This window comes from Podarcis tiliguerta (genome assembly GCF_965153285.1).
Source record: "Podarcis tiliguerta genome assembly, chromosome: 3".
In the NCBI taxonomy this organism is placed as follows: Eukaryota; Metazoa; Chordata; class Lepidosauria; order Squamata; family Lacertidae; genus Podarcis; species Podarcis tiliguerta.
In genome coordinates this window covers 81,322,761-81,466,939 of record NC_139536.1, presented here as the reverse complement: position 1 = coordinate 81,466,939, position 144,179 = coordinate 81,322,761, and the positions used below count along the sequence as shown (strand labels likewise).

At 42.1% G+C, this 144,179-nt stretch overlaps 1 protein-coding gene across 22 annotated transcripts; it reads right to left on the bottom strand.

The window, feature by feature from the left end:
- Positions 1-32,725: 32,725 nt before the first annotated feature.
- COL12A1 (collagen type XII alpha 1 chain) lies at positions 32,726-143,600 on the bottom strand. Of its 22 annotated transcripts, none has more exons than XM_083431105.1 (66): positions 143,355-143,600; positions 133,750-133,854; positions 125,465-125,581; positions 124,260-124,403; positions 123,583-123,639; positions 122,153-122,416; positions 120,963-121,127; positions 120,459-120,632; positions 120,057-120,347; positions 118,402-119,004; positions 117,357-117,632; positions 116,046-116,318; positions 115,022-115,294; positions 101,221-101,490; positions 99,460-99,726; positions 97,272-97,464; positions 95,864-95,985; positions 92,643-92,792; positions 92,441-92,560; positions 91,511-91,675; positions 91,222-91,368; positions 90,190-90,332; positions 89,640-89,769; positions 88,526-88,671; positions 88,128-88,257; positions 86,598-86,737; positions 85,431-85,560; positions 83,627-83,763; positions 81,576-81,708; positions 81,433-81,459; positions 80,402-80,544; positions 79,191-79,320; positions 76,748-76,887; positions 75,817-75,946; positions 74,177-74,319; positions 72,320-72,449; positions 71,948-72,090; positions 68,409-68,538; positions 67,881-68,000; positions 67,560-67,706; positions 66,930-67,046; positions 65,876-66,022; positions 65,075-65,149; positions 64,515-64,654; positions 63,430-63,553; positions 62,486-62,629; positions 61,724-61,888; positions 61,233-61,271; positions 60,970-61,108; positions 59,446-59,588; positions 58,168-58,277; positions 54,968-55,117; positions 53,958-54,035; positions 52,363-52,449; positions 50,929-50,982; positions 49,934-50,029; positions 49,313-49,366; positions 48,637-48,690; positions 47,404-47,457; positions 44,689-44,760; positions 40,062-40,097; positions 39,899-39,965; positions 38,189-38,377; positions 37,820-37,888; positions 36,767-36,937; positions 32,726-36,395 (listed from the first exon to the last, which is right to left on the bottom strand). In XM_083431105.1, the coding sequence occupies exons 2-66, from the start codon at positions 133,817-133,819 to the stop codon at positions 36,391-36,393; spliced, it is 9,192 nt and encodes a 3,063-aa protein (XP_083287231.1). In that variant the 5' UTR covers positions 133,820-133,854; positions 143,355-143,600; the 3' UTR covers positions 32,726-36,390. The 22 variants fall into 22 exon arrangements, with proteins under 22 accessions (XP_083287231.1, XP_083287221.1, XP_083287229.1 ...); XM_083431095.1 differs by having other exon boundaries at positions 32,726-33,791; XM_083431103.1 differs by lacking the exon at positions 143,355-143,600 and adding an exon at positions 139,620-139,876 and having other exon boundaries at positions 32,726-35,525.
- Positions 143,601-144,179: the final 579 nt, after the last annotated feature.

Here is a 144,179-nt window from a genome sequence, read left to right as displayed (position 1 = left end):
ATCCCAACCCTTGGAACGTTGCGCAGATACTCTGCTTCATCAGCAACTTTCAAGTTTCTACAGTCTTCCAAATGAACACTTTTCACCACAATCCCTCATTCCTCCAAGAAAACATTCAACACTGTTTCTTCCAGTGCACTAGTATCTACAAAACATGCCTAGTTTGGAGGAGGAAAATTTATGGGGAATTACTTGGGAGACTCTAATGGCAATGCATACATTGGACTTTTTTGTTTTAAAATTAATACAGTTTTTATTATGCTTGTGTAAGCATTAAAAGAAAAAATAGATAAAAAACAAATGAGAGTTGATATACTCTCTCCCCCCCCCCCCAAAAAAGCAGAAGCTTCCATTCTGCCCGTTGTGAAACATGATATCTCTTTGGATAAGGCTGGTAACATTTGCTCTTGTGTTCTTAAGAATAATAGAATTGTAGAGTTGGAAGTGACCATGAGGCTCATCTAGTCCAATCCCCTGCAATTCAGAATCTCAGCTAAAGCATGCAGGACAGATGGCAATCCAACCTCTGCTTAAAAACCTACAATGAAGGTGAGTCCACCACCTTCTAAGGGACTCTATCCCACTGTCAAACAGCTCTTCCATCAGAAAGTTCTCCCTGACTTACAAACTAAACTAAACCGTGTGTATGCACAGGGACATGAATAGCCGTGTGTATGCCAAGAATGGAAATACGTAGTGGAGGCCGAGGAGGAGTGACGAGAGGGGAGAGAAAACACAGCCCCCGGAGATGTTCCCTCAAGCTCCACCTACTAGTGTGGATTCCTGGCAGTGGAATAGCATTGTGTATTATGTTTGAAAATGGGGGGGGGGGGGAATATGTGAAAGCTAACTTGCCAAACACAAACACAGAAAATTCAGGTCTGGATTATGCATTTGCAGTATAAAGACTCGCATCTGGAAGTACTCCATATCTCGGTGAAATGACCTTGCAGATGGCAGCATACACCCAGTCTCGTACTAGTTGCTCATCATGCATAGTGCATATCAGAGAATAAAAGGTTTTGGAGTTCTATGAGACAACTCTCAAACTCCCCCCTGCCCTGCAGATCTTATATATGTTTGCTCATGGTGTGTGGGTATGTATGCGAGAGAGAGTTTGATTTAAAAAAAGCGGGGGGGAGAAGCACCAGAAAAATCAAGAGGCCTTTAAGGAAAATAATTTACAGCTGCTGACAACTCTGTGAGATTAGCTTATCCTCAACAAGTGAGAAATTTTCCAAACATTATCAGAATGAAAGAAGCTGTGAAATAGCAGCCTTGTGTTTTCTGTAACATTAGCTAAACAGAGGCCGGCATGTTCACATTCTGTTGGGTGCTCCTTCTTTCCTAATTAATCAATCATGTTTCAACAGTTTGGACAGAAATTCTGGTTTTGCTTCTCTACTATAGGAAGCATGAGCTTGTGGCAGACACTAGAAGGCAGGGAGCCCCTAAGAAAGGCTGCTCCTCCCAAGGTGTGCTTTCTTCTTGGCAATGTTAAAGCTTTAACAGCCAGTCCAGCTGGATTCTATATATAGCAGGGATGGGGAACTTGCGGGCCTTCAGATGTTGTTGGGCTGCAACTCCCATCAGCCCCAGCCAGCATAGCCAACGGTCAGAAATGATGGAGGCTCATAGCAGCACCATCTGGAGGGTACCACACTGACTACCCCTGATTTATCTGAACGTAAATGCAAATATGTTTATTGCTTTATTGCTTTGAAACTCAGCACCTGACTCTTTCCAGTAGTGATGTATGGAAGTGAAAGCTGGACCATAAAGAAGGCTGATTGCCAAAGAATTGATGCTTTTGAATTATGGTGCTGGAGGAGACTCTTGAGAGTCCCATGGACTGCAAGAAGATCAAACCTCTCCATTCTTAAGGAAATCATTCCTGAGTGCTCACTGGAAGGACAGATCGTGAAGCTGAGGCTCCAGTACTTTGGCTACCTCATGAGAAGAGAAAACTCCCTGGAAAAGACCCTGATGTTGGGAAAGATGGCAGGCACAAGGAGAAGGGGATGGCAGAGGACGAGATGGTTGGATAGTGTTCTCGAAGCTACCAGCATGAGTTTGACCAAACTGCGGGAGGCAGTGGAAGACAGAAGTGCCTGGTGTGCTCTGATCCATGAGGTCATGAAGAGTCGGACACGACTAAACAACAACAACAACAACAACAACCTGACTCTTTCTTCAGCAGGCAAAGATATAGGCATTGATACAGATGCATGCACACACTTTAGTTATACTCATCAGCATGTGGCTACGCGTTGAGAATATACATGTCTGCTCACTAGAACAGAGAGTTAATTTGAATACTTCGTCATACTATTTAAGTTTGCTCTGAAACTGTTTATCTGCTTCATTGCAGTAGCAACAGAACATCTTGATCCACGGTAATTAATTGCTGCAATGAATATTTGGGGTGGGTTTTTTTGGCTTCAGAAACTCTCTTCTTCAACTAAAACCATGGTTCCTTGTCAGTGAATAATTGCTCTCATCTGTTATTATGGAAACAAGGCCCTTCTTCAAAGACTGCATGAGTGTTCCACAGAAGCATGAAAGATCACCAGAGTTGAGCATTACCTTGTGCTCTGTTGATGACATACCAACATTTCAGCGAACAGTTTATTCTTTCTCTCTTTTTCTTCTTCTTTAATGTCATCTCTTTGGCCCTGCCTTCCCTAAGCCTCTCCTGCTTGGCCTTCACATATCTATGTACCGGAGAACATTTTGGGGAAAGAATGCAGGAGATGTGCAGTGTGCTCGGAACAAATCCAGAGAAACTGGAAATGGGAAAGGTTCAGTCAAGTCATCTGTCTATAAGAGGCAGGTTGTTCTGGATGATGCAGAAAGGAACATCATTGAGAACACATGTCTTGTCAAAATACATGTGATGGGGTGGGAAGGACTGAGTGCAGGCACTCCACGAAAGGGCAAGTCCTAGCAGGCAAACTCCAGGGATCATCTAAGGAACAAAGGATCCCGGGGAAGAGAAAACATGAGGTGTGCACATGTATTAGGGTGGGATATTCCGCTAGTGCCGTTGTGTTTGAGGAGCTTCCAAATGAATTACAGGTGGGAGGGTTGAGCCAGTAGTACATCTGAAGAGAGGAATCTGATGCAAGCAAACTGGTATCTGACTGTTTAATCTTTCCATTAACCTGGACTGCCTGTTTTGTCACTTTGGACATAAATAAGATAATGATATTTGAAAGTTAAGGCTGTCTTCACAAGTGAGGTTTAAATATTCAGCAACTTGATTTCTGCTGCTTCAGAGGGTGCCACTCAAGCCAGTGGAATGAAATTAGAAGAGAAAGGATTTAGCCCAGCTATTGCTAACCTGGTGCCTTCCAGATGTTTTGGACTACAGCTCCCATAAGCCCCCACCAGCACAGCATCTGGAGGCTGCCAGGTTCTAGTTGATTTGGATTAAACATTAGGAGGTACTTCCTGATAGTACAAGCTGTTTAATGGTTGAACATTCTGCCTTAGAAAGTGGTGGGTTGTCCTTCATTAGAGCAATAGGTGGATAGATACTGTTCTAGTGGATTTCCCACATCAGAAGGGAGTTCAATGGAGAGAAAGTCCAGTAGCATTCACTGGTCGATCTCTGGCTGATTTGCAGTAGATTGCTAAGGGTTTCCGATAACAAAGAGTAAGGGGGGAAAGTATCCCATCTAATTTAGGCTGCTGAAATGACATCCCCACCCTATTTTTAAAGCACACGATGTCCCTCAAAGAATCCTGGGAACTGTAGCTTACCCCTCAGAGAGCTACAATTCCCAGCACTCTTAACAAACTACAGTTCCCAGGATTTCTTTGTGCTTTAAATGCCTAGTGTGGATGTGATGGACATTTGATTGCAAGGACTCTGGACTCTGTTCAGCTACAATACTGAAAACAAGTTCTGAGGCTCAGAATGTGAAGAAGAGAAGGGTTTGGATTTGATATCCCGCCTTTCACTCCCTTTAAGGAGTCTCAAAGCGGCTAACATTCTCCTTTCCCTTCCTCCCCCACAACAAACACTCTGTGAGGTGAGTGGGGCTGAGAGACTGTGACTGGCCCAATGTGCTCGGATACACACTGTTCTATAATGCTAACTGTAAGTTAGGATTTCACTTACAGCTAAGTTTGGTAGGCTCTGGGGTTCTAGATCTGATGAGCCTAAAGTTTGTGCACTCCTGAACCACATGACCTTTGAAGTGCTGTGCTGTGGATTTATAATCTGTGAGCTCTTATGTTGATGCATAATTGTTGCACAGGCAGGAGAATGCCTATACGCCTCTTTGGGAGTCAAAACAAACAAGATGGACACTATTTTTGCTGAATACAAAGAAACTAGAGGAAGCACAGGGTGGTTTTTGTTTATTAGCACATGGAAACGAAATGTAGCATTTTTAACTGAGTCAGTGTTGCCACCGTAATCTTTTTCTTCTTTTTCTAAAACCATATAAGTCAGCACATTTCATGAGCACGAGCAGGGAGGCCATAGAATATAATTATTTGTTATATTATTTTATGTAAATATTTGCAGAGTGTAACGTTGCATGAAATTTGACTGAGACAGAGTAACCTAATAACTGTTCGCCTGCATTTCTTGGTTAAAAAGTAGACGTATGCCAACACTCAAAATGTAATATGCAAACTGGGTCAACCATATTTGGAGGATGGTGGCATACTGTGAAGTCCTGATTTCAACCTGCCGCTGCCTTTTGGTTACAGTGGTACCTTGGGTTACAGGCACTTCAGGTTACAGATGCTTCAGGTTACAGACTCCGCTAACCCAGAAATAGTACCTCGGGTTAAGAACCTTGCTTCAGGAAGAGAACAGAAATCTCATGACGGCAGCAGCGGGAGGCCCCATTAGCTAAAGTGGTACCTCAGGTTAAGAACAGTTTCAGGTTAAGAACGGACCTCCAGAACGAATTAAGTACTTAACCCGAGGTACCACTGTGCAGTGAATATGGTAGGAGTGCCTTTCAGTTCAAACCAAGTTTTTTGAGTGTGAATAGACTGCTTCTCATTTGTTGGGTATGGTATTAGTTTTAACTTGCTTATATGAATATGTCTGTTTGTGGCCAAACCCACAAATATATTAACCAACAGAAACTGGGCTTTTGGAATATCAGAAAACAGAAAACATCCTGTTAGCCACTCAAATTGGGCATTTAAACTGTCCAAGGAAGAGAACAAATGCCCATTTTGCTCCTGACTTGTATTCATGGACTTTGCTCAGCATCCCCTGACTTCCTGCTAACTGTTTCTCTTTATCAGTAGCAAACCCATTGAACAGCAGTGATAATAGACACATGGGATTCATTAAATGAGTAATACACTTTGCTTATGTGCCATTTCAGCCCTTTGGGAGGTCTATTTTTCATTCCTGAGAAGGATTTCCTTTCTTGGATAGGATTTCTCCATATCTGAAGAACACCACAACATTACTTGAATTTATCGGAACACACAAGTATTGCCACTAGAACAATTTCCATTTTCAAGTTCCTTCAACTCAAGAGCTGGCTGAAATGCATTAAAATGAACAAACATGACCGCCCAGCAAGACAGTGACAGTCTGCATCCAGTAACTTTTAGGTAAAGTATACGGTACAGTCATGGTTAAGGACAATGACCCTCTAGATATAGATAAGGGCAAACTTATTGGCTGCATGATGGAAGCCCATCTCTTTAATCAGTAAAGGTAAAGGTAAAGGTACGCCTGCCCGTAGGGACCAGTCGTGTCCGACTCTGGGGTTGTGCGCCCATCTCGCTTAAGAGGCCGGGGGCCAGCGCTGTCCGAAGACACTTCCAGGTCACGTGGCCAGCATGACAAGCTGCATCTGGTGAGCCAGCGCAGCACACGGAAACTCCGTTTACCTTCCCGCTGGTAAGCGGTCCCTATTTATCTACTTGCACCCGGGAGCGCTTTCGAACTGCTAGGTTGGCAGGCGCTGGGACCGAGCAACGGGAGCGCACCCCGCCGCGGGGATTCGAACTGCCGACCTGACGATCGGCAAGTCCTAGGCGCTGAGGTTTTACCCACAGCGCCACCCGCGTCTTTAATCAGTACACGACAGCAAATGATTTGTTGTTTGCAACTATGTCACAGCTCAGGGCCGCAATAACTCAATGGCTACCACTCCCCATATAAACCAGCCCAGACCCTGCACTCATCTGAGGCCTTCTTCATGTGTCCCCTCCATGAGAGGTCCAGAAGGTGGCAACATGAGAGCAGGCCTTTTCTGTGGAGGCTTCGTGTTTGTGGAATGCTCTCCCCAGGGAGACTCGCCGGGCACCATCATTGTTCATCTTTAGGCCCCAGGCAGAAACTTTCCTCTATAACAAGCTTTTAACTATCTGTGGCCTTTTAGAAGTGGGTGGGATGTTTTTAATGTATTTCTCTTTCCTCTTTCTCTTTTAAGGTATCTGTATGGGGTTTATTGTCTGTTTGTTTGGTTGTAAGTTGCTTTGAGTTGTCCTGGGCAAGATAAAGTGATTGACAAATTTAATAAATAAACAATATCAATTAAAAGAGAAAAGCACCTGGATAATTTGAAACAATTGAGATAATAAAGAAACAGCTTAGGTTGTCCCATAATTTAATAGTAAGGAGCAGTGGCATAGTGTGGGTTGCCAGGGCATGGGGCCACACAGAGCAGGGAAGGAGGGAGGGAGGGAAACAGAGGGAATATATATGCATATTCAACTGCCCAACAGCATCCACATCACCCAGGATATCACAGCCACATAGATAAGAAAAGACCTTGTTCCATTGTCTGGGGAAGTCACTTCCTGGTTCACATGGAGAAGCTGTTTTCAACGGATCCTAACAACAGAAGTACGCAGCTGTATTGAGGCAGCACCGGGTGTTGAAATTTTTCCCTCCTAACAACTTTGCGCCCAGAGCAATTGCCCCTATTCTCCACACACACACCACACCACACTATTGGTAAGGAGAAGTCAACCAGATATAGCTTCCTATGGGCATCTGGTTGAGCACTGACCAGATGACTCATCTGGCTCTTCTTAGTTCTTTTGCTAGAATGTCAGATAAGGCACTGCATAATATACAGTTGATGGATGTTCCTCTGTTTTCTCAAATTGCAGCACTTCAGTATGAAATGCAACTTACAGCTGTCCTATTGGGGGGGGGGAATGAACATGGAAACACACTCTTCCAATGGCAAGAGGAAGCATAGTTCCTCTGAAGTGAACTGCATTGATTTCAGTGAGGCCTATTTTCACATAAATTTGTTTAGGATTAGGCCTACTAAAAGACTGCAAATAGTTAAAAACCATGTAGTTATGTCACATGCTAATTTCTGCTGTTCCCAAGAAACCTGTAGCAAAATAACTGTACAAAGCCAAAGCAGAAGGCATGGTTTTTCCAACGTACCAGGTCCCTGAAAGTGAGACGTTGGCTCTTATTCTGCTATAGAAACTGCTGACCCTCTTGTCAGCAACTCATAGGTTCATTGGCAGACAATTTTGAGAAGGCTGTGAAGTCCAAGTGCACAAAGCTTCTTGCCAGTTGGCTATTTTTCCAGCATCACCCTTCCCTATATCTCTCTTTTGCTTTTCTCTTCCTGCTGTTTCTTGCAATATGAAGGTGTGTTGAAGAACTATAGAATGTGAGGACATGATTTACCAGCAAGTTGTTGGCAACAGCCATGTATCCCCTGTTTCACACAGGCTTTGCATGAAATCTTTGGAGTAACTTGAGGAAGAATCTTGTATCTGGAGTTCGAGAAAGAGTTGTATAATGTCTGGACCTCAGTGTCTCTCGGTTGTTGATTCATACTGAAGGCATGACAGTTGGAGAAAAGGTTGCTCCATTTGCATTTTAGATGTCAGAACAGATCGGTTTGAGCTTGTGGGTAGATTTATTCCCACTAGCTGTAGTTACGTCTAGCAATAATGCACAAATTATCGATAGCATTGTTTGTTTCTATCCTGCTTTTTCTCCCAAACAAACCCAGGGTATTACATGAATAAAATTAAAACAAAATAAAATAATCATTTAAAAATGTTAAGAACATCTAAAAATATGTAGTGCTTGTATGTTCTGCAGAACATTATTGCCCCAAGCAATCTTAACTATATCCAAGACATGTAATACATTGACTACAGTCTCCTCTCAGGGAGCTTGCATGCTCACACATTCATGCTAAGCCATGATTTGGCTTCATGTGACCTCTGAACCAGGTCACAGCCAAAGAATCTTCCTCTAGATGAAGAATTTCTCCTCACAGTTGAAAGAAACTGGTGCCATGGGCATCACTTTAGATGCTTAAAGCCTTTCTATTTTTGCAGGTTTTCTCAGAAGGAGGAGTTACCCAAAGGCAGTATTTGTGTTGGCAGTTTTTGAGCACTGCATTTTATCTATTTTATTTTCTTCTACGTTTATGATGTTCAAAGCTTAGTGGTTAAAAAATATTTCTAATAAATAATATTCTGGGGTGTAGGGAATAAGCTCTGGAGATGCATGCCTGTATTTCTTTTGCTTCTTTTCTTTAAGCCCCAGGCTGAAAAAAAAATGTTGATTGTTATCTATTTTATAATTTTATGATATCCACTTGCTTTTAATGCCAATTTTACTGGTACCTTCTTACAAATATTTTATACTGTTTTATGTAAACTGCTTAGAGGCTGCTTTTTTATTTATTAAGCGGTGTATCGGTCATGCTAAATGAAAGAAGTAAATGGCCAGTGTTTTCAAATGCACTCTTCATGGGGAATATATACACTTATACAGGGTGAATCTTTTAAAAGAGGCCCCGTGGAACATGTGTACTCTGTATCCACGGGCCTCGTTTAAAGTACTCTCCCTGTACATACATTGTGTGCCCACTCACACACATTACATAGGTAGCCCAACTAGTGGGAAAGTGAATTCTCATAGTTTGGTTCTTTCTTCTTTCCACTGTAATACATAAGTATACTAGAGTAATAGGGAGTAACCAGGAGCAGAATACCACAGGTGATATAATTCAGTGTTGCTGGTCAATGACTGGCTTTCTGTGAATGCTGTTTTCCATCCCACTGGTTACAGTTGACATGTAAATGATTGTGGAAGGAGTGACCACACTGCTTCGTTCCACCACTAATAGCTGTTGTACCATTTGAACCTACTACTCACATCTTCAATGGTAGTTATTAGCTAATAACTACACTGCTGGAATTCCTGCAGTGCTGTAATTACCTCAAAACCAGCAGATGCGGCTGACATTACTTTCTATTTTTCTTAACGCTCATATGTTCCTAAGAGACTCAGCAATGACTTTCTCCTTTAGAAGGTGTTCAGTACTTAAAAATATTGATGAGCTTCAGAAGATCAGATTTTCTTTCTCCGTAAAAGGCCATTGTAGCCTGTGGACAAGGCTGGATGGAGAAATAGGCCCTGATGAAGTCAGGAACAGGGATGTAGTGGAGGGAAGACAGAGACAGGGGAGCACAGCTCTAGGGCTTTTATCAGAGCAGAAACAAAGACATCATCTGCTGGAGCGCTAGAGGAACTGACTGACCCTCCTTGCTCTGGAAGTAATAATGAGGATTTTAGGTTTGTTTGTGTCAGATTGGCATAAAAAGGTGATACAAGGCTGGACTTAACATTAGGTAGAAGGTGGCAGCCACTTTTGGCAGCAGACACTGGCAGGTACAGAGCAATGATGAGGTGCTGGAGCCCTGCTCTGGAGCCCTGAGCAAGTCTGCTGTTCTCAAATAATCATAGATAGTGGATAATCATAGAATCATAGAATTGTAGAGTTGGAAGGGACCACAAGGGTAATCTAGTCCAACCCCCTGCAAAGCAGGAATCTTTTGTCCTATGTGGGGCTCAAACCCACGACTCTGAGATTAAGAGTCTCGTGCTCTGCAGACGTCACCGGCAATCAAGTAAGAAGATTCTGTTCCCATCTGACCAACCTATGTTTGTGGAATATGGAGAGACATCCAGTCCTTTGCGTCAGTCTCCAAAATGATCAATTAAACAATTTGAAAACATACCATAAAAACATTTTAAAATAGTTATAAAGACAGGAAAAGAAAAGAGCTGAAGAATAGAGTACAAAACCAATACAAAATAAACATCAAAGGTTGAGTCTTGCAGATTCTTTGTTAAAATGTATTTCACAAGTTGAATCTGTGGAGCCATAAGCAAGCAGCACTGTTAGTGAATCTCCCTCACAAGAAACTATGCATAAGACTGAAACCATGCTGATTGTAATAACCTGGGTATTATGCCATATACGGCTGTTCTTCGGTGTGCATGTGTATAATAATGGATCAGCATGGATGCATGCAACATTTACTCCTTGGAAGCATGGCTTTCATGGTGCACTTATTGGGAAGACCTAGTTCTCCAAATGCACCCAAATGCAGTACTGTGTCCAGTGGCGTAGCGTGGGGGGTGCAGGGGGGGCCGCCCGCACCGGGCGCAACATCTGGGGGTTAGGATTAGGGGGCGCAAATCCACGGGTTAGGGGGCTCAAATCCATGGGTTAGGGGGCGCAAATTACTTGCCTTGCCCCGGGTGCTGACAACCCACGCTACGCCACTGGCTGTGTCATCATGGCTCGTTGTTCATCCAGCCATCTCCAGTGGTAATTTCTTAAGACCATAGATTGCACGTTCTGGAGATTAATCTTCATGTCACAAAAGGGCCATGCAACTACCCACCCATGTACAAAGCCATTCGAATACTACAGGCTTTTCCTTTCATGTCCATGACAGGAAAAGGGATGTGTTACCAGCCCCCAAGTCAGAATAAAAGCACTGAATACATGAGACCAGCTGCCAACAATATCAACTTGTACTTTTATTTGTGGTGGAAAAAGACATGGGACACAGAACTCTTTATTCCTGGGTTGTAAAAATACAGGCTCTGATCCAGCTACAGTTCACTGGAACAAAGTCTTGCTGAACACTATAGAATTTAAGTTAGCTATAACTAATGTTTTCCATTGGTTTCAATGGAGTTTAGTAAAGACTAGCTTTAGGTGGCTCATGGAAACATTCACATCCTTGACACAATTAGAATTTCTAGGATCAAAACAAGGTCTAACTCCGATTCATGATTTTGAAATCAATCATTACCTGTGTGGTGTAGTGGTTAAGAGTAGTAGACTCATAATCTAGTGAAGCAGGTTCATGTCTCTGCTCCTCCACATGCAGCTCCTGGGTGACCTTGGGCTAGTCACACTTCTTTGAAGTCTCTCAGCCCCACACACCTCACAGAGTGTTTGTTGTGGGGGAGGAAGGGAAAGGAGATTGTTAGCCGCTTTGAGACTCCTTCAGGTAGTGATAAAGCGGGATATCAAATCCAAACTCCTCCTCTTCTTCTAATAACTCTAGTTATTGTGCGTCCAACACGTGGAGGATGTTATTGTCAAATCAACACTGAAAGTTGGCAGTGGGGCTAGCACTCATGAGTTCCCATCACATATTGATCATCCCTGGATGCCCTGCTATCCACACAGGGATATATGGTTGAGTCTTACAATATGGTCTAAAAATCAGAGGTAGGTAACTTTTTCTTTCTGAAGAAAAAAAAAATTAAAATTTTTAAAAAATTAAAAAATTCAAACAAGTTCACTTAACCAGGTATATATATACGCACAAAATGTCATCTGAACAGAAAGGAGTACAGTGGTACCTCGGGTTACATACACTTCAGGTTACAGACGCTTCAGGTTACAGACTCCGCTAATCCAGAAATAGTGCTTCAGGTTAAGAACTTTGCTTCAGGATGAGAACAGAAATCGTGCTCTGGCAGCACGGCGGCAGTGGGAGGCCCCATTAGCTAAAGTGGTGCTTCAGCTTAAGAACAGTTTCAGGTTAAGAATGGACCTCTGGAACGAATTAAGTACTTAACCCGAGGTACCACTGTATAGCAAGTGAGCAAAGGAAGCTTGCAAATTAGGACAGTTCCAGCCTGTCCTGCTTATTTGTGGCAAACATTTGCTGCAAGAATTGTGTTGCAATATAGCCCCCCCACCTTTGTTTTGCAAAGTGAATGTATCATCTTTAGATTTAGATCTCTGTGAGACTCCTTCTGCTGAAGCAAAACTATATAGCCCAAACACATATCCATCTTTTCTGGATGATACATTTTCTGCACTCCTCTTATACCCTTTTTTTACCTTCCACCTAATTCCAAGTATGTGTCTATCAATGTTTATCAAGATGTATGGCAAAATTGTCCGTGAAATAACTTCTGCAATGCAGCATTTGGAGTTGGTTAGAGGCTCATTAGACTTTTGAATATCAAGTATATCTAGGTTCCAACTCTTAGATGACTTGTTTTCACTTAGTCAGATTCTTGTTTGCCTCTGCACTTCTAGTAACTAGCCATAACCAAAAGATAAGACGCCAGACAACAAACATTATTCTTACATCTTCCCAAACAAGAAGGAAACAGCATCAAATCATGGAAGTTTGTTGTCATGAACTGGCAGGACAATGGGGACGAGGAAGAGGATACTGGTGAGGGGTGTAGTTGGGACTGGGACACACTAAGGCAAGCTGGGGTTGGGGAAGCAGAGGTTGGTGTATGAAGTTCTCATGGGGTCATGAAGGATGGTAAGGGGGTGGGGGTCAGTGTACAGGAACCAGAGCCAGAGGGACCCATAACTTCATGAGGCAATCAAGGGCCCAAAGCCCAACTCCCTAGCTGGCCAGGTGGGGCTCGCTAGCTCTGGGAGGAGGTCTATGAGTCCTCAGCTAGAGTAGGTTCAGAACAGGTGAGGGCCTAATGCCTCGTCAAGCCCAGCTGCTGCAATCAGCATGCAAAGTACAAAAGGGAAGCAGAACTGTGGTGCTTTGTCTGCTCAACTGCTCCAGAATATCTTTGGGACTATGCTTTGGTTTGAACATGTGGGTTGACTCTGGACTGAGGACTTGACATACTGACTTGCTGCCAGGTAGGCCAGGGTACATTTGTCCTAATTAGCCTCCTATTCCCTTGGTATTTCTATGCTAATTTTTATGCTATTTTTTCAGACTGCAAAGATTCCCAGTGACATAGAACTTTTGACAAACACTTCACTCAATGAGATTTGTCAGTGTTTAAACAATACTTACAACCTACAAGATTAATGAAAAGTTAAGGGAGAGAAACTTTCAAAGTTGATAAATATCATTAGTGGACCCTCCCCCACCCCAACACTTTGAACTGTGCTGGGAAACGTACTGGGAGCCAATGTAGGTCTTTCAAGACCAGTATTATTTGAACAACAGAGCAGCTACTCAGCATAGCAGCTAAGACTTGCTACATATGTAAAACTAAGGTCCCAACTACTTCCTACTGTGCTGTGGAGGGAACCACACTCAGGCTGGGCTGTGGAGTTTCTATTATAGACCTGACATGCTTCTTAAAGAGACAGACCACGCCCACGACACAGCACTGCTAAACACCTCGGAATTTTGTGCTCCTTGCTTCTTTTAGGAACACCAACTGCACTCATTTTTAAGTAATTTCCTTGCCTTTTTTCATTTATAATCTCTTACCCTTTCTGGAAAACAGCATGCTGGCTTCTAAAAATAACCATTGCAATTGCAATTCTCTATAAACACAATGGTCTACCCACAGCTGTATTCATGGTTGACGACAAGTTCACTCCTCAAATACGTCATTACTTTTTGTTTAGCTTCTTGGTGGGCTGGACTTCAGCCCACTAATATGCAGGAGATTTTCCAGTTGTGATTGCATCCAGTCTGCAATCAAGTAGACTGGTGAACAGTAAATTAAATGGGAACCAAAACAATTTGATTTAAAAAAAAAAAATCAAGTCCAGGCTCTCTCCATTTTTTCAAAAGGAAATGTTCCAGATGGTCATTGATGTATGGGGTTAGTTGCTGAGTTTGTTAACTCCAGTTTGAGAATTACTGCTAATGTTATCATATGGCAAAAGCAGTGGTGTGTAATTTCCTGATTGTTGCAGTACGTCCCAGTACGTTTCTGAGCACAATTCAAAGTGTTGGTGTTAACCTTTAAAGCCCTAAACAGCCTCGGCCCAGTATACCTGAAGGAGCGTCTCCACCCCCATCATTCTACCCGGACACTGAGGTCCATCACCGAGGTCCTTCTGACAGTTCCCTCACTGCATGAAGCAAAACTACAGGGAACCAGGCAGAGGGCCTTCTTGGTGGTGGCGCCCTCCCTGTGGAATGCCCTCCCATCAGATGGCAAAGAAATAAACTATATGACATTTAGAAGACATCTGAAGGCAGCCCTGTTCAGGGAAGTTTTTAATGTCTTACATTTTAATGTATTTTTAATCTTTGTTGGAAGCTGCCCAGAGTGGCTGGGGAAACCCAGCCAGATGCGTGGGGTACAAATAATAAATTATTATTATTTATTGCAGATTTACACATACTAACTTGGGTCACATCCACATCCATACATTTAAAGCACAAGGCTTCCCTTCTGGGAAGGGAAGGGTGATGAGTATTTTAGGGGATTTAAAAGGGAGTAAATTGTAGTTCCCTGGATTTAAAGCCAAGTTTTTCGTTTAACTGTGCGTTAAAGGTATGGTGTGGATGTGACTGTAGTTCTGCAGAGTGCCAAGGGGATGTGCATTCCATTTCTCCTACATGGACTCAGCCAGGGCCTCAATGATCTCTGTTCAGCTTCAAGAAGGCTGATTGGGCATCACTGTAATTGAGATAACTAAAGCACAAATCTGAGTAGCACTGGCACCTACAATAAATTGTGCAGGGGGGGAAGTAATAAAGGTGTATGAGCAGCCATTACTTTCCTTGTAAGATATAAAGTTATATATTTGTAGTGCAAATTATTTTGAAGGACCAAAGAGTCAGTCCCTTACAGAAGGAATAAGTGGTACTGCTTATTAGTTCAGAATCTAAAATATCTGTTTGAAAGGAAACAATGACATTGTTTTTTTGCCAGTGTCTGTTTCAGATGAGTACAAGATCTAATTCTAGAAGCCAAAGTGTCAAATATCCAGTCAAGTGAACGGAGGTCCATAGCCACTCCAACTTTCTAGTGCATTTGTTCATAAAGCTGTATTCTATAAATGCACACACACATATATATCCCATACCCTATACAGTGGTTTGTTGTTTAGTCGTGTCCGACTCTTCGTGACCCCATGGACCAGAGCACACCAGACACTCCTGTCTTCCACTTCCTTTCTGCAGTTTGGTCAAACTCATGCTGGTAGCTTCGAGAACACTGTCCAACCATCTCGTCCTCTGTCGTCCCCTTCTCCTTGTGCCCTCCATCTTTCCCAACATCAGGGTCTTTTCCAGGGAGTCTTTCCTTCAGAATGGATAGGTTTGATCTTCTTGCAGTCCATGAAGATCAAACCTATCCATTCTTAAGGAAATCAGCCCTGAGTGTTCACTGGAAGGACAGATCATGAAGCTGAGGCTCCAATACTTTGGCCACCTCATGAGAAGAGAAGACTCCCTGGAAAAGACCCTGATGTTGGGAAAGATGGAAGGCACAAGGAGAAGGGGACGACAGAGGACAAGATGGTTGGACAGTGTACAACTGTCCACAGTGGTACCTTGGGTTAAGTGGTACCTCGGGTTAAGTACTTAATTCGTTCTGGAGGTCCATTCTTAACCTGAAACTGTTCTTAACCTGAAGCACCACTTTAGCTAATGGGGCCTCCCGCTGCCACCACACCGCTGGAGAACAATTTCTGTTCTCATGCTGAAGCAAAGTTCTTAACCTGAGGTACTATTTCTGGGTTAGCGGAGTCTGTAACCTGAAGCGTATGTAACCTGAAGCGTATGTAACCCAAGGTACCACTGTACTAAGGGCATGGGAATGTGTCAGGGATTGTGCTTTGGGCCCTGAGAGTGTCTGAATAAAAGAGACCACACAAAACAAGAGTTCCATAACACTAAAAAAAAATAATGTTGTAGCTTTGGTTTGGTTTGCTCACCAGTGGCTCAAACATGTGTCAGAAAGGACCGTTTGGTACAGCGTAGGGTATAATTTTGCCTCTGGCATTTTCACTACACCGCAAAAACGTGTTGTTGTTTTTTATGCTGAGCCAGGCCAAGGCAAACCAAACAAAAGGAATACCATGTAGCTGAAGATGTATTTTCCTGTCTATATAAGGATTGCATGGTAATTGAGGAATCAAGACAATCTCTGGAAATGAACCTTTAGGAGCATGGCTTATCAATTTACCTTTGTTGTTGTTGTTGTTGTTTAGTCGTTCAGTCGTGTCCTACTCTTCGTGACCCCATGGACCAGAGCACGCCAGGCACTTCTGTCTTCCACTGCCACCCGCAGTTTGGTCAGATTCATGTTTGTAGCTTCGAGAACACTGTCTAACCATCTCGTCCTCTGTCGTCCCCTTCTCCTTGTGCCCTCCATCTTTCCCAACATCAAGGTCTTTTCCAGTGAGTCTTCTCTTCTCATGAGGTGGCCAAAGTATTGGAGCCTCAGCTTCACGATCTGTCCTTCCAGTGAGCACTCAGGGCTGATTTCCTTAAGAATGGATGTGTTTGATCTTCTTGCAGTCCATGGGACTCTCAAGAGTCTCCTCCAGCACCATAATTCAAAAGCGTCAATTCTTCGGCGATCAGCCTTCTTTATGGTCCAGCTCTCACTTCCATACATCACTACTGGGAAAACCATAGCTTTTACTATACGGACCTTTGTTGGCAAGGTGATGTCTCTACTTTTTAGAATGCTATCTAGGTTTGCCATTGCTTTCCTCCCTAGAAGCAGGCGTCTCTTAATTTCATGGCTGCTGTCACCATCTGCAGTGATCATGGAACCCAAGAAAGTAAAATCTCTCACTGCCTCCGTTTCCTCCCCTTCTATTTGCCAGGAGGTGATGGGACCAGTGGCCATGATCTTCGTTTTTTTGATGTTGAGCTTCAGACCATATTTTGTGCTCTCCTCTTTCACCCTCAATAAAAGGTTTTTTAATTCCTCCTCACTTTCTGCCATCAAGGTTGTGTCATCTGCATATCTGAGGTTGTTGATATTTCTTCCAGCAATCTTAATTCCGGCTAGGGATTCATCCAGCCCAGCCTTTCGCATGATGAATTCTGCATATAAGTTAAATAAGCAGGGAGACAAAATACAGCCTTGTCGTACTCCTTTTCCAATTTTGAACCAATCAGTTGTTCCATATCCAGTTCTAACTGTAGCTTCTTGTCCCACATAGAGATTTCTCAGGAGACAGATGAGGTGATCAGGCACTCCCATTTCTTTAAGAACTTGCCATAGTTTGCTGTGATCGACACAGTCAAAGGCTTTTGCATAGTCAATGAAGCAGAAGTAGATGTCTTTCTGGAACTCTCTAGCTTTCTCCATAATCCAGCGCATGTTTGCAATTTGGTCTCTGGTTCCCCTGCCTCTTCTAAATCCAGCTTGCACTTCTGGGAGTTCTCGGTCCACATACTGCTTGAGCCTTCCTTGAAGAATTTTAAGCATAACCTTGCTAGCGTGTGAAATGAGTGCAATTGTGCGGTAGTTGGAGCATTCTTTAGCACTGCCCTTCTTTGGGATTGGGATGTAGACTGACCTTCTCCAATCTTCTGGCCACTGCTGAGTTTTCCAAACTTGCTGGCATATTGAGTGTAGCACCTTAACAGCATCATCTTTTAAAATTTTAAATAGTTCAGCTGGAATACCATCACTTCCACTGGCCTTGTTATTTGCAATGCTTTCTAAGGCCCATTTGACTTCACTCTCCAGGATGTCTGGCTCAAGGTCAGCAACCACACTACCTGGGGTGTACGAGACATCCATATCTTTCTGGTATAATTCCTCTGTGTATTCTTGCCACCTCTTCTTGATGTCTTCTGCTTCTGTTAGGTCCTTACCACTTTTGTCCTTTATTATGGTAATCTTTGAACGAAATGTTCCTTTCATATCTCCAATTTTCTTGAACAGATCTCTGGTTCTTCCCATTCTGTTGTTTTCCTCTATTTCTTTGCATTGCTCATTTAAGAAGGCCTTCTTGTCTCTCCTTGCTATTTTTTGGAATTCTGCATTCAATTTCCTGTATCTTTCTCTATCTCCCTCGCATTTTGCTTGCCTTCTCTCCTCCGCTATTTGTAAGGCCTCATTGGACAGCCACTTTGCTTTCTTGCATTTCCTTTTCATTGGGATTTAATTTACCTTACAATCCAATTATCATAGAATATAAATGGCAAAGCAATGTTAGGTGCTGTGATGACGCTTAGCATCAAAGAAAATGTTAGTCAGTTAGCAAAAGGTTGATGCTCAGTGGACTTATATACACATGACATTAGTGTGCCAATGTAATTTTTATGTAGCCTCTGCAAAAAAGAATGAAAATGTGTTGCAAACTGATCAGCAGTTGTCTAAAGACTTAATCAAGACTTTCTGAGCCCAGTTAGTCAAAACCCTTTAATACAAAGGTTGGAAACCTGTGGCCCATCTGATGGTATGCTGTACTGCAACACCCATTATCCTTGATCATTGGCCATGCTGGCTGGAGCTGATGAGAACTATAACCAAACCACATCTTGAGGGTCACAGCACAGGTTCTCTACCTCTGCTTTAACAGGAGATGCAGAAGAACAGGTTGCAAATAAAAACATCCACTGCAGTTTAGAAGCAAAGGTATTTTTTTTTGAAGAAGTAATACAGCTCCTTTACATTTGCCAAGGCAAAGTGTCCGTCCTCTTCTCCCCTAAAATGACTTTCCCAACATTTAGTTACTACATGGCTATTTATAGCCCTTTCCATCTCAGAACTGCTGATTTCATCAGTGACAAATACACCACAAAGTTTTCCCGGCATTGATTTCTTTGCTTTCTACTTTCTCCAATAATAAAAGCTGTCTGTTATTCTGAGTCTGTATGCGTAGAGATGCCCTGCTTTTTTCTGGGGAAGGAAATGCTTCCTAAGAAAATGAGGGTTATCAGCTCTGGATGTATTCATTTCATTCTATTTAGAAGGGTTCTATCCCACCCTCTGGTCAAATGATTCTCAGGGAAGCTTGCAGCAGACAGCAGTTAAGACAGGTATAACATGTGCTTAATAATAATAATAATTTTATTATTTATACCCAACTCATCTAGCCCAGCCCCAGCCACTCTGAGCGACTTGTTCAAGTGTTTCGCAGAACACAGGTACAAGTTGTCTCTACACATGTACAAGTGTTTGTGTGCAAGAGTGTGCACAGGTTGATGTGAGCAGCTCAGCTATTGCATACGCAGCTGCACATTTCTTGAACAGAATGCGCAAACACCCCTTGTTGGATCATAGAGGCCATTTTTTCTTCCATTCTTCAGTCTTGGAGCAACTGCAAGATGAGAGTGGAGTATTTGTTATCGTAGAGGAACAAGCTCCTTGCAGCTGCTCCTTCTCAGATTGATGGATGAAGCTAGACTGCTCTTCCTTTTGCCATGGCCTGGCAAGCAGATTGCACAGCTGCCCGGTAGCTTTTGTTCCCTTGACCAATGGTAGCGGCCAGAGTGTGCTTCCCTCCAGCTCTGCAGTCCCAGGTCAACATAGCAAACCTGCATGTGCCAAACTCCAGGCACGCGGTGAGCCATGGGATCTTTGCCCATTGTCTGCAAAACTGATTCCGATTTGATGGGGTCACATCTGAGCCAAGGAAGACCTGGCACAATGCCAACAAAACAGCATCACGGCCTTAAGTACATATAATTAGGAGGTCAAAAGGAAAATTCCTATTGATAAACCCTTCCTGGCGGGAATATGACTTGGGCACCCAAGAATATAGAAAGCAACCTAATAAAGGCATGTGTAGGTTGCAGTACTTGGGAATGCAAAGAGCATTCAACCTAGGGACTCAGCTATACAGCTGCAAACAAAATGTTTTAAGTGCAATATACAATGTGACACTAGATGGCGATGGTGAGCCTTATGGAAAATTCAGTGTATTTCTTAAAACACTTTTTAAAAAAAGCATTTTCAGAACGGTTTTTATATGTGTGTTGATTCCACCCAAGTCATCCATACCACAAACTCCCTAGAACAACCTTGAGGAATGTTCCCTGAGCAGAAATCCAACTTACTTTAGGAGCCGAGTTTCATGATACCCAGAACAAATTTGGAGTAACCCAGAATGTGTGTGATATTTTAAGATGGACTGTTTTCATTATTCACCAGGTTTGTTGCTACAATATGGCCGCACTTCAGAATGGGGTGATGCTGCAGGTAGTGCGTGGCAGTTCCCAATCGCCACTACTAAGCAGAAACAAAGCAGGAGGGACCTGCCCACACCATGGAATGGTTGCCATGCTGGGCCTGAATAGAGGCTCTAGCAGCGCTTTCTTATCATGCCATTACATACATAATAAGTACAGTGGAACCTTGGTTTAAGAACAGCTTAGTTTATGAACAACTTGGATTAAGAACGCTGCAAACCTGGAAGTAGGTGTTTTGGTTTGTGAACTTTGCCTTGGAAGCAGAACATGTTCCGCTTCCAGTTGAATGTGTACCATTTGTAAATTGAGTCCCCCGCTGCTATGGGAAAGCACGACTTGGTTTAAGAACACTTTGGTTTAAGAACAGACTTCTGGAACGGATTAAGTTCGTAACCCAAGGTATTGGATAAGGGCGTAATCTCTCTTGGGAGATGTTTTAAAATGATTGATCTAAGAGAGTAGCTAGGAAACATGCAAATCACATTAGTACAGCAATGAAAAATAGTGAAAGAGGACAGATGCATACCTCCAACATTCCTCTGATGAAAATAGGGACAGTTCTTACTCCCACAAGTGTGCGCATGCCAGGCGCCTGCCAAAGTTGGGCTGAACTCGGTGCATGTGTAGCAAACTACAGTTCCCAGGATTCTTTGAACCGAAGCCATGACTGTTAAAGTTGTATAATAGGGCTTTAAATGTGTGGTGGGGACGCGGGTGGCGCTGTGGGTAAAAGCCTCAGTGCCTAGGGCTTGCCGATCGAAAGGTCGGCGGTTCGAATCCCCGCGGCGGGGTGCGCTCCTGTTGTTCGGTCCCAGCACCTGCCAACCTAGCAGTTCGAAAGCACCCCCGGGTGCAAGTAGATAAATAGGGACCGCTTACTAGCGGGAAGGTAAACGGCGTTCCGTGTGCGGCTCTGGCTCTCCAGAGCAGCGATGTCACGCTGGCCACATGACCCGGAAGTGTCTCCGGACAGCACTGGCCCCCGGCCTCTTGAGTGAGATGGGCGCACAACCCTAGAGTCTGTCAAGACTGGCCCGTACGGGCAGGGGTACCTTTACCTTTACCTTTAAATGTGTGGTGTGAATGTGGCCTAAGATTCAGTTGCTATTATGACAGGGAGGGGAGGCTCCAGCTTCTCCTTTGCCTCAAGCAGCCAAATGTCTGGAGCCAGCCCTACTCTTACAGCAATGCTGTGCTGTGGCAGAGGCCAGGAGGCAGTGATTTGTCCAAGGTCATACAATAAGCTTTCTGGCTGAAGTATTATTCAATCTTTGGAAGCTCATGAAGAGCTATTTATGTCTAGGTATCTCACAACTGTATGTTCTTACCCAAAGAATCCAACAGCAACTCATTTGTGTGTGTGTTTCACTTTAAAAAAAGCATTTTCTGTGGATTACTTTTTGAGCCCTCACATGTCTTCTGACTGATTTGATGGGAGCCTAAGAAAGCTGTATGACTCATGTCAGAACTTTTGAAAACCTAGGAGAATATTCATGCAATTTCTTTCTCTCCTTTTTTACGAGTTTACTATAAAAGGTGTGAGAACTCACTTGACTGGCAAGGTGTCAGATGTTGAAGGAGCCCATCTATTTTTATTTTTTTTAATAAAACTTCCATGCACTTGAAAGGGCTTGAAAGCCTGACAAACTGTAGTATGGGCTAGTGCAGTTCTGCAGAAAAGACGTTGTGTAAGATTATAGGAGTCAATTTTGTGTTTCCTGAAGGGACTGCCAATGCAAAAGGGAGAAATGGTGTAGGCTCGTGTTTTAAGAGATATGCTTACAATGTTTTTCTGCGCCAATAAACCAAGAGAGTGATGAGTGAATGAAAAATTAATCACTTTGTGTGTAATAAACTGGGTGACACTTCCACTAAAACTTGGCCACCTTCTCCTTTTCCATTGAGTCATCACTGGCTAGAAAACTCTACTGAAACTCAAGAATTATACAGCACACCAGGAAACTAGAAGAAGATCAGCGGTTTTAGGGACCCTTGTTCTGCTAAATGCATTCCATGAGAGAACCACATGACCACCTGTGCCATTTTCTTGCATTTCTAGTCTTTAATTAAGTCTTTAATTAAGATCTCTATCTTTCACACAAAGTGTGCAGGGTTGAGATATTCCACTACGTGTTGGAGTATGCCAGCTTCACTACAACAAACTCTGCCACCACACCTCAGTATGTACAAAAGAAACCATCTAAGGTGCTTTGTTTATTCACATATGACATAATAGCATGCCTCCATAGGAATCTTCAGAGACCAGTGTAAAACAAAGATGTGATCCATTCGTGTTCGCATTAGCGTCTTAAGATTGCTTCTCAGGACCACCTAACCTTATCTGAATTATTATTCATACAGTGGTACCTCGGGTTAAGTACTTAATTCGTTCTGGAGGTCTGTTCTTAACCTGAAACTGTTCTTAACCTGAAGCACCACTTTAGCTAATGGGGCTTCCTGCTGCCGCCGAGCCGCCAGAGCACAATTTCTGTTCTCATCCTGAAGCAAAGTTCATTACCCGAGGTACTATTTCTGGGTTAGCGGAGTCTGTAACCTGAAGCGTCTGTAATCCAAGGTACCACTGTACTATGACAACTACTATTACATTTATATGCTCCTTAATGCCAAAATAGGCTTCTAATTGGTTCACAAGTGCACAAGCATTGAAGTATAAACATCCATAAATAAAATATGCAATGAAACAATCCCATTAAAACAATACGAGAGATCAGCTAACACAATACACTTCCAGTGAGTACACTGGCTTCTGGGGGCTGAGGCACTGGGGGGGGGGGGCTGAACTTTTTTGAGGGGGCCAGGATTCCTCAGTGTTCAAAGCCCCCTCCCCCCACGATGTCAGGATGTTGCGAGATGTCACTAGTGTAATAGCAGGACATTGTGTCCAGCCCCTCTGACTCCAAGAGTATCTTTTTACCAGGGACAGTCAATGTTCCCTGATGCATCCCTGGTCCAATTTCTCTCTCTCTCTCTCTCTCTCTCTCTCTCTCTCTGTGTGTGTGTGTGTGTGAGAGAGAGAGAGAGAGAGAGAGAGAGAGAGAGAGAGAGAGAGAAATTGGACCAGTGATGCACCAGGGAACATTGAGAGAGAGACACCTTTTTCCTGCTTTGTTTGGGGAGATAGATGGCTTGTTACATTTTTTGTTAATCTGGGTTTCCAGCATTTTCATTCTTCAGTGTTTACCTGCTTTCCAGGGTCTCTAGAAATTAAACTAGGGATGGAGGATAGATTTGGTTCAGTTTGCATTTCAAGATGAATCTAATTTTCACTTTCCAAAACAATAAATGAACCAAGACACAGTTTTGAAATTTGTATGTATCCAAATTTTGCAGTGCAGTTCACCAGCCAAGCAATCTGCACAAAAAAAATCATAATGTGCATATAAATGCACATGTTAGTAAAAATAACATAAAAATGCATTATGTTAGAGGAACCAGTTTTGCAAAAATGAATGTATGGGGGGGGGGGGAAGTGCATACAAAAAGGTGTCTTACTAGGATAAATTCACACTAAAATGCTGGTGAATTTTTATAAGGACTTTTAAAATAGTTGAAGATTGATGGGGAACTGAAATTGAGGTTGGCAAAATGAGAAACAAAAACTGACATGTGCACCCATCCCTGTCTAGCACAAATGTAGGCAAAATGCATGTCCAAGAACTCTAAGATGTTATGTAGTGTTCAGCCTGCCATTTCACATACAATGTCTGCTTACTAAGATAAAAATGGCCACTTATAGCTTTCCTGGGTGAGCAGTAGTTGCATCCCCTGGTGTTTGGTCAGCAGCCTGTGCACCTGAGTTTAGCCAGCACTTGGGAATTTTCCTGGCTGGTCCACAGGGCAGGACTGCCCACCAAAGTTAAATGAGCCAATTGAAAACATGCAGCCAAATCTGGATTATAACAAAGATCCATCTAGTGCTGTCTTGTGTTTCCACAGTGGTCACCAAGGTCAGGGAGGTGACTTGTAAGCATTTAAATAAGCCAACAGTGTGTACTAATGAAGTGTACTAATTGACAAAATTAATTTGTTCCGCGAGTCTCTTTGTCTAGCGGTTTTTTCGTCTTGCGAAGCAACCCTATTAGCGGTTTAGCAGCTATTAGCGGCTATTAAAGGTTTAAGGGATTAGCGGATTAGCTGCTAAAAGGCTATTAGCGGTTTAGCGGCTTAGAAAAAGGGGGTGGGGAGCGAAAAAAAATCTCAAGATTCGCAAGACATTTTCGTCTTGCGAAGCAAGCCCATAGGGAAATTCGTCCTGCAAAGCGCATCGAAAAACGGAAAACCCTTTCGTCTAGCGGGTTTTCCGTCTTGCGAGGCATTCGTCTTGCGGGGTACCACTGTATTGTGTGTTTCAAGCATTTGTTTTATTTATTTAATAATTTATTATTTATACCCCGCCCATCTGGCTGGGCTTCCCCAGCCACTCTGGGTGGCTTCCAACAAAATATTAAAATACAGTAATGCATCAAACATTAAAAGCTTCCCTAAACAGGGCTGCCTTCAGATGTCTTCTGAAGGTTTATATATAAATAAGGTTTATATATAAATAAGGTTTATATATCCCTTAATTTTTAAAGCAACCCTTAAGCAGTTTCCATAAAGCATAAAATATTCATTTGAAAATGATAAAATCAACTGACTTTAAAAAGTAGGTAATAAAATATTTCTAATTCCATCTGTGAGATGCTGGAAGATACCCGTCTATATGAGCCCAGGACCCCTTCCCTGCACAGACATTAATGTGCAAACATATACAGTATCAAGTTTGCAGCCAAAACCCTTTCCTCTCAAACAGGAGTGAAATCTTAGGTCTGGTGATAAGTGTAGAGCAGTTTCAGGGTGTGGGGAGGTAGGCTTGTTGGCAGTATATAAAGCCAAATATAGCTCAAGTTTTGAAAAGTGTTCAGTGAGTAAAAGAATAAAGGCAACTGATCTTTTTTTTAATGTGGTCATGGTAGGAATTACCTCATGAGTGAGTTTCTTTAACTCTGGGGACTGTCTCTTTTGTATAATTGCTCTAAAAGCTGGGTTTGTCTGTGCTGCAAGTGAAATCAAAGTGCAGATGAGTCTATCACATCCCAAAGTACCATGGATAAGATTAGGCACAGTGACACTCCAGTGTATACAAATGAGAAGAGAAATTAGGGGTATGGGTTCAGTTTGCCAAAGATGAATTGATTCAAGCTGTTTGAGATATCCATATCATTTGGAACTCTCTTACGTAGACTGTGCTCCTGAAAAACAAATATGTAAAACTGACTCACTGGAGAGCTTCAAATTGGCACTTCAGGCGGAAGTCCCATACAAAATAAAAATAAAACTCATCTCATGAAAGGAAATACTGCCCTTTGAGTAAGGGTGTAATATATTCATCATGTAATAAATAAGGAATAAACACATGAATTTATGACTGAAAGGGAAAGGGGTTCAGTCTTCTATTTTTTATTTTTTAAAAATCATCTCAGTGACGTTGAGCAAAATCTTCTTCCATTGCAAATGGTGTAGAAATAGGATGCCTCTTGCTGGCAAGGAAAGGTTGGCCATTCCTAGGCAATCCTCTTTTGAAAATCACATAAATCATTTTAGGCCCATAAAAAGCTGTCTTCCATGCCCAAAAGACATTCCTGTGGAAAGAATCACAGCATTTTATGCCATCAGGAAGGAGGATGACTCTGTTATTGTCCTGACTACATGGATTCTTTTGGATTAAGGGAATTTTCCTGGTGCAGACCTTTCAGTTGAATATATGGAGGAATAAGTCAGGCTTCAGAGGTGGGAATGGAAGAACACAATGGTTTGGAGTGAGATGATCAAAATATGAGTAATATAATCATATTAGATTAAAGAAGAGACACCACATCATATACCCAGTGAGTCACCATTTCAGAAAAGAAGGCTCTCTGTATAAATCATTATATTTATGGAAGGAACTTTGTAGTAGCACCACAAGCACATCTGGGATTACCATTTTCACTGGGTGATCCTTTTGTGACAGGGTGAGCCACTTCAAAGAATTCAGTGTTTAAGAACACCCCTAGTTTAAGCCTCAATTCCAAACAAAGTTGCAGGAAGTAATTGTGTTACCAACAGTTATCTGCACCTCAGATTTATTACCTATTCATGATTACTCATTCTTGGTGATTTAGACAAAAGTACCGCACTGAATTAATGAATTCTGAGTCAAATGCAACCGCCAGACCAAGATACAGCATCTATGTGCGTGCAATTACCTGTCTGAAACAGGATCTGTTTTGATTTCATGTAATGTTTGGCTTGCTATTTAAATAGGCTGCCCTGTTTTATGTTATCTAAGATGATAATTTAAATTCCGTGCAGTTCAGTTCTGTCCTGATGGGAACACTTATTGTATCCTTGGAAGTTGCAATTATTTTCAGAACTAAATTGGAAACTTGAATGCATATCCCCATCCCCACCCCCCATATATCAGTCCCGGGTTCCATGACTCTCCAGTAATCACACCAACAACAAAATCAGCTGGTAAAACGTTGTCTGGATGGTTCCACTTCTGTCTGCAGAATGATGTGTTGTCTGAATGCCCCCACTGAGGATGCAATCAAGTGCATTTACCCGAAAAGAAGCCCCTTTGAATATAATAGAGATTGATGCTGAGCATTTTATTTATTTCAAAGTTAAAATTCTGCCCTGCACTTCCAGTGTTCCTGTACCACTCAGAGCAGCTAAACTGGTTAGGACCGCACTGTTACAAATGCTTAACTTTTCCTGGATCAAGCTGCATTGAGGGTAAAAGTGTGCCAACAGTGGTTCATAAACAACAGTAAGCCTCCTTATGCCCATTGCTAGGAATCGGAAGTGGTGAGTGTGTCATTGAATTCATGTCCTGCTTGCAGGCTTCCTATGGGCATCTGGCTGGCACTTTGGGATAACAGGATTGCTGGACTAAGGGCCTTTAGTCGGATCCTGCAGGGCTTTTCTTAAACTTAATGAAAAGCTGAGGAGCAACTCCCTCTCATCCATCCCATGCCTTTGTTTTGCAGAATCCCATCTTCTCCTATTTCAGCAACAGAGAAGTACAGGAGCGAACAAACATAAGTTCAGCATAGTTACCACACCTGCAAATCTGATGAAGCTCCCAGCATTTCCAACTATTATTTGGAGAAAAATTGATGTAGACAAATCCTTCTCCCCTCCTGCAAATCATCCTTTGGGTAAGATCTGCAAGCTCTTACTAGTACCTGCATTGGGGCAATTATATCTGGCAAGAAACACAGTAGATAATCCTCTTGTTTAGATGTGACAAAACTTGACAGTGTTCGCACCCACTGCATTTCCATTGTTGGGTTTTTAATGTTTGCTTACAGGACCAAAATGTATACGTAGCCTCTACTTTGATGCATTGTTTCTCAAACCAGTTTCACACCAATTGGAGTCCTAAAGCCGTTGGGATAAAGACATTCCCATCAACCCCCAAGCCACCCCGTTGTGTACACATGTTGATATGAACCAGGGGGGCCGCAGCAAAAAGGAAGAGCTATGAAAGAGAAAGAATTTTTACTATGCTTAAAACCAATAATATGAACACGCCCTCTGTCTTGAGCCGATCGTGCTGCATTTGGCAAAGGTTAGATAGGGTGAGCAACTGACAGCTTAATACCACCTTCCATAAATAAGCAGTCAGGAATTGGGGTGGAGCTTTGCTCCTCCTCTTAATGCACTGGGAAAAGGAGTGATTACTTAACGTGCTCATATTGACCAAAGGGATGGGAAGGGAATGTTCTGCACCTGGAAAAAAGACTGCAGCCTGCAGCCCGGAAGCAAGCTGAAGCAACCTTGGACTTCTTTTTTGTAGATAGGCACCACCCTTCTCATCAAAGTGCCGAAGTGCCCTGGGCACTTGACTGCTCTATATCTCTTTCTCTCTGACAGGAAAGAGCCCTAGAGCCCTAGGGAAGAATTGTCAAATCACACTTGAATCAAATTGCTGCATCCTATGGCTGATGGAGCTGTTTATAGTTTAATCATAGTTTATTTTATGGAAGTGAAGCTCTCTTTAAGAAATATAGCCGGTGGGTACTTCTGTTCCTGCAGCTGAGCTGTCTGGCAACGGGAGAAGAGAGAACATTTAAAAAGGTAAAGGTAAAGGGACCCCTGACCATTAGGTCCAGTCCTGACCGACTCTGGGGTTGCAGTGCTTATCTCACTTTATTGGCCGAGGGAGCCGGCGTACAGCTTCCAGGTCATGTGGCCAGCATGACTAAGCCCCTTCTGGCAAACCAGAGCAGTGCACGGAAACGCCGTTTACCTTCCCGCTGGAGCGGTACCTATTTATCTGCTTGCACTTTGACGTGCTTTCGAACTGCTAGGTTGGCAGTAGCAGGAAACGAGCAACGGGAGCTCACCCCGTCGCGGGGATTCGAACCGTTGACCTTCTGATCATCAAGTCCTAGGCTCTATGGTTTAACCCACAGCGCCACCCGCGTCCCTAGAGAACATTTAGTCTGGTATGAAAGAGCACTGAGCAGTGCTCTCTATTCTTATAGTGCATGGAGGCAGGGGGATGAGCTGGAGATCCAGCTGCCCGTCAGGTTATTTTCTCATGTAGCCCTGAGCTGCCATCCTCAACAGGGATAACATGCTGCTTCTTTGCTGTTGTTGCATCTGCTGTAGCCACCCAACAGATCTAAATGCAACAGGCAGAGCTTTTGATGGAAGACACTGCTAGATTTCTGTGTGCACAGCTGCACACAGAATGCAGGAGCAGTTTGGTTTTCTGAAGTGACAACCATAAATAGAATGGATTCCTCATGCACCGGTCTGTGTGGCGTCAGGAGCAGCAGCAGAGCTAGTTGCTTGGTCATCTTGTCACATGCCGGGCACTCGGGGGGCAGGGCGAGCCACCCAGGGGGATTTTGTAACCCCCGTCAGGGATGACACCCGGGTCGCCCCCCCACTGCCCCCCTTCCTAGGCCCCTGGTCAGGAGACACAGCAGGGACTGGCGTGAGGTCACACCAGCCTGCACAGCACTGGCAGGTGTTGTGGGGATTAGGGCGGCCAAGCACTAACATTCTTCTGCAGACATTCTTCTGGAAGTGCTGTGACAGAAGTAGGAAGAAGAGTGGTGACACGTGGAGTTTTCCTTCTGTTTTTTGGTCCTGCGTATGAGCACCTGACTCATGCTACAGCGCGGAACCAGAAAACACCCGTCTTTTGGTCCTGTGCTCTGGCACGGCCAGAGCACAGGAGTCAAAACGGAACATCCGGCATTGGAATCAGACTCTGATTCTGTCAATCTGTGGTGTCATGCTTAAAACGGGACACTTGGAGGCTATGAGTTCACCCGGTGAGATTTCCCCATGCATGCAAGGAGATAAGGGACTGTGACTGTATACAGAAAGTTTCATATGAACTTTTCTGTATACAGAGGCAGCTGCCAGCACTATGCTCATGCATCATTTCATGCTGCCATGATCATGGGAATAATTCCATCTATATCTGCATGTACAGAGCTTGGCTTAGATTCAAGCCAATGTTTCCCTGTGCAATTGTGTGGCTGAGAAGGCCAAGGAAGGACTGTAGCCCAGTGGAAGAACATCTGCTTTGCAAACAGAAGGTGACATGTTCAGTCTCCAACATTTCCAGGTAGGGTTGGAAAATACTCCTGCCTGACACTATGGGGAGCTGCTGCCAGTGTAGACAATACCAAGCCAGTTGATCATTGGCCTGACTGGGGTCTTGTTACTGCTTTTATGTGTGTGGAAAATGGACAGGGTTGAACGGGCCCTTAGTACCTAGAATAGCATTGCAGTACCATGAGAAGAGTGATGGATACTCTAAAGGCAACATGATGAGTAGGGAGGAAAATCTGCAAAGCTAGGAATTTAAGTGTAACATGACTCTACATGCCAAGATGAATCTAAAGAAATAGGTTAAATATTTCTTATGATGAGAAGAATTTGGAATGGGTGGGGCATATCAGAAACTATTAACTTTACGCCCAAAAGTAATTTCACTGTTACAATTTAGTTTCAAGAATATTTGGGAGTTCAGCACTTGCTATGTTGGTGAGCATTTGGTGTGAGACGGAGTGGAAGATCTTGGCCCCAATCCAGAGATGTTCATAGGTTGCTTGCACATAAGGGTCTCTTTCCTAATATTTGGAAGAGAACCAGTTTCGTGGCCTACAGCTAAGGTGTAATTTGGCATGAAGCTCTCAGGTGTAGCTGTGGGCTTTGATCACTACAAGATGAAACAAGAGTAGCAATCATATTGGAGGAAACTGAGCAACAAGCCTTTCATAATTATGATTCAGACAAGTGCATAATCTAGTGACTCTGGCTAAAACTAAAGGCTACTAATCTCAGCCCGGATAGCTCAGTTGGTTAGAGCATGGTGCTGATAACAGCAAGGTAGCTGGTTCGATCCCTGTATGGGACAGCTGCATATTCCTGCATTGCAGAGGGTTAGACTAGATGATCCTTGGGATCGCTTGCAACTCTGATTCTATGAGGGTTACTTCTGCTTCACCATTCAAAGGCAGTATGCTGCTGAATACCCATTGCTAAAAACCACAGGAGGGGAGAATGCTCTTGTGCTTCAGTCCTGCTTGAGGGTTTCTCATAGACATCTTGGTTGGCCATTGTGAGAACAGAATTAGTCTGATTCAGAAACATCTTCTTATATTCTTATGTACCCAATCCAGCAGGAGCCACAAGTGCATAATAAGGAATGAATTGGAAAGTGTGTGCATGGAAAATGGCACTCCATGCATTTGATACAGGTGGATCTTCAGAAGGAAAGGGGGTCACGGCCAGCTCATCTTTCCAGTCGGTTGACCAGCACTCTCACATCTGACAGCTTCAACCATCAGTTGCAGGGCTAGGAATGATCAAGGAAACCTGCATGTCTCTGGAACAGTGCCCTGCTCAGATTCATGGCTGCAGTAATAGGCATGCTAGGCTTCAATATGACACTTTGTCTTCATGCCCTTCTTCCTTTGGATAGGTGAAGTGTGGGCTGGGAAAATGGCACATGTAAGATGCAGTCAGTTAGATCAGGTGTGTTGTTGATAGCGAGTGTTGCTTGATATTATTTTCCTGATATTATTGATAGAAGTCATTTGTACTCAGTCTTCCCAAACCCCAGCCCTGCATAGCATCCAAAGCAATTCCATGATAGCTGGGCAACCTCTCTCAGATAAGTTTTCCTTTATGTTAGTTATCACCCACAGTTCTTTCATATTCAACATATGCCCATGTATGTCAATTGATTGCAATGCCTGTACTCCAAGTAAAATGAACTCTGGATATCACTACATAATTGGAAAAAGCAGAGGTTGTGTTCCATATGCCTACTGTACATATGTATCCGCTCTGCAGATACACACAATTTCATTTATAACCCACCTTTCCTCTAATAAGCTCCCCTCTCTCAATTTCACCCATCAAAGGATAGCTGCATTTTGGGTTGTATATTTGTTCAGGAACCAGGGACACGGGTGGTGCTGTGGTCTAAACCACTGAGTCTCTTGGGCTTGCCGATCGGAAGGTCGTGGTTGGAATCCCTGCGATGGAGTGAGCTCCTGTTGCTCGGTCCCTGCTCCTGCCAGCCTAGCAGTTCAAAAGCACGTCAAAGTGCAAGTAGATAAATAGGTACCGCTCCGGTGGGAAGGTAAACAGCGTTTCCGTGCGCTGCTCTGGTTCACCAGAAGCGGCTTAGCCATGCTGGCCACATGACCCGGAAAAACTGTCTGCGGACAAACATCGGCTCCCTCCGTCAGTAAAGCAAGATGAGTGCCACAACCCCAGAGTCATTCGCAACTGGACTTAACTGTCAGGGGTCTTTTACGTTTTGTTTTGTTTTATGGTTCAGGAAGTGTAACTTAGGTGGGTTTGCATGAAAATGAAAAGTGAAACAAATTTGCCCTCCACACCTATCAGAGACACAATTTTTTTACTTGGAGATTCCATTTATCTGTTGTCGCTAATAGCCAATGGTAGATCTATTCTCTGTTTAATATTTGTCTAATCCCTTTTAAAACTAGTCTCGGAGTGTAACAGAAAAGTGTAACCATTAAGGAAAAGCAGCTTCAAAGGGGGTAATTTTCAATGGCGATACAATCAAAAAAGGGGGAAAAGTTCAATCATTTACATGCTTGCCAGTTTTGTTTTTCACCTGCATGGGATTCTTTTCCAAAGACTAATGTCTTGGAAATCCTGGCTGCAGAAGTGGCAATGTGAGAGCTATTATTCTTGTACAGCGGCGATGGGTTCATAGATTATGTGAAAAATGTACAGGGCCTGAGTTTGGAACCACTATCTTAATTCTATCATGGTTGGGGCCTCCATGAGCAGGGAAATGAAGTATTATACCATCAGAGTATGGAAACTACTGCTTGATATATAATGCTGACCTCAGCCTGTAACACAATCTAGTATTCATTGTTCAACATTCTAAACTGCAATGTGCTGCAAGTTTTATATGTGAAAAGGTTATTCTGAAAGTAGTTTAATGTTTCTGTTGATTTATTTCCCATGACAATAAAACCTCTGAAGGTTGGAAGCCTCCCAGCAATAATACTCACAGCCTATATAATTTTTCAGTAGTTTTATTGAAAAATGCCTCTTTTGTTTCAGAAATAAATAATATAAGGCAGTGAAATTCACAATTTGCAGTTAAAATATAAAAGCAGCAATTCTATATCCATAGTCTTGCAAACAATTTCCAACTGCTTTTTTTTTTGATAACTACGAAACATTATATTCTGGGGGGGAGGGGAATCATACTAAATATACAACACAAACATGCAATTCCATCTCTGCAGGATTGACTGCAATTTGGCATAAATGTTAATGTCTCTAAAAGGAGATTTAAGCCATTATTTCTTTTTTAAAAAAAAACCTGTATCCAGTTGATACAATGATGTCAGCTACATTATTTAAGATTTGTGGTTGTTAAAGAGATGTATTAGAGCAGTATATGCCCTGCAAGATAGGAGCAAGGATAAGAGAAACTGAACACATCAAAAGCAGAGTTTTTTTGTTTCACTAGACTGCAGATTTGTCATGTGACTGAACTGTGTGAGTTAAGTAATGGATGAGGTGAAAAAGCATAAAGCAAGCTCCATTGCTGAAGCATCCAGCCTTCAGATCGCTGGCAGCAACTGTGTAGGGTTTCCTTTCTTTTAATTTACTTAAAGATAACGCAGCCCTGTGGTAATTTTAATGCACTTGTTAAAGTTCTATGAAGCTGCTGCAAGCTCAGGTATTTTACAAGCATTGTAAGAGCAAGAATGAAATCTATGGTAACGTTTTATTGCTATTCCCACATAAGCATGATACCCTCAGAAGAAGCAATGGAAACGGTGGTGGAGAAATAGGCACACCCAACCAATTCCCGACGAATCTACATATGTAAGAATAGCAACAACAAAAACCACCAGCCAAAAAGAGGGGAAAGGTAAGGAAGTCAATCATTTATGGTTTTGTTTTTGCTTTTCTTGATAACGATCTTTTCCAGCGCATATGCTCGGGGTATCCAGGTGAATGCATATCAGCTCCATAGTCCTCATATTCATCATCTCTTCTTTCTGATTCCACTGGTACTATGTAGGGGTCACTTTCAGGCGGATAAGGTCCACTTTCAGGTGCATATGGCTCTGGTTGAAAATAGTCGTCCGATTGAACAGTATAGTTATCAAATGCCTTTGAATCCACAGATTATTTTTTTAAAAAAATTAAATATTTTCATTTTAGTGATTCTGGGGTGTAAATCTATATGACCCTAAGTACATTTACTTGCAAACTGAGTTTTCATAAAAAAGCAACTTATTTCCAAGTAAATGATACTAAGCCAGTGATTACTGCGGGAATTCTAATACACATAAAGATTTTCCCTTCAGAAAAAGGGAGCTGTTTCTGCAACTGCTCCTTGCCCTTGAAGTGAATGAGGAGGGCTCCTTGTGCAAGATCACTCTAACTGTACACCAGAGCTCAGATACAGCCTAACCCAATCGTATTTACTCAAAAGTAAGTCTCCCTGAGTTCAAAGGAACTTCAATCCCAAGCAAGCAAGCACAAGACTGTGTACAATTAATGTTAGAGACTAATTGGCAGAGTACATACAACCATTATTTTTAGTTTCTGTGGGGGCAAGGAGATAAAGTATAAAAGAAACTTGGTCTAAAATGTGAGTTTCAAAACTAATAGTGGGTCATATTCAACTAACTTTTGTTCAGATTGGACCCATTGCAATTATTTAGTCAATGCCATTAATTTCAGTGGGTCTGCTTTGGATAAAAATTAGTTAATATGATGCCTTGAGATTTGGGGAACTTTCTAAAGAAGCATTTAGGCTTCATTACAGCTTAAGTCTTAACTAAGTTACATTAAAGCAATGGGAAAGTTAATCACAACCAACTTCTTGTTGCAATGAAATCTCAACACTGTTAACATCAGATGAATCAGACCTTGGTGCACAATTTATTAATCCTTTACATTAGCACTTAACCTGCCAACTTCTTTAATTAGCTTTCAGTTGAGTCAAGAAGGGAAAACTCACATGTATCATTGTTTTTGTTTCTTAAAAATAGTTTTCTACTATGGCAGGCATCTACAAAAAGTATGAGTAGTGGTGATCATATTCAGTAAATATTATTTCATGACAGTGTTCCTTATATTGGACTGAGTAATAGCTGTGCTGGAGAAATACCTAACCCTGCAGGAGGACCAGAAGCAAAAGTAATTGTGCTTTTGAGTGCTTTAAAGAAGATTACATATACAAAAAAACCCATGCCCTGAATCAGATAAGAAGATGATGATGAGAATGATGAAGACAAGCACCAGAGAGAGAGAGGTTTCAACAAGTTTCAGAGTGGTTATGGCAGCACACAGTAAACAGCAGCAGCAGCAGGCTTAAATGCGAAAGCATGATGGTAATGTTAACTAATTTTAGCAGACATGATCCCATACAAATCATTTACAAGCCACAATTAGTTTACTATTTACATTAAGTCATTTCTCTTTCATGAAGTTAAATGTATCCTGGTCTTAAATTCACTAGTTAGTAATTTTATAAGTCTCCAATGCAACTGAGTCTTTTAGGGACTTTTTAGGTATGGGGTTGGAGAGAAAAGTAAGGATAGGAAGATGGACTTTCCCCCTCTGGCATTACCAACATCTTTGTCCTTTATCGTGTTCAAGAAGACTTGTTAGTAAGTGTATAAAAAAAGAATCTCCCCATCTTATGGTGTTCAGTTAGCCATTATCTATGTGAAATATCCATACAGATTCACTTCCTAATAAGCACGTGCGCAAACATCTCAGAAACAGGATTTTCATTGTTTTCAAACTGTAAGCAGCACTGGCGACTTAGAAAATGTGTTAGCCGGAACCTGAAACAGGTCAAAGAGGATGTTAGTTTTCCAAGGTCAAACAGCTGTGCAATATATATATATTCATTCAGCTAAATCCATCTATGGAGGGTTAAATTATATGCATATATCTATATATGTATACAAGGCTTCTGTTGGGAAGGAGAGCACTGCAATATTGTTTTCCATTTATTTTTAATTCATGTAAATTGTTGATCTTGTGCAAGTTCTGCGTGATTACTCTATAAAATTTGTTTCATTCATTAGCTCAAAGTCCATGAATTTGTGTGTACATATATATATATATATTCATTCATGTATACATGCACATTATGATAGTGGCAAACAACATATCAAGTTTATGAATTATAAGGTGCTACAGTGCACACAACTATTGATACTGTGAGCCTGAACTCCCTTCTTCAGAGATGCCCTAGATTTATATGGCACACACAATTTTGGGACTCATCCCCTTCCCAGTTTACAGTGACTTTGGCTGCAATCCAATACAGTTATCTGGGAGTAAGCACCAATGAGCTCAGTGGGGCTTACTTCAGAGTAGACACGTATAGGATTGCTTCATTGGTGCCCCAGTGGCCACAGCTATCCAGCATTTTTGTTCCTTTGGCAGTTCACTGTCTGAAACTGCTTCTTCTCAGAAGAAATGTGTGCCATTGAGTAATATAATCATAGATGCCATGGAATTTAACCCAACACAAAATTGTGCTATGGTGACTTTTTTCAGTTGTCTGCACTGTACCAAAGAATAGCATTTGTTCTCGGGATATTAGATTTCAGGTACTAATTTTGTATAGATAATCCCAACATTAATCAGAAAGACACAAAATGGCAAACAACTGTGTTCTTTTTACTTTAGATGGAGAGGTCAACCTTGTTCAGAAGAAGTAGTTTGATGGGAGGAGGAGCACAAGGAGAAGAAGAAGAAGAAAATTGTCATTTAAATCCTTAAGCAAAGATAATACTTTTCTAACACTATATTTATCAGAAATGAACTGCTTCTGAAAGGTAATATTTTCCCCTTAACACAAAACACATATCAAACTGGGGTAGTTCAGTAAATACCAAAAAAGTACTTTTAGTAGCACCTGAATTATTAGTTCTAGGCTGGCTCAGTTACAAGTACTGAACAGCTGAGCTGGATTCAGTTCATTATACTAGAAGGTCTCCTTCCACAAAGCAATTCAGACGGAACTGACCTATCAGTGAGGTACAAAATTAAGTTTAAGTACTCAGTAACCTACCTGGATATCCTTGCCCATTGTAAGCAATGCTAGCACACTGGGATGAATCACAGTATCCAGGAGGCCCGGGGGGACCTCTGATACCTGAGTTACCAGGACGGCCAGGTGGCCCAGGTGGTCCCCGTGAGCCTGTAGCACCTGGAGGACCAACTCTGGATTCTCCTTGTGGACCTAATTATAGAAGAAAAAGGAAGATAATATATCTATATAATTCAACATGCAGCAGTCCGATAAAGTGACTGTCAAAACTGAAGTCTAGACGCAGACATATGGTTAAGAAATGTTTCCATTTGGGTTCTACATATGGTGTCAATGAAGCGACCGCAGGGAACCCAAGATGTAACTCATCATTAGTTGGTTCCCTAATTTTAAGGTCTTTATGCACAGAAAACTGCTGTGGCAAGATTTGAGCTTAGTGGTTTATATCCATCCTGTGTACGATACAGGGATCTCATGGGGCACTTCTGTATTAGACAAGCACACTAAATTTCAATTAAAGTGTAGGGCTGCTTCAGTTCTGCTACCCTGCAGCTTTAGAATGGATGAGATCATGGGGTGTTTTTTTTGGAACAAGTTATATTCATGGTTAACAGAAATGTTGAGAGCTTTAACAAAGTGGAGCTAAAATTTGTTGCAAAATTCTTATGGATCTTGTAATGAAGAAAGGTATGTTTCAACTAGTAAATTAAAAACAGAAGCGCCAAGACAGTCTGCCTACTCTTGCCAGGACATCGGTAAATGATCAAAATTGTACTGATAGAAAAAGTAACTGTGAAGGCCCTGCATTCTATCCTAAATTGTAACTATACTATAGAGTAATTTACAACTGAAAGAGAGCACAACAATTGCAACTAAAACCTAATTCTCAGTCAAAAGGCTAAAATAACATTTTGTTTCCCCTGAAATAGGAGGGGGGAAATGTAAAATGCCTGGCTAGATACAAGCTAAAAAGACTTGATGCTCATTTTGATCAAATTTTACTTGCGTACCTTATAAAGCCTGTCAATATTATCTTTTACGGTTTTTTGCTGCCATGTGATGCAGAAAACTCACCTGGTGACCCAGGCAAACCTCGTGGCCCTTGTGATCCAATCCCTCTTTCACCTTTCTCTCCAGGTAGCCCTAAAGCACACATAAAAAGAAAAGGGAAACACCCCATGTAATTGTGAAAGTGATGCTGAAGAAATAATTGTCTGTGCTTGTGAAGCATACAATTAACAGCACATTTTAAAATATTGCTCTTATTCATCCAATGAACCACTTAGCATATGCAGGCCATTTTTATACTAAAACATTCTGTTTGGTTTAAAGGCTGTCCTGTGGATGTTATTAGACTGAAGGATTAGCAAAGGATTGACAGCAGCTGACCTAGGATGATGAAACACACACACACACATTTTATACATATATAGTACAACTCACCTCTTTCTCCAGCTGGCCCTTGCATGCCAGGTGTGCCTGGGAAGCCTGGCCTGCCCCCAGTCCCAGGTTCTCCTGGTGGCCCAGCAGGTCCAGGGGGCCCTGGTGGTCCTGATGGTCCTGGCTGGTTACGGTTTGAATAGTAATCATTTGGTATTTGATTCAGCCTCTGGTTAAACTGGGCCATATTGGCTTTGGAGAAATAAAACAGGATAATATAAGAATGCACAATACCATGTTTTTGTGAAAAACAAAACAGAATACTGCTCCCTGGTGCCACAAAGCACCTTCCTGACTACTACTGGTTAATTTGGTACACGACTTTAGGCTAAGATTAACAAATAGTATAAACTCGTAAATAAATAAATTCAACTAAATTCCACTCTTAGTAGACTGAAATTAATGAGCCTGAGTAAATCATGCCATTAACCTCAGTGGGTCTACTCTGAGTAGAATTAGCATTTAATACCCATAGGGTTAGATTCATTTGCAGAAGTGAGTCAGAGCCAATGTAGGCACCTGCTCTGCAAACTGGGTGCTTCCATGGACAGAACATGATTTTCTCCCATACCAACTCTGGCCTGCAGCCTCAACACACTCAGCCCCTCACGCTGTTCTGGAGGATCCCAAAGCTTCCAGAACAGTTTGGGTTTATTTTAGGAGAGACACGGATGGGTGGAGGTGGGGGTGGGGAGGCCCAATCAGCCAAAATCTCTTCCACTCTCTTCTACCCATGGAGGCATAGAGCTTGTGAGGTTCCACTCTATGTAACTGTAGATCCAATAAATACAATAAAAGGAGAAATGTTGGCAGCAAGATGATATTATAAAAAAGCTGAATCCAGTACAACTTAGCTCCCCAGAAGAACACATATTTGATCAACAAGGTCTTGCCTAAGAATGTAAGGCACAGAATGTAAGGCAGAGTTCTGGGTGTCATGTACCTGCCTCCCAGCCCCCATAATGGTCTGATGTACTGAGTGTGCACAACAGAAGGCAAGTTTGAAGACAAGCTCTAATGCCTATAAATGATACCTCTATGTATGGGCAGTATGCCTGTAGTGGACTTGACCATGCCCCTACTTTTAAGCATAACCATTTATTTTCATTTCTGTATGCTCTAGAAGACCATGTATGACAAACACCAGAAGGAGCAGCAAAACATATTCAGTATTTGCCAGCATTTGGAGAATGGGACCTCAACTTGTCATCACTGCTACTGCCACTGAAGAGCACAAAGTGGCAACAGCACAAGGTGGGATCAGACCTAGCCTTCATTAAGCATTATCAGTACTGCTACAGAAAGGCAGCAGCTGACAGCAAAGCAAGGAATCAAACTCAAACCCATATTTCAATCCAGAATATCAACCACTGACTAATTTTGTGTTGATTTAGTACAATGAAGTTCTTGTTTGCCACATTGAATATGCCAAAGGGACAAGTGGCAAATAAACCTAGGCTTGTTGTGACAGCCATTGGTTTGTACCCACCTGTGGTAACTCAGAGTTGCTTTCAGCTGATCAGACTCTGCTGGATTTGGTGATCGAGCTAGCAAGAGGTCAAACATTTGCAATTTCACCCACCAGCCTAGGCTCTGCCTAATTTGAGAAACACTTAACCCATGTGACTTTAAGCTTTAAGTTCACAACAGAGTCTGACAATATGGTACACGGAAACATGTGTTTTGTTGCACATATTTCAAAGCATTGTTTACCATTCATCATTTGTTCACAGACTTGTCTTGCAACAGCTCGCATCATATTCTGGGAAGCAATGTCTCCCTTAATAAAAGAAACAGAACATGTATTAGACATGATGTGCTCTTTTGTAGGGAGCATTAGAAAATGCAAACAAATTCATTTTAAGGGTGCACTTACTCTGTCACCTTTCTCGCCTTTTATTCCAGCTGGCCCCTGTAACAAATTAAACTCCATCAGAGTGCATCACAGAAAGAGGGAGTATTAACAGGAGTGACTGCAAAAGTGTGTGCCAGGCACTCCAAGGCCTGAACATGGAAGGTCAGCCCATGAAAGTCAAGTGTCTGCCTTATACTGAATCAGACCACTGGTCCATCTAGCTCAGCGTCATCTAAGCAGACTGGCAGTAAATCTACAGGGTTTCAGGCAAGAGTCTTTCTTAGTCTTTCCCGGAAATGCCAGAACCTGGGCACTTCTACATGTACCAATAAGCTACAACTGCCTACCTCTAAGTTGCTATGGTGATTATTTTCATTTACTAGAATACATGTACACTAGAATACATGTACTAAGCTGATTTGATGACGAAGGTGGATTGGCATCAGTAATACCAGAACCTCAACTGCTGAATTTCCTTTAAATTCCCTCCCTTCTCCTTTCTGTGGGGACTCCAATTTTTGAAATAAATGATCAGAAATGTGTGGAAATTCTGGGCATTCAAATGAACAAACAAAAGAGAAATTGCTATTAAACCAAACAGATTTTCACTGGTAAGCTCCCAGAGGTGAATCGTTAGTTATTATTTAATCATGCTTAATATTCTGTTGTCAGCAAAAGTAATCACCAAATCTGGCCACAAGTGGTTTCTTTAAAAAGCTCCTTCAGTGACACACCAATAAATTACTCTGCAGGACTAGAGCATAACTGAATATGGCAACATTTCAACAATCTTGCACTGAGATCATGAACATTTAATTTGTGAAAGTGAGAAGTTTACACCAGGGATGATTTCAGATGTGCAGAATTTAGGGTCATGGTGACCCTGGGTGCTGCTGCCAAACATTCAAAAGTCTGTTTGTTTACATATGGCTCTGATTATTTGTTATCCCCCAGGCTGCTTTCAGTGCAGCAACATCAACCACTCTTCTTGCAAATAAAGGGACCCTTAAACTCTTTACCTGAGTTGTCAAAGCAAGTGTGTGAAAGAAAAGGACTCTTCTAATTCACTAAACATCTCTTTGGGAGAGCAACATTGCTAGCAGCTGTACAGAGCTGCCACATGCCTGGATCAGGCAAGTAATTTATGTCTTCTCTCATCATTTTGACCAGCCTTACACAGAATATGATGTGTCGATTGTCTTAGCCTGAGGCAGCATTTACTTTCCAGAAGTAATGTCAACCACATGTGAGAAATGGATACAATGGGAGACCCTGGGAAGGCTGTTTGTTTGTGTCTATGAAGTATAGTTACATTATTTGTTCTTGTTCATTCTAAATACTTAAGAGGCACCATTGTTTGCTTAGATACTTCCTCCTTATTGAATTAATTAGTCTATTGTGTTATAGCTATCTTTGTCTAAAGAATAGGCTTTTCTTTTTGTACGGTAATTAATTAGCAAATTATCAAGTTTGTCCCCATGGAAAGCAAAAGCTCAAAGCAAGTAGGATATTGCTGCTGCTTCCTGTATGGCCTGTCTTCTAAACATGCATACAAATCATTTTTCTCTTATCACCCACTTAGAACTTTTTCTTCTCACCAACTTAGAATTCTCAAGAGATACTTAAAAATGCACTGATAGGCCAATGAACTCAGGAAAGCTCTCTGTTCACTATGGCCCAGAATTATCTAAACTTTTTTGGCGACATACTCATGTTGAAATGATTTCATAGTACCTGTGGCCATGATATTATTCTCCCATGCTTGGCTTAAAAGTGTGTGATTTGGATCTTTGTGTTACCAGTGCTAACAAAGATTCTTAGATGGTTACATTATCACAAGAAATATGTAAAGCTGTGTGAGGAAATGCTGCTTTGGAACACAGCCATGTAGCTACAGGAAAAGTCTGGATGACCTTTAAAACTCTGCAGGCTACATTTGGCCCACCGCTTGCACACATGGGCTTAGGTTGCCACTTTGGCATTTCTTAATAGCATACATATAGGTGCTGAAAGCCCATCTACCACATGAGTCTGACAAAACATCTGCACAGACTGTATGCCAGATTCCTGCTGGGATTTGATCTGAAAAGCTGAGAAACAGTATGCGAGAGAGTGGGACAACCAAAGCAAAACACTGCACTCTGAAATTATTATATTTGGATAAAGGGAAGCATATATATATATATATATATATATATATATATATATATTAATTAGAAGTTACAGGGAACCAGGCAGAGGGCCTTCTCGGGAGTGGCACCCTCTCTGTGGAATGCCCTCCCATCAGATGTCAAGGAGATAAAGAACTATACAACTTTCAGAAGACACCTGGATGCAGCCCCGTATCAGGAAATTTTGAATGTTTGATGTTTTATTATGTTTTCATATTTTGCTGGAAGCCGCCCAGAGTGACTGGGGAAACCTAGCCAGATGGGCAGGGTATGTATGTATGTATGTATGTATTTATTTATTTATTTATTTTCCATTATTATGAAGAAGCCTTGAAGTTATCATTACATACAGAGCTCCTAAGCTGAATGGAGCCAACTTTTTACTGGTCACTGCTTTTCTGCCTCTTAACATCAGCTTGATGTGCAGCAGTAGCAGATGGTGTAGTAGGGCTGTGCCACTTGGTCAACCTCTTTCTAGCTGAGTCACTGCTGCATGTTGGTGGCAAGGTTGGGGTGGTGCAAAGTGCTGGTGCAGCCAGTGCAGCACTCCTGCTGACTCAATTGCACTGCACGGACCTTGTTGCCACCTCAGTGACTTAGCTGGAGGCAGCACAGCTCCAACGTACCATCCATTACTGATACACAGAAATTTGAAGCAATGATGCCTCTCAAGGTGTGCAGAGGTTTACCTGTTTATGACTTTGGATATAACTACTATTAGACAATTAAGCAGGCCAAGCCCTGTTGTTGTTGGTGGTGGTGGTGGCCAGTTGGTAACCCAACCTGTTCCCTTACTAAGACAGCATTTATAATCAGTGCTAATGTGAGACATTAAGAACAGAAAATTAGTCACAATTAAGATCTAAGGAAATCAGTGTGACAAGGTAATGTGACCGATTGACTCCAAATATGAGACTGCGTAATCTCATAGAAACTAGATGCAAACATTTGCATGGCATTCTAAAAAGCGGGGGGTGGGGCAGAAAAACCTTGATGTGACTTATCTGGTGCCATATAGAAAATTCCTCTTTCTCCTTTTCAAGACTATTTTATAATTACTATTATTATTTAAAAATTTACCACCCTTTGGCCAAAGATCACAGGGTGGTAGACAATATAAAAACATAAAAATACACAACAAAGTAACAAACATAAATAATACCCCTCCCCCACTTTAAAAGGCCTTAGATTGTGTAATTGGCCAAAGGCTTGGGAGAATAGGACTGTTTTTGCCTGGTGCCTAAAGCTGTGTGGCAAAGGCAGCATGCGAGCCACCCTGGGGAGAGCATTCCACAAATGGGAAGCCACTGCAGAAAAGGTCCGTTCTCATGTTGCCACCCTCTTGACCTCAGGAGGCACACAAAGAAGGGCTTAAGATGATGAACACAGGGTCTGAGTTGGTTCATATGGAGTGAGACAGTCATTGGGGTATGGTGATTCTGAGCTATTTACGGCTTTATAGGTCAAAACCAGCACTTTGCATTAGGCCCAGAAGCTAACTGGCAGCCACTGCTGTCAGGTTAGGATTGGCATTATATGCTCAAACTGTCTTGCCCTGGAGAGAAACCTAACCGCTGGCTGAAGTTCCAAACTGTCTTCAGAGGTAGCCCCATGTATGACAGATTGCAGTAATCTAACCTAGAAGTTACCAGAGCACAGACAATAGTAGTTAGGCTATCCCTGTCCAGATAGAGGTGCAGTTGGGCCATGTATCTGACGGAAAGCACTCTGCACCACCAAGGCCACTTGAGCTTCAAGCGACAGCAATCGATCCAGAAGTACTTCTAAACTATGTACCCACTCGTTCAGAGGAAATACAACCCTTCATTGCCTCAAAGGTACTGACACAAGCTAAGATAATGAGAGAGAGCCTTCCCATGCTGACCAGTGTAGTAGATGCACACGTTGCAACCTTTGGTACCAAATGCATAATTTTCTAATAGCAGCCTTGACAAAATCAGACAGATTGACTCTGGCAATGCTGCTGGGACAATCTCTTGATCCCTCATCTGGTATAAGATTCTAGACAGAACCCACAACACAACACCGAGGCTCCACTGTAAACATTCAAACTTTTTCAAACCAACAAGCTCCCAGAATGCTACATATAAAAATTTCCACCTTAGGGAAGCACATCATACTTGACTGTGCTTAAAAAAGAATAATTCCAGTAATTCTGCTGATTTTGCTCTGAGATGTTTACATAGTGCAGAAATATAAGCCTTGGCATGTGCAGCTTCTGCTCTCTTTTTAGTGGAAAGCCCTGACCACAATTTCCAGACCTGACTTAAATTGCAAAAAAAGATGTGCTGTAAAGAGCGAAGTTGCTGAAAATTAGACTTAACATATTAACTTTCAGATATTAGCTAGTTGTACTGATAGACTTTTCTCAGACTCACATCACACAATGGCTCTCTCAACGTTTGATGGTATCTTTAATAACAGATGCACTAAATGCCAATCATTGGTTATCTTACCGGAGAGCCACGATCTCCTGGTTTTCCTGGTTTTCCAGTTGGGCCAGCAACTCCAGGAACTCCTGGGGCACCCTGCAAAAATGTACATTGAAAAGGTATACTAAGGAGGACATAATAATAGTCTGTTAAATCCAACAAACATGATACTTACCAAATGCAGGGAATGCATGTGAAAACTTTTCCTACTACTATTTGTTTTCATTTCCTCACAATCTGACACACCTTGTAACATAAACAGTGAGTCTCTGTTTTATTTCTTTAATGCTCTATGAACCAGTTAAGCTTGCATCTGGCAATAAAATTCTATTTTTCTGGTCATCTCAACCCCCGTCCCACCACCACCATCTGCCCAATCTGTACCGGTGAGGAACTGCTGAACTGGCTCTAGGTCCCAACAGATGTGGAAAGGTGAGACCGGGCTTCCTCAACCTCAGCCCTCCTTTTGTTTTTGGCCTTCAACTCCCATGACCCCTAGCTAGCAGGACCAGTGGTCAGGGATGATGGGAACTGTAGTCTCAAAACATCTGGAGGGCTGAGGTTGATGAAGCTTGGGTGAGACACTCAGTTGCTATAAAAAAGGAAGGAAATATCCAGGTTAATTAAAAAAGGTTTTAAAAAAAGGTTAAAAAAAAGTTAATTAAGCCCAGTGTGTTTTGAACTAAGTTCAAAACCAATTTCAGTCTTGCTCTCTGAAATGTTTTGCAACAGTGTGAATTGTTTGATTCAAGGTTCATCTGAGGAGTCTTAAATGCTTTGAGCTCAATATATGATGTATATGTATATGTATGGTTTTTTTCCAGGCAGAACTCACTGGAACTCAGTTTCAGCACCTCTCCGGTAGACACCATTGCTATTATAAGAGAACAAAGGGAGGCATTCCTTGTGAGTTCCAGCACCTCTTTTTCTAGAAAAATAGCACTGGATATGTCCTATGTCTATATTTTGCACCTGGAAGTTGGCATCCTTGGCCATCTCTCTCTGCCCACTACCATCTTCTCTGTCAGTGCAGAGGGAGTCTCATGAGTTACCTTCCTTGGGAGCAAAGGATTGGTCTTTCACTTACTTATTTAACAATTAGTATGGAAGTAATTAAATAGCATCTTAAAAGAAAATAATTTTTAATGCTTAGCCTATTGATTTTTCATGAAAAAGCATTGTCCTAGCAACTAGCAGGCTTTCTTTTAACAGATTTTCCAAGCAGCAGCAAAACACTCACATCTTTCTAATCACATCAAAGGAACAAATTCCATAAGAGAAATTTTCAAGCCTCATAAAACATTATGAAGCTTCTAGTATTCCCAAAGCTTAACTGTACTCGAAATGATTTCCTTTTGACTATTTTCCAGCATAATGAACATGTGCAGACCACATTAGACACAGCCAGATCTTTTTCTTAATAAAACCTCCTGCATAACTATCTGTAGTCATCAAATCTTCTAACTGGATAACAAACAATACAGGGTTGATAGGAATAGGACTTAGAATGCAAGAGGGGAGTCAAAAGGGTGCACATTTTGCCAGAGTGATATTACAGCAAAATTTGGCACTGAATAATATGCATAATTATATCAAGCCAATTAGGCCTGCAACAAAATGAAGTGTGCCAGCCAGCCAGCCATGACCTTTTCCAGGATACTCCTTTATATTACCCCTCCCCTGTTTTTTTCTGTCCTCCCTCCCCTTCAAGAATCAGTTGGCATTCCATAGCCACTGAGCATGCTTGGTCATCATTGAGCTAGGGGGCAGAGTTTCCCCTAACTAAGTTGTTTCCTGAGGTCTTTTGTATATGTACAAGCCCTACAGTTCATCCAAGCCTATTGATGCCACACACACACACACACACACACACACCCCTTGTGTGTGTGTATGTATGTATGTATGTGCATGCATGGTTGGTACTTCTTTTGGCTACATAAGAGTCTACATTTAGATGATGCCTATATAATAGTATGTTGTGAATGCTGTGAGCAGTGATTCCTCTGTTGCTCCATCTGCTTGATGATCTCCCCAGAAGGGTAAGGCAGGCAGAGTGGAAGGGTTGGGTCAAGGCAATGTCATGGGAAAGACAGAAATGCCCAACCAGCTGCATGATAAAAGTTGTGGCGGGGGGGAGGAGGAGATGGTGTCAGAGGAGTATAATTGGAGCAGACCAGGGTGAAAAGGAGATGGGGGTCAAGACAAGGACATGAGGGATATTGGATATAGAGACAAGGAAGGGGAAAAGTAAAGGTAGCAAGGAAACAGAGAAACAACAAGGAAGGAAAAGGCAGCACAGAAGTAAGTAGCTGAGAAGCATTGCCTCAAATGAGCATCACCCAACAGGGAAGAAAGACATGGTGGAGAGTTCTGGGCAAGCTAAAAAGTGGTGGGTGGGTGGGTGGGTGGGTGGGTGTAAGGGTCCTTATATTACAGATCCATAAGCATTACTGTCCAGGTAAACTACCAAACCCACAGAGAGGCATGTTGACGAGAGCCCTGAACTTAGAATGAGTACCAGGCTCACCAAATGGTTTGAAGATCCTTGGAACCTTTAGGGTTTGGGGCAAAAGAGGTTACATAGTTGTATGATTTAACCTGCTCAGGTAGTTATTTGCTAACACAAACAATGAGGAGGTAGAGGGAGAACCATAATAGCAAACTGACTTTTACAAAGCTGATCGCTCCCCAATGTCAAAGCCCCCCAGTTAGTCCACAAACAGTCAAGCTAACACTTACTAATGGTCCAGGGGGTCCTCTTGGTCCAGTTGGGCCATCTTTTCCAGTGAAACCCTAGTTGAAAAGTGAAAGTTTATGTATTATTGTTTTGTTTCTTTAAAAAGATAAGTTAATTCCATGATGACTTGTTTAGGCTAATGTCCATTAACTATTAATATATATGTTTAGTTCTGTGCTTCAGTTACGCTAACATCAACTAGTTATCACATGAATATATCTGATTAAGAATTCATGCTGAATGCTAAAGCTCAATTACTCGTGAGGAAGTTCCAACATCATCATCTTCTCATGTGTTACACCTAAGACTCTGTTGTCCCTCTTTCTCCTGTTGTTTGCTTTCTCACATCCAGCCTTTTTTGTTAGTTGGCAGGATTCACCTAACCAGCCTTTTCAATGGAAGCTTTCTGCAAGGACGTCTGCTTGCACAATGGAGCTTCCCCCACTCTTCACATCATGCGCCCCTTCACCCCACCCCCCAAAATGGCTGAGAATAATGAGCACTCATCCAAAAAGTCACACAAGAAGGAGAAATATTAACTAATCAAGAGTAGTGGTCATAGCTGTCATATTAATATCAAAGAGAAAACACTATGCGATTTAGATAATCAGACAATATCAGGAGAGTAGTTTATTTCTAATACTAAAACTTTACTGTTCCTCTCTCAATCTAAACTTAGCCATAGTCTTTACTCTGATGGTCTGCACAGTTTAACTTTTCACATACAACCAAACCAACCTTAAGCATTTGGGTGATGGTGACTGCCATTTTTAACTGTACCCATCCATTAGGAATTATTTTTGTAGGTTTGGCAGGCTCTCTTCATTCATTCACCCCGACCCTGTGAAGTCCTGCTGAGGAAGTTCTACCCTGTGCTATTCCTAAAGTCAAGCCAGGTGGCTTCTCCTTACACAATGTTCTATGATGAAAATAATTACCAAGTAGGAAAAATATGTGTCTATTGCTTATACACCGTCAAAGGGAGCAGTGTCATCCATATATTTATTTTGCCATGAGTACATAAAGAAGAAACACAATGTAAGTTAAAACACAGTTCATGTACAAGCATTGAAATGGAGCTCCTCACCAGCTCACCTACTTTTGGTACTCAAAAAGGATGTCCTACTCAAAACTAGTAGACTTCCATGTAGGAAGTAACTAGGAATCCTTGTCCACCAATGGCACAGCCCTAGACCTACTGTGATCATCAACAAATATAAAACAAAAATGCTTACCCTATCACCTGGAGGTCCCATTGGGCCAGGGGGGCCAGGTAAGCCTGGAGATCCCTACAGAAGAAGAAAAGTATTAATCAGAGAGAATTATTGAGTTATGCAATACAAGAAACACATTTGAGAGTACCAACAAGCATAGAGACAGAGGTGATCTGGTTGACACAGTTGACTTGGACTTTCAAAAATCTTTTGACAAGGTACATCACCAAAGACTCCTGAGTAAGCCTAGCAGCCACAGAGTAAAAGGAGAGGTCCTATTCTGGAGCAGGAATAGGTTAAGTAGAAAGAAGCAGAGAGTAGGAATTAAGGAACAGTTCTCCAAATGAAGGGATGTAAAAAAGGGATAGTGAGGCCTCTGAGCTTGAGAGTCTTTTTTCTTGTGTTGTTGCCCAGTTTTTCCTAGAACTTTGATGCCTTATTTGTTTCCTTAAAACCTAGTCCCATTTCTCAGTACCAATTCACAGCTGATACATGATGTGGTTTTGTACCTGTGTGGTCTTGTTTTATTATTTTGAACTTCAATAGCATTTTGTCTCATCTGTTGAAGAGCAAGTGAAACTAAACAGAAACTTATGCATACCAGGCTACAAGTGAGAACTTAATATATGTTAGCACTTATGGGACGTGTGCAGCATAAGTAGCGTGACCATCTTATTGTTTTAAAAAGCAAACTTACTGAGCGACCAGGTAGTCCTGGCTCTCCAGCATCACCTTTCATCCCTTGACGACCCTAGGAGGAAGAAATACTGCAAGTTTTAGAAGGTGCCATTCATCATGCACGTTGGGCTGGGAAGACTTGGAGTGATTCCCTCTTGAATCCCAGCCCCACAGTGTACAACCCATCCCATTCACCAGACTGGGGGGCTCCTGGGGAAGGCTGGACTGTTTCTTCCAGCCCCTTTGTCATTCTTTCCTCTGATTTACCTACACAGCCTGCAACACATGATTTAGTTTCTCAGAATAGTGACATGGTTAACTATCAGAAAATAGTTCAGAGAATGCCAGATAATTGCCTAACCTTTTGAAAGCTTAAGAATTTATCTGGAAATGCAGAAAGGCATAGCAATGTTCCTTCTAAATCACCACAACAATAGTATGGCTATTATTTTTTTGTGTAATCTGCCAGTATTGCAATGCTTGTAAATATGATGTCGAGTGTTAAAGCACTTATTCCCAGTATTTTCTACTATGTGACGAACAATGTCAAAGCGCAATAGTTAAAGAGTATCCGAGAGCACTAAATATGCTATGCAGGCTATCTTGCTCTCTCCAAAAACTAGAATGCCTGTTTACTTACTGGTTCTCCTGTAATGGAAAGTCCATTTGGCCCCTGTGGTCCTGGTGGTCCTTGAGGGCCTCTAGGTCCTATATCTCCGTGAGCACCAGGTGGCCCCTTAAAGTAGAAAAAGAGAGAAACCCATTTGCTAGCTAGCCTTTTATTCTTCCAAAGTGATTATCTTAAAGAACATGCGTAAAAGATGGATTCACATAATATGTTTTCACAAGGTGACAGCATTTATAAAAGGCCTGTGGAGTGTTTCGGCTTTTTGCCGAAACTCTTTTTTTAGTACATTTAGAAACACTGGTAGCCATCAGCTGAGGTAAAACTTTGCCTTGCTGGTGAGCTTGTCACATTGTAGCAGCTTTATCAAAATATTGTGTAGTTTAAAGGTGTGAAAGATGATAAGCCAAGAGTGTCGGCATTATTGCTTGGTGGCACTATTTGATACAAATATTGATGCCTCCATTGTGATGTTGACAAAGATTGCCTCAGGTTCCTCCACAAAATATAGATGATGAACCAACCCCACATAACTTCCTGGGACAGGGAAGAACAATGCAGCAGAACTGACATCCTTTCTCTTATATCTTCCTCACATGTGTACTAATGATAGAAACTGAAGGCAATTGAAGGGAAGCAAAGTGAGATACAGATATTATAATTTCACATGAATGAGGTTGATTTCAGAGGGAAAACTGTCACAGAGTGAATTTTCAGTAAGATTACTTCTCCCTGGTGTGTGGGATGGTACAGATATTTACAAACATATTTCTTGCATTCACAGTATACTAAAAATGCAGCATACAATGTGGTCCTAATATATAGAACTAAATACAGATACTTTAACTTTAAATAATTACTTGGTTAAAAGTCTTTTTTTTAAAAAAAAACCCAAGGGAGGAGACAAAACAGTTACAAAACAATCCAGTGTACGTCTGCTCAGGAGTAAGCCCCACCGAGTTCAATAGGACTTACATCCACGTAAGTGTGTATTTTAGGCAGATACTCACAGAGGGCCCAGTTAAGCCTCTTTCGCCTCTTGGTCCCTTGGCACCTGGGCCTCCCTAAAAAAAAAATGCAAATAATGAGTATAGATAGATGGATAGATAGACATGGAAGTCCAAAATCATATATGAATGCAAATTTCTTCTTGCAAGTAGCTATATTACTTCTCACAAGTAGCTGAATGGTGAAGCAGAAGGTTCATTATGGGCTCATTCAATGCACAAATAGAGACTAACAAACTTTAGATCAACGTATTGTGGGGCTGCACGCTTCAAACTGCACACTACAAGTCTATGATAAAAATACTAAAAACAACAAAGAAAGCTATGAAGTCTAGCTGTGCATAGATGTGGTTTTTTCACCAGACTTTGCAGTGATATTGTTGCCCAATGTGCACACAGTGATTATTGCCAGTGCATCAATACTGCTATAAAGGTTTCAGTATTGAAAGCGGTACCTAGAATGGCCAATTTTAGCTCCCAATAGTACAACAAGCATTGCTGCCATAGTCATGTGTACAGTTATTATTGTAGGAATGTGTTGGGTAGTAACATCATCATGGTGACAAGAAGCACACCCCCATTGCACAAAAACAAAAGAAAACCCACATGCACGCCTGGGGTGTTTTTAAACATTTGCTAATAATTTTTAACACAGTAAAGAAATTGTAAATATATACCTCCTCATGCTGCATGTCTATTATCGTATAACTCTCTACAAATATAGAGTGGAAGGGTATCTGCTCCCACAGAGTAATGTCTCACTATTTCAAGAGAAAGATCTCACTTTTAAAAATACACTTTTACTTTGAATGGTGTGCACTTCCCCTTCTGCAGCACATTCAACAACAAATTTCTCTTTGTCCTTCCTTAAATTACCTTTTAGGAGTGAAATTAATCTGATCAGAAGTGTGACGATACAATCTCATCAGTTTCACCTCTTCATTGACTGGCATGATAGTAGTAGAAGTAACTGTGGTTAGGAAATAGAGGGAAATGGCTCTCCCCCCCCCCCCGCAACACTTCTTCTACCCACCTCCCCCAATACTTTTGTATAATTATCAACCACCAGGCCTCCTCAGTTGGCTCACCAGCCCATTTTGATCATATGCACTGCTTCAGACTTGCCACCAATCCAAATGCTGGGCTTCTGAAGTGCCAATGGTCAGGAGGACTTCAAAGTGCCATACAGGGCTGTTTGCAAGGGATCCATTTCCTTACACCTGTGCTAGAGCATCAACAGACAAAAGCTGTTGCTATACTAATTCTGGTGCTGCAGCTAATTTGGCTCCCTGTGCTAGTGTGAACAGAGAGGTTGTTGCCATCATCATTGACCTCTGCTTCCTGAAGTCATTGGAGTTCTATGGATTCCAGTTTGTTAATCTGAGGTACTCTACAGAGTCACACGTCTGGTAATCACAATGCAATAATTTTGCTTACAGCAGGTCCTGGAGGTCCTGGAGGTCCCACGCTGTCTTGTGTGCATGTGCAAGCATTTGGTAACGATGGGCATTTTGCTTCATCCCTCTGAAAATTAAAGGACAGACATCTGTCATTTCCCTTGAATATTTTTTAAAGGGTGATCACCAAGAGAATGGTTTCAAATATGTTTTTTATAAGTCTTGCTGCTTAGTCCCAAATGCACATTGCTCATGGATGGAGCAAAATACTCAGCAGATGTTTTGCTACACTTTTTATGACTTCCTATATTGTAGGACTTATCCTTAGGACTAAAAACAGATTTAGATAAATCGATTTACCCATACACATAGTAATCTACACATATGAATTGAAGAAATTCAGGTTGCTTATGTGTGCCATAGGGGGTTTCTCTAAAGGTGCATCCAGAGTTATAGCTTCCATATAATCTGTGACCGATATGAGGGAAAATTCAATGCTGTCATCCTGCTTCTGAAACAGTTAATAATCCAACAGAAGTGTCTGGTAGCAGAAGAGGGGGGAAAACAATATTCTCCAATCATTCTTTCCCCTAGAAGTCCCCTGTGCCACTTTCTGGAGTGTTCCCAACCTCTGTAACAGATTTTCAGGGCTGCTTGGGTTTCAGAAGGAAGGTGTATCAGAAAACCATTCTGAAGAACAAAAAAAAAAGAGGACACTTTTGCCAACTTTTACTTTTAACTATGGATTGCTATGATGACTCTACCAATGAAAAAGAGGGTGTGTCCTGGAAAAAGAGAGCATGTGTCTACTCAGAGTAGACACTGTTTGCACTCATTTGGGAAGATGGATATTGAGTTTTCTTAAACACAAACTTTGGGGCAGAAGTCGATAAGAAGTTGCAAGTCTCAAAATGGTACTGAAACAAAAAACATGGAGAACTTTAATAAGATAGTAAATTGCCCAGCATATTTTAGTAGAAACATTTTTTCAGGGCACAAGGTTTCAATTTGTTATTCTTGTAAGACTACATCTCTTTTTCATCTTTTCTCCTCTCTCTGGGCAGAAGCCACACAGTGTCCTCCACTTGACCATCGCTCAACCATTCTGCCTTCCTTATTTGAACTTTTCTTCCACCTTTAGCCCATTACAGATTAGTGCAAATTCACCCTTTTGAGTTTTGCCTGCTAATTTACACTAGCAGTAACTAAAATATGACTATTTCACCATCCTATATCCCAACTACCTCATTATTCCATCTCTAATTCGACTCAAACATACACTCACTTAAAAAACCCCAACAGCATTTATGAGGATATGTATGAGTAGAATAGGGCAAATTTATTGCTTATTTTAAAAATAAACCCTCAAATCTTGTCATACGTATGGGAAATATATCTGTAAGGGATAAAATTGGACTGAAATGTGGCCTGACTGTACCTAAGTTCAAAATAGCAGCATTTATAATATGGCTCTGGTAAAGTATCTGCATTCTTGCCCTCTGAGTCTCAGGATGATTCAGAGTCACATAAGCAATTTGTCATTCCCAACAGGGACCTTTCAAACATTATTCCGCATTGTCCTCTGTGTAGGACTGGCTCAGATTGTTGACATGAGGCTTTAAATATTATATTTACCCTAGAAGGAATGTCACAGCACCTATCTCTGCTAGTCCAAACGGCATTACATACAATGTCAAAGCTCTGGATCTCTAACTGTAAGACAAAAACACAAATGTCTTCAATGTTACATCAGTAGGAAATTTCAAAAAAATAGTTATGCAGGGTGATATTATGCAAGAATCATTTTTGCCATTCAGCCAAGGCAGTAAAATGCTATTCAGCAATACAGCATAGGACAACATTGAATAAATGGTCACTTAATTGCTTACTTTGGATCAAAGACATTTTTAACAAAGCACACATAAGATTTGTTTAATGCAATAAATGTCTTGCAGCTTTATATATTAGTACATAAAAATAGCAGTGGGAGAAAGTTGTTCAGATAATAGAAATATTTTCCCAGCCAAAGATTATGTGACTCAAGCCCTTTCATGACTGAGCCATGCTACTGTTGACTCATATGTCGAGGCTACTAGATCAGAAGGCCAACTTCTATTCTACAACAAATGCCATGGGAATTTCTTTATTAAGCACACAGATGCATTGTGGGGTTTTTTGATGGAGGTCAGAAAACGCTAACTTGTTTATTTACATTTATATTTTGGTCTGAGAATACTCCAGTCAACTTCTCAGAGCTACAGCTTTTGGTTCATATGGTAATTTTGACTAAAACTTACCATTTACATTGCAACAAGGAGCAACCAAGTTCATCCATCTTGGACTGAACATTTATCCTAAGTCAATATAAAAGGAACTGACTTCATGGCATAAAATTGGTCCAGAGCTGGGCAGATGAGTAGTTTTTGTGATTTGTGATAGTGTCTTGTGTGTAATCCAAAGAGCATTATTTGAAGTAGGGCATCACTATGAAAACTCCTGCCACAATATATTTGTTTTTAAGATGCCACTTGAGTCTTGATGGTTATTAAGTAGATCCTAAATGCTGTAAGTAGACTCTTAATAAGGATATCAAAATACATTTTGCATGTGCTTGGAACTGATATAAAGTAAAGCTTGTTACTTACTGTTGCTGTTTTCCTGTCACCTTTCTGTAGTTTACCCAGTATTTCATAGCCATCAGTTGTGATATTTCCACCCTCTTTAATTGGTTTTTCCATTATTTCAACGCAGTCAATGTAAATTTTAGCATTTGTGGGAGTTACAACAATATGAACCTGTAGAAAATTTATTAGAAACATAACTAAATGCATGTATGTTTTTTATACACCTTATATTTGCTGTTTAAAGTTGTTAACTGTTCTGAAGGAATAGGGGCACTGATCTATGCATGGGTCCTCCACATGCAAGGGCTTCTTTACTAAGAAATGCAACAGCTCCATATACAAAGTTGTTCTTGGGACTTAAAAGTGGGTGCCCAAGTAAGTTGGTGAGCATTTGTTCAGGCACTAAGGTCTGGATCAAGGTATGTAATTATTTATACAAATGGTTGAGGTGGCTAAGACCAACTATGACCATATGAGTAAAACATTCTCGCAAGATATACTGTAGATAGAAGAATTTAAGTGAGGGTGGGTTTGTTTTGTTCTTTCTTATCCCAGAACTTTATTTTTCCATTTTTCCTTTCCACACAACAGTGGTTGCATTTGAACAAAATGGGCTCACACGCTCCCCCCCACCCCCTCTCCTCCTCTGGCATGACCACAAGGAGATCAAAAGCTTCCACTTCTGTTCTGAGATTAACCACAGTTTAGTGTGTTATCCAAACCCCAGGCTGTAGTTAAATTTAACTATGGCTAATAAAAATAAGACTAGCTTATCAACTCCTTCACCATGGTTTGAAGTCAGCATGTTTCCCTAACTATAGTTAATAATCAGTTGTCTAGATTTGGGCAACATGACAAAACTACAGTTAATCAAAAGTGGATGGGAAGGCTTCCAGATTCCTTCTCACAGCAAAGGTGCAGAAGCTGGGAGAGCACACAGGCCTGGACAAAAGCTAAGCTCATTCTTGTAATGTTAAATGTTTTTGTGGTCCCTAAAATATGGTTTAGCATTATTTCTGCAGCTGTCCAATGTCTTGGATTTAGCCACAGCCAGTAGAAGTTCCAGTGCACAAGAGTTCCAAACATCTCTCCCATTCATAGAAACTGGGTGGAATAGATGGGATGGGGTGGAGAGGATAATGTTCCTCATTTTTACAAGACTAGACTAAGAACTTGAAACATTAGATTTACTTATTCATATTTGGGGGGGGGGGAACTGTGCTACCATCACGTACTAGCATTTCACAAAAGGTATACTAAGAGTTCCATTTTGCATCTCTCTTATCCAATGTAAATAAATTTTTTTTAAAAAAAAAAAATACTATACTTCTGCTAGCTTTGTAACATTTACATTTTCCATACTGTTTGTTTTGTACACTTTGGAATGAAAGAGTATCTAGCAGAGGCCTTGCTTGGATAAAAGGGATATGCTTCTGTTGGAATACATATATAACAAAATATCACAGGACAGCGCCAAGAGCTGAGTAATACATTTGGACCACAAATCCTTGAGAAATGGAAATACATTCCAGCACTGTTCAGCTTTCAAACAGAAGTTTATTAAAGTTCCCTCCTCAATTGCTTGAAACCTCATCAAGGGTTTCCTGCCATTTTACCACTTCAAGATCTGGATCTGTATTTCGGTGCAATTTCTGATAGTTTATTTGTAATTATAATGTCATTTCTATAGCTGCATTATTTCATGTTTAGCAGGAAAGGAAACTGTATATCATAGATGTTTATATTTATGATTTCTTAAACATTCTTGACAATTACAAATAAAAAGTGAAACATCTGTTTATCCAGAATTAAATCCCATAAATATCTGTTATTATATTATGTGGCACTAAATTGCTGCAAAAATGTGTGTAGATGCATCTAAATAGCTCTCCATGGTGTTATAGCTATATAGATCTGTCCATGTTTGTAGTCGGTTTATATAAAATATCTATAGCCTGCCCTTTATCAATGAAAGTGAGTATATGTTTCTTCTGCTGGAAAGCTAAGGCAAAGGCTGAGGGCCAACCTACAGATTAGAGGCTAATTTCTTTTTACATATTTTTAAAGCAGCTGTGAGAAACTGAGGACTGGCTGAAGGGAGAGGCTACATGACCATTCCTGCTTCTGCTGTTCTGTGCAAAGTAACCCCATCCTAATACTTTTCTCCCGGGAAGGGAATAGATATGAGGACCTTATATCTCTTCCCCTGGTGATGAGACAGTAGCTGCAGGGGGCAATTTTCAGCATGTAAAGAGCAGAAAGCAAAAGCATTTCGTAGCTCTTCCCTTCTGTCAGCCATCTGCCCCCAGTTCCAGCTTCCTGTGTCAGCTAATTTTAATTTTTTTTTAAGTGCTGCAAGGGAGAGTAATGGAACTTCTATCACATGTAGTTTGGTTCATAATGGCGAGACACAGAATAAAAACCATATGGTTCTATAAGAGTTCTTTGATACTGCTTAATTACTGTATTACTAAGCCAACACTTTCCCAAAGAGTCTTGCTGGATTCATCCACTATCGCTACAGCAATGCTACTCAACATCCAAAGAACTGTGCCAAAGCAAATTTTCCACAAGTAGCCAATATTAAGTTAGCTATTTTTCATTGAGTGAACGTATAACTCGTTGAATGAACACCACAAAAATGTTTCATATTTTGGAAGGGTTCAATCCAATTTTTAAAAGTTTGGCATATTCTTAATATTGGATATTTTTAACATCAAAATTACCATACAAAATCTGCAGATGACAGAAAATATGGGGTGCTGGATGTTGTGAAGCACCCTAAGATCTATGGTTATAAACTTTGTTATACAAATTTCAATCATCATCATTATCTATGCAGGAAGTGCAATTGCAGACCAGCTCTGAAGGTTCCTTCTCTTTAGCTTTGAAACATTCTTTCTAATGAATTACCCAATCTCCTACTGATGACAAACAATACAATGGCATTCAGAAATCATAGGAGGCCCATATTATAGTATTTACCACCTTTTAGCTGCGATTCTGAACTCAATTACTTGCGATCAAACCCCATTGAACTGGACATATTCAATATGTTAACCTATCATAAATATTCATTCTACATTAACAGTATAAGCTCAAGAATATTTGCTTGAATTGACTTATAAATTATTTATATCTACTAACTAGAAAATATGGGTTTTGTTCTCAAGAAAAATGCTTTTGTTCATAACAATTTGCACACAATTGTCAGCATTTACCTTGTGGAAACTTCCATAAAAGAGTTTCTTGACTTCATCACCTTCAAATGTTACTGTCTGAACCTCTCCTCTTGTGTCCTTGTTAAAGAATGATAATACTTTGCTGGATGCTGGTTGAGGGAAAAAAAATTATTGACTATATGCATGGTTAATTAGTTACAGTTTTATAACACTCCATGCCCCCAGTAACATATGCAGTCTAATTTGATTAAACTTGTCACAAGCAGCAAAGAATGTATTACTAGGGCCAAATCATGAATGTTTATTATCCACTTGTCTCAGGTTTACTAATAAAAAATAAACAGAAATAATACCAGATTCATGGTCATTACACATTGTAAAGTACGTTATTTGATGTCTCGGGGCCCAAATAAATATCAACCTATCATAAAACTTTAAATGGATAGGACACAACAAAGCTCACTGGCATAGAATGCAAGCCAATTACTGGAGCACTTTGGGTAAGTACGCTTTGAGATAAGCCAAACACTGTGTTAAAACACCTGGTGCCAATGCTTGCTGCAGGTGGCTGAGAGATGAATGGCTTCTTGCAGTTCCCAACTTGCCAGTTTCCCTCCCTCAAAACTCAGACACTACATAGAAGTAGCATGATTTATGGCAGTTTAACTCTGAAGGAAGATTATTTCAGTATAAGGATGAAAGCAAAACTTCCTGGTATTTACTTATTCTTTTAACATGCCACCAGAATATGATGAACTAGAGAAACATCTGGCTTAGTTGACTGCTCACAAATGCTGACCAACAAACAATATATCTACTGCTGGAACTCTGCCTGGCCTTTGATTATGCCGATATAGGAGCATTGAATTAACATCCTTCTAGTTGGTGTACTTTGGTGAGCAGTATGTTCATTTCTAGAGTTTGCAAAGTTTAATTTCAGATAATAAAAATGGCAAGATCTTTCTCAAAGTTAGTGGCTGATCCATTCCTAATAACCTCTATTTTTAAACCTCAGATTAAAGTATTTCCTGGATGATTTCATCCAAATAGAAGATTTCACAATCAGCTGCGGTTTTGCAAACACAGGGTCCAGGCAAATATTAAGCAAATTGCACATAACTGTGCAAATTAGTTTCAGTCTACCTCAGAATTTTCTTCCCTGTTGATCTCTGGTACTGAACAAAGATTGGATTGCAACAATAAATATTTCAATAATGTTCTGAGCTTGACAGATTGGGGAAGAAAGGATGGAAATTTAGCCCTAAAGTTCCATTTAGAGATTCTATTCATACTATAAGCAGGTGAAATCATTCTTACAATCAAGAACAACTCCAACTTGTGGCTTGTAATCTCTGTCTGTTATCTGCCAAATTGCGAATGGTTCAGTGGGGGTGTCCGGGAGAAGGCGGAATAACAATATGATAGTGTAAGCCTTTGGTAATCCATCTGGATGAATCTCCCTATTAAAGAAAGCATAGATTATTGCTCATTGAAAATGCCTGAAAAAGGCTAAAGAACTTCATAATGTTTCATCTGAAACACAGAAAAGACTGTAGGAAAATGTCAACACAGTGACATTTGCATTACAAATTTCACAACGAAGTTGTGGTTCGCTCAAGTTCCAGAACACACAGACCTTTGCTCAGCAGTTGATCACTCGCTCCACTCAAACCTCACAAAGACTGTTGTACTGAAGAAGATTCAAAAAGAAATTCTGAGAGGGCTACTTTGCATTTAAGACTTAAAGAAGCTCTCGCCAGAAAGGGAGGAAAGGCTTGTTTAAACTTCCCAATATTCTTCAGTTTGCCTGTTTGACTGCTTTTCCTTCCAACTGTAATGAAAAGCATTATGAATCTGAACTGTTTGGGATGGGTACATAATTTGATTCTTAATCATTCACTAGAACTGTATTAAATTCTATTTTTTCAATAACAAAATGAGATAGCTATCCAGACAATAGACTGAGCCTATAAAGAAGTGGGGAACTTTTGGCTCTTCAGATGTTGCTAAACTACAACTCCCATCAGCCCCAGCCCAGTTTCTCCATGCCTGCTGTAAGGGGTAAGAGGCGATGGTGACAGAAACTGCAGTGTAATCTTCAGGGTCATTAAGCAACAGGACCCTTAGAATTTGCCTGGAAAGGAGAAAGAGTAGCAGCAGAAATATTGTTGGGGAACTAGCTAGGAATAAGAGGCCAATAACGACTTTTGGGAGGCAATTCAAAAAGGAGAGCAATTCAGGGAGGGGGGAATCAAATGTAAATAAAGCTATGAGTTCCTCTCACTTAGTACAATTTGCTCCCCTCAAAAACTGTGGCTTTGTCTTGGCTATATACAGAGCACTGGCATGTTTCTGTAGGGCTTGGGAGCTTCAACCTCTCCAAACTATGCAACTGTTTTATTCTAATAAACCTTCAGAATTCCTCTCCTATTGGCAAATGAGCTGGTGAGTCTGAGTGAAGAATATTTAGCAGCTAGCAATATACTGTATGGAACAACTACCATCATGCATCTATAGCTAAAATTTTCCCCACCACTAACCACTAATAGCCGAGTTTGAAACTGAATAATTGCAACAGATTTCAATTGCCATGTCAATAAAAGCCTGTATAGGGAATGAAGAAACAAAGCAGGCCTGGAAATACTAAATATTTTAAGCAAGAAGAAAAGTGGTACATTGTTTAAGAAAGTTGTTGCAGTTCCTTTTGAGCATATTTCTTAATGTTGCAGACTAAGCAAAATATATCACCCATCATTCCAGGAAGTTATGTGTTCCATGTAACCACACACAGTCAACTTTCCCCAGTTAAAAAAAGAAAAGAAGAAAGGTAGCACAGCTTACGTTGTGGGTTGGCTAACAAAGGCATTTTTATTAAGCCTGTATGCCACATAACTGGGGTAGGATCCTGACTGCAAGGAAACGCCTGGTACTGAAGCAAAATACTTCTCCGTTAAGTTGTAAGCTTCCAGCATCCTGAAGCCTGTATCATAAAGGAGAACATGTTTTTCATCATTATTATTATGTTCAAAGGGAAAGAGACTTGTGGAATTTAGAAAATGTGAAGACACTTTACTAGGCTGGGAAACTGGTGCATAAATTCTTACCAGGAGAAGTGTACCCATCCAAGTACATGAGAGGGCAAGCTGAAACAGAAAAAGAAACATGTCAAATGAAATAATGAATGAGCCAGCAGCATTGTTGTTGGAAGGTGCGCAGGGTTACTGCAGAATCTCCTCCTTTGGAAGTTTTCAGAGTGAGACTAGACAAGCTTATATATCGCAGATGCTTTGCCTGGTATTCTAAGAGTTTCAGCATGCACCTAATAAGCTGTTGTATGTACATGGGGCTTTCTGTTGATATTCCCTTTCCATTGCAGCCCATCTCATGGCATCAGGGGACAATCTGGACACCCCTGGAGCAGATTTCTGTGGAGGAGGCATGAGGGAATGTGCTAGAAAGGGTGATACTGAAAAGAATGCATACAGGGGGTTGTATCTAATCGTGTCCCTCCACTCATGGAAGGCTCTTTGATCACTAGAATCCAACAGGTAAATTTATTCTTAAGAAGATTAGAGAGAAGTGGCATTTGACTTACTTGAGGTAGCTGTCTCACAAACAAAGGTGATGAGGTTATCCTCAATCTTTTCAAAAGCATCAAAGTCATCAACTATAAAGACATGGCGTTCACTGGGTTTGCTGGCGATCTTGGCCAGTTCATGGTAATCAACATCAGCCACACCAATAACAAAGACACTGAAACCTGCAAATGTAGTATCGATTGAGTTAGTGTCATCACAAGTATATTTCTACATGTTCTTCTCAAAGATAACATCTAAGCAATCTGTTATGAGGGGATGACATACAACTCAAGGGAGACGTGTAAAGTGTGTACATTTATCGTTTCCTTTTAAAAAAAGAAAACATCATATCCTGAAGAGGGTAAGTGACTAAATCTGTGGTGCATGGGCATCAGAAAGGCAGGTAGATATTTCTATAAATAAATAAATGTTCAAATAAAAAGCTTACATGTACAACAGAGTTTACCCAGGGTGAAATCCAACACTGCTTGAACAGATTTCCACTTGCTCTACACGGCTTCCCCTTCCTCCCAAAACTTCTTAAAAGGATCCCCTGATGTGCAAGTGGAAATCTGCCCTCCTTGTACATGAACAGCACTGGATTCAGTCCACTGCAAAGTGATACTGGATAAAGTGGTTTACAGATATCAGGCTCATAAATGTTCATTGATTATTTGAACTGTGTGTATTACAGCCTTCCTAACAATACAGAATCTGACATTTGATGAAGTTAGCGGAATTATAGTTGTACAATGTTATGGCACGTAAAAGCAACTTACCAGAATGTTGTATGACAGTTGCAGCTTTCCTCACTTCATCCTGTGACCGGCCATCAGTTACAACAACAAGTACCTTGGGAACTCCTTTCCTCATACCACTTTCCCATGTCAAGACCTTATCTTTGATAAATGTAAGTGCTTTGCCTGCAGATGGTGAAACAAAATTCATTGCGGTGATCAAACAAAAATGATAATATTAGTAGCACACACATTAACACTGGAATGAAATTAAAAGGTTGTATCCAACTAAGTTATACTCAAAGCAGACTGAGAGAAATTAATGTGCCTAAGTTAGTCATGTCCATTATTTTCAGTGGCTGAATTTGGACTCAGCTAAAGGGTAAAGGGACCCCTGACCATTAGGTCCAGTCATGGCTGACTCCGGGGTTGCGGTGCTCATCTTGCTTTATTGGCCGAGGGAGCCGGCGTACAGCTTCCAGGTCATGTGGCCAGCATGACTAAGCTGCTTCTGGCGAACCAGAGCTGCACACGGCAACACCATTTATCTTCCCGCTGGAGCGGTAACTATTTATCTACTTGCACTTTGATGTGCTTTCGAACTGCTAGGTTGGCAGGAGCAGGGACCGAGTGACGGGAGCTCACCCCATCGTGGGGATTCAAACTGCCGACCTTCTGATCGGCTCAGTGGTTTAACCCACAGTGCCACCCATGTCCCTTGGACTCAGCTATACAGCTGCAAATAAAATGTTTTAAGTGTGTTGTAAAGTGCATTATACAAATGTAGCACTAGATGGCGATGGTTAGCTATGACAAATTCAATATATTTTTCAAAAACTTTTTTTAAAAAAGCATTTTCACTTTTTTTCCTATGTGTCTAGATTCCACCTCTGAGTAACACTGACGCTGGATACAATCCCAAATCTGTGAAGCATAGAGACCATGTTTGTTTTTAAAAAACTGAACTCAAATCCTCCCACAAGTACCTGTTTTTGTGTTCCCTCCTCTATACCGAATATTCTGAAGTGCTCCTAGTGCTTGTGCCTTATCATCATATGTATTCAAATGGAACTCAGACTTTGGATCATCACTATATTGCACCAAAGAAACCTGAAACAAAAATTAAATCTGGCATTATTGGGATGAATGCTCATCCCAATGCAATTTTGTTCAATACCACGGGGGGAAGGGAATGGGAGTACAGGAAATGTTAATGAAGGATTTGGCACATATAAGAATGATCTAGTCCATGATCTGGAAGCTGTGGGTGTAGTAGCCAGTTAAACAGTCTGCATCACATACAGGCTTACCTGCTTATTTGCTGTTATTACATGCATGTGATGAAAGGGTTTTTCAAACAGCCAAGCTGTCATTTGCAAGGTACGGTTTCTACAGTCTAACAAGCATTTCACCGTACTACAAAGTAAAGGAAGCACACACATACACCCCACATTGCTGAAAATCAGGCCACCCAAACTCTGAATGTCTTGCAAGTAGGAAAAATGATAAGGACAGGGTGGCAATTTGTCCAGGGTAGAAGGGTGTAAAGGGCAAAATGCAGCAAAATATTGTGCACCTGTGCTACTCTTTTAAAGAATATTCAGTCCTATGAGGGTCAGAATCAGTTTTGCCTCAAGCTAGCCAGTTTTGCCATTTGTTGAGGGTGGGGAAACTGAAGGTCTAGTGAATTGACTAATGCAAGGATAACAAATGTGGTACCCGGAGATGCTGAGGACTGCAATTCCCATCATCTCAGACTACTGGCAATGGTGACTGGGGCTTATGGCCATTAGGGAAGCATAAGTGTCTCCCTCTTACTGTATCTTCATCCCTGGAATCAGCAAAATGCCCATCCATGAGCTGGAGAACACCTATGATCCACTCTTTCATGGTCATGGAAAGGGGATGATGCAATCCATAGTGCAAGCATGAAGACAGAATCTGGAAGCATGGGCTATAGACTGAATCACTTTTCTAGCTTTGGCCGAAATTGAAATCTAGCAGCTTCTTTTAAGAATCTTTAGAGTCTTGGTTTCTCTTGTTTATTACTAGACAGGAAAAATAGACAAACCTGAATTCCAGCAGGGTTGATTAGGTCAAAGGCTCCAACTGTATTAAAAACGAATTTCAGCACTTTGTGGAAATTGTCATCTCCAATACTCCAGGAGGCATCAGTCAAGAAGACTATATCTGCTTTGGCACCCTTGCATACTGAAAAGTTCATTGGATTCAGTTAAGTCATTTGACACGTACAGAATAATTAAGGAAACTGAGATGATAATTTGAAGAACAGCATGTGTCAAGCTTTTCAATGTAGCATATAGAATACATCTAAAAAACCATTTCCCCCATTGGAATTTATGAAAAATACATTCAAAGGCTCAAATGCACCAAACATGTTTATAGAACTCAGACTAAGAACACAAGCATGAACACTCTGGAAACGTAAAAGACAAGGGAATATATGGGAAGAGTCAAACACAGTTTTAAACAGAACTTACTTCTCTGTTCACAAGCTATCATGAGCACCCTAAATTATAGTAACATCAGAGCCTTTATTCAACAGTACTCTCAAAGCCCTGCTTTCATAGACATGGCAGAAATAAGATAAATGCTTTCGTAAGCACCTACCATCTCGAGCTGGTGGGATTGTTGGAGGAGGAGGGGGAGTTGGTGGCAGAGTTGGTGGTTCTGTTGGCTTGATCACTGAAACAAAAATACTGAATTAAAATATTTTACATATTCAATATTCTTAACTTTGTGAGTTGCAATTAGTAATATCCACTGCAGAGAAATACAATTGATAGACGTTCATTTGGTTGCAACTTATCTGACATGTCCATCTTTAAGAAAATAAACTTCTATTGTTCTTTGTATGCAACACAAAGAGATAAGAGAGGCGGTGTTTTAAAATCATTTGTAATTCACCTTTTGTACTCAAAGAAATCTAATCATCCCACCTGGGACTGCAAAATCCTGGCAGGAGGTCAAGAAGTGCCAAGAACCTGGCTGGCAACAATACATGATTGGTGAAAGATTTTGAGACAAGAGAAGGTTAGAATCCAAAAGTTTTAGGATCCCACCCCCATGGAAAATATATCTGTTGCCCAATTCATGCATGAAATCTCACAAATAGGATACAAAGGAAAACTAGATGCTGCCTGAAAGCTCCGTCAATAGAACATGAGACTCTTAATTTCAGGGTCTTGGGTTCAAGCCCCAAGTTGGGCAAAAGATTTCTATAGGGGGACTAGATGACCCTCGGAGTCCCTCCCAACTCTACAATTCTAGGATTCCTTAAAAATACTACAGTGTTTTTACAAGCTCAAAAATGATAATATCTCCAAGCACAATTACTTTGACCACATTCATTCAATGTACTTTAAATCAACATTACCACCACTACTACTCTTATTGTTATCTGCCACTTACATGTTCGTTCTCTTGTAGACACCGGAGGCCCCTCAAGGTTTGGAGTCTGAACAAACACAGTAGCATCATACTCTGTGTCTGGTGAAAGGCCAGTGAAACAGTGACTGGTTTCTGTTCCACGCACTGTAATTTCTTGTCCTCTGGATCCTGCAAATAGGTAAAATAATGACTTTAAAATGCTTAGAATGCAGAAGCTGATGAATGCTTGCTGAATGGCTGAAAGCGGAAAACTAAAGTACATATAGCAAAGAAGGGAATGGTTGCGTCAATGGAGTGTTCTGCTTAGCTTCCAGAACTTTTGGAAGAAGGTTTGGAGCATCTGGATTGCAGGCAGGTACAGAACAGTGCCAGGATATGAAAAGGGAAAGGTGTGGAACAACTGATCTCCATAACAACAGAGGAGAAGGATGCTTAGCAGGCAACATGCTTCGAGATTTAAGTTCAGTCCTTCCTTTGATCTGCCCTAGTGTTTCTTAATGTCCACATGTACCACATTTGTGAAAAATAAAAGGAATGGGGATTAAAAAAGTAGTAGAGATACTGTGGGAGTAGCTGTGGTATAAAAATATATATTCATATGCTGCAACAAACAGGAGGGGCATATGTTATAATGGGAAAGAGATATTATCCATACTACTCAGCTACTAAACTCTCGAGGAGCAAAAATTATTTAAATGAAGGACAACTATGGAATAGCCTGAGGCAGAATATGTTGAAAGGAGGGGAACAAGAGGAGCATAACACTTCCTATAAGCAATCAAACACTGGTACTGTTTTATGGAGAGCTACAGGTATTTGCCCCAAGTGTTCCTGCTGCCTCGAGCCTTTCAATGATCAAGATCTCCAATGAGATCATCTGCCATATCCCTGGTTGGGAACACAACCCATTTGTTAAAGTTATCCATCTTCAGAGGAAGCTAGGGATGCAAGAAATGACAGTAGGGGTCTGTGAGAGGCACACTGACAGGAGATTCCTTGCTATTCAAGGTTTAGGTGGAAATGTGTTACAGTCTTCACGTTAGTTGCATGCACAACCCAATATATATATATTTACCATCAGCTGGATTTAGCTTCAGTCTGTAAGAAGTAGCTGCCCGATGAGCTGTCCATTTGATGCAGAAAGTGTCCCATCCCACATTATAACTTGTTAGGTCAGTGACATTTAAATACACTGCAAAGCATGAAAGAAAAATTTCCATGAACTACAAGATGAAAGCTAAAAGCAAATTATGAAACTATGACGAATGTCTTTATTCTTAAAATATCACTTATTCCACCACAAGTAATAGGCTATTGAACTCACACTGCAACTAATAGGTACTGTATGTGTACTGAGGGGAGGCAAGAATCACATTTTCTCAGCAACAGCAAGTTGCAGTTTTAGTAATTGGGGTATGTGATTTTATGATAATGAGAAATGTATTTGCATCCCTAACATAAAGCACAAGATAGCAGAATGGTGTTAGGTTCCCACACAGTAACCAAAAACTGCACATTTCCTGAACAATGCCATGTTTCTCTGAAAGCCCAGCATAATCCTCCAACACTACCTGTCCCATGGGGTAGGCATGCTCTAACTGATGGAACCTCCCATTTGAGGTTATTTTTCTCACATCTACTAGCCCAGAAAAGGCTCCTCTGTGTTAATATACAGTGAAACCAAAAGCATGAAAAGTAGTCTTACATGTAGTGCCTTGATCGACCAGAGGTGCACTGAGTCCAGAATCATACTGAGCATAAACATTTACATCATAGGAAGTACTAGGAGACAGGTTGTGCAATGTATATGAAGTCACATCTCCAACAAACACCTCCATGGGCTCATTGGTACCTTAAAGGAAAAAATGAATTTTCATTTGCCTTAATGAGAGCAGATCTCCAAGAGCTCAGAGAGAAGACTCATTTTCACATTTATATCAGTCACATTCTCATAGTGCTTAAGTCTTGAAATGAACAAATATTAAATAATGTCAAGTGTACTTGAAGATCTTAAGCTCAGCCTTACCAACAGGTTTGTAGACAATTTTGTAACCAAGAACAGGAGATGGTGAAGGATCCCAGGCAACTCTGAACCGTGTGTACCATTCATCTGAAATGCGTATGTTCTGAGGTGAAAGCAACCCAACTGAAGAAGACAAAAATTGAGTATAAAGTTAGAATGGTAGCATAAAATGTTATTTCTATGCCTGTATGACATCTAGCAGACTGGGTTCCTGGCAGATGAATGGATTGGACAGTGATAGTGATTAGATAACCCAAAGTGTTCACAAAGATCCAGCTTATGGCTGTAATTCTGCCATGTCTCTGTGTTGGGACATTCAATCTTTCCCTATGCAGACACACAGCATTTATTTCATGTTGCATGTGCAAATATTTGAGGAATGCTGAGATAGGATCTCAAATGAAGGTCCATTTGGCAAATATCAACCATGGCAACAACTCCTCTACCACAACTTCTGGGTGGGGGGGGGGTAGTTAAGGACCATTTGCACCTCAGTTGTTTGCATATTATTTAACAGCACGTCAGATGTACCTGTTTTTCCATTTCCTGTCAACTGTCCACCATCTCCATCTTCATAAACTGCCACAACGGTAATTTTGTAGGGTGTATCTGACTGCAAAGGCTGTAGCAATACATTATTTCTTCTGCCAGGCACTGTTGTCTGGAACATAATGGGAATCGAGTAAATGTTGTAGAACCGTAAATTGCTCAAAGCTGTAGTAGTACAACTTGGAGTTCTACTCCACACTGAACAAGCAGCTATGCTTTTATTCATAGGTTCCATAAGGCCCATTAGCAAGGTTCCACTCACATAAAACACTCCTGCTGAGATACATAGCATTCTTTTATTCCCCATATCTCTTGAAGCTCCTTGTATAGTTCATATGGGGAGCTTCTGGAACAATTTGGAAGGTGGCACAGGGGAAAATGGAGAGCATCATTTCTGTCATCTCCAGCCTTCACTAGCAGAAGGATCTGATCCTACCATGAATGAAGGGCAGTTCTGGATCCAAACCAATGCATGGGCATCAGGGATAGAAAATATTTTCACTGTAATATTTATATATGTGTTTGTGTGTGTGATTAGAAAAGAAAAGAATAGAAATGAAAATAAAGTAAAAAGAACACAATAGGAAAAGCATGAGGAGCACATGGATTTATAATAAAGAAACATTTTTTAAATAATATTTTCAGCCCCATCAAAATTAGGCTGCCTAGGGTAATAGATGGGACATTAATTTATGATATTTATATTTTAAAATGCCATTGTAATGTGGATAAAGTGATGTTTGTTACCAATGAGAATTTTTTTAGAGCAGCATCTGGCAACACTCAAGCATATTGCCAAACATGTCTGGCACACGTCCAGGAAACCAAAGCCTTTCTTTCAAGGATAGCCCAACATCCATTTATATGAACAAACTGCATGTGGGGGAAGGTACTACTGTTGTACATGCACATTTAGAGAAAGAATGGCAAAATAGCAACTAGTAGAGAGTGGCGGCAGACCAGAAAACCCCTTGGGATGGTGCAGTGAGCCTCCAATGTGTGTAACAACTACAGTTTCTTTTGGCATGTGAAAATAACAGGACTGTGTAGAAAAATCAGGATACAGCCTGCAACCAGGGGCTGATGCAGGAAGAGAATGCATAAGTACAGTAGAACCAACTAGTTCTGTCCTGTACACATATGACTAAGCCCTGCTTATTTCCATACTCAGATCACTTTCTTAGATCTGCACCTTTGTTAGAAAAACAGCAGATGTGGGAGGAAAATGCATGTTTTAAGTGGACTGGTAAACTATTCACCAGTTTGGAATGCAAAGTGGAAGGGGGGGATTGAATTCACAAACTCTGTTCCTTCATCCCTTCCAACCAGATAATCACACTACCATGGTTGTACTGTGCTGTCTTGACTGGCAGCAGGGAAGGGTAGCAGACAAGCAGCTGATGAGACTATCTGTGGATCAAGTCTAATAACTGCATTTTGTAAATTGTTTCCTTCAAAATATATTTAAGACAATGGTTTGAAGAAGAAGGGACAACTCTTGTCCTTAACTTTTTGTCTGAATGGAAACAGAATGACAGAGAATGTGAGGACCATATCTCTGCTTCTGGTAAGAAACTGGTGGTCTGAAATAACTCCATCCAATTCAGTAGAACTGGATTACACAAGCATTTGATCTAAAATGTGTAAGACAGAGACAGCCCTGGAAGAAAGTAGGGCTGTATACATACTCCCATTAGTTCTGCATTCTCCATACTCCCAATAGTAGTCTGGGAAGCATTGTACACATGATAGCCAAAGTCCATATATATCCTAAATCTATCCTGTTGTTTCTTATGAAATACTGAGTTTGATACACTCTGCTCCAAATCAGCTTTGATCAGAACTGAGAACAAGACTCAACTTAACTACATTTTAAGACAGTAATATGTACACAGCCCAGATGATAAAAGATGAGAATTATGGAGGGTGAGGGGTGGGAACCATCATAAGTAATATTTAAATGTGATGGTTAAAATGTCCTCTGAATAGTTCATGTTTATTTCTTCATGTTTCTGGGAAGATTTGCCATTAACTTCTCTCCCCTCCCCCAAGTGAGTGAAATTCCCATAGTGAAATGGAGAGCACCATTTCTTTATTGCATGAGCACCATTTTCAGTACAATGTGCTTTCTGTATAATGCCAAGTTGTAGCAAAATATATTATCATTCAGAAGTAAGTAACCATCATGAACAATTAGGTGGTGTTTTTATGGGCTGAACTAAGTTTCCACAGAAGTCAGAAGTCATGCCATCAACCTCCCTATGGGGAAATAATTTGGCTGCGCTGTGCATCTCTAAGAGAATTCTGCAGACATTCACCGAAGTTGTGCTGCCAAATAAGGAGAAGGAAGTTCACTTGCAAATTATAAAAATCTTGGCAGAACTCCAAACAAACCAAAGGAAAAAAGAAAAAAAGATCAAAGCTGCAGACTGCCAATACCGCTCATAATAGTCAGATACATGATGGTCATTAGACACAGATGACAATTAAGGTCGCTCTCTATTGATCTCCCCAACTGCACAGAACAGGCTCACAGAAATATATAGCTCCACAAAAGAGGAATGTGTACTGTAAGGCCAGTTAGAAATTGTCAAAGGGAACCAAGGTTATACTTAAGATACAATCCAACACAGAGTTCAGCAAACTTAAGTCCATTAGTATCAATGACCTTAAACATGTCAAAAGACCTTGTGTATGCTTAAATCTGCACTGGATTGTACCAAAAAGCTCTGTACAGACAAATGTTGCTCAGAATAAAGTTTACCACTTGCTGCTAAGAAAGTACTAATTCCATTTCAGTAGTCTGGTATCTATGCAAAAATATCGAAAGAAGAGGGAGGAGCTTTGCTACACCATAAGAAACCTGTGCATTTATTTTTCTAACTAATGAGGAAATGTTTAGAGAGAGGAAAGAGTGTACTCTGTCCAAAGGAGGACACGTTCTGGGAGAGGGGAATATTCTTGAAAGGGTGTGCCTTTACTGTGGGTGGGCAAGGACTACTGAGCTCAGGCCTGGTGCTCAAAACAAACTCAAAGGTTTGGCATTCTTGAATTCTTTTTCACATCGCTCTGGTGGGTGGATCTTATGGCTTGGGAAAAAAAACAAAAAAACAAAGTAGACCCCCCGCTAGTTTTGCTTTTGTAGCACCACTAAAGCCTGTCAAATATCAGAGATATCCCCAGTAAATATGAAATAATGAGTGTGTACACTGAAGGGTAAAGAAAACACCATCTCCAAAGATAGCTATTGTCTGTACACAGACTATACACACTATGGTTTGGTTAATTGCACATGCTCATATTTTTGCAAACAGCAGACAAGTAATGTATTTTTCAATGCATCAATACCTATGGGATAGGAAAATGCAAGCTTACAAAGTAGAACAAAACGATTCAATAGGAATGTGAACATGCAGAATTCCTGATAAACTGACTTCCTATGGAAGCTAAAGCCAAAAATACTTAAACTGAAGTAAATAAGTTGTGATATATTTCTAACATGCCTTCATGAGAACACTTACATATTCATCTATGGGATCTCCAACCGTGGGAGAATATATGATTCTGTATTGCTGCACTGGTCCATCAGCATGTTCCCATTGAACGGAAAGGCTGTTTGTAGTAGGATTAAAGACTCTTATGTTCCTGGGCCCACTGCGAGGCACTAAAAGAAAAAGGAGAGATAAATAAGGGCACGAAATGAAGTGGAATTTGGAAAACTGAAGTCTAGAAAGTAACCCTTCTTCACTGTATGAAGCCGTGCAATAGCTTATCTGCAAGTAAGACCTAATGCAGAAAAGTGACAACTGAACAATACCGGCAGAGCTTGGAGAGAATAATAATTCATAACATACAACTATATCCTAGCAATAAAACATGTGTTTTCTGCTTACATGTCCTTCCCTGTCCAGGACTTGGATCTCCTTCTCCATCAGCATACAAAGCAACAACATTGACAGAATAGGGTGTATCAGGAATCAGACGCTCTAGTAAAATATTGCGGGTGTTGCTTGGTACCACAACCTAAAAAGAAAGCAACACTGAAGTTTAAACTGCTGTTTTCTTTTAAATTTTAAAAAAATCTGAGCTTGATAGTATGAGAAGAAAGCTTCTTAAGCTCTTCACAAACAACCTTGCTCTTAGACAACTTTCCTTACACTTGAATGCTTTTTTGTTGTTGCTGCTGTAATTTTTGAAGAACTAGGGGAAGGTTGTTGTTTTTTTAATGAAATCCTTCCCTTAATTTCTCAGACTAAATTAACCAGGGCCAGATTTGAAGTAGCACCCTGGCAAAGTGCCCTCTGGCTGTCCTCTTCTCAAACCAGTGCCCGCCCACCAGTGGACTTATTTCCTGCCTGTTGACAGTAGCAACAAGCAGGGCTGTAATGTGCTTGCCACTTAATTTTCCACAGTACCACAGACCACCACTATGTCGGGGACTTTGTGGCAGGTGCCAGTCTACACAGTAAGCTGTTTTTACACACTATGGTTCTTGTATGGAGCCACCATCATGCAGAAGCATTTCTCGCCATCCTTTATGAGGCAGCTATAATGTATGAAGTTGCCCATTCATAAATCATAGAATCATAGAGTTGTAGAGTTGGAAGGGACAATCATCTAGTCCAACCCCCTACTATGCAAGAATCTTTCTCCCAACATGGGGCTTTAACCACAACCCTGATATTAAGAGTCTCATGCTCTATGGACTGAGCTATCCCAGCTGTCATCTATCCCTAACCTGATGACCTCCAGATGTTTTGGACTCCAACTCCCTTCAGCTCCAGAAACAACGGGAGGGCACCAGGTTGGCAAAAAGCAATACAACAGGGTATCTGCTGAATACTGAGAATCTGTAGCATTTTAAGAGGGAAAATGTATTCTTTAATCATAAATTCATGTAAGAGAAAGTTACCCCCAATCATGCAGCAAGTTCAGTGCATGTTATAGGGTGCAGCCAAGCAGTCATCTGAGAGAGTTATTAGGTGGCGAAATTGGTTTGCTTCCCAAAATAGGCTGACTAACTTTCCTCCCAGATTTCAACAAAGGTTGAAAATAAAACTGGCAGTTAAAATTTAATGTTTTCTAACAAATGATCCTGACCTTGCATTTAACATTTACCTTCTCTGATTTTGATCTACCGATGTTAAAAAGCATCGGGGAGAGTACTGCACCCTGAGGCACTCCACACACCAAGGAGTGGCGTGATGACAATTCCCCCCCCCCCAAGCGCGACCCTCTGTCCCCGACCAGAGAGAAACGAACGCAGCCATTGAAGGACTGTGCCTTGGATCCCCATGTCGGCAAGGCGGTGGTCCAGGAGTTCGTGATAGACCATGTCGAAGGCTGCTGACAGGTCTAGAAGAACCAGCAGCCCCGACCCACCTCGATCCAACTGCCTACGGAGATCATCTGTTAGGGCGACCAGAGTCGTCTCGGTCCCATGACCAGCGCGGAAGCCGGACTGGAATGGATCCAGAGCCGATGTTTCATCCAGAAACCTACCAAGCTGTTCAGCAACCGCTCTCTCAATCACCTTACCCAGGAATGGAAGATTCGAAACCAGGTGGTAATTGGATAGATCTAAGGGATCTAATGATGTTTTCTTTAAGAGCGGGCACACCACTGCCTCCTTCAGTTCCCCTGGGAATATCCCAGGGGAACTGAAGGAGGCAGTGGTGTGCCCGCTCTGTAGTATGCCTTTATACCCAATAAATCATATATGGAAAGGCCCAGGAGGTTAAATTACTTACAGATTCTGATGGCCGTGTGCCAACCAATGGAGCATAGACAACTCTGTATTGCTGCACTGGTCCTGGTGCAGGTTCCCATTGGACATTAAGGCTGTTTGGTGTTGGGTTGTAAACTTGGATGCCTCTTGCTGTTCCTCTCATTACTGAATCAAAAATAATGTCAGATAGTTTTGGACTAAATAATAACTCCTTAGTTGCAGAGCCAGGTAACAGGAGAGAGTGGCTATAAAATGAATGGACTATTCTAAGAATGCTGTTGCCAAGGGGTGGGGAATCAGTGGACTTCAGATGTTGTTGGGATTCCAACTACTATCAGCTCAAACTAGCATGGCCAATGTTCAGGGATGATGGAATCTTGAGTCCAGCAACATCTGGAGGGCTAGAAGTTCTCCAACCCTGTATTGTGATTCGAGGACCCGATCCCCGCTTGGGGAATAAAGACACGTGAACACAGAATGTAAGGTTAATGGGTAAGGTAAAGGCCACTACTTTATTGATTACAGCATGTGAGAAGGTATTGGCTTAGGCATTGGACCACGGAACATTAGACTCCACCCACTCGTAGAGGGGTGAGTCTGAGGAGGGGTTAACCACCAGTAGGGGAAGCCTGTTGATGCTAATCCAACTATAGGCTCTCTTCCTGATGTCACCGAGGGTCGTGCCATGGCCCCCCACCACACGGGCATCGGACAGGATCCACGACCGCCGGATTCCTTTAGCAGAATACCCAAAATTGCCGGGGAAGGCGATGGCCACACCTTGCCCCCGAAACACCAACAACACATTCCAATGCCTAATAGCCAAATACTACAAAAGTTGTGACGGTTTCTACGAGTAGGTGAAAAAAACCAAGAGGTCGGGCCAATTTAGCCAATTGGAAAAAAACTCCTACCAGGCCCCCTGGTTAAACAGGGCGACCAACCAGAGGTCCATAGCAAAGTCTTAGGAACAGCTAATCTAAAGGGAGTGGAGGGTGGGTGACTCGAAGAAAATGTGTGTGCAATGGTGGGGATGGCTGGTGCGGCTGCGTTTGAGCAGCAAGCCACACCCCCATCGAGCTTCCCTATTGGGTGCCCAACTGGGGAGGGGCATGGAGCCAGCCCTGGAGTTGAAGCAGGGGGCGGAGCGCCCCCTGCATGACCCCTTCCCTTCCTGGGAGGAGGAAAGGCTTTTTCTCTTTAACACCACAGTTAATTGGAAATAAGTTCCATCAAATAAAATTACATTTACTTCCAAGTAAACATGGATAGGGTTGGGATGTAAAATAGTGTAATCCTATAGATATTTAACCTGGCAGTACTTTCCACTGAACTACACAGACACAAATAAGATTGCATTGAAAACTCATAACATGGTGGCAGAGACCTTATCACTCAGAGGGATCTATATTCATGTTCTTATCCTACTCTGCATTAGAGAATTGCAAAATACCCTTCCACAGGTCCCTGTCCATAGAGGGAAGTGTGTGCAAAAGGGCCTCAAAAGGTTTCATCTTAACTATCTCTACAATAGTATAATATGGTGCAGTTAACTAAGTTAAGTAAAATAAGTGGGTTTAAGTAGCTCAGCACTGAATTGTGGCTCAAAGCCCAATGCCTCAATATTTTATGAAGAAGACAAAACAACATAGTGTTACTTACAAGTTTTCCCGTTGTCAGATGCTCGCCCTCCATCACCTTCTGGGTAAACAGGAATCACAGTTACTTTGTACTGTGTGTCAGGCTGGAGATTTCTTAGAACTGCATAATTTGTGTTGCCTGGAACAGTTGCCTGTTGGGTTACAAAAGGGAAAAAGGAAGAGGGAATGGTTTTATTGGGCTACTTTCTACCATGTAAGGACTGATCTTCATGTTCAAAGGACAACAAGACGAGCCAGCTTAGCCCCGCGGTTCCATCAACCAACATATTGCTTGGATCGGGTACTGCCTGGTTTGTGGTGGTGGTGGTGGTGGTGGTTGCTGCTGCTGTTTAAGGACAACAAGACACCTTCCTAGAATTATGAAAGTTCAGCATGCAACAGCAGCAACTCACCAGGTGAGGCGGAATCGCTACCTGGCAGGTGGGTCACTGTTGCTTATTGGAAGGGAGAGGGGCATGGTACTGGGGAGTCTGGTGTGGTGCAAATGCTCCAGCAGAGCAAATCTGGCAGCCCTGCCAGTGTGTCTGCACCACTCTAACCTTTCCCATCTCCTTGCTGGTAAACAAAAGAAATTTACCCACCAGGAGGCTAGAGTAGTAGCTCTGTCCACTCTAGCAAACTGTTTCCTGCATGCAGGGAAGGGGTTGCTGCGTGTTTTAATCTGCCCAGCCAGATGTCAACAAAAAGGGTTGTGCCCTAGCTTTCTCCCTGACTTGCCATTGCTCTATGCTCATAGAGTAGGAGTCAAACATATGAACTCCTCACCCGTACACTTAAGTAATAAAGTCCCAAGAGGGTTGTACCATACACAATTTTCTGAATGGAAAATTCAGCTATAAGTGGTACCCCAGCCCAATTATGAAACCACCTCTAGCAAAAAACAGTTGCAAGTGCAGGGCAAGTATGAAGTATACAAAAGTAAAAAGGAATACCAGTTCATCTGCACCTCCCGCCACTGGTGCATAAAGCAACTTGTACTGACGAGGGTTCCCTTCAGCATGATCCCATCGAACGTTCAATGTGCTGGTAGTTGGATCATAGACTCTGAGGTTCTTCACAGTGTTGAGAGGTTCTGAGATAAACAGAATTCATTGTCAGGCTCAGAGAATCTTACTATTGTGCATCATGTTGCCTTCTTATGTGAGTGGCTGTGCCTAGCCTTGGTCAGTGACAAGTAACACTTTGTCCAAAAACTACTCTTTGGACTTACAAACACTTGCAAGATGAATCTAGTCTGCCATACTTGAGCACAAAGGGAGTTGAAAAATAGGAGATGCAGTTCCTTGCTGCTGGTTTGACTCACAGGGAGGCTTAGGAAGGAAAGAACAGCTATTCATCCTTCCAACCCAACAGTTAGCCTGGCATGCTTCTCATGGCATGACTGAGTTGCCACTTGTCTTGTGTCTTCACTCTCAAGGGATGGGGCAAATGTGAATTATAGAGTTGGAAGGAACCCTGGGGATCATCTACTCTAACTGTCCCATATGGGAATCAAACCTGTAACCTTGGCATTATCAGCACCACACTCTAACCAACTGAGCTATCCAGTTGTAAAATACTGATGTATCTACCATAATGCAGATATGGGGATAGAGAGGGAAGGATTTGTCAGTTTCAGTTCTGTTTCTCACTTTTCCCAACTTAAATTCCACATTTTGCAGAAATTTGAGTTCATTTGTTTGTTTTTTTAAACACCCTCATGAAATTCATCAATGTTTTAGTTAAAAATTCTCTTAATAAATAGATTTTATATGCATTTTGATTAATGTACACATTTTTGCAAACAATTATCCCTACTGCATTTTTGTATGTTTTTTTCATTCATGCGTTTATTTTTATTCACACTTTCTACAATAGATGCATTTTGGTAAAACAAAACCAAAAATATTGGTCGGAGAACTGCAATGCAAAATTTGGATATATGTGAATTTCAAAGGATGGCTGTTCTCATATTGTTTTGGAAAGGGCCAATTTGATAGTTTAGCCTTTAAATGACAACTGATTTGAATTTCTCCCCCATCCATAGATGGGGGATTTATTTTCAGGTCCAAGGGCTGCTTTCCCTTGTGGGGAACATTCCAGTAACAGGCAGGGCTAGAGGCAAAAGTGCAGAAGCAATGGATTTGTGTCTAGTGAGCTATTTGTCCCCAAGGCCTGTGGTCATAGTGAAAAGACAGGATTAAAATCTGACTAATAAATATTCTTCCCCACTCTCAACAATACAGTGTCCCTTATGACACATACCCCTTGAACTATTCCTACCATGTTGCCTTCCACTCTTTGGACTAGTGTACTTATCTACTTGTCTCCCACTGTTAAGAAAAAAAGTTATTTCTATTCTAGATAACTACGAAGTATAATTTGTCTTAATAAAATTCATCTCTCTTGTTCTAGCCAACCATGTCAACCATGTCAGAACATTCAGAATGTTCCTCTTTCGCATAAAACTAAAGTTTGAAAATTTCAAAAGATAATTGTGGCAAATTAATCAAGAGCACGGTTTTTGGAGAACATGTACACCTACACTGCAGTTTAAAAAAAATAATCCGGGATTTATTATCCTTGAGTGAAATCCAGTGAGTAGTAATGATAAGCATCCAAAAGAACGTTGACACCAAGGGACTTTCCAGAATGTGGAATAAAAGGAGCACATGTCTTTGAAAGAACTAAATTTAAATAGAGAGGAAAGAGGAAAATGTGAAATATTCATAAAAAAGGGCCAGGCACTACAGCAGTGGGAGCAGGTAGCCATGCTGGTAGATATGTTTTGCTTCTTTTTGTTGGATTTAAAAGGCTCCATGTGTGCTCCCAGTCTGAGTGATATAGCTGACAGACATTCATCCTTAAGTTTAATGTTGTATTACTTACTTAAACAAAAATAACAGAGTATTGGGATGTGAACTCTGCCACCTATTACCAGTGACAACAAGGTCACTGACCAGCAGGTTTCCCTGAAAACTGTGTAAATGCATTCAGCAGTCCAAACCTGGAAAAATAAGTCTGGAAGGTTGCACCACAGATGAGTAAGAATTGTGTGATGATTGTGCAATTAAAAAAAAAATCTCTCTCACACTCTCTTTTATACACAAACAAAAAGAAAAGCTGCCAAACCTCTAAGATAAGGATTACAGATATTTTCAATATGAAATTATATATAATTATCAATATAAAATCAGACGTGAAAAAAGAAGATATTTTCACTTTCAGAGCAAGTTTTGGCATTTCTCAAAAAAAGGGGGGGGGTTGCACACAAAGAAATGAATATCTGTGGAGACTTCAACAAAGGAAAAGCCAAGCCTGCCAACTTTATAAGTGATTTAGCATTACTCTTGCATAATTCTTCACAAATGAGAAAACCAAAGTTGTTTTACTTACTGGTTTTGCCACTGCCTGTCATTCGTCCCCCTTCACCTTCTGCATATATGGATGAAACCGTAACACTATAACGTGTCTCAGGTTGCAGCTTCTGTAGTACAACACTGTTCTGCCTCCCTCCTACTGTGGTCTAAAAAACAATGGAATGAAATGTAAATTGAAGGAGCAGGCAGATAATTCCAAAGATGCTGAAAGGATACAGTTTGTATATACTACATGTATACAAGTTTCTGTTTTCCAGACAATACTGTCTGCCTAAGTCAATATACATTGTTTGACTTTTTCCTTCAGTGGATTAAAGAAAAAATACCAGAACTGCATTAGTCATTTGTTAAACCCATGTGAATAAAATATTAAATGTTGAATGATCTGAGCTCTTTATGGATCATCTTTCTTATTTCTACATATTAGTTAGTGAGTACAGATCTCCAAGTCCTCAATCTACAGCTAAAGGGCATATAAGGCCAATTCTGCTACCCAAAGAAAATTAACCTTGATGTTTATTGGAACAGCGAAACATGATGATTCCCACATTGTCTCATGATCTAAATGCTTTGCCCATGGGCTCCAAAGAAATATCTTTGGCTTCTGTTGTGGCCAGTTGGACAGATATTGTCAGCATTTACAAAGACCAGACGCAACAAAGTTCCTACATAAAAAGCATTTCCATAAAGAGAAAAGCATGTACAAGTAATAAATGAACAAGTAATATAAACACACTAGGAAGCTGTGAATACACACAGCAAAATAAGAATACAAGTGTCCTGTTGGAGCAGAACAAATGCCTCTCTAGTCAGCATTCTGCTCCCACAGTGACCAACCATATTGCATACAACTGTGACACATGACAATTTAAAATAATCTGCATGCTTTTTCACTGTGGTATGTCAGAAATCTGCAGTGTTTGAAAGAGCCTTTGGACAGAACACCCCAGTAAAAAGCAATCCCTGGCAACTGTTTGTTCTGCAGGCTCTGAGAAACTGATATTTGCCAGATTACATCTGAAAGACCACCATGAGTCATCTTGTGGGTTCTACTTATACAGGAAACAAATCCACTTTCTTTGATTTTGTAATATAAATACTTTTCTGCAGAACTGTAGAACATGAAAACAAAACCATCTCACAAGCTCATGCTTTCAAAAGCAGATATTTGTTCAGGAGCACAATGCTGCTTTCCCCCCATTAGAGAATAGTTTCAGAGTCGGTTACCGATTGTTCAGCACCATCGCCAGTTGTAGGTCGATAGGTGATTCTGTACCGCTGCACTCGTCCAATGGCAGGATCCCATTTGACAGTCAGGCTATTGGACGTTGCATTGTATACCTGAAGGTTTCTTGGGGGACCCGTTGGAGCTGAAATGAATTTATTAAAGGGTTGTTTAGCAAATAGATATAACAAACAACATATAATGAGTCATTCTACATGACATTACTGAAAATCAGCAGCAGCAGCACCACCTTGGAATAACAATACACATATAGGGGCCTGCTGAGAACAATAAAATCCACCCAACTGCAGAATTTGGGCAAGATTATATCAAAATGACTTATACAAGAAGGGGCAAAGGAGAATTGAATGGAAATGTTGCATGGAGCTAAACATGATTAATGGGGAGCAGAACATCACCAAATATACAAAAGTTGCTATTAATTCACCAAGTTGTCACTTTTTTTAAAAGCCACCCTATCCTTTGTATGGGTGGAAAGTACTTCAGTGGACATAGGGTAGTGGCAGCAACTTTTTTCTTCTGGCTGCATTACCTCAAACCACACACCCTGCTGAAGTTCAGGCAAACCTCCAGAGCAACATCCCACAACGCATGAGAGAAACTCAAGAAGGGACAAAGCCTGTGTACACACAGGAGTACTTTCAGCAGTAGAGATTAGGACAGTGGTATCTTCCCAGTAGTGATGGTGAACTCAGGGCAGGGGCAGGGGGAACAAAGTGGCAGTGGTGAATTGGTGGAACTCTAGGGTGGCAGAAGCTCTACAGGTGTATGCACTGCCACCAACCCAGAGGTCACTTGACCTCATCTCCACCTCACCCTGACTAGCTAAGTGCTGCCACTGCCAGAATGACACCATTGCCTCTGCCTCTCTCCCCTTTTATGAGTCACCACTAAGTATACTGTACAGAAACATTGGCTTCTCTGCATCCTGGCTTGGTTTGGACTAGCTCTGTCTTTTGGTATCTGTATAATCCTCATATATAAAATGTTATTAATGAATTCAGGCTCTTACCTGCTGTTGTCAGAGGCACCTCGGGCACTATAGGAGGGGGAGAAGCACAAACAGGGCAAGTTTGCATTAAAAACATGTATTTCATTTGAATACTATTGTTACAAATTGTAATCCATGTATGAATGCATTTCAGAATTTCTTACATGTGGTCTCACTGCCAATCAGTTCATCACTCTCTGATTCATCAGGATAAATTGCAGTAACTCCAATCTCATAGAGTGTGTCTGGGTTCAAATTTTCAAAAACTAGAGTATTTTCATCACCATTAAGAATTGTCTTTGGAAGTGACAGGGGATGGGGGGGAAAGAAAGAAAGTTACTCATTGAGGCAATATATTTAACAATTAACATTTTTCATGGAATAGAACAGATCTTTTAAGTTCTTTAAATACAGAAATCCATCTACAAACAATTGACCAACAGTGATTTTTACACAGTTGTGTGCTACAGGAAGAGGTTGTTATGTCCTTGAAAAATTAAGCCAACATGTTGGATAAATCTACAACCCTATGTCTTTCAGAGCAAGGAGACAATCATCCTATGAAGTATTAGTCTCCCCCACCTCTGCCAATAGCCACTTTATGACAGAAAGCTTTTCATAAACTACACTGAGGGAAATTAGGAAGTGTATGAACATACCCCAGCTTCTGCTTCCAGTTTATTCATAAAGTAACCACAAGCTCTGATTCACACATAACACTAGGCCAGCCACTCTGTCATTTGTTTCCCCATTATAGAAAGACAGTGAGTAAGATGGGGACTGTTTGAGCTGCATGCACCAGCACACAGCGTGTCCACAGGCTAATTTATCCAACCATGATTTTATGGTCAGCTTTATGTGATAATGAACCATTTTATATGGGCAGTGACGGATAAACCAGCCTCATATAACCAACATGCTTAACTCTAAGTAATGCATGAAGGAGTTAAGAAGAGTAAGCTGCTCTGCCAGGCTTAGCTAAGTCACACGTCTTCACCCTTGGAGGAACATTTACCAAACTTTTGCTCTTTTTTTCTTCCACCACGTGAACTCTAGTAAGGATGTCAAAGCTAGATCCTCCAAGCTTAGACCACATGGCTTTAGCAAGCCATCTTTGTGTTTCTATACAAATAATTTTACTACTTTTTGAAACTAAGTTGTATTGCCTGTCTTTTCTTGCTACTGCATGAAAAAACGCATGAATCTGAACTCTGAAGAGTTTTTAAGTAAACCACTTACCAAACTTGTGGTCTCTTTCTATACTAAAGGAAGTAAGTAACTTTGGAAGCCATTTAGAAGGGGATATTTTAAAGATCTAACAGCCTATACTTCCATGCTTTACTTTACTGCATGTTCTGTGATTTTAAATCTCTGTTGGGGATCATTCACTTTACCTCCCTCCAAGTGAGTTCCTTCTGCACACTGAAATGGAGAAGGTGAGGGAAGAGATGGCAGTAAGATCAGCACACAGCAGCAACTCAGGCAGAGAGTGGTTAAGTGAGCAGTGCAACCCCACCATAAAAAAGGTAAAGGGGCGCCTAACCGTTAGGTCCAGTCACGTACGACTCTGGGGTTTCGGCGCTCATCTCACTTTATTGGCCGAGGGAGCTGGCGTACAGCTTCCGGGTCATGAGGCCAGCATGACTAAGCCGCTTTGGCGATCCAAAGCAGCGCACGGAAACGCCATTTACCTTCCCACTGGAGCGGTACCTATTTATCTACTTGCACTTTGATGTGCTTTTGAACAGCTAGGTTGGCAGGAGCAGGGACCGAGCAACAGGAGCTCACCCCGTCGTGGGGATTCAAACCACCGACCTTCTTATCGGCAAGTCCTAGGCTCTGTGGTTTAACCCACAGCACCACCCGCATCCCTACAGCGCCACCATACTATCCACTAAAATTGATCGCCAAATGGACCATTGCACAAAAAGTGCAATACTATCCCTGAGAACTCCCTAACTAGACAGAGAGGAAGATGGGGTGCCAGGAGGCAATATTAACTGAGCTAATCTATAGTTGCAAGGAGGAGAACACATACAGTCACTTTTGTATACAAAAGGATTCAATGTGTCTCCAGACTTAATGAAGAAACCGGTTCCCTAGGTATCAAAAGTTTAGAAAACACAGTGACCAGTTTAACATTTCCAGCAAACAGCATTAAACACACAAAAAGGGTTTAAAGTGATTGATTTTGGGGTTATTGAAAAATTCTTACCTGTAGTTTCTCTTCCCCTGGTGGTCCCCATTCTACTCTGTAGAGAGCTACATCAGGTGCTCCATGGTCCCAAGTACCTCTGAAACTTGTCTTGGTTACTTGATCAGTTCTTAGATTTTGTGGTGCTGGTACCGGTACTGCCAGGAAGGGAAAAGGAAGTGAGAAATTGCCTCACAAGAGGAAAAACCCTGCAAACTAAACATCACTGGAAATGCAAGGTTATATGCAGAGACTAATCCACCACATAAGACGTTTGGAGTTTGGACACAAACCACATGGGGAATGTACAGAACAGTTTACATACCATATACTCATAGGGTGAAATCCTTAATTTCTCTAGAACAGCAGAGATTTTTTTTCCCTACAGTAGGATTGACAGGCTCAGTCTTTTGGCTCCACAGTCTGCACATTGCAGAATGCTACTGCATCTGCCATGCCCAGAATCAGAATATGGCAAGACTGGATATCTGCCTGGGGCCTATGGGTAGTTGAGGAGCTCAACAAGCCCATTTTCACTCAAACTACAATACTGTACATGGAAACAGGAGTTTTAAAACCTCTTCTTTATCTTCCATAGTGCACTTCTCTGTTTTTTCAACATCCTTCCCCCACCCACCCCATGTTTGTGCCAGTTATGAAGTCTCTAGTCACATTTTAACTGCTTCCAGTCAGGGGTAGTCACAGAAACGGCATCATAGTGATTTTTATCTATAGAGACTGTATATGGATATATGCTGTCTCAAGAACATGCTTCCTTTATAAACTGAGTGGTGCGCTGCAGATGAGTACTGGAACAATCCTACCCCAGTGAACTCTGTTAAGGTGGGTGTGCAGGGGCTGACAGTGTACATGGACTGACAGTGTCCACAGTGTTCTAGCTGGGATATGGCCAATTCTATGTTGTCCCCTTTGGCCCTTTTCTCTGCCTTTATGAAACCTCTTCAGGTTTCTGGTCCTCGCCTATGTTATTGTCATTATTTATGTTGCTGCTTTTCCCATACTGCACATCCAACTTTGTGTTTTCTTTCCCTGTGTTCCTCATGAGTCCTAAGTACCAGACCTCCAAGTGATCTGGGGTGCAAAAGTTCATGCCAGGTGTGCCCTACAAAGTGTCCTCCCACTGTTATGTGAGTCTGCCATGCCTGTGGGCAGTGGCATGAACTGGCAAATGAAAAAGATGATCCTTTGCAGCTTTCTCCTTGAGAACCAAAGGCACTATTCACAACAATATACCTGAGGAAAACTGTACCAAAGACACTGTTTAGTCACCGCAGTGGGCGTTATGCCAATCCTGATGCTGTGCCAGAGAGCTAATTAATCGCTTCTACAATGCAATTTCTGGCAGCATGCCTGATAGGAGCTATTGCCAGGGATACTGTCTGGATTTGAATCCATGATCTCATGGGTGAATACAGTTCCTATGTTAATGGCAGCATGCTTGTTACTGCCCAATTTGTGGTTGCTACATATACTGTAGAGGTGGGAGCTGCTGCTTCATCTTTTCATGTTTTCCTGCTGGCACCTCCCACCTAGGATGATGATTGGCAGAACAACCTAAGTCTCCTCATCTAGAGTCATTCCGGTCTAGGCCAAAAACTCAGCATTTTAAACCCTACATTTCTTTAAGAAACTGACACAACTATGGAGAATTTTTGGAACTCCAGATGTTGCCAAACTACAATTCCTATCATGCTTGGCCATGCTTGCTGGGGCTGGTGGGAGTTCTAGTTTAGTGACATTTGGTGGGCCAAAGGTTTTCTGCACCTGATCTAAGAAAACCTATTAAGCAATAGGGTTGACTTACAAGTGGTGCCTTCTGCAGCTACCGGCATAGACGGTCCTTCATCATATACTGCCACGAGCTCAACATTATAGAGTGTTTTTGAAAAAAGATCAGGGAGAACTGTGCTGGTCTGAGAGGGATCCACTTCCAACTAGACATAAATAAAAGAGATTTATTAAAACGCTGCTTTCCCCCTTACAACATCACTTTCATTCTTTTGTTTTCTATGTGGTAGACAGTTCAGGACTATCCTTACAAAGCTATTCCTGGTGGATAGATATCACTGACGACTTGTGGTGAACTTGGTACTAATCTGTTTTCAGTATTTACAAATGAACAGCATCAAAGTGTGTTAACCTGAATATATTTTCTTTTATCCTTCTCCATGATCTAGGACCATCATTCCCTAGTGGCTGAAGCTAACAGGAGTTATTGTCCGAAAACATATGGAGGGACCAAGCTGGGGAAGGCTGCTATAAGGACAAAGCCCTGAACTTTTCCCAGCCTTCAATTTAATGAGTGCTCGTGATGGTGCTTTTTGCCAAGCTGTTTCACCAGTCTTGCTGTGTTACAATATTCACAGCCGTTCAGCCCTGTACAGTGGTACCTCTGGTTATGTACTTAATTCGTTCTGGAAGTCTGTTCTTAACCTGAAACTGTTCTTAACCTGAAGCACCACTTTAGCTAATGGGGCCTCCCACTGCTGCTGCACTGCCGCCGCATGATTTCTGTTCTCATCCTGAAGCAAAGTTCTTAACCCGAGGTACTAATTCTGGGTTAGCGGAGTCTGTAACCTGAAGTGTATGTAACCCAAGGTACCACTGTATCCTCATACTGGCTTGCTTCACATAGCTTTTTTCTATATTCCTTGGTCACTTTTTATTTTTTTAAAAAAATATTCCTTTTGCAAGCAAAGTACACATGCTAGCCATTGTCACTCTTTTACCACTTGTATCTATAACATAAGAATCCTGTGGCTTAGCAATGCTAACTTCTAAGAGAAGAACAATCCATATATGTTGGTTCAGTACCACTGAAACCAAAGGATCTAAATTTGTTTAAGAGGGGAAATAATTTTACGTATCAGGAACTCAGGCATCTGATTGCTCCTTAATAACACTGCTGCAGGTGGTCATGCTGTAATACTCCACTTAAGATATCTTCACATATTAGCTAAAATTCACCTACCTCTTTCACGTCATCTTCCCCAGCTGCTTTGTATCTCAATATGTATTTCCGAACTTTCCCTGGAGCACGTTCCCAAATGACTCTCATGCTGCTGTGAGTAATATCTCTTATCATTAGGCTTTTTGCTCCACTTAAAGGTACTGTTGAATAATCAGACATACCGGCAAGAATATTAAATGCCATCCCCCAAACAGGTTTATATTTTGGCAAATATTTATATTTAAATCTCCTAGTCCATGTAACTTTTACATTCATATTAAAAAAATAATTGATGTGAGAATGCCACCTTTCAAACAGATTTTACAAGTTATTGAAACAATATGTAAACCAGAAAAACATGCTTATGGGAGGTAAAAATGGGCAAGTATATATACACAATAAGAAATGGTTATTCTAATAAAAACCTTCAATTCTCCAGAGAGGGGAAAAACTATCATCTATTCCTAATACGTCTTATGCCTGTGCTATATGAACAGCCATATCTAAAGGTTTCCCATGGAGAATAACATGGTATGTGCCTTTTTCAGAACATCTTTGGAATTGTTTTTTAGCAGCCAAATTTCAAGCACTGTATGGTACAGTAGCACTATCACATTTTATGTATTAGTGGAAGGGTTTGGTGACAATAATCCAAGCCCCTAGAATGTGTCTAAATAACTGAGTAATGGTATAACTATGCAGTGGTGGAGCTTCATGCTCCGGCACCGGGGGGGGGGGCGGAGAGCAGGAGGGGCTGGGGCTGGCATGCATCCTGGGGGTGTGACAAGCATCCTGGGGGTATGGCATGTCGCCTGCGGGGGCGTGGTGCCCAGTGCAGGTGGGGGAGCAGCCGCAATGGCACCCCACCAGGATCACGCTGCCATGGCAATGCGCTCCCACCGCACTCCTATTCCTCCGCCAGTGTAACTATGGACAGGCAACACCTCACTTACCCAGGGGTAATGTTTAGGCCCTCCACATCCATAAGTGAAATGTGCATAAGTGGGGAGAACCCCGTAGAGTCCTCATGGCTCATGAGGAGACCCTCCCCAGAGCCCAACAAGGACATCCTCTTTGGGCTCTGTTGGGAGTCTCCTTATGAGTCAGAGGAACAGCAGGGCTTTGTTGAGAGTGCTGACCCTCCCCACCTAACAAATGAGGTGAAGCAAAGCAGCTCTCTCCTGCGTGTCAGTTTTTAGGTGGGGAGCCTCAACAAAGCGCTGCTGCTTCCTCCAGCTCATGAGCAGACATCCTCTGAGCTGGAGGGGACTGCTGAGCCTCCCCTCCTAATGGCTAGTCAACAAGAAAGTGGCTGTTGCTGTTGCTGCTGCGCTACCCCACAAGTCAGCTATTAGGCAGGGACACCCAGCAGCCACAACAACGTCACGCGGCACATCCAGTTCATGAGAGCTGTGAATGCACACGGTCATGCATAAGTGGCAAGTGAGAAGTTGCCTGTACACAAATCACAGTATACATTTAATATACTGAAGCATGGCATTACTAAACCAAGAGGAGGTAGATATAAAACAAGCAAGATATTATTCCTACAGGTGACTTCCTGAGTGGTGAGTGGATCACTGATGAGGTCACCAAAAGTTGAATGAATTGTTAAAGTGTATTCAGTGTTGGGAATCAGGTCAAGCAGCTGTACATCATTCACTGATGCTCCAACACGCATCTGGAAAAAGAGAAAAAGAAACAAGGAAGTTTAGAAGAAGCCACTAGAAAGAAAAATAAAATGCTTGGGCCTTTACATTGTTTTTTAAAAAAATCAGCTTCCGTGTTTAATAATGTATTTACAACTTCCTGACTCATATATAACTTTCCAATCAAGCTGCTTTATTTTATAATCTATGCACACAACAAATAAATGTCTCACTGCTTTGGCATATAGAAGCAAATTCAGGTTCTCTCTCTCTGTCTCTCTTTCTTAAATTTGTTGTTACCTGTTTCTCTGTTGCTGGTATTGTGGCATTGACAGGTTCATACAGCAGCACATAGCCAGTAGCTCCACTGACAGGCTCCCATCGCACGCGCATTGTTGTTGAGGTGATGTCATACGCATTCAAGTTTCTGACTGAAGGGATTGGCACTGCAGAACCATAAATGTGATTCACATCAGTTATTTGTGTCCATAAACATATTTTACGTCTTCGAAAACATGCTTGAACTTTAAGTTTTCAGATGGGGAGTAGCTTTTAGTTATTGTATTCTTTTTGCAGTAAACCAGGCCTGCACAACTTATAACCAACTAGTTTGAACACAGCCCACCAGCTGTACATACTGACCCAACAGGGCTTAAGAAACCACCTGTTTTTGCAGTCTCCCAGGGTTTGTAAGAACAGGGGAGATTTTAGGTACTTTGCAGGTTCTGATGCATAGCTAATAGTCTGAACTTAGTTTAGTGGGTCACAAACTGTACATGACTTTCGGTGAACAGTGTTTTAATCCTATGAGAGCATAATACACATAACTGTCCGGGATAGTTTCTCTCATCTGTTCTGTTCTACACAGCCACAATCCCAAATTGGTAAATCTGAAATGTATACTGAATCACACTCTCAGGGTCACCCAGCTTGATTGGCACTCATCCTTTTCATAACTCTACCCTCTGGACTGAAGAACCAAAAGTCTCCTGTCATATTGCTTATAATGTCACAGAATATTAAATACCCAATGTTCACTTTCTCATCTTAGGTTCATTCTTCAATATACGTTTAAAGTAGTGTCATACCACTTTAATCAGTCATGGCTCCCCCCCCCCAAAAGATTCCTGGGGACAGTACTTTGTTAAGGGTGCTGAGACTTGTTAGGAGACCCCCTATTCTCCTCACAGAGCTACAGTTCCCAGAGTGAATCATTTTGTTGTTCAGTAAGGTAATGTCTATCTACAAGGAGGTTGCAATTTCTAAAAATATCCATAGAGGTTTTTTATATGCTTGGAGTTCTCATCTCCACTCCATATTCCTACAAACATTCTATGCAGAACTTTGTTTTTAAAACAGTTTGGAAGTTTTATGAATTATCACATATCTTAATTGAATTTGAATTGACACTTACAAGTCGTATCAACGCCCTCTAGAGGTACGCTACTGGTACCTTCTACCACAGAATATACATTCACAAGATACTTTGTTTCGGGCTTGAGGCCAGTCAGAACTGTAGTCGTCTCTGAACGACTTACAAAGACCTGCATGAAAACAAGAAACGGGAGACATAATTGTGCATAAATCTATCTACTGCTATTTCTGCTCTTGGCCCTGATAGAACAAAAGCAACTTCTAGTAAAGACACTCACACAGGACATTCACTGCCTTCACTAGTTCCAATTTAAAAGAGGTAGAGCTGGGTATCATCCGCATACTGGTGAACACCCAGTCCAAATGCCCCCCCCATGATCTCTCCCAGTGGCTTCATATAGATATTGAAAAGCATGGGGGAGAAGACAGAGCCCTGAGGCACCCCACAAGTGAAAGCCCAGGGGTCTGAACATTCATCCCCCAGCACTACTTTCTGGACATGGTCCAGGAGGAAGGAGCAGAGCCACTGCTAAATCAGTGGTATACACAAACATAAATAAAAATAATAAAATTGGATGTCCAGTGCTGACCTCCTTTCGTGGGCCTCCATCTGCAGGATAATATTCAACCCTGTATCTATCAACGCTCTCAGTAGGTGGTGTCCATGATACTCTGAAGGAATAAGGTGTCTCCTCAGAGGTTCTTAGATTGGTTGGTGGTAGTGCCAAATCAGCTGTGATGCAAAAAAAAGGAACAATACTATAAAATCTTCATTAGGAGGGTTACCAAAGAAGGAAATGCAAAACATTCACTGCCTTCACTAGTTCCAATTTAAAAGAGGTAGAGCTGGGTATCATCCGCATACGTCAACTCAACTTGTTTTTACTTAAGTATTGGATCTATTTACTTACTGAACTGAAATGTATATGATTCATATGCATAAAATAATTTATAGTAAAATCTGATGCATTCTTTAATCTGTGGTAATCACAATTGAGATGTTATGGCAAACCTAAGTCCATGCACTGAGAAGCTGCAGCCAGTAAAAACTTCAGAGCAAAAAAACCAATTGATGTGCAAAAATCACAAATGACATGCTGAGGGCATGTTATTTCATATATTTGTTTCTGTGCAGGACTTGTTGTAACATTTGAATTTGCCCTTTTATCTTGTTAGATAATATGTCAACAGATGCTCATGTGTATCTCTGTCTTAAAACGGCTATAGAATATATTTTCCTCCCAAGGAACTTTTCTCTTATTACTCTGTGATGGAGTCACCAGTGTAGTACAACTCCTTCCTGGACTGTGAAACTAAACAATGGCGACTTGGGTCATGTGGGAGAAGTCCATCCTATGACTTGTTCTCACTCAGCATTTCCCCATTCACAGAAAATGTGGTAATGCTGGCATGTGTGAAGGGCTGCCACACGGCTGCTTCTCACATGATCCAGAGCTTCAGATGCTACCTGAGAGCTCAGAAAGCAGATGGGCTTTAACAGCTAGCACACCATGGGGGTAATGCAAAAACAAAGTTCCAAGTAAGTAATATAGGAAAAATTCAGCAGGCATCATATAAAAGGTAAAAAGAAGTTGAAAACGAAACTAGAAAGAGAAACATACCTGGACCTCTTACACTATTGCATAAATTATTAGTGAGGTCATCAATAATCGTAACAAGGAGGCCGAAATCTCCAACATTGTAAACATGAATGTTATCAGGGTCTGTTGCGATCTGCTTCAGTTCATTTTCATCAGCATTTTTGATACCTTAAAAAGGTCACAAAAAGAAAACATTTTAAAATAACCTAGGCATTTTCATTAGACGGTTTCCCAATTCATATAAAGGAGAATGAGTGATTTAGTTTTCCAACCAACTTCTATATTTCCCACCTCTCCACATAATACTCACCAACAGCATACAGCTCCACTCCCAAATCTCTCAGTGACTGAGATGGCACAACTATATCATCTTGTGATTTGCCGTCTGTGATGAGGACACCAATTTTGCGAGCTCCAGGCCTCATGCCAGCTTCAATCTTAAAGTTGTTGTTTAAGATGAATTTCAAAGCATCTCCTGAAATCACAGCACACACAGGTACCCATTATTCATTAGCCATAGATTCCAGCATAGAGGGTAGACGTCCCTAAAGTAGGATAGTTACTTTCATTAAGAGACACATAAGCTTTGCCCTAAGTACTTACTTCATTCCAGCTGTTACGGTTACAACTCATAGGTAAAGGACCCCTGGACGGTTAAGTCCAGTTAAACTTGACTATAGGGTGTGGTGCTCATCTCGCTTCAGGCTGAGGGAGCCAGCGTTTGTCCACAGCTTTCCGAGTCATGTGGCCAGCATGACATTGCACTTCTGGTGTAATGAGACACTGTGACAAGTGTCGGAGCACACAGAAACGTTTACTTTCCTGCAGCAGTGGTACCTATTTATCTACTTGCACTGGCGAGACAACTTTCTGCCTGGTAACCATAGACTACCCTCCTAGTTTGGAGATCACTTATACAGAGTAAGATTGTGCAGTGATGCTCCCTGTGAGATATCTGTAGCACAGACTTTGTTGTTGTTGTTGTTGTTCCTTAAGGGCTACTATAAGGGACTGAAGGTCTTGGCTGAGGAAATTGGGGAAGCGTTCTGAAGAGATTCTGTGGAGTGTTGTTTGAAGAGACTGAGTGGCAGCAGATAAACAGAGGAGATTAAAGAACCACTTCTTTGTCCACTCTATAAAGTCAGTATAATATATTCAAAACAAAAAATCTTTTCAGACCATATAACATTGTATTAATTTCCCTGTGTACCTTATGATGAATTCAGCAACAGAATGTTACCTGTGAGGGTGTTCCCTCCTTTATAAGGCAAGTTGGCAACAGCATCCATCAAACTCTGTTTGGTTTTGTGTGCATTGAGGTTCCATTCTGTTCTAGGAGATCCACTATACTGTGCAAGAGCTAGGAGAGAAACATAACTTAGTTGCAAAAGGTCCCAAAAACAGCAACACCCCCAAATTATTTCAGGACATTCAAGGCTTACCAATCTGCACTTTGTCGGGACCAATGTCAAAAACTTCAACAATGCGACCAATGAAGCTTCTGATTGTTTTAAAATTTTGCCGACCAATGCTCCATGAGCCATCCACCAGCAACACAATATCTGCTTCTACTTTGGTTTTGCATTCCAGGCCTGTCACAGCAATCAAAATACAAGTGTGTTAGTTGCAGCAAATGAACAGCTGTTTTCTATCCTATCCTCTTTTACATTGTCCAGCATGCATGGCTTAAGTAACTGACTAGTGTTCTTCTATATAAATTGGAACTTAAAGTCGTTCGGAGCATTCCATAGCGCTACCAATAACACTTCCGAGATTATGTATTATTAATATTTGCTTTAAAAGATGTGCTGTGAAGCATATTCTGGTGAGCACTGCCCGTAACACTGACATGATCTATTAGAATATTACTTAGCCTGGGCCCAAGTGCAGTGAGAATCAACACAGCTAAATTATTGAACAACTAAATAAACTTAAGTTAGGTAGCCAATGACAACGACTACATCAAAATTGCACATCTTCTCCAGTTAAATATGTGTGAGCATTGATAAAATCTGAGGAGTGTTAAACAAGAATCTTTAGAAATTAGTCCATATACTTAATATGTGGAGATAAATAATAAAATTAATTTTATACTGTTTTGTGGTCTGTTAATGAAGATGGTGCAGACTTTTACACATTTAACACAACAAGAGAAAGAACACAACACATATAAGATACAGAAACACACATAAACACAAAAGAATCAGAAGTGACAAAAACAAACATTTATACAAAGTTTTAAATGCTTCAGAGAGAAAGTAAATAAAATATTGGGGACCGTCCACTTGTAGGATAAAAATAAGAACTGCTTTCTACATGCTGAAAATCACAGTGTGTTTATACAAAGCAGAAAGACACAAGGGTTTAAAATATGATCCTTTCATTAGCCATTTGAATGGGTGTATGTGCGCTCTTCCTCCTTTTTTCCTCTGGAGATCATGTTACCAGCAGCAAAACCTTCTGGCTTCATGCCATCATAGCTTCTGGTCTTTACATGGAAGAAATCCCATTGAGTAAAATCAGGCACACTCATCAGAGTGATTTCATCTATGTTCCACATAATTGATCCAAAACTGTAGATTCATGAATAGAACTATTCCAGGTACCTGAGGATTTAAAAGCATGATCCTCTTCTGCATAGAAAATACAACACTAGTCTTTAATCAACACAATCATAAATCATGAAATAGGGTATATATTAAAGTTCATGCACTTGCTAACACTGTTCAGGATTCTAAGAGCCTTGTGTGAGAGGAGGGGACCAGAAAAGCCCTGATAATTGTGAATGCAAAGCAACACACACAGTTGTCTGGAGTCTGGCCTTAATTTTAAACATTGGAAATATCAATGCCATCAAATCTTTTGTAAATTTAGTCTCCAACCAGAAAGCCATGGCAGAAAGTCTATATGTTTTAATGCAGCATATGGATTTTTATGAGCACAATTTTCCATAAAGGCTGCCACTTCACCTCATTTATTTAAAAAAGAAAGAAAAGATTTTAGGTTGTAGGGAATAACTGCAGGAATAAAGGGAAATTGCAATGATATAAACGGGGTATTATCCTGCCAACATTAGGAACTTTTTAAGGTGCACTTATTTCAATGGGAGAGAGTTAAGTATGGGTAGTGCTCAATTACATTTTACTCAAAGCGGACCCACTGAGATTGACGTAAGTCATGTTCATTCATTCCAATTAGCCTACTCTAAGTAAAACTTAGTCAAATAGAAGCCCACGTGCTTAACTGTCCCCTAAGAATAAATGAGACTGAAAAATACCTAATTTTAGCCAGTCTGTACTTACTGAGTTGGATCCAAGGGTTCCCTGCTGTGAAGGATGGACTTTTCCATCCTCAAAAGTATTCTTTCCTCCATAAGAATGGAACACAGTATAACTCAGTATAAGTGACTTCAGTGGAATTATTTTATAGTGCTGCACTGAACTCTGCATTTCTTTCACTCCCTTCAAAGGAGGAATTCATTTTTCTGCCTCTTTTGCAGGGAGCAAGAGAACTTTGCAAAAAAATAAAATAAATCATAGGATGGAGGTGAGGACTGCATTTAGCTTATCATGTCAGTCAAGTGGCCAATGGGTGTTATCTGTTGTGAAGTTTCAGAACACTGCTCATTTTCTATATGGAGGAGTTAACTATTACAGTGGTACCTCGGGTTACATACGCTTCAAGTTACATACGCTTCAGGGTACAGACTCTGCTAACCCAGAAATAGTACAGTGGTACCTCTAGAAATGAACAGGATCTGTTTGTTCCGGAGCCCCGTTCGCATCTAGAAGTAAATGTAAGTAGCAACGGCACGTCTGCACACACATGCGTCGCTTTTCGTCACTTCTGCGCATGCACGTGACATCATTTTGAGCGTCTGCACATGCACAAGTGCTCCATTACTTCTGGGTTGCCGAGGAGCGCAACTTGAACGCGCTCAACTCGAAGCGTATTCAACCCAAGGTATGACTGTACCTCGGGTTAAGAAAAATGTTTTTTAAAATTCAATGGGTGAAGTCATTGGACACATATAAAATAGCTGTTCAGATCCTGGCCAAATTTTATTCACCGTAAATCAGGCATAGGGCAAACTCGGCCCGCCATATGTTTTGGGACTACAACTCCCATCATCCCTGACCACTGGCCCTGTTAGCTAGGGATGATGGGAGTTGTAGTCCCAAAACATCTGGAGGGCCGAGTTTGCCTATGCCTGCCCTAAATTCTTTGAAAGGTTTCAAAATCCTTCCTACAGCATTTTCTGATTTCCAGAAAAAGGACAGTGGTGGCACCATATGGGCTGTTTATTGACTCCATATAGTGCTGTATGGTGTGTGTATATCGTGTATTTGACAATGCATGAGTAACTGTATAAGTCTGCATAGCTATAATGTGAAATGGGGCAATAATCATTTAAGTCTTCACAAACAAGAGAGAGCCTTTTCATAAAGATGGAAACTAACGGAGAGGGAAGTTATCTTTAAAAATGGTCACTAAAGACCAAGGAGTGGTCTTCATGAAAAGCAGCCTTTTCTTTTTGCAATTACTCCTGCAAGTAAATAACTGTATCAGTTAATTATGTTCGCTTTACCAGTTTTATAAAAGTAAAGATCTACAGCTAGAATATCCAAATAAGAAATGGGCTTCTCATTAAAACCATATTTACCTTCAGGTAAAAAGGGCACCTCAGCAGTATCTGAAAGGGTAGTCATTTCTTCTCCAATCAGTGGTGCACTTTCACCTCCTTCAAACATTCCAAAAACATTGACTTTGTAGGAAGTGCCTGCCCTGCGTGATTTAAATGTATATATGAAGCAAATTAGACTGGGAATGAATGGGTCACTTTGACATCTTTATAGATTTATTCACTCTGTTTTTAATCCTGCCATTTCTCAAAGGAGCTCAGGGCAGAATACATGGCTCTCTTCCCACTGATTTTATCCTAAGAAGGATATGAGGTCAGTTAGGCTGGCCCAAGAAGATCTTCAAAAAAGCTTTGTGGCCAAGTGTAGATTGGAACCTGGGTCTTCTTGATCAGAGTTCATAAACACTAACCACTAAAGTACGATGATTCTCCCTGTCATGGATTTTTAAGGCAGGGTAAGTCTTTAGGAGCTGAAATCTAAAGCTTTCTTTTTCACAGGGAACTCACAGGAACTCCTTTCCGGCACCTCTCAGGTGAGCGCCATTGCCATTCTAAGAGAACAAGGGAGGTGTTCATTGTGAGTTCCGGCAGCTCTTTTTCTAGAAAAATGGCACTGAGCAAAAAACTATTACTGAAGCAAGAGATTGGTCCTTACAACTGAATATCTATAGCTGTATCTCCTAGCTATGAGCCAAGCTTGACCATCACGACAGCTAACAACTACTACTGTTATGTTTCCAAGGGGTTGCTCGGGAGCAAGCAGGCAAATATCTCCCTACTTGGCTGTGAAGACATGGCTTGGCTGCCAAAATAAACTTTATCAGACCGGAGCACCACTCTCCCGTGGCTGACTCAATCTCTGGCAGAATCCGTGAGTCGGCGGTTCTTAAACTTTCTCCAGCAAAGCAGTTCCTTGCCGCCCAGTCTGCACCTCCCCTCTCTGCGTGAATGCTTTCTGCGCAAAGAGGGCGTGGGCAGCGGAGGACCCCTTCCCTCCCTGCTTCTCCCAGGCAAGGAGTCCTGGGACTGCCTCGCCACTTCCGACTCCTGCACCTCCTCTCCACTGGAGCTGCATTTATTCTCTTCCGTTGAAGAGGAGCTACTTCCCACGATCCCTGGAGGCTCTCTATAATCCATCTGGCTTTTGCTCTCTCCCTCCTGCCCTGATGGCAGTTCCCCGACAACTACAGACCCAGCAGAAAGGTTTTACAAGCTTTCTTGGGGGTCATATTTTAATTCATTTATTTGAATAGTATATCTACCATGCCTTTCTGCCTTTGGCATCTAAGGCAGCTAATGAAATAGACTTTAAAAAATGAACATAGGATGATAGAATTGGTATTATATGCTGAAAGAGATGCAGTTGACTGAAAAATACCTATGGGGGGGGGGGAATACTGATAAGGAAGGAAATTATGAGTGGCAATACCTGAGCTCCTCCAATACAACAGTGTTGTCATATGGCCCAACTATTAATTCTCCAAGGCGCCTGCTTTCTCCAGTTGGATGGAAAGTTACTTTATAACCCGTCACTTCACCGGGGGCTGGCTCCCAGGTTACACGGAAACTTGACATCGTAGAATCAGAAGTGTGCAGATTTCTGGGAGGTTTAAATGGGGAAGCTGCAATAGTCAAACAACACCCAAGAAATTAAGTGTTTGCTATATTCAACCATAAAACCCTCATTTCAGTTTTTAAAAAGTGAATGCATTATAGCACCTGTATGCTTTGCCTTAACAGCCCAAGAAAACTGGTTCCAAGGAGTTGAGGGATCCTTCAGAACAGGGTAGAATGTGGCATAGGAGGAAGGAGATATGGTAAGAAAACACACCCCTCCCTTCCTCTTCTATTACCAGATCCCTCTACTGGATCAAAAGCCCTTGCATATGCACAATATTACCAAATGGATTCCACCATAGGTTTCCGCCCCCCACACATTATGATTGTTAAATGAGCAAAGCTATGGAGATGGTGCTATCACTCATTATAGCTGCTATAAGTGATTACTTAAAAAGTTGTATACATTTTAGGTTTTCATTGAAATGTCACACACTGTAACTCTTACATTCTATGCTTCAGATGAAGGGGGCTCTAATCTGTAAACTCTTATGTTTTCTATTCACCTGTAAGGTGCCACAAAACTCTCAACCATTCTCATTTTTGAAGCAATTCAGATGACCTAATCATTGCCATGCCAAGAGGAACAGGAGCAGAGAACTAGTCTCTAAAGCTCCAAACCATTTAGAGCACCTTAAAGCTAGTTAACACTCATCATCAATTTTGCACTGTATCTGGAAACTGGCAAGCAGTGCAGCCAATGCAGATTAAAGAACACTGGAATAATATACTACTGGTTTAACAAGCAATAGATTCCTTCCTGAGCCAATTTTTCCTAGTGGGTTGAATGCTCTCTCATTTGCAGTTTGTTTGTTTGTTTGTTTTTTAGCTAAAAGGGCAGCAATCTAATCTCAAAGAGCAAAAGCCATGGATTCTAGTAGGGAATGAAACAGGCACCTTCTTGCTTTTTAAACTCGCTAAACTCAAGAGTCTTAGGGGATAAGATAATGTGAGCCCACTTCCTCGATCACTGATAGCAAGACATAATTATAACATCCTTTCAAACCACTGTTACTGCAAAAGGGTGCTCTATTAATAGCTCCTATGATGATTCATAATCAGAGCCTCTGAAAGAAGAGCATCAAACCTAGCTCTCTAGTGGAAAGCCATTTAAAAATATTTATTCTACTTTGGCTGAAGCAGCCTCAATAGAAGTTTAACATAAACACCGCTTAATTTCTAAGATCAGAGGTGTGAGGGTTCAAGACCCTGTGGAAGTTGCTCTATACTTTCTCCAGGTGTGTGTTAAGGGCTGGTTACCAGGAGAATCTGCTCAAGTTATCTGTCCTTTATTCATAATTTATACATATTCCATTGTGGAGCCCTGGAATTGAAAATGTTCCTAAGATTAAGTGTTACCGAATAATTCTGGCTCAGGTTGAAAGCTTTGAGCACCACTAAAACTCCATACAAAACAGTTAGAAATCCAAGTAGGTAATTTCTAATTGTCACAGTCAAGCAGCTTCCCATACTGCTAAACAAGGCATGCAGGAAGCAGTACTTTAAAAAGAGGTATAAAGCTGCTTGAAAATGTGTGCCAAAAGAAGCCCATATAAATTCCCTGTTTGCTCTTTGTGCCACTTTGCTAATCTCCCTTTCTGTCGCTGGGCTTAACCAAGAATTAACACAGAGATCAGCAGAATCCTTGTGTGGTTTGCAGGAGACAAACGGCTTATACCACATCTGACGAGGTTGGCCCTCCCATGTCACCTTGGGAGCAGATAGGGAGCATGTTTAAAAATAGCTAGAATAATATTGTAAACACACACACACACACACAGATGACAAAATATGACATCTTAAACTAACATTTACAGTCTTTGGCAGCCTTGCTAATGCTCATACAGGGTGAGTCCTTTAAAAGAGGCTCTGTGGATACAGAGTACACATGTTGCATGGGGCCTCTTTTAAAAAACTCACCTGTACATGTTGCAGGAATGAATTTACACACACACACACACACCCCTCTCTACATTCATGCAGCGTAGAAATCAATGTACCTGTTGTTCCTTCGCCTTGTCTGTGTTTTCCTTCACCAGTTTTATACATTGGAATGACAGAGATGTCGTAAGTAGTCAGTGGCTGGAGCCGTTTCAGGACGGTGGTGGTGGAGGAAGGCGGCACTTTTGCGACCATTTGTCTTCCTCCTCTACGGGGCCGGTAAACTACACGGTAGCTGACAACTTTTCCAGGTGCAGGCTGCCAGGTAACTCTCATGGTGGTCTCTTTCTCTTCATCCACTCTCACGGTCCTAGAGCTAGGAGACACTTTTCAGTGTAAAATAAAATGAAAGCAAACATATTGGGGTGGGTTGTTTTTGTTTTTGGTGAAACTTAACTTGACATATAAACTGCAGCTACAACCCTCTGTAATATTGCAGGTATGCACACGTCCAGCTTCTCTCCCACAAAGTTTGGGATTCTGAACTTTTGGAAAACTGCAAACTTCCTTCCAGATTACCACTGGTTTATACTGACTCGGTAGCTCAGTCAGTAGAGCATGAGACTCTTAACCTTAGGGTTGTGGGTTCAAGCCCTACATTGGACAAAAGATTCCTAAATTGCAGGGGACTGGACTAAATGACCCTTGCTGTCTCTTCCAACTCTACAATGCTATGATTCTATGCCATCCTTCTATACTATCTCTCCATGTGAAAGTTGGTAAATATCCCTTTTAAGAGCAAAAATTTCTCAAATTTGGGAAATGTGCTCTCAATATTTAGAAAATCCAACTGCTCCTCCATATTTGCATTTGGCTCTGGAAAGACCAGGTCTTCTTGGCTTCTCACACCCACAGAATCTTCACCCATATATAATTAAAATGATGCAACAATGGCTCTCAGTGCTTTGAACAAACAGTTCCAGGTTCACACGGGGTATACTGTTTCCCTGCAACTTTGGAATTTCTGCTTTTATGCCATACTAACCACTGTTTCCCATTTCCTGTTGGTTCATTCAGCACAATAAAAGAAGCCATAGCAGGTGGCTCTGTTAATTACTACAGCACTGCTGGGCAAGTCAACTCCTCCTGGATGGCTTTAATGTTTGATGGTGCAGCAGCAAAGTTGGCACAAGCTTGAACTTTCCAACCCATAGCTTCTGGCATGGGATGAATGGAAGCAAGCAAAAGGAACAATTCTCTGCTGTCATGAATGCAAGGACTGTCTGATAAAAGAAGGGGGTAGCCCACCTACACTCCATCTGCTAATCTCATTGAACTACGCCCACAACCAAACCTCAGTTCAAGATTCAAGACAAAAATCTATGGATACACTTCTGAGACGCTAATGTCCTTTTCGACGAATCCTTGAATTGGAACTCAACTAGGCAACATGGATTGCTTCATATTCCAAACTTGGGTGCAAATTCTTCAGGATTCAGAATTATAGTATAACTAATAATTAGATATTTAAGAACTAAATAGATAGTGCGCAATTCCAGCAGGTCCTGCCTTTTTTAATCCTAGTATGGTCCCTACCAATATTAGGTGTGTTGGGTAACATCACTATTGCAAACTTACCTGTACAATGCACATGCTCTACTTCTCTCCCCCCTGCAAGCCCCCATGCCTTCCCCAAAATCTGCTCTGTGGGTTTGGGGGAACCCAACAGCACAGATTGGGAGATGCAGAGTGCAAGGAGGACATCTCCTTGCGTGTCTTCTGGCCCTACACTAGATATTTCCCATTAACGTTAAATTATAAATTATAATAAAATGAGAAGTTTTGAATCTTTGTTACCAGTGATTCTATATTCTATGTACCTTCAGTTGTAGCTTCTCCCTCTAAAGGAGCTCCTTCTCCACTTCTGTAAGAAGCCAAGACTGAAATTTTATATCTGGTCTCAGGCTGAAGGTTTTCCAGTACAGTGTTTATTACATTTCCAGGAACGGTTTTCTCTCCAGACTGACCATCATAAAGTGATTTCCATATAATTCTGTACTGATTAACTGATCCTGGAGCTGCTGTCCATGACACTCCAATAGTAGTATCAGTTATGTCTCTGGTAACCAAGTCACGAGGGGAGCCACGTTCTGCAAGAGAGAAATGCAAGAAATGTAAATTAAAATGCAGGAAAGAAATGCTGCAATAAACCAAGAACAGTACAGGCCATGAAATAAAATAAAACACAGCAAAACTAATGCATATTAAATTCATTCATTTAGAAGTCAAATTCCAGGTGTCTGAAGTCAAGAGAAAACTTTTGCACACACTAAATGAATATACATAATTTAATTTAGCTATACATTGGGCCGAAGTCCATTTTAACTACTTTCCTGATCTCAAAGCAGTTTTGCTTCAAAATGGGGGTGTAAATCTAGTGACTCTCACAGATATTGCAATAAATTGTTGTTCTGAAATAAAACATACAAACTGTCTGAATTACTCAGTACAAATAATTTGGCACATCTCTATTACGAAGATCATAGACTTTGAAACGCCATTGCCATTTTCAAAAATAGCGGATAGTTCAGTTCACATTGGGTGGTATCAAATAAACAACAACAACAACAATTCTATTATTTATACCCCGCCAACCTGGCTGGGTTTCCCCAGCTGCTCTGGGAGGTCTCCAGCACATGCAAAAACAAAGTAAGACGTCAAACATTAAAAACTTCCTGATACAAGGCTGATTTCAGATGTCTATTAAAAGTTGTGTATATGTTTTGTGAGTGGACATCTCCCCTGCAGATCCCAATACATCCTCAAAATCTGCTCCAGGTGGTCTGCAGTGGGGAGGAGCATATGGGGAAGTCCTGTTACACTAACAGAAATCCAATCCACTGATGTAAGGCCAGCATTGGATACAATCCATTTTATTTAAATTTTTACTTAACCTGACTGTACGAACCTGCTGTCAGTTATGGGGATAGCTACTTATTACCATTGGCCATTTCCTATGCTTCACTTCCAAGAAGGGCAGATTTAGGACTGTGTATGAGTGATGTGCACGCACTGGGCACTGAGTTGAGGGGACATCTTCTCAAAGCCCAGTAAGCAAGGTGCTGGGCTTTGAGAAAGAGGAGTGAGGCACTGACAGGGTCCTAGAGTCCTCCCACCTCCTTCACAAAGCCTAGTTAGTGCTTTTCCAGCTTTGCTTGACTACAACCCCAGGAGAACAACCTTCCTGGAAGAGTGAAAGGTGTGGGATTTCAAAAGAAACACACTTTTTAAATTTTATTTTTTACTTTCTTCTGTAAAGCTTCAGCTCTCAAAATATGGCTTTTTCATTCATTAAAAAAAATGACTTCAATCCAAATGGAAAAATATGGACAAATTGTGTTGATATAATGTACAGATGTCTCAAAATAAATGGCTTTTCTTTCCATATTTTAAAGTAATATGAATACACAGGCCACTTTACATTGGCTACTTTACTTCAAGCCTCTGCCATAGTGTGCCTTCAGTATTAAACTATCTGCAGTTATAATAATATTTCAACAATTAACTATGGAAATCTGGATGACTACATCTATACACTGGACATACTGCAAAAATAATTGTATGTTTGAAACAATTGTCAACTGAACTAGGATATGTACCATTAGATAGAAGAAGTGATTTATTTCCAATGAAGTACAATATATGTCAATTAATAATAATAATAATAATAATAATAATTCAGGAGTCCTAAGATGTTCTGTGGTTTTAAAAATACCATGTTTTTGTTGAATGAACTATTACTGTGAGTTTCCAAGCAAGCCACAAGGGCTAAGTGGAAAATGCTGGCCTCAGATAACTGGGAACTGCTGACCAGACACCTTTCCTAAGAAAGTTGACTTGCTTTGCAAGTCAAATGATACATTTATGAAAAACATATTGAATAGCAGCCTGATGCTAAACACATTTTACATGGAAATAAATATCCCCCTAAATTACAACTAAATAAAACCTGTGCATTGTGCAACAGGACTTCCCCCATCTCCTCCCCTCAACACAGTCCCAAATTTGCTCCTGGGGGCAGGGACATAGTGTGGGGAGGGTCTGGGGGCATAGTCCCAGGCGCCTCCACACAGGGATCCCCACCCTGCCTACCACTGGGGGTCTCTGGGCCCCAGAGCCTGGCCCATCTTTTTTCCCCCATTCATCATAACTCCCTAGCCGCTTCACCTATGCTTCTGACATTTTGCAGGTTACTTTTCTAGGGGCACTTCTATGGTGCATATTGGCTAGGACTGATGGAAACTGGAGTCCAACAACATAAGGCAGGTCACATATTCCCCACCCTGAAGTACATCATTTTCATATTAACATTGCTATCCATAAAACCACAGGAAGGGAAGTAAATCTCTTTTAATCTTCCACCAGAAAAAGAACAACTTCAAAGGTACCTATCAAAAAATACTACAAAATCCTGGATCTATTTCTCTGTAACTTGGCAAGTTTCTGACCAAGGGGTACTGCTGTGGTGTGGGTTATTTACACATACAAAATGCCCATAAAACAAGAATGGGGAGGGTAAATAAATCCTTTTTTAACTATCTCAAAATTGTAAAGGTTGATCCTTGCAATAAAACCATCATTCTGAAATGTCACAGGATTCAGCACTTCAAAAGAGGCCACGGTGCCTGCAAATTTTATTCAATTCTGCCAAAAAATTAAAAAGTTTTTTTAAAATGTTCTTTAAACAAAAGCAAAGGTCCAGCATAAAATTCCCTGAACCTTTTTGTCTCTACTTTAGCTAACTTTCTCCAATCAGGCAGGACTACTATGCCTGTAAATTTCACCCAATTCTGTCAAAATGAAAAAAAGCCTGTAGCCTTTCTTTCAATTCCCCATAGGAGTGAATGGTAGCAGCATGAAGTTTTGATTTTCCAAACTGGGATTCAGTTGCAGATCATCAGCTAAACTGAATCTAGCAGCTTTATGAAACACCAGCTTGAGGTCTGAAGCAAGTCTTGTGGTCAGCACACACTAATGTATTCACCAGTATTCTTTTCTTCTGAAGGGTTCTTATTCCTTAGAAACATGCCAGATGCTTCCATCCTTGTCATTAGTGTCCCAAAGAAATCTGAGATGCACTGTGAGACTGAGGCAAAGACATCAGAATTTGCTCCAGAGTGAGATAGTCCAGTTATAGGCAGGCATCAACCACTAAGAGCATATTACATTGATTCTGAAGCCGTTCCAGTGGATCCCAGTTAGATTCCCATATGTGAAGATCATCAATGAGGGTCTGCTCTTACTACCACAACCTTCAGAAGTGAAGTTACCAAATATGAAGAGCAGGGCTGTTTAAGTTTCACAACATATTGTTTTGAAGGCACAACTTACAATGTTTTATCAAGCTCGCTCTTTTGTTGTTTTTGTTTTGTTTTACAAAGATCGCAAAAACCTTTCTGTTTCAGGGGACTTTTGATCAAACTGACTGGTTTTCTCCCATTATGTTGTTGATTTTCAGGCTTAGACACAATGGTGTCAGTTCACTGCAGAATAGAATTCACTAGTACAATGACCTCCTTCCTCACCACCACCACCACCCCAGTCTTCTCTGGAGGTCCACTGAGGCAAAATTGCCATGGGGAGGGGTCTATCTTGGCTGAAACATTAGCATATACTTTTGAAAAATAGATAAGTGATAGAATTTACAAGCATTATCAACATGACAAGATATTCCATTGTAATGCAGGCAAAAAGGCCAAGACCTACTATTAGCATTGAGTCAATGTGTCAAATCACTCCAGGAGCAGTCAAAGTCTCCATCATTCATGCGCTAGAAATCATTAACATTTCATCTGTGTCACAGCATGGGTACGTTAAAATATGGAAAATATTTGAAGCACTTCATAAAGGCCTGGCTGCAGCTAGATGCAAATGTTTCCAAAATTCCATATCCACTGTTTCCACCTTACCTAGCCACAAACAATAACTTTCTTTAAGTAGTTTCCCTATTCTAGGCTCCCATCTTCCTGTCACTAGATGGGCAGCATCTGTATCTATACAAGCCTCAGAAAGCACAGAAAGTTACAAGTGAATCTTCTAACAGGGCTTCCTCTGTTCTCCCTGCACAACTCCATGCCTCTTCTCCCAGAGATCCTTCTCTTACGATGTACATTCCATACATTTAAAGTACAACCCCCCAAAGAATCCTTGAAACAGTAGTTTACCCCTCACAGAGCTGCAATTCTCAGCACCCTTACCAAACCACAGTTCCCAGGATGTGAGTGCTTTTAATGTATGGTTTGTAGTATGCAGCCAGTATCCCTTCCAGCCCCACCTGGCTCAAACTTCCCTTTTGTTCAAGGCACAATCCTTGAGAGTAAGCCACATTAAATATAGTGGGATTTATGTCTGAGTAGACATGCCTAGGAACTGGACTGTTAATCTCCATATGAACATCATTTCTGGCAACAGCCCAAAATAGGGTCATTGGAATGAATTGGGCAAATTAATTTACTGCAAATCCTTTTTTCTATATTAGCTTCCCTGGCACTGCAGCCTGTAACTGGCTAACCAGAGAAACCAATGGAGATGACTAACTTAAGTCCATTAATTTCAGTTCGGCAAATGCAATTCTTTGTCTTGGTGAACCTGCTTCAACCACAAATGCAATGATCAACGTTAGCAGGACTATAACAAGACAAGGAGGAACTGTAAACCTGGCGCCTCTGGCTGATGCCCTCAATCTAGGAACAAGGAAGTTAAAATAGAAAGGGATGTGGAGTATCCACAAGAAGCTATGGGGAAAAGGAAGGAGCATTACAACATTGATTCCTAGCACTGGCAAATGGATAGGAGGCCCTATGCCTTCTGGTCCAAGCAAACTGCTTGCTGGAAAGGTGCCAGGGAGGATATTCTGCATCCTCTGGAAACAATGTGTACCTTTCATGGTGAGTAGAGGCTGCCTATAATATATAATTTGTGGAATTAAGACAGAAGAGAAGTCTGGCCCAGAAACCTCAATTTATTCATTATCATTCTGCTGGCTGGGATCATTTAGGTCACATGGAAATGCCTCCATTTCCTTACCACATAAAATTCCAGCAGTTATGCAACGTGCCTTTCTATTCTAGAGGCATTTGTAAGAAGCCAGTAACACTTTTATTGCAGAATGGATCACTTCCTCTAGGCCGATTTGTTTTTTCCTAGAAATATGGCATTCCCACAGAAAGGACAAGTGACGTGATTGTTTGACAACTGGCAAAAGTCTCTTGAAAATGTCAGAATCCAAAAAACTAAGTACGCAAAATTTAAATAATGCATGAGACAGCACTAAATCTCCTAAGAAGACACAGAGTCTCTTTGTGTGGTGCAAGCCCTTTGTGACTCAAAACATGTACGTAACGTTCCTATGTTATGCTAAAAACTTCATTGTAAAGAAATGTCACTTGTGCTGGTACCAATTCAATCTGTAGGAGGTCCACAATCTCTAGAATATTTTTAATTAACTGTTAGAATATCCGGAGAATAGAGAATATCTAAAGATTGATAACTCTCTACAATTAAAAAGGCATGCTGCAAAAAAAAAAAAAAAATCTGTAACTAAAACATAAAATATGATGAGCTCTTTGAGCGTTTCAGTTCTCAGAGTTTGAAAAGAAGGGTGCTATTTCCTTCAGCATTGGAGGAATAAATCATTATTCAGTTTTATGGGGGGAAGGGAAAAATTATCCAATATTTACAGAGAGATGCATTGGACTTATAACTTTGTTAAACTAAGTTTTGTAACCTCAGAAGGCTAAATGCATTTGCAAAAGGTAGGCTACATCATCTCCTGGAATAAACTGGCCCAAAACACATCAACGTTTACCTACAAAAACTACACTATGCATTAATTTAAATTCAAAACATAATGCAGTTGTTCACAAAACAAGTATAAAATGTTTGAGTGCTTGTTCTGCTGACTTGCTTTTAATGACATGGAGTACTTTAAATGGTAAATTAGTTCCTCTGCTTTGATCAGTTATTCTGAGGCCCTGATATCCAATATTTGTAATATCTTTAAGACAATGCTGGAATATTATGTTCAGACATAGGTCATTTGTCAATTTTTCAAAGAATGGTTATGCAAATTACAGTTAATAGTATAGTTTCTGTCAGAAGTTTTCCCCCCAAAATTGCAGTAATAATAATAATAATAATCCTATATTCTGTTTAAATTAATCTATTTAACAGATATAGTATACAGCATGTTCTTGTCATTTGACATTAATACCTCAAGGCAAACAAGTTAGCTCTTGCCAGAACTGCTCTTACCACCTCCTCTCCATGGGAAAAACAGATTAGAAAAACAGTAGCTCTCAGAAAAAGTTGATTGTTAGCCATCTACTGGGTTTCCATTCATTACAATTGCTGTGTTTATCATTATGTTTTATTTCTAGTGTATGACCCATGGTTTTGGCTCAGGCTATGAAAAAAAAAGGGGGAAATGGAAAACTCCAAGGGGGGTTGGGGCATAGGAAGGAGAATGATGAGGTGAAATATTCCAATTCATTTTTTAAGCTAACTATGCCAAAATGTGAAATTGATCCAGCACCAACAATTGCAAAGAAAAGCAGTAAGTAGCTTTGTAGAAAACCAATATGGTATTATATGGCAGTGTATCTGCCATATAATAACAACAATACTATGTTCCATTTCAGGATGAAATCTTAGTATTGGTTACATGAAGGATGTGTGCCAGATACAATGTAGTCCTATGGTGGACCATTGGCCAATTTCTGGTAGACCAGGCTTTCCCAAATTTGGGTCTCCAGCTGTTTTTGGACTACAACTCCCATCATTCCTAGCTAGCAGGACCAGAGATTAGGGATGATGGGAATTGTGGTCCAAAAACAGCTGGAGACTCGACTTTGGGCAACCCTGTGGTAGAGCTTCTAACTAGCACCTGCTGGTTACTGGGATTTCTGCAGAGTGTTGAACTCTATGAACTTTAATCTGATTTCCAGCATGAGGCATCCCTTATGTTAGTGGTTTTCATCCAGTATGCCATGGCACCCTGGGGTGCCTTTAATGATGGTCAGAGGTGCAGCAGGCAAAACTGGCCTCTGTCCCTCTTCCTTCCTTCCTTTCCTTCTTTCCTTCTTTCCTTCCTCCTCCTCCTCCTCCTCCTCCTCCTCTGATGTCCTCTTGCGTCTCTGCCTCTTAAAGGCTTACACAGCTGTTGGTTGCAGGAGGCCAGGCTACAAGCTCCCCAGGTGAATGGTGCCTCTGGGGCTGAGTAGGTGGTGCTTCCCAGGCACCTGTGGGGCACTGTGCGGCAGGGTGAGGAGGCAGCTCAGAGACCAGGGGCAGCAGCAGCAGCTGTCCAGAGGACTCCCAAGGGGAGAGGAGAGCTGGCTCCCAGGCTGCGCACCTGGTCCTTCAGGGGCCCATTCAGGACCAGGGAATCCTCCACACCTGCCCGCCTCCTGTCCCCCAAAAACAGTACTTCTGTCTTGTCAGGATTCAACCTCAATCTGTTAGCCGCCATCCATCCTCCAACCGCCTCCAGACACTCACACAGGACCTTCACCACCTTCACTGGTTCTGATTTAAAAGAGAGGTAGAGCTGGGTATCATCCGCATACTGATGAACACCCAGCCCAAACCTCCTGATGATCTCTCCCAGTGGCTGCATGTAAGTGTTGAAAAGCATGGGGGAGAGGACAGAACCCTGAGGCACCCCACAAGTGAGAGCCCAGGGGTCTGAACACTCATCCCCCACCACCACTTTATGAACACGGCCCAGGAGGAAGGAGCAAGGGAGTGTGCTCAAAAAAGGGTGAGAGGCTGCCAGCTCTTCAGGCAAGGGGTGACATAACTGGGCTCCTGAGCACCACAGGGGTGCCGCAAAAAGAATGTAGTTGGTCAAGGGAGCCACAGACTCAAAAAGTTAGAAAACCTCTGCCTTACGTTATTAAGCAAGAACATACACTCAGGATCACTTAACATAGTTATGCCTTAACTATTAACAAGACCCTGAGAACACACTCTTTATACATTTTAAACACATTACTTTTAGCAGCTTCTAACTCCCAGTCAGTGAGCAGCTTCCAGGAAACAGAATATTCTTGTGGTGGGGAACCAAGTTATATTAGGGCCTAGGTGGGTAGACAAAGAATGCAGACATACACACCAAGTCCCATACTATGGGGTGAATTTAAAAGCGCTATAAAGTAAGTTTGTGTGTGACTCTGTGGGGTCAGTACAGAGATCTAAAAGTTCATCTGCTGTAACACGGATCACTCTTACAAAGTTATGCATCGTTTGTCCATGAAGCCAGACTGCCAGGGACACCATTTCAGGTTTCAATAGTGAAGAGTTTTCAGTGTTGGGAAAGACAAGATGCATAGCTAGTTAGGAACATAAGCAACTAGATAGCTAGAAATGTGAAGTTGTGCAACAATGGCCTCTGGGCAGTTACGGCATTCCAAGCAGTCACCTTCCATTAAACTAAACTTTATGTTAAATGAATTATGGCAGTGGGAGGTGTCCAACCAACCAATTCCATTAGCACACAGATTTCTGACTGCACACTGGATCATCCTTTCCTTCCCACATTCCCTAAACAGAGGGAGGGAAAGTTGTGTTGCGCAAACAGAAATCCTTGCACTAACAGAACTGGTTCACTGGATACCACCCAGTGTTTTCCACCAGTTGGGCTTGAACCACTTTCAGATGGGCCTCAGTGGCACAGCCCGCAAAGTGTCTCCTCATAGGCCTCGCCTGCCCTCTAGCCATGTCATAGCTTTCCAGCTGGACCAATGCCAGTGCCAATAACTCCTTGCTTGCTAAGAAAAGATGATTGAGAGACAGTTAAGTTTGATGGGAGGAGGAAAGAAGGCCACAGCAGGTATTGAAGGAAACTTAAAAAGCAAAAGGTTAATATTTATTAATAATAAATAATTAAGCAAATGAAGTGGAGATATAAAGGAAGGTGATAAGACTCTGCATCTCTTATTCATGGGCTGGACATTTCCAGATCACCATTTGAAAAAAGGAACTGCATTGTCAAAAAAAAAAAAAAAAAAGAGAACAAGAGGACAAACTTGCCTAAATTTGCACATACTAATGAGTATAGAAATAAACCTAGAAATAATTGCAAACACAATACATCTCACCATGGTAGGGAAGATTGTGCCTTGATGACTTGGGTACCTGTTCAGTCCACAGTCCAGTCCAGCTGATGGGCAGCTTTATGGTACTTTATCTCCCTTCTTATGGCTCTTTCTCTCTAAACCAGAACTGGAATGGACAGTCCTTTAAACAGAAGACTGTCTTCTGAAAAGTAGGACATGTCTCAATCCCACTTACAAGTTTCCATTAAATTATCAAGCTAGGAGTAACTTATTTTTTCTTATGTTATTTCTTATCACTAAGGGTTTTTTAATTAGCCCTTTGTGAAAATCCATCCTATTCTAGTACTTTCTGCTCCCCCCCCCCTTGTTCTTTCAAGACCATCCTTATAACTTGGTTCTCTCAAACACAATAAGCCTACAATTCTTTCATCCCACCCCTTGAAGGCAGCTTGCTCTAAGAGTATACAGGATGGGCTGGGGAGAAAACTAGCTCTGTTTCTGTGCTGTTAATTGTAATCATCATGCCCAGTTCAAAATGTTGCCGTGTCTCCTCTGGCACTCCAATTTAATCATATATATTTTTTGACATTTTGTTTTTTATGTGCTCAGCCAGAGCTCTGTTCACTTTTCATCATAAAACAATCCAGAAGCAAAAACTTCTCAAGAGCTCCAAAAATTCAGCTACAGCATGTTTGCATAGCTTTCTTATCCAGCTGAAGAATAAACACATTCCAGAGGATGAACATTCTAAAAACTATTCATATAAATTATAGAAGTCATCATCATCCGCCACCGAAAGAGGCAAGCGGGATTTCCAAGTTATATTTCGATAATGGATAAGTTCACACAACACGTGAGATTTAAGTTTGGAAGATGGAAGCCAGGCCATCTACAGACCCAAATATATGTAGGATGTATACTTCATTATGCCTTATCAATAAAGCTGAATAGTTATGTTAAACATGCGTATAAACCGAGATAAAAAAAGATTGGAGGATTGGAGGGAGAAGGGAGGGTTTTGATTAGGGTCATATTAATGTTTATATTAAAAAGTTAACATGTAGCAGCTGGGTGTTTATTTTATTCAGTATTTAGGGAATAAATGATTAGGGCATCGAGGATGTTTTTTATGCATTCCCTTGAGTTCTTGGCCTGATTTTTCTGTTTAAATCAGTGTGTTGTTTTAAGTGGATTTCTTTGTTTGATATTTTAGTGGGATTATTTTATTGTGTGTTTTAAAAGAGCTACTCCCAGAAAAGAAAATCGGAAATTATGCACCCTAGACATGGTATTGGGCATGTGCAAAGGCCTCTTAGGATTCCAACTTATGAATATATTAGGAGTAAATAAGTTTGTTCACTACCTTCTTTGATATGGGGGTGGGGGGAGGAGTCTGGAAATAAAACTCAGTTTTATATGGCCTGGGATGTGTTTCCTTGTTTCATTCTATTGTGCTTGGATCTTTTGACATGTTATGTCAGATTTTTATTGGCACTCTTAATCCCCCTATAATACAAAGTATATCCTTATTTCTCAATACTGCTGCAGTTCTTGTTTCTCTGCATTCCTCTCCCGGGTTGGGGGTTGGGGGGCATGTGGAAGCATCTGTAGGGGAGTGTCTGCATAGCACTTCGCCCCATAAAATGGGATTGCAAGAAACAGCCATTGATAAGCAGTGCATAGATGAATTATGGAATTCGCTCCCAGAAGTAGTGATAGCCACCAACTGGGATGCTTTGAAAGGAGGATTAGGCAAATTCTTGGAGGATAAGGCTATGAGCAGCTGCTAGCTATGATGGGTATGTTCTACCTCCATTGTAGAAGGAAGCACTACTTGCTAGGAAACACAAGTAGGGAGAGAGCTGTTGCACTCAGGTCCTGCTTGTGGGCTTCCTGTATACATACGGTTGGCCATGATTAAAGGAGGATGCTGGGTTACATGGGCCTTTGGCTTGATCCAGCATGTAACGCTGTATGTAAAGAATTGCATAATCTTTACTATGTAAATGGCCGTACCCCTGTGCAAGATAGTGAGAACCCAAGAACTTCAGAAGAGGAGCCAGCTGTCTGCCGTTGCCTGCTTCCCAGCGGGATGCCTGAACTATTCTTCTCTCCTTGCAGGATTGGAGCTCTTGCTGAAAAGTCCCTCCTGCTCCACCCCCAGCTGAACTGGGTCATCTAGCTGGGTTGAAGACATAAAAGCCAGGCTGCAGTGGGGGCTGGCACACCATTGGCAGGGGTGAAATCAGCAGGGGGAACCCCAAAGGGAAGTTTCCTGTTGCCTTGGCAGGCGATTCTGCTGAAGCGTTGGCGGATCTGTATAATGGAGAAATGACCAGGGTGGTGGACACAATTGTTCCTTAGCACCCCCTCTCACGGGGTAGAGGCAAATCAGCCCCTGGTTCTCTAGGGAGTTGATAACAATGAAACATGTGAGGCAGTGACTACAGCGAAGTTGGCGGAAAACTCAGGGTGGGTACGACCAGGGCTTTTTTAAAGCTGGAACTCACTGGAACTCAATTCTGGCCCCTCTCAGGTGGGCACCATTGCCATTCTATGAGAATAAGGGAAGCATTCATGGTGAGTTCTGGGACCTCTTTTTCTAGAAAAATAGCACGGGATACGATGAAGACAAGCTAGAGCCTCTTCGAAGACCTACTCTGCAGCATTGTGAGCAGTAACAAATAAAAAATAAAAAATCTCTCAACCCTCCAGAGCATATTTGTGAAAGGCGTAGGGCATGCATAGTGGGAGGAGGCACGTGTGCATTGCAAGCACGTGTGCATTTTTGTAAGCATTATTTGGTTGGAGAAGTGCATCACAAAATTTGGACAAGTGTGAATTTCGAAGGATGGATGCGTTTTGGTTTTCCTGTTGTTTCAGAACGTGTGAATTTGATAGATTTATCTCTAAATGCAAACTGAATTAAATTTCTCCCCCATCCCTAGTGGGGATACAAAGAGAGAGAGGATATTGCTCATGATTTCTGATGGAATAAAATAATAATAATTGTATAAATACAGTGGTACCTCAGGTTACAGACACTTCAGGTTACAGACTCCGCTAATCCAAAAATAGTATCTCGGGTTAAGAAATTTGCTTCAGGATGAGAACAGAAATCACGCCACGGTGGTGCGGCGGCAGCAGGAGGCCCCATTAGCTAAAGTGGTACCTCAGGTTAAGAACAGTTTCAGGTTAAGAACAGACCACCAGAACAAATTAAGTTCTTAACCCAAGGTACCCCTGTAGCCTGGAAAATGTCTGGGATCACTATGGGATAGCACTGTAATAAGCCGCTTCTCTTTGCACACCAGGCTATATCCTTCACAAGCAGAAACATTGCATTCTGAAAGGGAGCTGCAAAGCCTCCCTCTTGCTGGCTAGGATCATGGAGGATAAGGTTCTAACTCGCTTAACCAATCTATGGCACACTTCTGGTTTGAAAAGCTCCATATGTTTTGTTTTTAAAATTCTGACATGATTAATGTGCCCATGCACTACCTTGACATTGCGCATATCATTAGCAATGAAAATATTATCACTGAGAACTCACATTCTGTGTGGTAACCTGCATCCCACAGTATAATGATTCATTATCATTTTATTTCTGACACCTTACTAACAAAACCAAAAACCTACACAGATTCAGAGTACCACTGCAAAGCTGTGTTGGCAAACAGTAGAAGCAAAGAGAAATAAAGTGGTTCATTATGTTGCACAATGACAAGCAGAGCCACACACCCTGCTCCACACACACACACCCCACTGTGGGGTAAGCATGGCAATATAAACATAGGAAACTGCCTTTATGTCTTACCATGGTTTCATCTAGCCCAACCTTGTACACTCTGCCTGGCAGCACCACGGCCAGGTTTATCCATTTCTCCTCCAGGCCTTTTAGAGGACTTATGCATACAACAGCCAGGGGGAGATGAAAGTGACCCTTATACATCTAAAACACACTCTGTTACTTAGCTATGGCCCCTTCCCCACAACTGTACCCCTCCTTTCCCCCAGAAACATAGCCTTGCCTTGGAAAAAGACCTAGGACCAATTCACAATCAGTGGAAGAATCATATATCCAAACAGTGAAATGCTAAGAATGTGTCCAATATCAGTACAGTCGTACCTTGGAAGTCAAATGAAATCTGTTCTATAAGTCCATTCGACTTCCAAAATGTTCGGAAACCAAAGCACAGCTTTTGATTGGCTACAGGAAGCTCCTGTAGGCAATCTGAAGCCACGGAAGCCCCATCAGACATTCAGGTTCCAACGAACGTTCGCAAACCAAAACACTCACTTCTGGGTTTGCGGAGTTCAGGAGCCAAAACGTCTGAGTACCAGGGGGTTCGGGATCCAAGGTGTCTTTCAGTCATATGTCTACATTAATGGTTATACAAAGAAAGGTTGCAGAGGAACAACCGAAAATGACTATGGCAAAAAAATAAAAATAAAATCCTAGGTCTCCACATGTCATAATCCAAGAGGGATATCTGTTCACAAGTATATATTCAGTACCAACTATCAGCATCAGCAGCAAGGTATGTGATTCAGCTGTTTTTACCTTCAAGAGTGACTCCTTGTCCAGGCAGAGCATCGCCTGCTCCAGATGCATACAACGCAGCCACAGACAAATCATATCTTGTTCCTGGCTCCAGGTCTCTGAGAACTGTACTGGTGGTAGTTCCGCTTACGGTCACTTCCTTAGTTTCACCTCCTGTTGCTGGAGTATACGTCACAAAGTATCGCTGTACTTTGCCAGGTGCTGGACTCCAAGATAATCTCAACGAGGATGTTGTAGCATCAGAAACCTTCAAGTCTCTTGGTCTTCCCAAAACTGCACAATTAAAAAAAGAAGAACATTAGAAACAGACAAAGAACTTCCTTGCAATAATAATTAGCTATCTTTAAGGTCTCCTGTGAAATAGCTGTGATGTAAACTATTAATCACAACTAACATTTAGGAAAGCAATCAAGCGACACAGGGTAGCATTTAAATATGGCAGCCAAGTCAGGACAACAACCTCCTGAAGCAGCCTGATAATGCAAGGTGTCACTTTTTAGCTGAGTGAAAGCAGAGCAATATGTGCATTTTTGACAGGAGTGAAATGCAAATGAAACTGAATGAAATCTGAGAGATGGGGGGAAATGTGGCTCATACGGCTAGACAGGGATGGGGAACCTGTGGCCCTCCAGATGTTCACAACTCCCATCAGCCCCAGAAAGCATGGTCCACGTCAGAGATCATGGGAGTTGGGAGTCCAAACAAACCTGGAGGACTACAGATTCCCCACCCCTGCCCTAGACAAAGAACATAGTCAGTTGAGGCTTTGCTGCCGTGGTAAGAATTGCTAGACACACTCTTTTTCAATGCAGGGGGGTCAGCTTCAGCCCACTTCACACACTGAAGTTTTAAATACAATGGTCTAATATATACCAAGTGCCAAAACACCCTGAATCACAGAAATACATGCACAAGGGAGCCAGCTGGGTTTATTATTGCTTCCTATCATATTTAAATGTCACAGCAACTCTTCTGCTGTTGAGTTATGTGTGGAATCCCAAAAACCATTACATTGATGGCTTACCTTCCTCAGTTTTTCCATGTCCATTCAGTGGCTTTCCAGCCCCAGACTGGTACTCAGCAGTAACAGAGACTTCATATCTTGTATCTGGTTTCAGATTCTGTAGTGTCGTTGCTCTTTCATTTGCTGGGACTGTCACTTGTCTTCTCTCACCACCAGCGACTGGCCTGTAAGCAAGCCTGTATCTGAGAACACTGCCTGGAGCAGGTGACCACCCAACCTTGAAACTATCCGTTGTCTCATCTGTTACTCTTAAGTTTCGTGGTGATCCCCTGACTATAAAAGAAATATAAAATATAAAAGCACAAATGAAATGGTTTTATCTGGTTGTTTTTATTGTTTTTCATAAATTTTTATCTGTCTTGGTTTTTATGATTTTTTACTTATATTTTATTGCTGTTTTGCTGGTTAGATTTAATGTTTTGCTGGTTAGATTTAATATTTATACCCTGCTTTCCTATTAAAACAATGCTCAAAGCAGATTACACAATACAAAGCAACAAAAATGTAACACACATTTTTTTATATTAGCTGCTTTGAACACCAGTGGAAAGGTAGGGTCCAAATTTTACCAATAAAATTAATTTTAAATCAGATTATCTCATTGGGTGAGGGGGGATAGTACTATATTAAATTATGCCTTTCAACCAGAACTGGGATACAGAGGATTCTGCACATACTGTTCCTCGACATCATTTGAGATTCCACCCAAAAAATAGCACAATAAAACCACTGCTTTCTACATCAATAGTATTATTAAATAGTATTATCAATATGTAGGAGGAATGAGAAAGAAAGGGCATTGGCAGGAAAGTGGGATTTCCCATAAATATGAAATTTAATCCATTTGAAGTGCTGAAAAATCAGCTTCAATATGGAGTTATCCGTCTTTGTTCTACCACCTCAGGAACGCCAAATTGGTTTGTGATACAGGACTTTCCAAATAAGAAAGATACAATGTATAGCCTCTCTCTAGAAAACACAGGGAAGTGGACCCAAGAAACTCAAATGACCAAAGGGTTTTAATGTATCTGTTAGATTAGTAAATACACCTTGTAACCTTGTACCTTTTCTCATTTACCAATAGTAAATCTCTTGGTATGTTCCTCATATACAGTTCTGCGTTAGACAGCTGTTATCTGAACACAATACATACTGATTCATATTCAACCATGGCTACTTGGTGTGTGCCAAAGCCAAGAGCTAATTTTGGTGGGGCAGGGGCAGCAAACACATCTCTATGGTAACACATACATAGGGCCCCTATCTTGGTTTTCAGGAAGGAGAATTGATGCAGGGCAATAGGAACAATACCTTCTAAAGTTGTTTCTTCCCCATTCAAAGGAGGTCCATCGCCATCTTCATATTCTGCAATCACACTAACGGTATATGTGGTTTGTGGTAGTAAATTGGTAAGAACTGTACTAGTAAGCGGAGCTGGTACAGAAACAAAGTATTCGTCTTCGCCAATAGCCACCTTGTACTTGACAAGGTAAGATAAAACACCAGGTCCTGCTGGAGACCAGCTCGTTTTGAAGCTGTTAGATGTCACTTCTGAAAACTTCAGATCCCTTGCTCCCAAGTGAATTGCTGAAAAAAAGCACATAGTGAATAAATGAAGGCTTTAGAAAATCTCTTTTCAATTTCCAGTAAGGTGTATAAACACAATTGGTTGCTATATATACAGAAACATCTTGATTTAACAGGCTGTTACAGAGGAACCTGTGGCCTCCATATGTTTCTGGATAATCACTCCCATTATTCCTCTTAATTGGCCATGACAGGTGTGGCTGATGGAAACTACAGCCAAACACTTAGAAACCCACAGGTTCCCCACTCCTAGCCTAAAAGCCTACTGGGGGAGGGGGCAGAGGTGGGGAGAGGATAAAGCTATCATTGGCTAGCCATGAGGGCTATGCTTTGCATCCACAGCTGGAGGCTATAATGCTTCTGAATAAGTGGAATTGAGAGTATGGAGTGATGTGCTATGCATAAGGGGAGTGTGATTGTTGAGTTGGGTGTGTGTGTGTGGTTTTGTGTACATTGTTAATTATCACAATTGCATTATAGAGGGCACTTCTGCAATATACATGGGTTCTCTAATGATATTTTGATGCTGTATTTTTACTTTTTTGCATGATTTCGTTTAATGGTTCTTATTTTACTTACTAGCATTGTTTTGAGATATTTATCATTGCCTAATTATGTTTCACTAAATTAGTAGTATCAGTGTCTAGTTCAGAATTAGTACTGTGTTTTCTATATTCAGTTTTAGAGTTTTCTGTTTAAACTTGCATACCATTTCATATTTCATCAACCAATATTAAATTAAAAATTCTGCACAGCAAGAGCGACTCACCTTTCTTCCTAATTGCCTCAAGTTCCTGTTCAATTCGTAAGCAGATAGCCCGTGTAAGCTCAAACGATATCCTTTGAAAAGCGTCAAAATCTTCCACTGTGTACACATGGGTTTCTGTAGGCTCTGAAGCAATTGCTTCCAACTCTGATCGTACTGCATCTTTAACACCAACTGCAAATATTTCTACATCTGAATTTCTTAGTCTGTCAGCAGGATCTTTAAAGGCATCTGACGATTTCCCATCAGTAATAAGAATCATGACCCTTGGGACATTTGGTCTTGCACCTCTGCTTTGAACAAAGACTTTCTCCCTTACAAAGGTCATTGCTTTGCCTGTGTTTGTAGATCCACCTCTGTAGGGGAAGGTGTTAATAGCATGAAGTACATCTTCAATTCTAGTGTATCTGTTCAAAGTGAATTCTGTATGAGGATCCCTGCTGTACTGAACAAGGCTGATTTGGACTTTGGCTGGCGAAACATCAAAGCTTTTAACCAGCACTTCCAAAAATGCTCTTACTTTAACAAAATTGGCGATGCCAATACTGTAGGAGCCATCAACCAGAAGCACAATATCAGCTTTTATATCCACGCCTTCTGAGCATTCTGTGTAAAGGAAAGGGGGAGGGGGGAGAACACTTAGTATTTTTATATATATTTAGCACTTCAGAGTGTTCAAAGCATTACATATCACCATCATGAATTATTCCTATATTTCAGGGGTGATGATGAGGCAGAGAGACAGCAGCTTGTCTCTTGTGTTCACAGGGGTGGCAAGATTTGAAGAGAGATTCACATTCTCTTAGCTACTATGCTAACTACATGAGCTCCGATATCACCTACTAAATAGGTAGTCATACAGCTTGGGGGGGGGGGACTTTGGGGTAGAGATTCCTGGTATGAATAATAGTCTAGTACATAGGCTTTATTTCCCATGCCATTTCTGCAACAAGTTAGATGGTGGCAAACAGAAGTTAGATTTCTAATATTCCATGGTGGGGAAGCCGAGAGGCTGAACTGGTCCAGGATCTGCTAAATCCCAAGCCAGCACCACTGCCATCAGTTGACAGCATCAGGCCCAACCATATCTTATTAGGCATTGAGAGCCAGTGTGGTGTTGTGGTTAAGAGCGATAGACTCGCAATCTGGGGAACCGGGTTCACATCTCCGCTCCTCCACATGCAGCTGCTGGGTGACCTTGGGCCATTCACACTTCTTTGAAGTCTCTCAGCCCCACTCACCTCACAGAGTGTTTGTTGTGGGGGAGGAAGGGAAAGGAGAATGTTAGCCGCTTTGAGACTCCTTCAGGTAGTGATAAAGTGGGATATCAAACTCTCTCTCTCTCTCTCTCTGATATCATGTAAAATATGTACGCAGCAGTAAGTCCTATTGTTGAGTGGAACTTATGCTTAGGTAAGTATATATAGGATATGAACCTTTGTCCTCCATTTATTTCTCTCTGTGCATTTTAGATAAATTAATAGAAGCCCATTTTTTTGCCTTGCAACAGCAGTCCCCAAAGCTTTTCTAAAATACATTTAAAAAGAAAAATATGAAATTATATTTTATGTCTTTTACATCAACTATCTTTTCCCAAGAATGCTTTGTTTTTATGCAATTCAAACACAATTCTGCAATCTTAGTAGCCAATAACTTACCCACTTGAACTTTTACTGCCTGAGTTTTTTCCATAATAGTCACTGCCTCACTGGGAGTCAGTCCTTTCATTGCATACACATTGATTTGGTATTCAGTGTCTGGTGAAAGGTCTTTTACATTAAAAGCAGTAGTCTGAGGTCCTACGCTCAATGAATATTGCTTGGCACCAGCTATCATTGGAATGAGGTCCACCTTGTAGCCAGTTATTTCACTAGGAGATGGATGCCAAGTGATTCTAATGGATCTTGATGAGACTTGCGTTGCTACCAGGTTTGAGGCAGGCTCTATAGCTGAAAAAGATAAAAACAAAGATCCAGTTGGATCTCAAGAACAAGGAGATGAAAAGCTTGATTATGTACACAAGTAGTCTAGTTCTTGTGAAACTTTAAAATGTCCCTTACCTTCTTCTCCACTGACCAGTTCACCCAATTGTTCATCAACACCTGAGCACACCTGCGAGATTATTTCATTCTGTATAGTCACAATGCCATCAAAGTTGGCCACATTAAAAACATGAGTCAGTGAGGGCTGAGAGGCAATTAACTTCAGCTCTTTGGCGACCGCAGCTTTGATTCCTTCAAAAGAAGAAAGTAACAATATGTGAATATGTTTGCCAGTGATACACCAATGCTCCAGATAGCATTTTACCTACCCAGGCCCCAACATCACTAGCTAATGTTGAGTGTCCCCCACAATATGAGATTCAGAGGGCCTTTTCAGCAGAGAACCCCACTCCTGGTTGTGGGACAACCTCCCTAGAGAGCTTCACATAGTGACTTCTTTTATATCCTTTAATTGGCAGGCATACATTTTTCCAAACTATTCCCCAGGTCTTTTAACACAATTTTAATATAATTCCATAATATTTGTACTAATACTTTAATTGTTGCAGAAATCTGACATACCCAAAGAAAACACTTCAACTCCTATGCCCTGAAGTTCTCTTGCAGGGATTTCTACTTCATCTTGAGATTTTCCGTCGGTTATGACGATTGCCACTTTAGGAAAGCCTTTTCTTGCTCCAGCAGATTCAATGAATGTATTCTTAATCAGATAATCTATTGCTTCTCCTGAAATTCGGAAAATGGGTTGTGATTTAAAAATCCACAGATGTTCCAAGTTTAGATGAAATTCAAAATTTGTAAAATCAAGAAGGCAACACAATCAATGAAGAAAAATTATAAGCTCTTGAAACTCATCCATGTTTTCAGCTCTGTGTCCAGCCCAAAATGACAAGGCCAACTGAGTTGATTCTGATGAGGTTTTCATATGTCCACATTGGATTGCACCATTAATGATGCATCTTGAGCTGGATCAGACTCCCTAAAGCTCTGTGACACTGCATTTTGCTGTAAAATTAAAGCAATCACTGCATTTGTTTTAAAAAAAAACTGACTAGGGAAACACCCTGAATGTGGAGGAAGTGTAGAGTGCAGTGCATGGGTGGAGAGGTCACGGGATATTTTCATGTTGAAGGGCAAGTCCTGGTTTTAATCAAAGTGATTATTTCTCCAGGGCACTCAAACCACAATAATTTGGGGGAGGAGTGTTAGCATCCTTTCTGTTTTCTAACAAAATTTAAAATAAACACTACAATAAAATTGTTTTCATTCTTCTGTTTTTCTACACTCACACAAGTGATTTCTATTTTACCCACCTACCAAATGATAATGGGAGAACCACTGCAGCTATCATTATGATAATTCTCAGGCTTCATTCCCTCAGAAGGGGAAACTATGCCTACCAACTATCTCTAATTCTGGAAGAAAAAAAGAAAAAATGTAGTTTTAAAAATAACAAAATATATTTTAAGGGTTCCCTGCATACAAAAAAACCTGGTTGGGTCTGCCTATCGCTTGGCAGATCTATTGCCTGCAATTTTCATCCATCAGTTTCTAGATTCCTCATATAGTCAATTGGAGGGAATGTGAGCTTCAGATTTAACAGAACTAATTTGGACCCAAATAACTAGTCAAATCAGAAAAACAACGAGAGCATCCAAAGCAGATCAGGTTGCTTTCCAACATTACTGATGCAAGGTGAATTTTGAGAATGGTGCACATCCCTAATTACTATAATATTTAAAAGTCCATACCTGTCATTGTATTGCCTCCTTTGTATGGTATTCCTTTTATTGCCTCAATGAGATCTCTCTTTTTGAAATACTGATTTAAGTTGAACTCAGTCCTTGTATCAGTGCTGTACTGAACTATTCCAACTCTTGTCTTATCTTCTCCAATATCAAAGGCTGACACAAGGGTAATGATGAAATCCAAGATGTATTTAAAGTTATTTCTGCCCACACTCCAAGAGCCATCCACAAGAAAAACTAGATCTGTAACAGCACTGAGGGAACATCCTGAAATATAATTTTATCAAAATTAATGACCATTACCATACACCCACACAAGTAATGTAGCATAAGTAATGCACTACAAAGAAATATGAGACAATTTTCATTGACTCCTGCACCACCTCCCACACTGACTAGAAGGGATAGATTTTCAGAGGAAGAATCTACATATTTCCTCTCCTTCCACAAGCAAGAGATTCCATAAGTGAAACTCCACCCACAGGATCTCTGGATCCAACCTATAATATGTATAAAGCCCCTTACTATACAGGGATATATGACTAAAACTAAATTGTTTGTTGGCACTTCACAGTTAGAATCAGATTCTTGTTCATTTACAGCAGGCATCCCCAAACTCGGCCCTCCAGCTGTTTTAGGACTACAACTCCCATCATCCCTAGCTAACAGGACCAGTGGTCAGGGATGATGAGAACTGTAGTCCCAAAACAGCTGGAGGGCCGAGTTTGGCCATCACTGGTTTAATCTATATTAAATGTTTTAGCAACTTAAGTATCACCCATCTGCATTGTGTATTTTAATCTGCAACTGCAACTACACTAAGTAAAAGTTACATGTTATTTAAACGTAAATACTCTTTATTTAAAGAGAGTGTCTTGTGTAGTTTTTATAGGAGGGGGAAAAGAGAATTAATTTAAAGGTTCAAACGACCCAGGACTGTCTTCCGCATACTCTGCAAATGGGAACTAGAGTCTAATTCCCACACTTTGAACCAAAATTTAAATGGTTGGAAAGCTTGAGGAATAAAACAAAGGCTGATAGCTCACCAGGCTAAATTCACTTTTGTCCATAAATGGAGAAAGGAAGATCAAAAAACAAAAGGAAAATGGAGAGTTTAAGAGTTTAAGGAAACAAAAGCTTGCAAAAATAAGTAAGTAAGCAAGCAAGCAAACCAACAAATAAATGTTTTCCTCCTTAGCTACCAGACCTAGCAGTCAGCACAAGGAGTGGTACAGACTAGTGTCTGTAATACAGTGATTGGGACAGGGTGCAACTAAACACTCTTTTCCCTGTCCAGTAGACATACCTATTGAGAAAAGGGAAAGGAAGAATTTGCACAGCTCAATGGGCAACTGGTGGTGCTGATTTAGAAAGAACTGTCTCACGTTCCTAATGTCATTTTAAGTGATTTTTAAATGGGCAAAGTCACTTACTCTGTAACTGAACTTCTTCGATTTTCTTTTCTGTTGTTACTAAACCACCTGTTTGAACTGGAACAACAAAATAACATAGGATTAAGAAGTATCCCATATCACTGATAAACTGTCAGAATCTAAGGATGTGCTGGGAGAGTGTGTAAATAGGGCCAAAAAACATTTGGGCTTCTCCAGTGATTCATATCCCATTATTTTCCTTCAAATTCAGAACAGATGGGGGCACATTTACTACAAAAGTCAACATGTGAAGAAAGCCTAGCAAAGTCATAGCAAGGGTGGGTTCAGCCAACATACTGATAACCCCATTTATCTGATAACCTCATTGCAAGTGATAGTTTTCTTGCATGCCTTCAGGTTTTTGAAATATTATTATGGAGGTGGGGGGAATGATGGATGCTTCAGGTGAATATTGCTCATTACATGACAGAAGCATATGGGGACAGGAAACTGTGCCCAAATAATACCAGGGTCATAGAACCATAGAACTGTAGAGCTGGAAGGACTCAAGGGTCATCAAGTCTAACTCCTTGCAATGCAGGTATCTCAGCTAAAGCATTGATGACAGATGGCCATCCAACCTCTGCTTAAAAAGCTCCAAGGAAGGCGAGTCCACTACCTCCTGAGGGAGACTTTGTGACTCTCTGGATAAATCTAAATCAATAATGCAAACTTACTTGTAAGTTGTCCAGAGACAGATATGCTCTCTTCTCTGTCATCATATGAACTTATCGTTACAACGTATTCAGTATCAGGTGTGAGGTCTGTTAATAAAGTTTGGGTAGCGCTATGTGCTAGGGTAAATTCTCTAGTAGGTCCATCTGCAACACAATATATGTAGAACAATAAACACGTCATAGTTGCAAAGTTTCATTCAAAACAATAAAAGAGAGCTTTTACCTATTTAACAATGAAAGAAATGTAGAAACTTCACGGTCACTTCTTTTCCTGAAATAGGTATAGTAGAATGTCCATAGTACAGTGGCCCAGCAGAAAGTGGCTGAATTGCACTGATATCAGAGTGTGGCCATAGAGGCAAAGCTGTCATGGCCCTTCTGCCTACTACCCAGCTACTCTAATGGCAGTTACCCCTGCCACGTTCTATCACATTCAGCAGGGTTTCCCAAACTGGGGACTGGCGCTGCCACGGTGGGAACATGATCAGGAGGAGGCCTTGCCCAGCGCCTCACAGCTTCAGTAGCTGCTGCTCCCCTTTTCTCATGCTTAGGAGGAGCCTGCCTTTGATGCTGCACTTGGCTAGGTGATTTCGCTAGTGGGGGCTTAGGCTTGTGCTAAGGAATGCGGGTGGCGCTGTGGGTTAAACCACAGAGCCTAGGACTTGCCGATCAGAAGGTCAGCAGTTTGAATCCCCGTGATGGGGTGAGCTCCCATTGCTCGGTCCCTGCTCCTAGCAGTTCGAAAGCACGTCAAAGTGCAAGTAGATCAATAGGTACCGCTCCAGCGGGAAGGTAAAGGGGTTTCCGTGTGCTGCTCTGGTTCGCCAGAAGCGGCTTAGTCATGCTGGCCACATGACCCGGAAGCTGTACAACGGCTCCCTCGGCCAATAAAGCAAGATGAGCGCCGCAACCCCATAGTCAGTCACAACTGGACCTAATGGTCAAGGGTCTCTTTACCTTTAAGGAATATTAAGAGGGCAGATGACGCCTCCGCCCTCTAGAATTAGTGCACCTGCCAGGAAACCATTCTGAACATGATTACCAGGCATCATTTAGGACAAATTACAGCTGTCCCTGGTATGTATTTTCATATTGTATTTGGACATACCCCCCCCCCTCAAAAAAAAATCAGCTAGGAAAAATGAATGAAATAGAGCAAGACTGCATTATTTGAGGTTTCAGCTTATTAGAACACCAAAACTTACCAGCTTCAGGTGTCACTGTTATCCTGTAACCTTCTATTGCATCAGATGGTCTTGTCCATGACATTTGAACAGTATGTTCATCTATAATTTTAAAATTCAAGTCTGATGGCGGATTAACTGCAAAAGATTTACACCAAGCAAGAGTGTGTTTTAATGTTGAACAAATGAACATTTTGTTAAATTTTTTAAAAATGTATGTTAAGCAAAGCTTGCTAAGATATGTCTTTGCATAAATTTGTTTCCAACACATATAAGGATATGCTGTTGGCAAAGGGAGGATACAAGCTGATGGAATATGACAAAACACATCAAAGAGAATACACATTACAGAGGACAGCACAGAACATTTGTTTCTTGAATTGCCAAGTCATTCAAGAATGGCCAGCAAAATCAAGCACAATAGAAAACACATTTGGATACATGTACAATGAGTTCACAGATAATAACCACATATGCAAACATTTCACATAACAATTAAAAGAATGTTTTTAACATGCTGGGTGCAATTCGTAGAAGCATGCCAAATCACAACCTGCTTACAACACCATGAGATCACTTGACATTAACACAATAATCCCTTTCAATAAGACATCAAAGAATTTATCGGTCTTTTTAAAAATGGTCTCTGCACATTTGAAACTTTTTTTATAAAATAAAAGCTTGGCAGAGAAAAAGAGAAATATGTATTTTGGAATGTGGTAAAGATTTGAGCGGTTCAGAGCTCAATTTATACCATACACATATATATATGCATATATTTGTTCTTGGAGTTTAACCCCTCAGTTCCAAAAAGCTGCCCGAGTGGCTTATCTTGAATCTGCTTATACATAAAATTGGGAATGAAGGGGTTAACAAATTAGAAATTATTACCTATCACATTTGAACTATTATGTATAACTTTTTTAAAAAAAAAACCACACATTTTCTGTTTACACCACCTTTGCTATACTATTCCTGAGGTGTAAACTTTTTGTTTATCTTTTATCATGTCCCCTTTGCAGCAGGTGTATCCATACTAAAGAATGGCATTTTAACACAAAATGCCAGTATGGCGTTTACACAACAATGGTTAATTATGGAAAGACAACATCAAGGTATATTTATAGACATTTATTTACAGAATGTATGGGGGGGGGAGGACAAGGAAAAGGTCATCAGTGATCCAAACGAATGACTGCAAATAAATTTGTGGGAGCTAATGAGACGATGAACGGAACAGTACAGAAAGGAATAGTTTACATACGCTATCTTGCAGCATCATGCATGTATGTATATGAAAAGTCAATTTTTTAATTTTGGTTTAGCTTCCCACAATGGACGGAAGCTTCCATGTACAAGGATCATTACGCAAAGACGTTTCATAGTAATATTTTATAATGATATTCTCGTGGTTAAACTGTTCATGCTGAGTCATGCAGGATTTTACTGATTCACTGTCAGTGCATGGTAGGCGTTCTATAAATAACTATTTAAACAAGTCTAACAAAGGCAGATGAAATTCAGCTGTGCTTTCCTTTAATACCTCAGATTGTTTGGCAAGCATTGTGAATGAGCCATATCTTGTGGTTTTCTTGGAAGATGTCCATTTTTACTTAATTTGGCCTTTTTAAATTAAAAAAACCCCAACTTACTGAAAAGTGGGCCTCTGAGCAATCAATGACAAAATGTTAACTACTTCCAGGGAGATAATTCACTCATCGCCTATGACACTGCAGTTCCATTGACCACAGAAGCACTTCAACGGTGTGCATTCCAAATGATTCACAGCTTTAAAAATGCATAACAAAATTTCATACAATTATATTTGGGGGAGCTTGAGGTCTTGAATAAATACTGAATGTTTTTTAACATATGGTCATTTCCAATGAAAATGGGATAATATGGCTTTGTGCTGTTGCTGTAGTAGATATAGTAGTAACTAGAATACATGTTATTTTTCCTATTGTCCATACACAGGCAGTGAGATTAGAATATTAATCTGCATGTACAATTGACTCTTCATTCTCTTTAAGCCAGTCACACTTCTGCAGTCAAAACTTAAAGCATACATTTATATACTGTACCAAAGTCATGCAATAGATGTTAATAGTAGGATGCACAACAATTTAAAGAATACCATTATAAAATATTGTTTCCATAGCAATGGCTCAGGACAAATTTAATGCAAAGGCAGAGACAACTGACCTGAGCATGCTCTTTTTTAAATAATCAGTACATGGGAAAAAAATAGCACCACCAACCTTGAAGGTAAATTGACCTGAAGCAGCAGAGGTCTTAGGCTGTAACTGCTGAGGGACAGCAGCAGCCCACCTTGATGATATCCAAATGACCGGATTCCAGATAAACTGAAAAAACTAACTGTGGGGAAAAGTCTTTAACATTTCAAAAGACTGTAATTTGCTTCGTGAAAACTCAGATGTGGCACTTGGCATATATATATATATATAGTGTGAACATCACTTTTAACTCTCATATGAGATCATCTGTTTGTTTGTAGCAAATTCAACGGCGCAATTATTATTTACTTCCATAGGAGTATGGATCATACATGAGTTTATTCCGAACTTGATCATACATGAGTTTATTCCAAAGAAATTCAAAGTTCAATAACCAAGCTCAATAGGGCTTACTTGCAAGTGAAGTGTGATGGGATTGCAATCTATACTTCTGCTAGATTTGGACAAAGGGCACACTTTTTTTAAAAAAAAAATACTTCTTGTCAATGAATCTAGAACCTATTGGTTTCTCACAAAAAGGCAGGCTTGCAGCCTCTGGCTAGGATCCAAAGTACCATGCAACCATTTCTGTGCAACTAAAAGATCTTCTACTTCTCAAACAGCATTCCCCTATGCATCATACCAAGCCACTTTTGAAACAGAGTGGTGTTTCTAAAGCAGTTTCTGATGTGGCATAGGTAGTCTGCTTCTGTTTCTCAGAAGCCCACTAGACATGCACAAGCCCTTCATCATGCATAAAGTGATATGTTGGATCCAAACCTGTCTTTTAACTTCACTACTATGGATGACTGAGGAAATCAGACTTCAAAATAGCGAAAGTAAGTAATATACTAATAAAATGTAGTATTCTATGAGCCAATTTAATTACTTTTTTATTACGTTGTGAAGAGTCTTCTGAGTCCTTCCTGACTGTGTGATTGTTTCTAGTCAAATAGCTGTACCACTGTATAAAATACACTGAACAAAGGAGCCCACAATGCAATCCTGCACGTGTCTACTCTGAAACAAGTCCCACAGAAATCAAGGACACTTGTTCCCAGGTTCAGTTATCTCACAAATTATTCTATACCACTGAAAGTATTGTGGTAAAGCCAAGAACAGGGGTATGATTTATATTGTTTTCCGCATATTTCTCTCACAAAAATAAACATAAGCAATAGGTAGTCATTATATTGATCAAGTTCACACAACTATTAGCATTGTAAACATATGCTGACTAGTTAAGATGAGGAACACAAGCCCTTCATGAGGTTGTCTATTCCTCATATTGGTTTGGGTATCAAATGCAATAAAAATTAATCAAAAGACAGCATTTTTACAGGTGACACTATCTGGCTACTCCCTGTGAATATCTAACGAGATAGGAAAGCAATATTTAAAAGAAGGCTAGACTCAAGCTACCAAGCCATGACAGAAATGTATAGTGGACTATGCCCATGTCGTGTGTGTATGTGTCTGTTTTTATTTAATATTTAAGGAATAAGGAAGAGGTAATTTGCTATATAGCTGCTAAGTAGTTGCATACTGGCTTACTTCTTAACATGCCCCCAGTAGCGCAATGGGCCCTTGCCTCTGGCTGTTAATCAGAAAGTTGGTGGTTCGAAACCACCCAGGGACACCTATAGGCAGTATTCCTGCACTGTAGGGGGTGTGACTAAATGACCATGGGGGGGGGGGTCCCAACCAACAATGCAGTTCTATAATTCCCCCAGCAGGTGAGTTGCTGCTACTTACCAGGAGGAAGAGGGGAAGGCATCAAGAAAGGTAATGTACTACCTTGGTGGTTCAGCCAGCGCCATCTGCCCTTCCCCAACCTCACCACCATCTTGCCCACCACCACCACCCCAGGTAGGGAGCAGCAACTCACCTGCTGGGAAGTCAGGTAAGTGCCTCCACCTTCTGGTTCTATACTCCACATGATCAGAGCTCTAAATCAAATAGGAAACAACCTACACATGAAGAGCATAGCTTTAGACATGCTCCCCTAAAGCATAGACATCTGGGGAGGTGGGGAGGGGGAAGGGCCAGCAGTCAGAGACCCACTCATGGAGCCTTACCTTAAATTTATCACCTCTCTGAAAGTCTGTTCAGTGCCAAGTCATTATTTCAGGTGAAAACTCACATGGTGGAATACTCCCCTCATGGAGGAAAAAAGAATATTCCAATATACAGAAACCAAACCCTGGCAGAGGCGCCCCACTGATAATCATTGGATTTGAGGGGGATAACGGCACCTATTGTTGCCCCACTGTCCCAAATGGGGAAGAAGAGAGCTCAGAAAAAGCTGCTTCTTACGTCTTAAGTTTCACCTCCCCGCTGTGTGTGGCTTTCAGAGGGAGAGAGTGGTGTTATTAGCTGATGTTCTAATGCTAGATGAGTATCCCCATCTGCAGGTCCTAGTGTGCACCAAAAGGCACAGAACTGCATAGAAGGATATTGTCATGCTCGCCTGAATAACCCAGACGTTGGTTCTGCATGGGGGGTAGAAAGAACTGTAATTCTAGAATGGGGGGGGGGTGCTGCTGCTGAAAACATTTCAAAATTAATTACTGCCTTGTAGAAACAAGTAAACCAGTCTGGATTTAGCTGGGAGGGTTTACGCGTTTTTATCAAATTACAGTGCTTTGGGCTGCTAGGAGATACATCTAAAACAGCAACCTTCTTTCAGTTTTATACCCATTTAACAGACACGGTCCCTCCCCACCAAGAATTACAGTTTCTAGGGTTCCTTTGAGGGAAAGAACTGTTTCAAAACCAGCCTGTAGCAGGGCAAAAAAAAACCAATGTCTGTGTTGTTTTATGAGATACCAATATTTTGGTTTTGTTGCAACCTATAATAAAAACAGGAGCCAGCTAGAAGCTGAAAAGCAGTAATCATTTCAGATCTGTATGCCAAAAAAAAAAAAAAAAAAGGTCAAACCACCTATACTGGACTAGTTTCAATGACTTCTGTGGTCAGTGATTTGGGAATTGTGGCCTTAGGTTAGAACCAACCATAAGTACAAGTCAGACATTTGAGGTCATGTATGGATTGGAATGTTGGTTTGGATTTCGACACATTCAGTTAAACCACATCTTATCCTTCAGCACAGATTTCCAAAGGCTCCCAAGCAACTTGAATGAGATAGATAAATGTTACCCTCATACATACTTGATGCATATCCCATCAGAGTGGCACACGCTACTCCCAAGTTGCATGCATTCAGTTTGTACTCTTGCATGCCATGACAGCATCATGGTGCCATGTCCACAAGTAGTCCTTTACTTTGTGTCTTCGGATGTAGCCAGGATAATGTTATGGAGCTGAAGTCTCCAGCAGGACCTCCCGCAACAGATCCAATGGGGAAGTGGCACAGCACGACCACCACCCTCCTCCATGGAATATTAAGAAAGAATGGAGCGTGCAAAAGGTCTGAAATCTGCTCCAGTGTATCAAAGGCTTGTCTTGAAACACATCCACAATGAGAGGCCACATGTGCCCCTCACCAGGATTTGTATACATATTGCCTAAATGCAGTTTACTCTAAGTCTCTTCTTAACCTAAAGTATTTTTTTCTTCAAACACTATTTATGGGCACTGCCAGGATAAATATGCTGCACATAGATTGCTAGAGGCTGCATCCTGGAAATTTCATTCGTGTCATTTTTTGAGCATCATCAATGAACATGGCACTTCATAGCATAAGAACACAGAAGAAAAGGAAAGGTCCAGCCCCCAGGGTGTATGCAGGGGGTGGAATCTAATAGGAGGGAGAAAACAGAAGCAGCAGAGTTTTGGATAGTGGTGATGGCACCGAGATGTGACAAGGCAAGGCTAGAGAGAAGGGTGCAGTTGTCAACAACAGAGATACCAAAGTTTAAACAGACTCGAAGCTTCCAAAACTGGATGCAGCAAATTACAATCTATACAGAATAAGATACTGGAAAAGTCCCATCAGCACAAATCCACAGTGCTGGCAATATTAGCTACTACCTCCCTCTGGATGCAGCAGCAACAGTACATAGGTTTTTTTCGTCAGCTATGCAGATTAAGAACAGATATGCAAAAATTCTCATATACCGGTATGTGTAAGACTCAAGAGGGTCCATACAAATTACCAGACTACATTTTTACTCTTGTATGAAAATTTATGAGCATTCAGTGCTGCCCAGTACAATGCTAATTGTGTGGTTAACAAATCTCAATGAAGAGTTTTGAGTGGAAGAATGTGATGGATGAGTTCATGGATAAATTAAGGAGAGGTTTTCTTTGCTCTGTTTCTATTTCCCCAGCCAGCAATGGTTTGCTGTGCACATGTTTGATCTGAATATCCCCTCCTTCACAGCAGCAAAGCATGGGGAGATGGCTTTCCCACCTCTCCTTTCCTTTGGGCCAAAGGTGGGGAACCTGTTACACTCCAGCTGTTGTTGGATTACAACTCCCATCATCTTTGACCATTGGCCATGTACCTTGGGCTGTTGGGAGTTGGGAATCCAGCAAAATCTGAAGGGCTCTAAGTTCCCTATCCCAGCTTTAGGTAGACTGTTCACCACTGGTGTTGCCACTGAAAAAGAATAATAATAATACTAATAATCTGAGAGGTTGAAAGGAGAGAAGGGAAAACCCTTCACCTATTTAAAGTATGTTATGTGTGATGTTGTGTGTGATGGCAGCATGGGGATGAGGAACCTATGGCACTCCAGATGTTGCTGGACTTCCAGCATATGGAGAGCCAGAGGTTAGTCCCACCCCCCGGAACAGTGGATATGCCAGGGGTCATTCAGCATGGCCTGAGATGAGAAAGGGAAATCCCAGGTTAGAGATTTTCTTCCTCCCTTATGAGCACACATTCTAAACCAGGACTGAGAACTCTGAGGCTCTGGCATGAAGATTCCAAGTTACTAATCTGACAGCACTTACTGTGAGGACCACAACCAGCCCTGTCCTTATCCTCAAGGAGCCACTTGCCTCAGGTGGCAGTGTGAGAGAGACATCAGAACGACATGCACACACCCTCCCTCATATGCCCAAGGCCCTCCCGGGCCACCAGATTGCGTGTGACTATTTGCATGCTTTCTGAGTTCCTGGCGCCAGCAGCTGCCTGGCCAGGCACTTTGGCATGACCTCAAGAGACTTGGGATCAATTCTCTGCAGCACCTGCAGTAAACAGCCATTGCCGGCACTGGGGAACAAGAGCCCAGAGTTTCCCAAACTTGGGTCTTCAGCTTTTTTCGGATTACAATTCTCATCATCCCTAACCATTGGTCCTGCTGGCTAGGGATGACAGGAGTTGGGTCACCAGCTGTTGCTGGACTACAAGTTTGGAAAAACCTGCAATAGCTTTATCCCAGGCAGCAAACCAGCTTTGAGGTGCCTTGCTGGAGGCCAGTCTCCTCTGTGTGAGAAAGAATGGCAGGAATGTCATGTTAATTCTAGAGATCTGGTTATTGCTCCCTACACAGGAGCAAGTGCAATGCCCCACATGTTTGACTCATTAGGAAAGACCTCCCACCTTCCTCACCCATTTAGCCCCACCACCATTCAGACAAAGATGCACAGGTAGCCAGATTCTGTTGGAGTACTTTATTTTATAAAGGGTTTGTTTTTTAAGAAGAGAAGGGGGGTTCTGTTCATGTGTCTATTATGTATTCACAGTACAAAGCAAAGCAATTAAGCATCAGGAGGGCGTGTGCGAACGCTCCAGGGTTTCTCTGGCTTATTAAGGAGAAGGTTCAAGTTTGTACAGGTGTCCTCCTTCTCCCCGGAGGGAGGGAAAGAGGAAAGGAGGCCACGGGAGGGCAGAGGCCAGCTTCTGGTTGCAAGGAGACATCCAGTGTGGACAGCACACTGGGAAGACAACAGAGAAGAGGAAGGAGAGTGGAGCTACTCAGCTGGAGTTGCTCTCTGGAAGTAAACAAACCACAGAAAGGAAGGAAAGGGACGGAGGGAGGGGGAGAGAGAGAGGAAAGGGGGTTTGGTGAAGCACTCACACGTAGAGAGAAATTGTTTCCTTCTTTAATTCTGCACCATCACTTTTTTTCCAAGGAATAAAGGAAGGAATGACTTACCTTCAGCCTCTGTCACACAGAGGAGAAGAGCACACAAGGCAGCAACTGCTGCAGGAAGCCTCGTCTTCATTGCTGTCGGTTTGGATCACAACCACATGAATGAATCTATTGGAAGAAAAAGAAGGAAGAGAATCAGCATACATTTCTTTCAGTAGTTTAAGTGGATGAAGAGAAGAAATCACATAGCACCAGAAGGGAAGCTGCTGAGCACTGAGCAGCTACTATACACCTCTGTTCCCTCTTAGCTCTATTTTTTTTACCCAGTGTTATACATAAGATGGGACGCGGGTGGCACTGTGAGTTAAACCACAGAGCCTAGGACTTGCCGATCAGAAGGTCGGCGGTTTGAATCCCCACGATGGGGTGAGCTCCCGTTGCTCAGTCCCAGCTCCTGCCAACCTAGCAGTTCGAAAACACCTCAAAGTGCAAGTAGATATATAGGTACTACTCCGGCGGGAAGGTAAACGGCATTTCCGTGCGATGCTCTGGTTTGCCAGAAGCGGCTTAGTCATGCTGGCCACATGACCCGGAAGCTGTACAACGGCTCCCTCGGCCAATAAAGCAAGATGAGTGCCGCAACCCCAGAGTTGGCCACGACTGGACCTAATGGTCAGGGGTCCCTTTACCTTTATACATAAGATATGGATCACATCTCTATTTGAAAGTGCTTTAATGATCAGCTGGGGTTTCCCCCTGCTTCATGCACACTGCCACCTACATACTATGTTCCCTTTAAATATCCATAATGTCTTGCCAGCTAGAGCCAAACTAGAAGATATATTAGCTATGTATCAATGCCCATAAGTGCAGGGAATTTTCACTAGAACTGGGGGCAGGGGAAACAATCCAAGATGGCTATGTATGCCTTTGAATACCAGCTCTGGGAATCACTATTGAGGAGAGTGCTGTTGCCCTCGGGTCCTCCATCTTCCTATAGACATCTGGTTGGCCACTGTGAAAACAAGACGTTGGACTAGAAGGGCCTTTGGCATGCTGTAGCAGGGCTCTGGAGGGAGTAGGTAACCCCTCTATCCCCAGGCTTCAGTTCCCATCTAGATTAGGATGCCATATCTTCAATTTGCATTGGCAGTGGGGTGGGGAAAATTCCTGTCCTTCCAACTTGCCTGTTCATCCCATCTGATCTACTACTGGCAGTGCAAAACCATCATCCATGTCAATTTCACGCAGTCTTTTGTAAAAATAAGTATTTGAAGTGACCAGAAAGTGGCAGAAGGGAGAAGATCTGCTGAAAGTTACATGAATTGGTTTCCAGCTGTGCAGTGGTGGATTTAGGGGAGCACAACCAGTTTGGGGAGCATCAGGGCACTGATGCTCAGTAGCACTGCAGTGGATGCTGCAGAGGACCCCAGAACGATTATTTAGAATGGAGCTTGAGAAGAGAAAGGACACTGAATTCTGGTGTCACACAGGGCGCCACTGAAATTTGAGTCCCCAAAGTGTGCCACTGAGCTACATGATGAATGATTAAAACTCCTGGACAGATCAGAGACCAGCAATGTATGGCTCAAGGGCCAGATTTCATGCAGGTGGGGAGAGCCAGGAAGGAGAGAAGGAGGGAAATATGGAGTGAAGCTGAAACAGACTGAGTGAGGAAAGAAAGTCTTCTTTAAGTAGTAAGTTTAGGCTTTTGGCAAGAGCAACCTGTCCCTCTTTGGCAGCCTTGTAGGTGGTAGGAAGATGGAGAGAGAGAGAGAGAAGGAAGTATCAGAAAGAAAGAGAAAGAATGAGACAAAAAGGAGAGAAAGGTGGGCCCCACCCAGTTTTGGCTCTGGCCATGCCCACTTCTGGTTTTTCCCACCACAACCCCAAGCCTCCTGACAAATTATCTCCAGAGAAATGTAGAGGTTCTGCAGCCCTCAGTGTTGAGAAAGACAGGCATCCTTTAGGGAGCGGTATAGGAGGGCTGGAGCATATCCTTAGGAGGCAAGGGAGCCTGAAAGCAGGATTTGGTGCTTGTTTGTTTTTCCTTTTCCCTTCCACTTCCCTTCTCTTTCAAAAACTTTGCCCACTAGAATGGCTGGAGGGTAATTCATTCTTAGGGAGGCAGAAGTGTGTGGGCAAAAATGTCTAGCTTATAAAATGCAACGCCTGTTAAAAGAAAGTGACCAAAGAGGCTATTAAATGGAAGACACATCCTCCCAAGCATACACAACTTCTGCTTTTTTAAAGAAGTGCATTGCAACTGACACCAATATCCCAGAAAAACAGGCATGCAACTTCCTGGCATGGTCATCTATAGATTTTCTAAAAAACAGACACGAGCAAGAAGCATTTTTTGCCCTTCACACATGCACAGCAATAATAGGAGAGATAACCGAAAGCACTTCAACTGGGATGCATGAAATCCGTGGTCTTGGAAGTGGTGGGGGATTCCATCTGTATCCTCCTTCCTACCCCTGACCCAGAGCAAATGTAAAGGCCAGCCGTGAGTTCCAGCAACTGCTAATTCAGAAGTTTCATCTCTCTCCCAGCCTTCCCCTTCACTGGCTCCAATTCAGCTGGGAATTTTATTTGGCTCCTTTTTCGTAACTGTTGAAGCACTTAAGGATGACTTTAGAAGTCTAGGGTAATTTGGAAACTGCAATAAAAACACTCTGCCTACAAATATGCAGCTCCTTGGTCCTGTCCCCCTCGCCTGCCTGCAGTAAGGTCTGAAACAAATTATACACAAGGGGATGTAACATACCAATGAAACCCAACGCCTAGGTCTAGCACCCCTCTGACGCAGCAGCTTGATCAGGGGTTTTTTTGTTCACACAGATGCAGAGAAAGGAAGAGAACTCTAAAAACACAGGATGGAGGTGAGCAACAGAAGATGTATTTGGTCTAGAAATATGCAGTTGGCTGCAAATCTACAAACCACTTAACTCTACTTATTCCTTTGAACAGTTCTGAAAGAACTCATTAACTAGCCCTACTTATTGTTAACGGAGCATTCTGTGTGTATTCCAAGCAAGCAAGAGAAATGTGCGGAATTCAGCAAAGGGCGTGGAATTCAGAAGCTTTACAAATCTCAGATTTCACTTTTAACCAAAAGAAAAAAGTGGTTGGCGGGGTGTTGTTTTGGCTGAAAACACAGACGCAAAACTGTGGGTCCCGTGCTCTGATAAAATCTCCTGAGGAGAAGGGAGAGAAAGCCTTAAGAGGATGTCTAGTAGCCAAGGTACACTGCATTGCTCTTCCCTGCATCCAGCAAAACATATTTTCAAAGTAAGAAAATCTATGCAAATATTACATTTGTGTAATTTATACCGGTTGCAGAACTCAGAATTTTGCACTGAAGCAGAACATACTGTATACTAAGAAGGGTGTTTGGGGGGGGGGGTATGGGGGAGTTAAGTGATGCTTTTCCTTGTCAATACTTGATTTATCGATCTATTGTAGGCTGGGTGGCACCCACAACACATTTACCACACTATATATGTTTAAAAGCAGCAGTAAAATATATATTTTAGCATCAAGGAGATTTTTGTATTTCCTCTCTGGAAAAAAGCTATATGGGTGGTTTTAAAAAATCTACTTGCTTAAGACCTGGGAGATTGGAAGATCCAGCACAGACTCTAAATCCACAGTGATCAATGCTGCAGTCCAGTGCACACTTACTTGGGAGTAAGTCCCATCCATAGGATCAGGTTGGCAGTGTGCCTAATTCTGCATTTAACTGTAGCCTTCCTACTGGGCCTTGAGCCAAAGTTCATTGTCCTGATAGGCAAATCTAGTCAAGTTTAATGGTCTTGCAGAGTTTTCAGAGCATCCTTGTCTTCACTCTGAAGCAATACAAGGGAGCCAAAAAGGGGGGTGGGGTGTTGAGTGGTATAAACCCCTGAAACTTTCGCACACGAGTCTAGACTAAAAGGCTCTTACATAGCCCAAAATGAGAAGCGGATACGTTTGTAACCCGTATAAACGAAGCATCCGAGATCTGGTGTATTTTTTAAAAAAGAGGAAATACCCAACAGCAACTTTTAGCTTCAGCTTTTCATTTACCCATTCCCGCGAGAAGGAAAGGCGCGAGTAATTAAGCAATAGACTTGAATCACTTATAGCGCTGCCAAGACCAGACCACAAAGCTAAACAGTTGGCGTAAATCATTAGGCGATTAACAGCTCAGGAGGAAGAAATAGTTTCTGGGCTATGGAAAGAGATGTTTTGTTTTGTTCTCTTAAACACACACAGCCAGAAGGTACGTTTAATCGCTCTGCGAAACTGACAAGACTCGACAATACCTTCCCGGTTCCTGCCCGAGACCTGACGCTCAACAGAAGCGCACAGGCAGCAGAAGCGCCTGCTCAACGGATGCTTTTAAATATATATAAATATACCCCCACCCCCCAATATACGCACACGCGGGGCTAATGCAACCGAGAATCTCTCGCTTCTGTAGCAGCCAGCCAACGTGAGCGATCTTGTTCGTTGCTCTTCTCGCTGCCTACCTGCATACATGCACGCGCACGCTCTCCGCTCCACTCGTGAGCGCGTCTGCTTCTCGACCGGTGCGCACCCAGGAGGCATTTAAAGCAGCGAGCTCGAAGGAGGACGCGGCTTCTGTCCGGGGTGTGTTTTCTGAGCTTCCAGCGCCACCTGCCGGGCAGAAGCAGCAACGCAGCTACTCACCCCCCGAAGAACCCGAGCGGAGCCAAAGCATTATAAGGAGATATATTCCCAGCGCCCCCAACCCGCCCCGGCCGCTCCTTCCAGACTGGAGTTCCCACCACGAACACCCTTCGAAAACGTTTCTCTTTTTAGTTTGGCCAAAACGCTGATCCGATCGCTTAGCAACAGTTTCGCTGACTTTTCTCTGCTTTCCACTGCACAATTTACGAGCTGCCTTTCTTGAGTTGGCAGCAGCCAAGAAACGCCGCCGCTCTGAATTTATTTCAGTTTATTTGCAGTCACCCGGACCTTGAGAAAAAAGAAGCAGCAGAAAAAAGAAGCAGCGTCGATCCCCGGCCAGAGAATCATTTCGCACACAATGAAAACAAAACGCAATCTTGCACACACAAAAACTCCAGTCCAAACCTGCAAACGTGAGCGATTGCCCCCACAACAAAACTACCAACTGGAAAGGAGAAACTTACATATAAGGAGCTGTTACACAGCCAGAGAAGGCGCGGTATGAGGGCGAGAGAGAGACAGAGAGGCAGAGAAAGAGCTTCCGACGCCCAGCCAGTGTGAAGCAGTGGCGACCAGGGATTTCCCTTGCCCACGTCGAGGGGGATTCCTTGCCCACCCCCAACTCCCACTCAGCTTGATAAAAATGGGGCGCAGGAACTAAAGATCCCAAGGGACAAACGATGCGCGCCTTTCTTTTTAAACGCCACTATTCTAAGCAATCGCCAACGGAGAGAAAAAGGCAGCAAAGCAGTAACTATTTGCGTGTGCAGCCTTTTCAGAGCCCAGACCTGCAGAAGCAAGAGCTGATGAGAAGCCGTCGGATGCCACGCTCGTCTTTGATTCCCTCCCTCCTGAATCATCTGCCCTTTAGGGGGAAAGCTGACCGGAGACCCTCGACGACCTCCTGCCATCAAATCCGAGGACATCGCCCCCCGCGCGCGCGCCCTATAAAATCCACGCTCCCACCGCAGGGAGCCCGCGCGCTCCGGCTCGCCCGCGCCGCCAGCCCCGGCGCACCAGCAGCGCCTCTCGCCTGGGGCGCCTTCGCGCGCGGGCTGCTGCTGCAAGGGCTCGGCCGGCACGAGGCGAGAAAGGGCTCCCTCTCCGCCGCGCGCGCACAGACCTGGGCTGGCAGGGCTGGCGGGGAGGGCGGCGGCGACGGAGCCGGCTTCAGGAAGGAGGCAGTGGCAGCAGCGGAGGGAAAAGGTCCTGGGCACCTTGAGGCAGGGCGCGGCCAGAGGCAGGAGCGGTGGCGGCGTCGAGAGGAGCGGCTGCTGCTGAGGCGGCGGCGGCTGCTGGGCTGCGAGGGGTCGCTCCGTCCGGCAAGCCTCGCCTTCTCCGAGTGGGAAGAGCCTCTCGCCAAGCGCGCTCCTTAAGAGAGGGCTGCTCCCAACTCCGCGCTCGCCTCTCGTAAGCGGTTACGAAACGGCGGCGGGAAAAGGTGGACGGCTGCCACGGGATGAGCTAGGCGCTCCTCTCCTCTCCCCTCTCCTCGCTAGTAGGGGAAGAGAGAGCAGCGCCCGCTCGCCTGCTTGCAAAGGGGCGCATACCTCGCCGCATTCCTGAGGCATGAGGAGTCCCGCGCGAGCGCAGCCGCAGCCCCCGCCGCGGAAGGGCTCGCGGGGAGGGGGCAAGGAGGGGGGAGGCAGGCAGGCAGGCGCGGGGGGCGGGGGCGGGGAGGGGGCAGCGGCCGCCCAGCCAAGAACACACGTAGCCGCTGCTCTCCGGGCTCCTCCGCGCCGGAGCCAAGCAGCAGCAGCCGCCGCGCGGCAGTGGCTTCTGGCTGAGGCGGCGGCCGGATGGGAGCCCAGGACAGAGAAGCAGCCAGCCGCTGGGGACCTCCGGCGCTTAGCTCGCACCCGGGAGGCTGGCGCGGGGGGGGGGGGAGGGGATGTCCCTGAATCCATAAGAGGAAAGATGTGGAAAGACACGCGCCTTTCTAGAAAGTCCAAAGTCTCCTTGGGCATTCAAAAGTTCTGCAAACTCGCGGGTGCGAAATTGAGTGAAAAGCAGTCATCTGTACTTGGTGAGCGGGCCGTCCCAAGCGCACAGGATTGCATTCCCTGGTATCGGGGAGAGAGGCGGAAAAAACCCTCACTCGAGTGTGAAATTTGGTGGGAACCCGGAGAATGCTGTTCTCATGCGGGGAAATTAAACGTTGAGGGACGCCCTGAGGAGAGACCAAAACGCACGGGGTTTTCTCATCTCCAGTTTTGACGCCGCCCTCTTTCACACGTTGCTCACCCATTTCTAACCAGTGTATACTAATCCTTCTACTGCAAGGTCGCCCTTCACTCACCCACCCTTGAAGTCATCACCTATAAAAAATAAACAAACACAACTCAGGAAGCGGCTGCCCAGTGCATTTCTTTGGCTGAAACTGGCGCGCTGCAGCTGAAGTACTTGGATTCCTGTCGACTCGCAAGTCCCACTGGGGAGGGAGCGGGGCTTCCACCCGCCTTAAATCTTCATTTAGTTTAGTTTGAGGCGGAAGGAGAAGGAAGGAGTAGCAGGAATGCAACGTCCAAGTTTGACCAGCCATCATTTCCTCAGAGCCTGGAATGTGGCGCCTCGCCTCCCGCGCCTTTCCTCGGAGGGAGAGCGCGCTTCTGCTCGCCGGCGGCACGTGGGCCGGCCGGGCAGCCCGGGATTTTGGGCGGGAAAGGCGGGACAGAGCCTGACGAGAGGAGCTGCGCGAAGCCGACATTCGTGGAAGTTTGGGGGGGGGGGAGCCTTCCGAGAGCGCTTCTAGTCATCAGCTCAGCAAAGCACACTGGGCAACCCAGTCAGATGGGCGGGGTACAAATAATAAAAACACTACTACTACTACTACTCCTACTTGACAGCCCTTCGTGCGATTTTTACAGCCCATTCGGGGAGGGGGTCTTTCCTTCCACAGCAAAGCATTAGAAAAACCAAAAAAGTCTCGTCCTCAAAAAAAAGGTGCCTCACACCGAATCAGTCCGTCTGGTTCAGTATTGCGTCCACTAACTGGCAGCTGCTCTCTGTGGGTTCCGACAGGGGACATTTCCCAGGCCGACCTGGAAATGCTGGGGATTGAATCTGGGTCCTGCAGAACAGATGCTCTGCCGCTGAGCTACGACCCTTCCGCATTGCGAAGCCTCCAGAGGGGCGGCCTGTGCGCTGCCGAAAGCGCTGCCGAAACTGGGTCTTTGACCCGGGTGAAATAAAGCCTAGTTTGGCCCCTGCCCAAAGTATCCCTAGACATATACAATGTGCCACTGAAAGGAAAGGTTGAAGAGAGCAGAAAGGTTGCCACTGTGTCTCCCTGCTAGAACAATGCGAGGGGAAAGTGGTGAGAAAGGAAGAGCCGAAGCGAGTCGAGCGGCGCTTTGGGAACTCCATGGCTTCCGCCCGCTTGTGCCCGAGGATTTATCCCCGTCGAGGCAACGGGGAAAGTGGACTGTATCCACCACCTCCTATTTCCACCAACAGGACGCCTAGGCAGGACCCAGCGGCCTGCGGTTAGGCTGCTCCACTGAAGAACCTTTAACGCAGCCGCTCTTCGCTTTCGGGGTAGAAAAGCCCTGATTAGGACCGCGCGGGAAGAGGGAGCGCCAGCAATTGCCTCGTCGGCCCGTGAAAAAACCAAAGTGAACAGCTATGCTTTTTGACAACGCTGCAGAACAGTCATCTACAAGCTCGTCTACGGCCCGTGCCTTCTCTGAAGGTCTAGCTCTCCTGGCTTTTTTCAGACTGCGAGCTGAGGGCTCAGCCTGACTGAGACCTGCTCCCTGCTCCTAGAAAACGAGGGCGCAAGGGAGCGGGGAACACTGGACCACTTCTCCCGGGCCTCTAGCGTTCTGTGTGCAGGGAGCCATCCATTGACTTGATGATGGACAAGCATTCCATCAGTTAGGCCTCCACCTGGTGCAGCCCAGACACGGGTCTGCCGCCTCAGCCCTGGAAAGATGGGAAATGCACTCGTCTATCTTCCTCACACTCCTTAGGCTAAAAACAGAGAAGCGCAAGAGCCCAGCAAAGAGTGTCGCTCCTCACAGCGGCAGATCCATTCCACGCCATATAGTTAAAGCACATTCGATGCACGTGCAAGGCGCATGGCCTCGCCCCCAAAACAATCATGGAAGCGCTTTCAATGCATTTGCACTAAATCCCATAGGAGGCGGGGTGTTTATAATCCTCGCAACACTACCCAAAAAACTGAAATAATCCCCTTGCGTGAGACACAGGCGCAACTCATCTTGGCCAAGCTCGTGCCCAGAATCTACCCGGGAAGCGAAAGAATTCTGTATGTCTCTGGTGGCGCAGCGCACACCTCCGAATGAGTCCACCTTGATGTCCTGAACCGCAACGCGCATCCAGCTACAGAAAAGGGAAAGTGGGCGAGAAAGGGAAAGAGATCCTGGAAGAAAAAGGATAGGTGGACAGCCAGGCACTCCGAAGCTGTCCCTCAACAGCTAAACGACTACAAAAGCCAGTCGCGCAGGACGCTGTAGATACCCCTCCCTTGCACCTGGGAGAAACGAGGCCCGTTTACCCCTACCCTGCCCGGGCTTTCTATCGGTCCCAACGATGCATCAGGCGAGGCTCCTTCTCCCAAGCCAGTGCCCCCCCCCCCTTACCTGGGTTTGGAAAGAAGACGGGAAGCGCGGGGCGAGCAGGAAAAAGTGGCCCCGGAGGCTCCGCGGCGCGCCTGCCTCCGCCCCCGCGCAGGTGTGCCTTATTCTGATTCCCAGCCCCTCGCCCAAGCGCCGGGCCGCGTCGCAGGACTACAGGCGGCGCCAAGGCGAGGAGGCGCAGCATCCAAAAAGACGCCTTTCTTCGCGGACCCGGGAGAGAGGGGTGCAGCGGGCAGGGCGAGACCCGGGAGGGGGAAAGAGGGGAAGAAACGCAAAAAGAGGAGAGCCCGGGCCGAGCAAGCCTCGTCTCCTGGCGCAGACTCCCCGATCCTTCCGACTCCTGCCTGGACATTCAAAGCAACCACGTACGCGCTGCTCGCCGGCGTCGGTCCTTTGCTCCGCGCGGGTTAAGGCTCAAGATTATCTCCAGTATTTCAGCTGCTGCTGCATCTGCTGCGCCCACCGCGCTCTGCTGGCCGAGGGAAAGATAAGCCGCCCTTCCAAGATCGAGAGGTCCCAGCTGCCCAGAACTGCCACATCCAGAGAGCTCCCACTCAGGCACCAGAAATGGGCTTCCTTTTTTCAAGGGACCGTTTAGAAGGGCTTCCCTTTAGCCCTCCTCTGCGCGGAATTCTGTGTAGGAGGGGAAAAGCGGAGCAAGGTCCATTTGTTGTCCAATAGCCCTCCCTAGTGGCCACTCTTGTTATTACAATCAACAGGAAATCTTGCCATATCTATTCACCTTTCCATCTGGCAATAACGGGTTGCTAACAGCTAGGTTGGGACGCCGGTGTCCCTGTGGTCTAAACCACAGGACTGGCCGATCAGAAGGTCGGCGGTTCGAATCCCCGCAACGGGGTGAGCTCCCGTTGCTCAGTCCCTGCTCCTGCCAACCTAGCAGTTCGAAAGCACGTCAAAGTGCAAGTAGATAAATAGGTACCTCTTCGGTGGGAAGGTAAATGGCGTTTCCGTGCGCTGCTCTGGTTTGCCAGAAGTGGCTTAGTCATGCTGTACACCGGCTCCTTTGGCCAATAAAGTGAGATGAGCCCTGCAACCTCAGAGTTGGCCACGACTGGACCTAATGGTCAGGGCTCCCTTTACCTTTACCTGACAGCTAGGTTTGGGGTGCTGTTGCCTGGCGCAACAGCATCAAAGCTACATTTCCTTCCGCCACCCCCCTCACTACACGTTTCC

What these genes read in the sequence shown, in the direction of transcription:
- COL12A1 (XM_083431095.1), bottom strand. Translation starts at nt 133,819, where the DNA reads ATGAAGACGAGGCTTCCTGCAGCAGTTGCTGCCTTGTGTGCTCTTCTC. An exon ending in CGAAGAAGTTCAGTTACAGA is followed by an intron (nt 122,417 to 123,582) that starts GTAAGTGACTTT and finishes ATTATATTTCAG; the next exon opens with GATGTTCCCTCAGTGCTGTT. An exon ending in GCGATGGTGCTGAACAATCG is followed by an intron (nt 79,321 to 80,401) that starts GTAACCGACTCT and finishes ATTGTTTTTTAG; the next exon opens with ACCACAGTAGGAGGGAGGCA.